The following is a 141,572-nucleotide window of genomic DNA, read 5'->3' as shown; positions in this document are numbered from 1 at the left end:
ATTTAATAATCGAGCATGAGAAAATATACTAATCCAACATCATCACAGCTTGTATTTTATCAATGGAACGCTTGAATTGTTCCTCCCACAATGAGTCATATAACAACCATCTGAGGACTATGTTGTAGCCTATATGTTTTACCACTTGGCCTTTAACCTTTGGTGACAAATCTCTTTGAAGTCATTTTTCTCAGATTAACTGTTTCCGTTTAACATGGGTACACCTTCCTGAAAACAATGGCACTATACTTTGCCTAAATCTGTTCTGCCAGTTGATGTCCTTAAAGAATGTTCCAATGTGGTTAGCCTAAAAGATGACAAGATAGTTCACACATTCACCATTCAGGACAGGCTTACTGTCAAACAGATATTTCTGGTTTGTCCATAACTTGTTCCTACTTGTAGCAGGGCTTGTTTACAGGAATCCTTTTCTCTAACTATGAGTCACATCAATTCATGAGATAATGTTTCTGCAGTGAATGTATGTATGTAATGTCTCATGCAAGTCAAGATGTCCTTGGATGAATGTCAACAAGATGCATAACCAGCATTGTTAAAATAACTTTTTTAATTCAAGATAAAGCAAAGCAGTGCGATAAAAACAACAACACAGAATTACATATGGGGTAAAACAAAACAAAGTCAAAAATACAACAGAAATAAATATATATACAGTGTGTGCAAATGTAGCAAGTTATGGAGGTAAGGCAATAAATAGGCTATAGTGCAAAATAATTACAATTAGTATTAACACTGGAATGATAGATGTGCAAGAGATGATGTGCAAATAGAGATACTGGGGTACAAATGAGCAAAAGAAATAACAATATAGGGATGAGGTAGTTGGGTGGGCTAATTTCAGATGGGCTGTGTACAGGTGCAGTGATCGGTAAGGTGCTCTGACAACTGATGCTTAAAGTTAGTGAGTGAGATAAGTGTCTCCAGCTTCAGAGATTTTTGCATAGCAGTGATTTATAGATGACCTGAAGCCAGTGGGTTTGGCGATGAATATGTAGTGAGGACCAGCCAACAAGAGCGTACAGGTCACAGTGGTGGGTAGTATATGGGGCTTTGGAGACAAAACGGATGGCACTGTGATAGACTACATCCAATTTGCTGAGTAGAGTGTTGGAGGCTATTTTGTAAATGACATCGCCGAAGTCAAGGATTGGTAGGATAGTCAGTTTTACGAGGGCATGTTTGGCAGCATGAGTGAAGGAGGCTTTGTTGCGAAATAGGAAACCGATTCTAGATTTAACTTTGGATTGGAGATTCTCAATGTGAGTCTGGAAGGAGAGTTTACAGTCTAACCAGACACCTAGATATTTGTAGTTGTCCACATACTCTAGGTCAGACCCGTCGAGAGTAGTGATTCTAGTCGGGTGGGTGCAAGCAGCGTTCGGTTGAAGAGCATGCATTTAGTTTTACTAGTGTTTAAGAGCAGTTGGAGGCTACTGAAGGAGTGTTGTATGGCATTGAAGCTCGTTTGGAGGTTTGTTAACACAGTGTCCAATGAAGGGCCAGATGTATACAAAATGGTGTCGTCTGCGTAGAGGTGGATCTGAGAGTCACCAGCAGCAAGAGCGACGTCATTGATATACACAGAGAAAAGAGTCGGCCCAAGAATTGAACCCTGTGGCACCCCCATAGAGACTGCCATAGGTCCAGACAACAGGCCCTCCGATTTGACACATTGAACTCTATCTGAGAAGTAGTTGGTGAACCAGGCGAGGCAGTCATTTGAGAAACCAAGGCTATTTAGTCTGCCAATAAGAATGCGGTGGTTGACAGAGTCGAAAGCCTTGGCCAGGTCAATGAAAACGGCTGCACAGTACTGTCTATTATCGATCACGGTTATAATATCGTTTAGGACCATGAGCGTGGCTGAAGTGCACCCATGACCAGCTCGGAAACCGGATTGCATAGCGGAGAAGGTACGGTGGGATTCGAAATGGTCGGTGATCTGTTTGTTAACTTGGCTTTCAAAAACTTTTGAAGGGCAGGGCAGGATGGATATGGGTCTGTAACAGTTTGGATCTAGAGTGTCACCCCCTTTGAAGAGGGGGATGACCGCGGCAGCTTTCCAATCTCTGGGGATCTCAGACGTTACGAAAGAGAGGTTGAACAGGCTAGTAATAGGGGTTGCGACAATTTCGGCGGCTAGTTTTAGAACGAAAGGGTCCAGATTGTCTAGCCCAGATGATTTGTAGGGGTCCAGATTTTGCAGCTCTTTCAGAACATCAGCTGTCTGGATTTGTGTGAAGGAGAAGCGGGGGGGGCATGGGCAAGTTGCAGCGGAGGGTGCAGAGCTGGTGGCCGGGGTAGTGGTAGCCAGGTGGAAAGCATGGCCAGCCGTAGCAAAATGCTTGTTGAAATTCTCGATTATTGTAGATTTATCGGTGGTGATAGTGTTTCCTAGCCTCAGTGCAGTGGGCAGCTGGGAGGAAGTGCTCTTATTTTCCATGGACTTTACAGTGTCCCAAAACTTGTTGGAGTTAGTGCTACAGGATGCACATTTCTGTTTGAAAAAGTTAGCCTATGCTTTCCTAACTGCTTGTGTATATTGGTTCCTAACTTCCCTGAAAAGTTGCATATCGCGGGGGCTATTTGATGCTAATGCAGTACGCCACAGGATGTTTTTGTGCTGGTCAAGGGCAGTCAAGTCTGAGGAGAACCAGGGGCTATATCTGTTCTTAGTTCTGTATTTTTTGAATGGGGCATGTTTATTTAAGATTGAGAGGAAATTACTTTTAAAGAACAACCAGGCATCCTCTACTGACGGAATGAGATCTATATCCATCCAGGATACCTGGGCCAGGTCAATTAGGAAGGCCTGCTCGCTGAAGTGTTTTAGGGAGCGTTTGACAGTGATGAGGGGTGGTCGTTTGACCGCGGACCCGTTACGGACGCAGGCAATAAGGCAGTGATCGCTGAGATCCTGGTTGAAGACAGCGGAGGTGTATTTAGAGGGTAAGTTAGTCAGGATGATATCTATGAGGGTACCCATGTTTTTACGGATTTAGGGTTGTACCTGGTAGGTTCGTTGATAATTTGTGTGAGATTGAGGGCATCTAGTTTAGATTGTAGGATGGCCGGGGTGTTAAGCATATCCCAATTTAGGTCACCAAGCAGTACGAACTCCGAGGATAGATGGGGGGCAATCAATTCACATATGGTGTCCAGGGCACAGCTGGGGGCTGAGGGGGGTCTGTAGCAAGCGGCAACAGTGAGAGATTTATTTCTGGAAAGGTGGATTTTTAGAAGTAGAAGCTCAAAATTTCACAATTTTTGGTGGCCTTCCTAAGCCAGGATTCAGACACTGCTAGAACATCAGGGTTGGCGGAGTGTGCTAACGCAGTGAAAAACTCAAACTTAGGAAGGAGGCTTCTGATATTTACGTGCAGAAAACCAAGACTTTTACGGTTACAGAAGTCAACAAATGATAGCTCCTGGGGAGTAGGAGTGATACTGGGGGCTGCAGGGCCTGGGTTAGCCTCTACATCACCAGAGGAACAGAGGAGGACTAGAATAAGGATACGACTAAAGGCTTTAAGAACTGGTCTTCTAGTGCGTTTGGTACATAGAATAAAGGGGGCAGTTCTCCGGGCGTTGTAGAAAAGATTCAGGGCATTATGTACAGAAAAGGATATGGAAGGATATGAGTACAGTTCAGGTAACCCTAAAAGTTTGGTAACAATGAAAGAGAGAGCATCACTGGAGGCACCGATTGAGCCGGTCTCGGCGTGTATGGGGGGCGGAACAAAGGAACTATTTGAGGCAGTTGAGAGGGACTAGGGGTTCTACAGTGAAATTGTATAATAAGAACTAACCCAAACAGCAATAGGCAAGGCATAATTGAAATGGGAGAGAGGCATAAAGCAATCACAGGTGTTATTAGAGAGAGCTAAGACAACAACTGGTAATAGCAATAACGTTTGGGCTGAGGCTAAACAGAATAAACAGGACAGGGTACCGTGTAAAGGAACAGTCGAGCAGGCATCAGCTGTGCAGCTGAGTGATCATAAGGTCCAGTGAACAGCAATATGTGAGTCCGAGAGCAGTTCAAATTGGTGCTTCAGCACAGCTAGCAGGGAGCACAGTTGTAGTTTGCGTGTGCTAGCGGGCCGGGGCTGGCAGATGGATCTTCGTGGTCGTCGCAACGGGAAGCCTGTTAAAACCACATCAGATGATTTCGTCGGCAAACCAGTCGTGTTGGATCGGCGGGGCTCAGTGTCAACACTAGGAGGTCCCGTCCGGTTGACAGAGAGGTAGATAGCCGGGAGATGGGCCTGAGGCTAGCTCAAGGCTAACTGGTGCTTGCTATAGGGCAATGGTAATTAGCCAACAACAGGTTGCAGCTAGCTAGCTGGTTGCGATGATCCGGCGCTAGGGTCCAGTGATTCCGGCAGAAAGTCCAATAAGCTCTGGGTCGATAGCACGCTGTGCAGACTGGCCGACGAATTGTCCAGGCTAGAGCTAGAGCTGGCTGGTGGATAGTGTAGGCCACGGACAATGGTGAAGACGCTAACGGTGACTAATAGCAAGTAGCCATTCAGTTGCAGCTACACTAGTTTCAGCTTAAGGTTCTTGATGAAAGTTATAAAGAAATAATAGAATCCTTTCCACGTTGGGTGAGGCGGGTTGCAGGAAAGTATATTTAGTTAAAGAATGAAAAGTAAAAATTGAGAAATATATACCAAATAGACAAAAAAACAAGAAACGGGATATTTACACAAGGACAATGAATAAAACCGCGACCGCACTGCTATGCCATCTTGGATCATCTTGGATCAATAGATAGAGGATTAATCTTTATATCTGTGCCATTATAGCGTCTGTGACAGCAGGGGCAGTGCCATTGTGGCTACAACCCATAGCAATCCCCACCCACTTGACTACTTTGACTACCTTAAAATGGCGGAAGCATGGTGGAAGCCCTCAATGGCGATGCCCATGCTAAAACAGCCTTTTGGCCACTAGAGGCATCTATCATTCTCTATGGCTACAACAGTTCTCCTCAGATGATTGCTATATCCCTCACTATGAGAGTAACATTTCAAGAAGCCTTGATAAAATAAAAGATGTGATGATGTTGGATTAATCCATTTTGTCAGTCTTGACCATGCCCAAATGGATAGAGCTTCTTTACCCATCAACCAATCAGTGCCCTTCTTCATGAGCCGCTGGAAAAGCTCCTTGGTCTTTTGGTTTAATCTGTGATTAAAGTGGAAGAGTAAATGAATATACACAGCATGTCAAAGAAAGGAATAAGGGAGAATAAATAATATGTCCTCTTTCTTTTATGGCCTCTATTTTCAGTACTAAATGTTCTAGCAACAGTAAAAAAGTGTCGCCACTAGAGATCCTGGTTCGATTCCAGGCCGAGACCGGGAGACCCATGGGGCGGCGCACAATTGACCCAGCGCCGTCCAGGGTAGGGGAGGGTTTGGCCGGCAGGGACGTCCTTGTCCCATCACGCACTAGCGACTCCTGCGGCGGGCCGGGCGCAGTGCACGCTGACTCGGTCGCCAGGTGTACGGTGTTTCCTCCGGCACATTGGTGCGGCTGGCTTCCGGGTTGAGCGGGCACTGTGTCAAGAAGCAGTGCGGCTAGGTTAGGTTGTGTTTCGGAGGACGTACGACTCTCGACCTTCGCCTCTCCCGTGTCCGTACGGGAGTTGTAACGTTGGGACAAGACTGTAACTACCAATTGGATACCACGAAATTGGGGAGAAAAAGGGGGTAAAATAAAAAAACCCAAAAAAAACAAGTAAAAAAGTGTCTGCTTTCAGATCTCAAAGCCTGAGGCTCAATTGGGGACTGTGTGTGTGTTTGGTTTAGGGTACTCTGATAGCTATCAGATAATGCTAAATAGAGCAGGCATATCCTTAGTTGTTACTACTCATTAGTTGCGATGACCTCTGAATCACTGTCAGAGTCATACAGGGCCAACTACAACCACTGTTGCCCATATTTTATCTCCAAGGGATCTCTCGTTAAACCATCAATAAGATCACCTGCAAAGCTGATCTCAATTATTTCCAAAATGTCCCGCTTCCTAAAAGCTGAGGTACGTATTAGGTTGGTGTTAACTTAGTCCTGCTTTCTCCAAAAAGTTTCCAATACATGTATTATCTTTGGTAGAAATAAAACCTGGTAATTGAACAGACTAAGGGGTGATTAAGTTTTTGACAATCATTCAGTACAATTTAAATTAAGTAATTTCTCCTCTTATGAACCAGTACCTAACATTTATTTAGACAAATATTGGCAGTTGAATGGCCTTACTGAAGAGTTCAGTGACTTTCCACGTGGCACTGTCACAGGATGTCACCTTTCCAATAAGTCAGTTTGTCAAATTTCTGCCCTGCTAGAGCTGCCCCGGTCAACTGTAAGTGCTGTTATTGTGAAGTGGAAACGTCTAGGAGAAATAACGGCTCAGCCGCAAAGTGGTAGGCCACACAACCTCATAGAATGGGACCGCCGAGTGCTGAAGCGTGTAGCGCGTAAAAATCGTCTGTCCTCGGTTGTACAAGCCCTGCTCCTGCAGTAGAAGGTATACTAGCCCTTCTCCTGCAGTAGAAGGTTTACTAGCCCTGCTCCTGCAGTAGAAGGTTTACTAGCCCTGTAGAAGGCGTACTAGCCCTGCTCCTGCAGTAGAAGGTTTACTAGCCCTTCTCCTGCAGTAGAAGGTTTACTAGCCCTGCTCCTGCAGTAGAAGGTATACTAGCCCTTCTCCTGCAGTAGAAGGTTTACTAGCCCTGCTCCTGCAGTAGAAGGTGTACCAGCCCTGCTCCTTCAGTAGAAGGTTTACTAGCCCTGGTCCTGCAGTAGAAGGTGTACGAGCCCTGCTCCTGCAGTACAAGGTGTACTAGCCCTGCTCCTGCAGTAGAAGGTTTACTAGCCCTGCTCCTGCAGTAGAAGGTGTACTAGCCCTGCTCCTGCAGTAGAAGGTTTACTAGCCCTGCTCCTGCAGTAGAAGGTTTACTAGCCCTGCTCCTGTGCATTTATTATCTTGAGCATAAGTGTAGCGCAGGGGTCTTCAAACATTTCTTGACCAGGGACCCCTCCCAGGCAAACCGGCGACCCAGGGACCCCCATCATATATGTTAGCAAAATTGTTACACATTATAATTGGAAGGAGTGTAAATTATAAAATAGCCTATTAGCTAGAAATGTAACTCCAAACTAGGGCTGTGATGATTATGTAATTTTGGGTAATGATTCATTGTCATGTAAATGTCACAGTTATTGTAATAATTGTCATTTTTGTAGAAAAATATTTTGAGCTTTTAATTAATGCATCAAATTAAGCTTCTACCCCCAACCGTGCCGTTCTGCTCGTAAAATTATTACTAACTTTACCCACTTCATGTGAAAATGAAAAACCGCTATTGGGTAAACTATATCTACTTGAATATGAAGTTGGATCCCCCCTTCTCCTAAAATGAATTAATAAAGACGATTATGACGGTTTTTAAACAATAATTGTGCCAGCCCTACTCCAAAACCATGTTCGCTAATAGCAGCTGTTTAGTTGGTTAAACAAAGGTAAGAAATGTGTTCGCAAAAATGTCCTTGTCAAGAAACCTTGCCAGCAGCCACCATCAATTGCTGCAACTGGTACTCACAGGTGCTTTTTCAAAGCCTATGTCAGATACTCCAGTGAGTGTAATTTGCTCAATATTAGGAGTTCAGAAATAAAGTTGATATCATTATAAGATATTTCCCTATTTTTTGGTGTGTTGTTTCTAGCTATAAATATTTTCCACTTTTTCATATATATATATTTTTTTTTTTTTCGCGGAGTCCATTAAGTATTCAACCTCGTTACAAAACCTTGATTGAATTCCCCTGGGGTAGTGTAATACCTGAGGGGGAAACCAGACAGGATCCAATGAAACATCACAAAATATAACATCACAAAATATATTTCACAAAAGAGGAATGACCTCAGATGCTGTATTCTACAAGGCTTCCACATAGTTCTTCACAGATGATTACTTTAAATCCTCATTGTGGAAGTAAATATTCAAGAGTTGCATTTACACAATACAAGCTGTGATGATGTTGGATTAATCCATTTCACCATGCTTGATTATTAACTTGACCATGCCCAAATGGATATAGCCTACAGTATCTGCTTGTTACAGTTTTTTAACTTTGGTGCAATTTTCACAACTCCAAGCACAAAAATCGATATCTATTTGAAGAATCTCAAATATAAAATATATTTTGATTTGTTTAATACTTTTGTAGTTACTACATCATTCCATATGTGTTATTTCATAGTTTTGATGTCTTCACTATTATTCTGCAATGTATAAAATAGTAAAAATAAAGAAAAAGCCTTGAATGAGTAGGTGTTCTAAATAAATGTATCGGTAGTGTGTATATATATATACAGTGAGGGAAAAAAGTATTTGATCCCCTGGTGATTTTGTACGTTTGCCCACTGACAAAGACATGATCAGTCTATAATTTTAATGGTACGTTTATTTGAACAGTGAGAGACAGAATAACAACAACAAAATCCAGAAAAACGGATGTCAAAAATGTTATAAATTGATTTGCATTTTAATGAGGGAAATAAGTATTTGACCCCCTCTCAATCAGAAAGATTTCTGGCTCCCAGGTGTCTTTTATACAGGTAACGAGCTGAGATTAGGAGCACACTCTTAAAGGGAGTGCTCCTAATCTCAGTTTGTTACCTGTATAAAAGACACCTGTCCACAGAAGCAATCAATCAATCAGATTCCAAACTCTCCACCATGGCCAAGACCAAAGAGCTCTCCAAGGATGTCAGGGACAAGATTGTAGACCTACACAAGGCTGGAATGGGCTACAAGACCATCGGCAAGCAGCTTGGTGAGAAGGTGACAACAGTTGGTGCGATTATTCGCAAATGGAAGAAACACAAAAGAACTGTCAATCTCCCTCGGCCTGGGGCTCCATGCAAGATCTCACCTCGTGAAGTTGCAAGGATCATGAGAACGGTGAGGAATCAGCCCAGAACTACACGGGAGGATCTTGTCAATGATCTCAAGGCAGCTGGGACCATAGTCACCAAGAAAACAATTGGTAACACACTACGCCGTGAAGGACTGAAATCCTGCAGCGCCCGCAAGGTCCCCCTGCTCAAGAAAGCACATATACAGGGCCGTCTGAAGTTTGCCAATGAACATCTGAATGATTCAGAGGAGAACTGGGTGAAGGTGTTGTGGTCAGATGAGACCAAAATGGAGCTCTTTGGCATCAACTCAACTCGCCGTGTTTGGAGGAGGAGGAATGCTGCCTATGACCCCAAGAACACCATCCCCACCGTCAAACATGGAGGTGGAAACATTATGCTTTGGGGGTGTTTTTCTGCTAAGGGGACAGGACAACTTCACCGCATCAAAGGGACGATGGACGGGGCCATGTACCGTCAAATCTTGGGTGAGAACCTCCTTCCCTCAGCCAGGGCATTGAAAATGGGTCGTGGATGGGTATTCCAGCATGACAATGACCCAAAACACACGGCCAAGGCAACAAAGGAGTGGCTCAAGAAGAAGCACATTAAGGTCCTGGAGTGGCCTAGCCAGTCTCCAGACCTTAATCCCATAGAAAATATGTGGAGGGAGCTGAAGGTTTGAGTTGCCAAACGTCAGCCTCGAAACCTTAATGACTTGGAGAATATCTGCAAAGAGGAGTGGGACAAAATCCCTCCTGAGATGTGTGCAAACCTGGTGGCCAACTACAAGAAACGTCTGACCTCTGTGATTGCCAACAAGGGTTTTGCCACCAAGTACTAAGTCATGTTTTGCAGAGGGGTCAAATACTTATTTCCCTCATTAAAATGCAAATCAATATATAATATTTTTGACATGCATTTTTCTGGATTTTTTTGTTGTTATTCTGTCTCTCACTGTTCAAATAAACCTACCATTAAAATTATAGACTGATCATGTCTTTGTCAGTGGGCAAACGTACAAAATCAGCAGGGGATCAAATACTTTTTTCCCTCAACATTTTGTTGTGTTACAACCTGGAAATAATTGGAATTAATTGGCATTTTTATCTATATATATATATAGATAAAAATGCCAATTAATTCCAATTATTTCCAGGTTGTAACACAACAAAATGTGAAATAGTCCAAGGGGGTGAATACTTATCCTAGTCAAAGTACACCAACTGCGATTTGGTCCATCCCATCCTTTGACTTTTCTCTGATAATTTATTTAGTCAAGTTTGATTTACGATACCATGTCCTGTTTTATCAGTTAAGCTTAAAACAAGTAGGCCCATCTTAAACAACAATACAGTACCAGTCAAATGTTTTTCCATACCACAAAATGCTTATTTCTTTCAAATTTTGTGCACAAATTAGTTTACATCCCTGTTAGTGAACATTTCTCCTTTGCCAAGATAGGAGGATCGTCTGAGACCAGCCACCCGGACAGCTGATGAAACTGAGGAGTATTTCTGTCAGTAATAAAGCCCTTTTGTGGGGAAAAACTCATTCTGATTGGCTGGGCCTGGCTCCCAAGTGGGTGGACCTATGCCCTCCCAGGCCCACTCATGGCTGTGCCCCTGCCCAGTCATGTGAAATCCATAGATTAGGTCCTAATTTATTTATTTCAATTGACGGATTTCCTTATATGAACTGTAACTGATTAAAATCATTGAAATTGTTGCATGTTTCGTTTTTATTTTTGTTCAGTATAGTTTATTGTTGAACATGCCATATTCTATCTTATTACAATTTTAGTTAGATTATGCTCGAATTTCAGATCACCATGACTTAATTTAAGTGTTGCTGTGAGAGTGTGATTTGAAGGAGTCATGCGCAGGAGGGTAGATCACAGAATACACAGTTTATTCCGCACTGGAACAAATACAGGCACACGGGGAAAATATACCCCGGCAATACAAAGTACAGGTAGCTCCACCGAGCTACACTCTACTCACATGCAACAATCACCCACAAGGACAAGGGGGCAGAGGGAACACTTAAACACAGACTAATGAGGGGATAGGAACCAGGTGTGTGTGATTGACAAGACAAGACAAATGGAATGATGAGATATGGAGCGGCATTGGCTAGTAAGCCGGTGACGACGAACGCCGAAACCTGCCCGAACAAGGAGGGGAGGCAGCTTCGGAGGAAGTCGTGACAGTTACTGTAAGCTTAGAGCTCAATCAGCTGATTGATGTCATACCACAGTTCATTTTCACTTTTCTCTTTATATTGTATTCACAACATTCTGATTTTTAATACATAGCATTTTAACTAATGTTAATCTCAAATAATAAAGAAAAATGTTGATTAGAGAAAGAGAGATTTCCTACTCAACTATTATATTGTGTTATACTACAGAAGGCTATATGGTAAAGATTTCATGATTCACATCAATGGTAGTAGTCACAGATTGTGTTCCTCGTGGAGAGGAGATAGCCACAGCTATGCTTCATTAGTAGTCATCTTCTAAAACAAGTATTTTTTGAAACCGAATGACTCTCTGCTGCAATTCAGCAAGGAATGTGAATTTGTATGTTTGGAGCTCTGCCAATTCCCTTGTAATCTTTTGCTGTTGAATCTTTCTCTCTGCCTCCTGATACATTTCGTCAGTGTAGTGCTTTCCTCCATTTCCTGCCACCACGTCATCAATCTTCTTGATCAGCTCAACAACTTGACTTCTCTTCCCATCTCTGTTGTTGAAAACATGGAATCTGTTGCCACAGCGTTGAATCACTTCTTGAAGCTTTGGATGACCGGTGCGTACATATTCTTGTATTGTTTGACCCTCAAGTTCATCCTCACGAGTAAACAGTACAATCATGTGATTGGAGGCCTCTGGTCCAAAGATTTCCTCCAGGGCCTCGATCGAATTCTGCTCCTCTTTAGTGAATCTGCCAACCTGGATCACCAGCAGGAAGACGTGAGGACCAGGGGTTGAAACCTGAATACACTTCACTATCTCGTTTTTTACATCTGTAGCTTCTTTGTCTGTATCTAAAATCCCTGGTGTATCCACCACATGTATCCACCTTTTACTCTCTTGAAGTTGATGCTTTTTACAAGTCACAGTCACAGAGTTAGCGCTGGGATGAGATTTGAATATGTTTTTGCCCAAAATGGTGTTTCCAACAGCACTTTTCCCCACTCCAGTTTTTCCAATCATCACAATTCTCAGGTCAGGACCTGAAAATATTTAATTAATGCTTAGTGAAGAATTCATGCTTAGTGACCTATTCAGTGAAAACAAATGTCCTGCTAAACTTCATTCTTCTTGTGCTGGAAGAAATTGGATTCATACACTCAACAATGTTTTCTGTGTGAAATTAAAGAAACAACTGCAAAAAAGCTACTTTATAGTTAGTTTTACATTAAATATTTGGATTTTGCTCATCAATACCTCTTCAACGGAACGTGCAAGAATGATACATAGCGACGATCGCTGACAATAGCAAACAAGTTACACCCCTTGTTTTTGAATTTCGGTGTCTCATTTTATTTTTGGAGGCAAAATATAGCTAAAATGTTGCTCTCCTCTTCTCAGAGGTTTAAGCAACCGTCTTAAAACTGCAATGTCTACTTGTTAATAACAAATCTTAATAGCTTCTCAACCACATGACATACAGATCTCAAATCAATTTGACATTGTTCAGAGTCCTCTTCTCTTGAATCCACGGCAATAAGTTTAGTTTTTTTTAACATATTTATTTCAATTAACTTTAAAGAAAAATACTTTTAAAAAAATTAAATAGCTTCCACCCCATAGGACTTACATGAATACAACCAACCTGATATTGGTTCAGGGACCTCTTCCCTCCAATCCATTGCAATTTGTAAAAAAAAATTGTACTGTATTTTCTTAAATTGACTTTACATTGAAGGCAAAGTAAATGAGCGCTCAGAGTCTGGGCAGGGGCAGCCGGACTCGGACTCGGGCAGGACCCCCTGCCCTGGAGGTTTGGACTTAGTCTCTGACGCTGAGACGGAGCGCGGCCACCAGGTGCAAGGCTGAACTTTTCAGTGTGAGTGGTCTACCGGGTGCACAGAGTGGCCGGGAGGTGGTGCTTAGGTGCCAAGGTTTGCAAGGTTCTTGAGGTGGGTGAGCCCCGGCCGGGATGTGCTGATGGGTGATGCCCAGGGAGAGGGGTGTTACCTGGGTAGGGAGACTAGAGAGAGTAAGTGTGGAGGCCTGGAGGTCCAGGGAGTAAGCTGGACTCTCGTGACCAGGGAGAGGGAAGGCAGGGCAGGGAGAGTAGATCTAGAGGCCTGGAGGTCTGGACTTAGACTGGGGAGAGTAAAAAGTGGAGCTTCATGGGTGGAAGTAAGCTGTACTCCTCTAGCCCAGGGAGAGGGCAGGTAGGCAGGCAGTGCAGCCAGGGAGTGTAGGTCTAGAGGTCTGTATGTCTGTGGGGGAGAGGTCACCAGGTGAGTGTGGGTCTGTCTGGAGCTCCGGAGAGGACCAGAGGGTTGGGCAGTAGTGAGGCCCAGAAAAGGGGTGCCATGGGTGGGGGAGAGGTCACCAGGTAGGCCCCAGGGAGAAGGCCCCAGGGAGAAGGCCAATGTGAGTAGGTGTGTGAGTGACACTGTCCTTCAGGGGGGTAGAGCAGGCATTTTCTGTATAGATTGGCATTTCTGTCCCCCCTTTTTTTGGCCTACTGGGCCTCTGGTGTGTGGAGGGCTGGCTGAGGCCTAGATCTGGGGCTGGGTGAGTGACACTCTCCTTCTGGGGGGCAGAGTAGGGTCCCTGGGGTGGCCCCAGCCCTCCATGGCCCTTTCTCTGGGGCAGGAAGTTGACTGGATGGAGTGCCAGCCCCTGGCGGATGTACGCGGGTCCCCCCCCCCCTCCCCCTCTGTGCCAGCCCCTGCCCTCCCTGGCCTCTCCCCCCAACTCCGTGGGGCAGGGAACTGGCTGGATGGAGTGGGGTTCGGCCGCCGCCCCGGGGCTCTGGAGCTCTCTCATTCAATTAAATGAAGGATAAAGGGCAGGAGTACCTATGACCGTCTTTAGATATCCAAATGGTGACACACTGCTCTAAAACGGCCAGTGAAGCGACAGCTTTTTTCTTTCTTACAAGTCATATGGGGTGGAAGTAATTGACGTTTTAAGGAAGTATTTTTAATTTAAAGTCAATTTGAATCAATTGAAAACCGTGAAAGTCAAAAAATAGTAATTTCCGTAGATTGTACATACAAGGTCCCTGAACCAATAGCAGTTGGTTGTATTCATTAAAGTCATATGGGTGGAAGATATTAAAGTTAAGGAAATATTTGTTATGTAAAGTAAATTTACATTAATAGAAAATAGACAAATTAAAAATTACAAAAAGTAAATGCCGTAGATTGGAGGGAAGAGGTCCCTGAATCTATAACAGTTGGTTGTATTAATGCAGATCATATGGGGTGGAAGCTATTGACGTTTTAAGGAAGTATATTTTTTAATGTAAAGTCCATTAAAATTCAGAGAAAATAGCCGATGTCAAAAACTACAAAAGTAATTGCCATAGATTGTACAGACAAGTCCCTGAACCAATAGCAGTTGGTTGTATTCATGCAAGTGACATGGGGTGGCAGCTATTGAAGTTTTAAGTAAGTATTTCTCATGTAAATTCAATGAAAATGTATTTTTTAAAATAGACAAAGTAAAAGAATACTAAAGTATTTGCTGTGGATTGGACAGGTGAGGTCCCTGAACCATTATCAGTTGGTTGTGTTAATAAAAGTAATATGGGGTCGAAGCTATTCAAGATTTAAGGTAGTATTTTTCATGTAAATTCATTTAAAATATATACTTTTTTAAATAGCCAAAGTCAAAAAAGACAAACGTAATTGCCGTAGATTGTACAGACAAGGTCCCTGAACCAATAACAGTTGGTTGTATTCAGGAAAGTGATATGGGGTGGAAGCTATTGACGTTTTAAGCAAGTATTTTATACATATAATTAAAATGTAATTAATTGAAAATAGACAAATGTATATATGCAATGGATTGGACAGGCGAGGTCCCTGAACCAATAGCAATACTTTTTTATGAAACACAATTTTCGGACATTTTAGGATGTTGCACACCCTTGGCTGAACATGGTGTGAAACATCCTAAATTGTGTTTGGAAAATTGTGTTTCATAAAGAAAGTAAGCATATTTTCTCAACCTTCTCACCATTAAAGATAGTTAAGGAGGAAAATTATGCATTTTCAGCCTGAATGGAGGATCCTTTATGTAAGAGCCGGTCCACAGGGGACACGAGTGTATTACTGAATACCGGGAATGAACGTCAATCATAGAATATAGCGCATGGGCGCATCAGCTGCCTAGGCTAACATAAAGCTAACTTCACCTCATTGCAAAAAAGTTTAAGAACGTCATTCTCACCTTCAGGGACTGAGTAGCCACAACCCATCTTGTTGAAATTGAATGAAGTGGAAAGGTGCAACTTTCCTATGTTTTATCTATCAAGCTCCCTTAGAACCGCCCACACGATTGACCGTACCTCTACAATTCAGTATATAATTGGGATGAAAAACATTCATTTTAGATTTGCAGAGACGTGTTGAAGACCTCCCTATTAATTTTCCTGTTTCGGGTTTCGTCATCCCGTGGCTGCACAACGAAAAGAGGAAAATGACAGGTAACTGTTTTCATTCTAAAATCATCAACCATCATAAGTCATTATTTTACTTTTCATAAAGAGATGTCAACCCAGCAAATGTAGAATTTGTACTCTCGTAATTTTTTTATGCTTCTAAGGTTCTATGTGATTGATTTAACAACATTTAGTTTGAAGAACATCTTGACAAAATAATATAAAGAACATCAGACACTGCTCTGAGGAGCTTAACAATTTGGACATATGGGCGACGTTTTCCTAATTTAAAAACTGTACACAAAAGGCACAGGTCTCTGCACAGTTGAGATCACATCTGTACAATTTTCTTTATCCCCGCAAAGTTTCAAATCTATAGTTTTAGTCATATGTCTACATGGCTTTTTGATAAAACACCTATTTATTGCCCAGAACTGTACAATCGCTGCATCACTACAGGTTGTGTTGTGTGCATTGTTAGATATTTATTTTTAGGCTGAAAAGCCAAAGGTACAGTTAAGTGTCTTTGGAAAACAGCAGTGCAAGAATAGTAAAACAAAATCTGGAGTAAGACAGGAGGAAAACAGGATTTTACTGGTGTTTGCTCTACTGTGTAATGTGTGTAGCAGAAAGAAAATGTTGCTCAATATGGTTGAAATATATTCTGGAATACTGTTTGGGAACATTCTTAGACTCAATTGTGTGTCCCTTGCAATGGTATCACATTACTAATGCAACATATTCTACAGGAAGATCTAAGACTGTTCTTATTGTTTTAACTAGGTTCTGGAGGACAATGTACCATCGTTCTGTTCGGAAAGAAAGGAGCTCCAAAGAGTTCAATAGGAAATATAATCCTAGGAGATAGATATGGCTTTACCCATGATACCGAACTATGTGAGCGGAGAGAGAATGAATCATATGCTGCAATCAACACCCCAGACATGTTTGGAGAAGGCAATAATCCAGACCAGCAAATTATTGACTGTATGGCACTTTCATACCCCGGCCCTCATATATCCTTGCTTGTGATTCAAGATGGGCATGATACACCAGAGGAGGTTGGACAGCAAGTTTTTCACCTACAAGATACCTTTGGAGAAAAGATTACGGCAAACATGATAGTTATGTTGCCAGGCAGGGTTGACATCATTGCACTGAAACGTTATATCAATCAAAACCTTAAATATCCGCTGGAAGTCTTGAACAATTCTAATGATCTGCACAAAAAGTTACCAAAGGACCGTAAGTTCTTCAAGTACACCTACGAAAAATACAGTATAGATGTTGTACTTAAAAGAAACGATACACTGGCGAAAAAGAGAAAGGCCCAAAAGATGTAAGACCAAATAACATTAATTACATTTTCTTTATTTTCTAATATTGTCAAAATCACTAAAAGCTATTATATATCTGTCATGGTGTACTTAGGTCAATTGACTATGATGGTCATCCTGGGAAAGAGTTCAGAGGAACAAGATTCAGGGACCCATCAAAACCCCAAGATGAGATGTAAGACCAAATGACATTCAATAAATTCTTTATTTTGTAATATTGTCAAAATCACTAAAAACTATTATATATCTGTCATGGTGTACTTAGGTCAATTGACTATGATGGTCATCCTGGGAAAGAGTTCAGAGGAACAAGATTCAGGGACCCATCAAAACCCCAAGATGAGATGTAAGACCAAATTACATTCAATACATTCTTTATTTTGTAATATTGTCAAAATCACTAAAAGCTATTATATATCTGTCATGGTGTACTTAGGTCAATTGACTATGATGGTCATCCTGGGAAAGAGTTCAGAGGAACAAGATTCAGGGACCCATCAAAACCCCAAGATGAGATGTAAGACCAAATTACATTCAATACATTCTTTATTTTGTAATATTGTCAAAATCACTAAAAGCTATTATATATCTGTCATGGTGTACTTAGGTCTATTGACTATGATGGTCATCCTGGAAAAGAGTTCAGAGGAACAAGATTCCGGGACCCATCAAAACCCCACTGGTAAGACAAAATTACATTAATTACATTTTCTAACATTGTCAAAGGCACTAAAAGCTAATATTTGTCATGGTTGTATGCTTTAGGTCCAGTGATCCTGTCAGATCTCAGAATGGGTTGGCTAGCGGATCTGGAAACTCAAACACTGGTAAGCCCCAGGGTGGAATTTACTCAATATGTGAAAGCTATATCACAAGCTATACTAGCCTGCATTGCTTGAGTCTTTTATATCAAGCCACAAGTTTGACTGTCGCACTCCTTGCACTATACAATACAAAATACACTATGCTTTTAAACATTTCTAAACATTTGGCTAGTTTACCTCATTCACATTCTGCTGTATTTTTTTGACATCAGTATAAAGAGAACAGAATTTAGTTGAATATCCTCTGACCCATTTGAATCACATTCGGGACTAACAAAAAAATCTATAAATTATAAGTAAGATCCTACTCTCACTTTTTAAATAACATCAGGAAACTCATTGAGAAGCAAGGTAAATTGAAGGTGGATGAAACACTGTGTAACTCGATTGCTGCTATTATTGTTTCACTAGGTCCAACCTATTATGGTCAAGCAAACTATGCAAGCAAACCCAGCAACATTTTGAACATTGTGCTACTGGGACAGACAGGTACTGGAAAGAGTACAAGTGGAAACACAATCCTGAGGAAAAAATTGTTTCCATCACGTGCAAGCTCTGTACCAGTTACAAAAGAGTGTAAGGTAGAAAAGATGAAAATAGAAGGGACAGAGGTTAGAGTCGTTGATACCCCAGATTTCTTTGAAGATGATCTTAAACAACCAACCAGACACGTTGAGGATTGCATAAAGTACTGTCAGACAGGGTTGAGTGTGTACTTACTGGTGATTCAGATTGGCCGATTCACAGAGGGTGAACGAGAGATCTTGAAAAAATTAGAAGATGCCTTGGGTAGAATTAGAGAGAAAACATTTGTCCTCTTTACGAATGGAGAGGACCTCAAAGATATGAGCATTGAAACGTTCATCAAACAGGCTGACGATCATCTGAAAGACATAGTAAGGTGCTGTGGGAACAAACATGTGTTCAAAAACACAAAGAAAGACCAGCAGCAGGTGATGGAGCTGATGGAGAAGATATTCCAGTTACTGGGCAATGATCAAATGTCTCGTGACTTTGAGAACTGGAAAAAAAAAAATACAGCTGGTGGGTGCACAGTGAGTTAACTTAGATCCCAGAGACAAAGCTGAATTAATGTCACCAAATTATTGTTTAAGTCCCATTAGTCAGTCATCAGAAAAATCTAAGATTGTGATACGAAACAATTTATCTAAAATGTTCTAAATTGAGAGTTGTAGGATCTTAATTTGACCACCCTGTTGCAGGAGATCTTTCGTGCAATGCAGGAACATTAAAAATGTGTAGTGTATTTGAGGCTTAAAAAGTTTGTAATTTCCACTTTGAAATTTCAGACTTGATTTTCCCTTAGGAAAAATGTATCAACCCCTACAAAAATGTCCATTATTTATAATCAACATAATAATTAACATTTCCTGTTGCTGCAGGATTATTTTCCTGCTGTAGCAAACTGGATCAAAATAAGATCCTACATCTGTAAACTGTCTTTCATTTTAATTGCATAAACTGTTTTTCTTTACTTTCCAGTAATTGAATATGAGTGACTGCATTTGTAGTGTAACTTTGTCAGTTATGTAGATTTATGGATACTTATTTGACCCAAAACGGTGAACATTTTTGTCACTTTATTCACTGTTGTTTTAAGAATCTGTCAGATAACACGTCAGATCACAAACAAATTTGTTTTATATTTTTGCGACTTTGAGATTCTGTGCATAATGAAAAGTGCTAAATAAAATGAATCAATTATTATTACTATTATTATAAAAATGTGGCTTATTTTCTTATGATGGACTACGAGAATGTAACTGCATATATTCAAACAATAGCCTACCTTCTGTGGACTGGATCAGAAAAATATGTTTTAGTGTTTTCTAATGACAATGACTTTGCTTTTTGAATTACATTATGCTGTGTTGTTAGTCACACAGGAATCAGCTTGATTTGTTACATAAGGAAATTAAATGTTGGATTTAACTGTTTTTAAAAAACGTCATAATTTAATGTGGTAAACCTTTGTAAAGTTGAGCGTAAAATAAACTATGGATATGTATACAAATAATTATTTTGGTGGTATTTAATCATGTTAAAATATCTTATCGCAATTGCTAATAACCCATCCGCAACCGCCCGACTATATGTGTTAAAGTGAAAATCTGAGGCCTGCACCCGACCCTAACCCGCTAATATAGAAAATGCATGTATATAAAAACAACAACATTGGCCTACCTACAGAAGGCTATATTGGTCCACTAATACAGTACTAGTAAAGGCCCAGTGCACTATTTTTGTTGTAACAAAAATTAAATAGGGCTATGCAGCTGCCTTCACTTCACAAGTAAGCAGGTGTGTAGCGCTGGGGGAGTGCGAGGGAGTTGCACTTACAATTTGAGAATACATGGAACATTTATTCTGATCAATTCTAAATAAATTATATTTTAACTAGCACAAAAATTCCATAAAAAAGCAGCCTAGAGGTAGGTAAATGGTGGTTTCTTCCCTGTCTTCTCTCTGGTGAATTATGAAGAACTGTAGTCTACATGTGTGCATTGCGGAGGCCCATTGGACGCTTGACAAGTTAAGAACACCAGAACCTTGAAAAAAATATCTAAATTAACCGTGTCTGCATTGATGTTCATAAAACTCCACCGACCTGCTCTTGCAAAGTGGAACCCAGAACGATATGTGACCACTTGGTTAGAGCGACACGTTCTGCCGAGGACACCCAAACCAGAGTGGCCCAAGAGCCTGACCCTCTCTGGAAGTTTCTGTAGCCCTGCTTGGGATATTTATCCTACATTGGCTATTGGTTAAGACGCAGGGCCCGTTCTAGCTTGGTAGGCTATGTCGGGTTGGGGAAATTGAAATTGGGCCAAGTTGGAGGTAATAATGCATTTAGGTGATAGTTTATTGAGATGGATCAATACACCACACCAAAAGATAGATTTTATGGCTGTTTTAAAACGAATTTCCTGGAATTCTATCTAGTAACCGCTACCTACATGTACAAATTACCTCGACTAACCTGGACCCCCGCACATTGAATCGGTACCGGTACCCCCTGTATATAGCCTCACATATATATATATATATATATATATATATATATATATATATATATATATATATATATATATATATATATATATAAATAAAATAACAATAATGAGGCTATATATAGGGGGTATATATATTAGTTTATTTAGTAAATATTTTCATAACTCTATTTTCTTAAAACTGTATTGTTGGTTAAGGCCTTGTAAGTAAGCATTTCACGGTAAGGTCTACATCTGTTGTATTCGGGGCATGTGACAAATAAACATTGATTTGATACTGATTTATGTTCACTACTTTATCAATTGATTTATTGATTAAATCTATGCAAATAAATGCTATGAATTGATAGTTCACCACTCTGTTTTCTTTTATTCTGTAATAGGGTAAATTGTAACCATGTATTCAACCTAATCAAATTAGAGTTTATTTAGCGCTGTCCTTTTGGACCGCTCTTCGTGGTTCTAATCGTTTGTAATAACACTCATCAAGATCTGTTGCCTACGCCTAATAGTCCTCCTCATCATGTGTTATTACAAATATAAGGGCGGCAGGTAGCTTAGTGGTTAAGAGCGTTGTGCCAGTAACCGAAAGGTCGCTGGTTCTAATCCCCGAGCCGACTAGGTGAAAAATCTGTCGATGTGCCCTTGAGCAAGGCACTTAACCCTAATTGCTCCTGTAAGTCGCTCTGGATAAGAGCGTCTGCTAAATGACAAAAATGTAAATGTATATAAGATTCTCACTTCTCACAATGGTGCTCGTTTAGTAAAGTTAGATCAAAGCTGAATCAATGTCTCGCAAGATCACATAACGATTAATTATTATTTTACGTAACTGAACCGAATATAATAGCATAGCATAGTAGGCCTATAGGTTAATGTTACCGTTACACCAAAAACACCTCCTCATTTCTAATGAGATTTTAGGATAGTTAGCTGTTAGGATATATGCTTTGATTGAAACAAAATACAAGAAAGGCTAATAGTTTGTTAACATAATTTGCTCTAATTTGCTCACGAAACAGTAATTAAAGAAGATCGAAATGCATAGGCTAATCCCGTGAAACTGATTGAGATCAATCAAATTATTGGCATGTAGATTTAGGTTCACCGGTAAAACGTGAATAATTATAATTCACGATTGACAGTGATGATGGCCTATTTTTAAATTAGGTATGCCTAACTTTGTGTTTGAGGGTATTAAAAATATAGCATTTTCTTGAGACAATATGTGTGGGCATCGGCAGATGTTGCAATTGGAGGATGCATTTATGCATATTTTATGACAGGGCTCTCCAAACCTGTTCCTGGAGAGCTACCATCCTGTGGTCCTCTGTAGCTCAATTGGTAGAGCATGGCACTTGTAACGCCAGGGTAGTGGGTTCGATCCCCGGGACCACCCATACGTAAAAATGTATGCACACATGACTGTAAGTCGCTTTGGATAAAAGCGTCTGCTAAATGGCATATTATTATTATTATTATTCCAGCCCTAACCTAGCGGACCTGATTCTAATAATTAGCTGGTTTATAAAACGGATCGGGTTAGTTACAACTGGGGTTGGAGTGAAACCCTCTGTAGCGCTCCAGGAACCATTTACATTGTGTCATAGTGATGTCAATCACTCTAGAGTCAAAAGCAGTGCTGTGATCAGTGACGTCAATACATTTATCAGAAACTGTAATTCATTAAACTGGACTGGATTATTTAACCGCACCAGCATTGCAATCCAATGTATGTACAATTTATGCAATAAACGGATATATTTTGAGGCACTGTAAAGTGTTTTGTCTGCGCTACAGGACATATCAGTCAGCTAACAAAGGACTAGTTTCCACGTCTACTCCTGCTCCCCCTCTCCGGTGCTCGACGTCGCCGGTCTACTAACCACCTGCCCTGGCAACCCATCATTACACACACCTGGCACCAATCATTACTTGCACCTGCACTTCATCATGAGGCACACCTGGACTCCATTACCTCACTTATTACCTCCCCTTTATCTGGCATTCCCCAGGCAGTATTGTTTCTGTGTTTCATTTCAAGACACCAGTCCTATATTGTATCATTCCATGTTCATTGTTTCATTAAACTTACCACCTGCTTCTCGACTCCCAGCGTCTTCGTTACAGAATACTGCCTCAACAAATGGAAGCAGCAGGAAATCAGAACATCTCCCAGACGGTCGACGAGCAGGGATACCTACTTCGTCAACACCACGACCAGCTGGCACAACTGGGGACGGCTATGGAAGAGGTTCTTCGCAGTGTTCAAGGTCTCGAACATACCCGAGAGGCGTTGCCTTCAACTAGCGGAGGATACTCTACCACCAGTCGAGCCAGCACACCAGCCCATTCAGCAACCCGCCCAGGTCAACAATGCCCGTTTGTCCCTCCCGGATAAATATGACGGCACCCCATCTAAATGCCGTGGCTTCCTACTACAGTGCTCCCTCTACTTTGTTCACCAGATGGGAGCCCCCACCACCGAGAGGTCCAAGGTTGCCACGGTCATTTCTCTGCTGACTGGGCGGGCGTTGGAATGGGCCACGGCCGTCTGGGAGAGCGGAGAGGAGGAGCTGGATTCGGATGAGGGGTTCTTGGTTCTGTTCAGGAGGTTCTTCAATCATCCACCAGAGGGCAGAGATGGAGGTGAGCGCTTACTCCACCTACGGCAGGAAGGCCAGACCACTGCGGAGTACGCCCTCACCTTCAGGACAGTGGCAGCATCCAGCGGATCTTATGAGCCGGCACTCCGCACCCTGTTCCGAAGAGGGTTGCGCGAGGAAATCCAGATGAAGTTGGCGTGCCGAGATGACACCCTCTCCCTGGACGCACTTATCGGAGCGTCGGTACCACCACCTCTCTCCCTCCTTCGTTGACTGATCTGAGTCAGAGCCTGAACCCATGGAGGTAGGGGCCACGCGCCTCCCCGCGGCTGAGCAACACTGTCGGAGACAGATGGGGCTCTGTCCCTATTGCGGACAGGAGGGGCACCAGCTTCAGCAGTGTCCGATATGTCCCAACCCGACGTCCACAGGAGCAGATGGACGGTTCCATGATCATCCGTCTCCTGGGTTTGGCGTGAGCATCCCACCTTCCTCATTTTCCGGCAAACCCTTTCTAGTATCGATATCATTAGCTGGCTGTCCCTCATATGGTGTATCTACTGCTCTAGTGGACTCCGGTGCCGCGGAGGATTTCATTGACCAGGCCCTTGTCTCCTCACTGAACATCCCCTCATATCCGCTCTCCTCTCCATTTCCTGTTCAAGCGTTGGATGGTTGACCACTGGGATCCGGGAATGTCACACACAACACAGCACTACTTACCCTCACTGTGGGACCTATGCACCAGGAAAGCCTTCCCTTCCTCATCACTGCACCCACGCACAAAGTCATCCTCGGCCTCCCGTGGCTTCAACGTCATAACCCCACCATCTCCTGGTCAAGGATGAGAATCACCACCTGGGCACCAGAATGCTGGAGGACCTGCCTTCCCTCACCTTGTGGTTCCACATCTATTGAGAGTCCGGGTAGCGCCCACCAGCCTATCCCTCCCTTATTGTTGGCCCCGTGTTTTGGGACGTAGATGTGGACATCCAGCAGGCTTTGGAAAGGGAATCCGCACCCTCTACATGCCCTCCTCAACGAATCTACATCCCCTTGGAGGTAAGGGATAGGCTATTGACCTGGGTGCACACATCCTTCACCACTGGACACCCAGGTATCACTCGCACTATTCACTCCATCTCTGAGAAATACTGGTGGCCAACCTTGGCGCAGGACGTGGCTCACTATATCAACTCATGCTCAGTAATCCCCCCGGCACGCTCCAGCAGGGAAGCTCCTTCCCCATCCTGTGCCTCAGTGTCCCTGGTCTCATCTGTCCATTAGCTTTGTTACCGATCTCCCTTCCTCTGACGGTTTCACCACCATTCTGGTGGTTGTGGACAGATTTTCTAACTCATGCCGGTTTATTCCTCTCTCTGGTCTCCCTGCTGCTCTCCAGGTCGCTGAGGCACTGTTCCAGCAGGTCTTCCGGCACTATAGCCTTCTGGAGGACATTGTCTCCGACCGTGGCCCCTAATTCACGTCACAGGTATGGAGGGCTTTCATGGAGAAACTGGGGATCACGGTCACTCACTTCTGGGTACCAGCCTCAGTCCAACAGGCAGGTGGAGAGGATGAACCAGGAGCTGGGGAGATTCCTGAGGAGTCACTGCCAGGACAGGCAGGGGGAGTGGGCCCGATTCCTCCCCTGGGCGGAATATGCCCAGAATTCATTACGTCATACCTCCACCTGGCTTACTCCCTTTCAATGTGTCCTGGGTTATGAGTCAGCCCTGGCTCCGTGGACTCCGAGCCAGACCGAAGGAGGTTTGGAGTAATGCTCATGTGAGGCTCCACCGTGCCGTCCGTTGCCAGAAGGAGCAGGCGGATCGCCACCACAGTGAGGCGCCCGTGTTCCATCCTGGTGATCGCGTCTGGCTCTCCACCAGGAACCTCCTACTCTGAAGAATCTGAGCCCCCGGTTTGTGGGGCCGTTCAAGGTCCTCCGGAGGGTCAACAAGGTGACTTCTAGGCTACAGCTTCCCACTAACTACCGGATCTCACCTTCTTTTCATGTTTCTCTCCTCAGGCCGGTGGTACCTGGTCCCCTGGCTGAGGCCGTCCCCCACGACACCCCTCCGCCTTCTCTGGACATCGAGGGAGGTCCCGCCTATGCTGTCAGATCCCTTCTGGACTCCAGACGTCGTGGGGGTCGGCACCAGTACCTGGTAGACTGGGAGGGGTACGGTCCAGAAGAGTGGTGTTGGGTTCCGGTGGACGACATTCTAGATCCCAACATCATTGCATTGCATTGTGGGTCATATGTCAAACTCTAGTGGCCGCGACGTGTCATTTAATCAACAAGGCTGCATTTTCGGCATTTAAAAAAAAAAGTATGAAGCTAGCTTGCTAAAAACATATATATGACATTGATTTTAGTGTTGGCAAATTGGCTTAGTCTCGTAGTGAGGAGCCTATAAAACGTAGCTAGATTCATAAACTATTTTTTTTGGAATTCTGAAATGTATTGGAATAAATGACCAAACTATAGAACTAGCTAGCCAGCTATGGGTAACTATAGCTAGCTACCTGACAGGAGTGCTAGCTAGATACGTTAGCTTACTAGGTACATTAATAGCTTTAGGTTGGTTGTTTTTAAGCTCAACTTCAAGATTTCCACCAAGGACGTTGCCTCTCCGATCATCACTCTCCCTCGCTTGGGAAAGGGACATGTAAGGTACACTCGGATGTGACAATGTAAAACGTAATTCAATGGCTGAGGGTTTAGGGCCAAGGGCTGTCTACTTTGAGTTTGAAACGCAGCCCTGGACTCCATTACCTCCCCTTTATCTGGCACTCCCTTAGCTTCATTCCCCAGGCAATATTGTTTCTGTGTTTCATTTCAAGATGCCGTTCCATGTTCGTTGTTTTATTAAACTTACCACCTGCTTCTCGACTCCCAGCGTCTTCGTTGCACTAGTAAAGGCCCAGCGCACTACTCTTGTAAAATAGTTGTGTATATATATATTTTTTAATGTTTATTATTCATGTTTTTATTCAAATTTTTCAGGGGGTGCTGCAACACCCTCAGCACCCCTACTTCCCGCCGGCTATGGGGCTCCCCCGCCTTGCTGGGGCTTCAGGGGGTGTGCTACGGCAGTGACTAAACGTCTTCTGGTAGATGGAAAGGCTTTCCCAAAAACCTTCTACCTTCCATAATGATATCATGATTATTTGTACAAAACATTATGAACACCTGCTCTTTTCATGACCTAGACTAACCAGGTGAATCCAGGTGAAAGCTATGATCCCTTATTGATGTCACTTGTTAAATCCACTTCAATCATTGTAGATGAAGGGGAGGACACAGGTTCAAGAAGGATCCTCTGTAGCTCAGCTGTGGTCCTCTGTAGCTCAGCTGGTAGAGCACGGCGCTTGTAACGCCAAGGTAGTGGGTTCGATCCCCGGGATCCTCTGTAGTGGTCCAAGGTAGTGGGTTCGATCCCCGTTCGATCCTCTGTAGTGGTCCTCTGTAGCTCAGCTGTGGTCCTCTGTAGCTCAGCTGGTAGAGCACGGCGCTTGTAACGCCAAGGTAGTGGGTTCGATCCCCGGGACCACCCATACACAAAAAAAAAAAAAATGTATGCACGCATGACTGTAAGTCGCTTTGGATAAAAGCGTCTGCTAAATGGCTTATTATTATTATTATTATAAGGATTTTTAAGCCTTGAGACAATTGAGACATAGATTGGGTATGTTTGCCATTCAGAGGGTGAATGGGCAAAACAAAGATTTAAGTGCCTTTGAACGGGGTATGGTGGTAGGTGCCAGGGGCACTGGTTTGTGTCAGGAACTGCAACGCTGCTGGGTTTTTCATGCTCAACCGTTTCCTGTGTGTCTCAAGAATGGTCCACCACCCAAAGGACATCCAGCCAACTTGACACAACTGTGGGAAGCATTGGAGCCAACATGGGCCAGCAACCCTGTGGAACGCTTTCGACACCGTGTAGAGTCTATTCCCCAATGAATTGAGGCTGTTCCAAGGGTAAAAGGGTCAATATTAGGAAGGTGTTCTTAATGTTTTGTCCACTCAGTGTACACACTTCAGTTGGTATGAGTCCATTACCCTTAATGGGAAACCATTTGATTTGTTTCCGCTGTCTGAGTACCTCCCTTGACTCTCTAATACCTTCTGTATCAGTGAGGACCCTCCATCCATCATGTAGGTCTGGGGTCATCAATGAGGACCCTCCATCCATCATGTAGGTCTGGTGTCATCAACGAGGACCCTCCATCCATCATGTAGTTCTGGGGTCATCAACGAGGACCCTCCATCCATCATGTAGGTCTGGTGTCATCAACGGGGACCCTCCATCCATCATGTAGGTCCGGGGTCATCAACGAGGACCATCCATCCATCATGTAGGTCTGGGGTCATCAACGAGGACCCTCCATCCATCATGTAGGTCTGGGATCATCAACGATGACCCTCCATCCATCATGTAGGCCTGGGGTCATCAACGAGGACCCTCCATCCATCATGTAGGTATGGTGTCATCAACGGGGACCCTCCATCCATCATGTAGGTCCGGGGTCATCAACGAGGACCATCCATCCATCATGTAGGTCTGGGGTCATCAACGAGGACCCTCCATCCATCATGTAGGTCTGGGATCATCAACGAGGACCCTCCATCCATCATGTAGGCCTGGGGTCGTCAACGAGGACCCTCCATCCATCATGTAGGTCCGGGGTCATCAACGAGGACCCTCCATCCATCATGTAGGTCCGGGGTCATCAACGAGGACCCTCCATCCATCATGTAGGTCTGGGGTCGTCAACCTCTCACCCCAGCCTTCCCCCCCAGCCTCCATTGGTCCTGTCTGGGGTCATCAGCCTCTCTCACCCCCAGCCTCCATTGGTGCTCTTTGCCTCAAATAAAATAAAAATAAAATAAAAATTGTCACACGTGTTTAGCAGATGTTATTGCGGGTGTAGCGAAATGCTTGTGCTTCTAGCTCCGACAGTGCAGTAACATCTAACAAGTAATATCTAACAATTCCACAACATATACCCAATACACACAAATCTAAGAAAGGAATGGAATTTAAGAATATATACATATATGGACAAGCAATGACAGAGCGACATGGACTAAGATACAGTAGAATATTATAGAATACAGTATATATATATATATATATATATATATGACATGAGTAGTGCAAGATATGTAAACATTATTAAAGTGACTAGAGTTCCATTTCTTAAAGTGGCCAGTGATTTCAATAGGCAGCAGCAGTCTCTAATGTGCTAGTGATGGCTATTTAACAGTCTGATGGCCTTGAGATAGAAGCTGTTTTTCATTCTCTCGGTCCCAGCTTTGATGCACCTGTACTGACCTCGCCTTCTGGATGATAGCGGGGTGAACAGGCAGTGGCTCGGGTGGTTGATGCCCTTGATGATCTTTTTGGCCTTCCTGTGACATCGAGTGCTGTAGGTGTCCTGGAGGGCGGGTAGTTTGCCCCCGGTAATGCGTTCGGCAGACTGCACCACCCTCTGGAGATCCCTGGTGTTGCGGGCGGTGCAGTTGCCGTACCAGGCGGTGATACAGCCCGACAGGATGCTCTCAATTGTGCATCTGTAAAAGTGTGTGAGGGTTTTAGGTGCCAAGCCAAATTTCTTCAGCCTCCTGAGGTTGAAGAGGCTCTGTTGCGCCTTCTTCACCACACTGTCTGCGTGGGTGGACCATTTCAGTTTGTCAGTGATGTGTACGGCAAGGAACTTGAAGCTTTCCACCTTCTCCACTGCGGTCCCGTCGATGTGGATAGGAGGGTGCACCCTCTGCTGTTTCCTGAAGTCCACGATCATCTCCTTTGTTTTGTTGATGTTGAGTGAGAGGTTATTTTCCTGGCACCACACTCCCAGAGCCCTCACCTCCTCCCTGTAGGCTGTCTCGTCATTGTTGGTAATCAAGCCTACTACTGTTGTGCCGTCTGCAAACTTGATGATTGAGTTGGTTGGCCACGCGGTCATGGTTGAACAGGGAGTACAGGAGGGGGCTGAGAACGCACTCTTGTGGGGCCCCAGTGTTGAGGATCAGCGAAGTGGAGATGTTGTTTCCTACTTTCACCACCTGGGGGGCGGCCCGTCAGGAAGTCCAGGACCCAGTTGCACAGGGCAGGGTTCAGACCCAGGGCCTCGAGCTTAATGATGAGCTTGGAGGGTACTATGGTGTTGAATGCTGAGCTATAGTCAATGAACAGCATTCTTACATAGGTATTCCTCTTGTCCAGATGGGATAGGGCAGTGTGCAGTGTGATGGCGATTGCATCGTCTGTGGATCTATTGGGGCGGTAAGCAAATTGAAGTGGGTCTACGGTGACAGGTAAGGTAGAGGTGATATGATCCTTGACTAGTCTCTCAAAGCACTTCATGATGACAGAGGTGAGTGCTACGGGTCGATAGTCATTTAGTTCAGTAACCTTTGCTTTCTTGGGTACAGGAACAGGGGCGGTGTGTTCATTAGGGCGATATGGGCGACGCACTGCCAAACGGGAAAAGGAAGGGATTTTTTTTCTAATCAATTATATCACGGCAACAGTAGTTATCAGTGTTCTAATCTAGACGTCTGATCTGCCACTAAATGTCCAATCAGGCTAAAGTCGTGCTTCAAATGGCCCCGCCCCTTTTGGGGCGATTTCAGTCAGGTTGAAAATCGCCCCAGAAGTCTCTCATAGCCTGTCATGTAAAATCTTTTTTTTCCCGAATATCAGAGCTTTCAATACAATCTCTATGGGTTTCTGAGGGCTTGCACTTACGCGCTTTCGTCATACGTAACATAACCATGAACTTAACTAAGAAAAGAGCGGGTAGCAGCGTCAATCAATTCACGTACTACTATCAAGATGGCTAGCGTTCAGTGCAACTCGATTGTCTCTTTGAAAGAAGTTCACATCAAAGACCATTCAAAACGAGCTACTGGAGTGTATGCTAGCGGTCATGAGGGAACATATTGTGGAGGAGGTGAAGTCGGCGAACTTCGTAGATATCCAAGCTGACGAGACCACGGACGTTTCTACACAGACACAGCTGGTGCTTGTGCTGAGGTACATAGATAGCAACCACAAAGTGCAGGAGCGCTTTTTTGAGTTCCTTCCCATCTCGGAATCAACCTCAGTCTCAATCGCCAGTGTGCTTTTGGAGAGACTGAACGGTCTTTTTGCCGACGACAAGAAAGTTTAACTGTGGTGCACTGGCACTGTACCAGGTTCTCATGAGCTACAACCTCCAGGAGACGTTCTCTGAGACTGTGACTCTGTTGAACATCCTCATAACTACTCCCATGACAACAGCTGAAGCTGAGAGATGTTTCTCAACTTTGACACGAGTTAAGACATTCCTGCGAAATTCAATGGGCCAGGAACGTCTGAATGCACTGGCCATGCTTTCCATGGAGAGGGAACTAGTCCTCAGCATGCCTGATTTCAATGAGAAAGTCATTGACCGCTTTGCTGCATTGAAAGAGAGAAGAGAACAGTTTCAGTACAAGTAATGTAGCCTCTCTCTCTCTTTGTCCCTCCCTGTCTGTCTCTTTAACACACACACGCCCAAATCAGTTCACAGTTGATGTTGTTTAAAATAGTTATTTTTCTTTTTTTTTTAAAGTAAAAAATATAAAATAATCTGTTCATGTTCATTTTTACAAATCTATACAATTGGCCAGAATATGGTTGTTCATATTTACAAATCTATACAATTGGCCAGAATATGGTTGTTCATTTTTACAAAGCCATACAGATAGCTGTGTTTACCTTTTCTATAAATTATTTTCAAATTCTGTTTTCAGGCAAAATGTCTATCACTGTTCATTTTCACAAATCTATACAAGAGGGCAGAATATGGAAGTCTATAAAAATTTCTTATTACCAATAACTTGCATCAATGTTTTCAGTAGCCTCTATCAAAAGCTCCTGCTTGCTTGTTGTGAATTATGCTCAGGTGCACATATTTCCAATTCAACCATGAGGCAAAAAATGTGGTAAAAGCTCTTGTTGATCCTGCAATCTGAACAAATACCAAGATGCTGTATTTTCAGCTGATATTTCATTTGTTTATGGAAATGCATATTGTTTATGCAGTGTTGAGGAATGTGAAAGAACACCCTTGATTATTTTTACTGTGATAACTTATTTTGCTTTTGTAAGCCAACACTTTTGAGATCAGTCAATAAATGCTTCTGGCATTGACTTATATGCTGCCCCTGTCTTCATGTTGTTGCTGGACATATCTTTTTTTAAATGTGTGTAGGTCACCTAAATCATCAGAAAAATTGCCCCCCCTGAGAATTTTTTCAGGAGCCGCCACTGTACAGGAACAATGGTGGCCATCTTGATGCATGTGGGGACAGCAGACTGGGATAGGGAGAGATTGAATATGTCTGTAAACACACCAGCCAGCTGGTCTGCGCATGCTCTGAGGACGCGGCTAGGGATGCCGTCTTTGCCGGCAGCCTTGCGGGGGTTCACATGCTTAAATGTCTTACTCACGTCGGCTACAGAGAAGGAGAGCCCACAGTCCTTGGTAGTGGGCCGCGTCGGTTATCCTCAAAGCGGGCGAAGAAGGTGTTTAGCTTGTCTGGAAGCCAGACGTCGGTGTCGGCGACATGGCTGGTTTTCCTTTTGTAGTCTGTGATTGTCTGTAGACCCTGCCACACACGTCTCGTGTCTGAGCCGTTAAATTGCTACTGCACTTTGTCTCTATACTGATGTTTTGCCAGTTTAATTGTCTTGCGTAGTGAGTAGCTACACTGTTTGTATTCTGCCATATTCCCAGTCACCTTGCCATGGTTAAATGCGGTGTTTCGCGCTTTCAATTTTGCGTGAATGCTGCCATCTATCCACGGTTTCTGGTTAGGGTAGGTTTTAATAGTCACAGTGGGCACAACATTTCCTATACACTTCCTGATAAACTCAGTCACCGTTTCAGTGTATTCGTCTAAATTATTTTCGCAAGCTACCCGGAACATATCCCAGTCCGCGTGATGAAAACAATCTTGAAGCGTGGATTCCGATTGGTCCGACCAGCGTTGAATAATCCTTAGCAAGGGTACTTCCTGTTTGAGTTTCTGCCTATAGGAAGGGAGGAGCAAAACGGAGTCGTGGTCAGATTTTCCGAAAGGAGGGCGGGGGAGGGCCTTATAACCATCCCAGAAGTTTGAAAAGCAATGGTTGAGGATTTTAGCAGCCTGAGTACAACAGTCGATATGTTGATAGAACTTCGGCAGCCTAGTCCTCAAATTTGCTTTGTTAAAATCCCTGGCTACAATAAATGCAGCCTCAGGATATGTGGTTTCCAGTTTGCATAAAGCAGTGAAGTTCTTTGAGGGCCGTCGTGGTATCGGCTTGAGGGGGTAAATACACGGCCGTGACTATAACCAAAGAAAAGTATCTTGGGAGATAATACGGTCGGCATTTGATTGTGTACTCCCGAGTGGCGCAGTGGTCTAAGGCACTGCATCGCAGTGCTAAACTGTGCCACTAGAGATCCTGGTTCGAATCCAGGCTCTGTCGTAGCCGGCCGCGACCGGGAGACCCATGGGGCGGCGCGCACAATTGGCCCAGCGTCGTCCAGGGTAGGGGAGGGATTTGGCCGGCAGGGGATGTAGCTCAGTTGGTAGAGCATGGCGTTTGCAACGCCAGGGTTGTGGGTTCGATAAAATAATAATGTATGCACTAACTGTAAGTCGCTCTGGATAAGAGCGTCTGCTAAATGACGTAAATGTAAATGTGACGTATTCTAGGTCAGGTGAACAAAAGCATGTTCCTGTATGTTACTACAATTACACCATGAGTCGTTTATCATGAAACACACACCTCCGCCCTTCTGCTTCCAGGAAATATATTTATTTCTGTCTGCGCGATGAACTGAGAACCCATCTGGCTGGACCGATTTTGACAGAATATCCCCAGAGAGCCATGTTTCCGTTAAACAAAGTATGTTACAGGCCCTGATGTCTCTCTGGAAAGAAATCCTTGCCCTGAGCTCGTCGACTTTGTTATCCAAAGACTGAACATTAGTGAGTAGTATACTTGGAAGCGGTGGGTGGTGTGTGCGCCTCCTAAGTCGAACCAGCAGGCCGCTCCGAGTGCCTCTCCTCCGTCGGCGATGTTTTGGGTCAGCCGCTGGAATCAGTTCAGTTGCCCTGGGGAGAGCAAACAAAGGATCTGCTTCGGGAAAGTCGTATTCCTGGTCGTAATGCTGGTGAGTTACCACCGCTCTGATATCCAATAGTTTTTCCCGGCTGTATGTAATGACACAAAACACTTTCTGAGCTAATAATGTAAAAAATAATACATTAAAAAAACAAAATACCGCAAAGTTTCCTAAGAGCTAGTCGCGAGGCCGCCATCTTCCGCATTGATGCTCCTAGTACACCGTAAATAGAATTGTACTACCCGGTACTACACTGTCATTCGATAATAATAGTAATAGCTTAATACGGCCACAGGGTGGTGCTATAATGTCAGAATACATCACCATCGTCAACATCATTATGAGGGCCTAAAAATTGTTTTGATGAAAATTGTATGAACGATGTAATAATGACAATTGTCATTTACATTACATATAAACATGTGGGCTTTGCATGAGCTATTCCTACACTTTTTTCATCGACTTTTAAATGAATTTAGTCTAATAAATATGATGTAGCGGTAGTATGAACACGCCCACTAAAATACAGAACAAAGCATTGCAGTAGGTTGTCCTTTATGAGATTTAATAAGTGTTTAGGAAAGCCCCATGTGTGTTTATTTAGAAAAACAAGAAAGCCCGGAAACTGATAGCAACAACTTCCGGTCCTCACTGCCTGAATGGTCTATAGCGAGAACGGAAACTCTAGACCGGGAAGTGGGGCATCTAAATCAAATCTAGCTAGCTTACTTTTCAAGTGTACCTAAGCGTCCTGCTGACTATTGGATGAGGCCGAGATGCAAAATCAGGATCCATGCGAAAATGGTAAGTTAACGGTATAAATTGTTAACACATTTGATAACGTAGCTAACGTTAGCTAGGCTTGGTGTACGTTCGATGTTCAACATGGCGTATGCCGTATCTTGCCCTCTGATCCCGCCCTGCCTGAAACGTAGTATAGGCTGCCTAGGCTAGCTGAAATGGTGGCACTGGCAAGTCCACGTATCTGCAATATCTAGACTGTTTCGAAATCATGAATTACTTTATTTCACTCTATATCGTTGTTTAAAGGGTCAAATCAGCAGTTGCTACATCCATTGTTGTACTTATTAATGACATGAACCCATTGATTCTTTAAGAATATAACTTAAATGCCTCATTAGCAAAGTTCTACTGTCGTCGTACCCAATGATGTATATAAATCATTGGTCATACCCCATCAACCCAAAATATAAGCTTGTTTTATTCCAATGTTTGTCAACAATGTAATTGTAAACAAACACTATATAGACTCAAAACATGACTAAAACTATAATGTTGATATCATGGATGGCCAGTCCTTGTATCCATAACTATTTATATATGAGAGCGGTTACATTTCTCTAGCCCCATCCCTTAGTTTTATACCTTAATATGGGTGGGGAATCGGGACCCAGCTTTGTTATTGTTTCTACTGCTGATTGTCGCTTTAAATATTCCGTTAACATAACAAATATTTTGACTGACGTTAGTCTAAAGTGTGGTAACTCTTTAGCTAGAGCTAGCTAGGTCAAATGAATGCGCGCGCCTAGTCAGAGTGGCGGTGTGTCGGCTAACAACTTATTTTCCTATTTTTAGGTCCCCCTCTTCTTCTTCCCTCTCTGCGTCTCTTCATTCCACCACTGCGGCTTGTCTCTGCGGCCATGTGGCAAGTTGTTCAGCGAGGAGATGTTCAAGATTATGGGATGCTGGAGGAATTTGTCACCACGGTGACCGAGATTGTGCCAGAGCTTTTGAGTTGCAGTCAGAGGGCCCAACTCATCCTGGGGCTTCGAGCAAGGGTAAGAGATTGGGCTCAGAATGGGGAAAATAAACATGCAACAAGATGATGATGTGACGGTAGTCCTAGCCTTTAGCCCAAACATAGACCTAGAACTCCTACATTTTTGTAATTTAGCAGACACTATTGTCCAGAGCGACTTACAGTTAGTGCATACATTTTTCATACATTTTTTTCATACTGCCCCCCCGTGGGAATCGAACCCACAACCCTGGCGTTGCAAGCGCCATGCTCTACCAACTGAGCTACAGGAGGCCTAGAACTCCTACATAGATCTAGAACTCCCACATACAGTGGGGAAAAAAAGTATTTAGTCAGCCACCAATTGTGCAAGTTCTCCCACTTAAAAAGATGAGAGGCCTGTAATTTTCATCATAGGTACACGTCAACTATGACAGAAAAAATGAGAAAGAAAAATCCAGAAAATCACATTGTGATGGGGCGGCAGGTAGCTTAGTGGGTAAGAGCGTTGTGCCAGTAACCGAAAGGTCGCTGGTTCTAATCCCCGAGCCGACTAGGTGAAAAATCTGTCGATGTGCCCTTGAGCAAGGCACTTAACCCTAATTGCTCCTGTAAGTCGCTCTGGATAAGAGCGTCTGCTAAATGACTAAAATGTAAAAAATGTAAATGTAATGTAAATATTGTAGGTTTTTTAATGAATTTATTTGCAAATTATGGTGGAAAATAAGTATTTGGTCACCTACAAACAAGCAAGATTTCTGGCTCTCACAGACCTGTAACTTCTTCTTTAAGAGGCTCCTCTGTCCTCCACTCGTTACCTGTATTAATGGCACCTGTTTGAACTTGTTATCAGTATAAAAGACACCTGTCCACAACCTCAAACAGTCCCATCCAAACTCCACTATGGCCAAGACCAAAGAGCTGTCAAAGGACACCAGAAACAAAATTGTAGACCTGCACCAGGCTGGGAAGACTGAATCTGCAATCGGTAAGCAGCTTGGTTTGAAGAAATCAACTGTGGGAGCAATTATTAGGAAATGGAAGACATACAAGACCACTGATAATCTCCCTCGATCTGGGGCTCCACGCAAGATCTCACCCCGTGGGGTCAAAATGATCACAAGAACGGTGAGCAAAAATCCCAGAACCACACGGGGGGACCTAGTGAATGACCTGGGAGAGCTGGGACCAAAGTAACAAAGCCTACCATCAGTAAAACACTACGCCGCCAGGGACTCAAATCCTGCAGTGCCAGACGTGTCCCCCTGCTTAAGCCAGTACATGTCCAGGCCCATCTGAAGTTTGCTAGAGTGCATTTGGATGATCCAGAAGAGAATTGGGAGAATGTCATATGGTCAGATGAAACCAAAATATAACTTTTTGGTAAAAACTCAACTCGTCGTGTTTGGAGGACAAAGAATGCTAAATTGCATCCAAAGAACACCATACCTACTGTGAAGCATGGGGGTGGAAACATCATGCTTTGGGGCTGTTTTTCTGCAAAGGGACCAGGACGACTGATCCGTGTAAAGGAAAGAATGAATGGGGCCATGTATCGTGAGATTTTGAGTGAAAACCTCCTTCCATCAGCAAGGGCATTGAAGATGAAACGTGGCTGGGTCTTTCAGCATGACAATGATCCCAAACACACCGCCCGGGCAACGAAGGAGTGGCTTCGTAAGAAGCATTTCACGGTCCTGGAGTGGCCTAGCCAGTCTCCAGATCTCAACCCCATAGAAAATCTTTGGAGGGAGTTGAAAGTCTGTGTTGCCCAGCGACAGCCCCAAAACATCACTGCTCTAGAGGAGATCTGCATGGAGGAATGGGCCAAAATACCAGCAACAGTGTGTGAAAACCTTGTGAAGACTTACAGAAAACGTTTGACCTGTGTCATTGCCAACAAAGGGTATATAACAAAGTATTGAGAAACTTTTGTTATTGACCAAATACTTATTTTCCACCATAATTTGCTAATAAATTCATAAAAAATCCTACAATGTGATTTTCTGGATTTTTTTTCTCATTTTGTCTGTCATAGTTGACGTGTACCTATGATGAAAATTACAGGCCTCTCTCATCTTTTTAAGTGGGAGAACTTGCACAATTGGTGGCTGACTAAATACATTTTTTCCCCACTGTAGATCTAGAACTCCTATCTATATGAGGTCTAAGCAGAACTTTTCCCATGTACAGTATGAAGGTATATGCCTATCTATCATCAGAAGGCAGTTATTTTGCATCCTTTAGATCACTGAGCAGTCTACAAGAATGTATTACATCCACTTTTAGAAGCAGATATTTATAGTTATCATAGTAAACACCACAACGCACCCTGGAGCTATCCTACCTTTAGACAAAACAATGTAGACAGTTGACTCTGGCCTTAGACAACTGACTGGTTTTGGTAATTGACAGAGATGAAGACCCTGACGCTGATTTTTTTCAATTGAATACTGACATTGGGCCTTATCTAGGCTATCTGTCGTTTTCTCAAAATGTGTTACAATGAGAACAGAGCAGTGCCTAGGAAGTGTGGGGTTGACCTTTGACCAACTATTGACTGGCCATTTGTCATTTCAGCTGGTTCTGGAGTTGTGTGGCACTGAGCAGACATTAGACCTCCAGAATATTCAGCAACACCTGGACAGGATCCGATCCCTCACATCCACTGGGGAAGCAGAGGTGAGGATCTTTCAAAGAGGGATTGGAGCTGAAGAACACATGCCTATGTAATTCGGCGTGCTCACTGATGATCAGTGATGGGTAAATCCATTTGAATTCAATCACTTTTTGACAGCATCCCTTTTGATTTGAATGAAACCTCCATACATATTTGCCCATTGTAGCAGTGCTCAGAAAGTGACTTTTTGGACTTGAACGGCAAAACATTCAAGAGATAAAGGTGCTTAAAGTTGACCTATTTCGCATCCTTGACCATACCATCATGACATGTCTTCATCACTAAAAAAGATAACCAGTTGAAATTGACATCATTGAAAAGCTTGCAAACAGGGTTTCCAAACTATTTTATAATTTCTAAAAAAGGGTATTAATAAACATTTGTCGTTTTTTAACCTTAAATGTAAATTATCTAAAAACGCTTAAACTAATAAAAAAAACATATTTGCATATGTTGTAGCTCAGACCCTATTTTACATCACCTGAAGTTGTGTTGTACCTGCAATCGGTTGAGACACAACGTGCTGTTGAATACAGGGCGGGTGTCATGTTTTGGCTGATAAATGTACTAAAATCAAATTGAAATTTCTACTTTCAAATGGTACCACACATCAGAGAATGTTGACTAGAATGGAATATCTGTTGGTTTCAATTATACTCTCATTCCTCCATAGGAAACCTATTGAAATCATAGAAATATAGATACTAGTATAGACATGACCATTTAAGTTGACATTCGACGATGGGTGGACCGGGAGTCATCTTTGTGGTAATAATTAGAAGTAAAAATGTCCATTCAATTAAAATGTCAATGGAGTACTAGCTAAATTGCATTGGTCTGATGGGATAGGTACATTCTATACATTTTATTTCTATGATTGAAATGACACCCACACTGTATTCAAGAGCATGTTGTGTCTCAACCGATGGTGGGCTCAACACAAAAACCTCAGATGATGTAAAGGTTTAAGCTACACCATATGGGAATATGAAGAAAAAAAAAGTACTTGTTTTTAGATAACTGACATTAAAGGTTAATAAATGTCATTATTTGTATAAAAAACAATTTTTTTATTTTTTTTTATAAAATAGTTTGACAACCCTGTTTGTAAGCTTTTAAATTATATCAAACTCAACCGTTTATCTTTTCCAGTGATTAAGACATTGATGTCTCATGGTATGGTGGGGAATTCAAAATGGGTCAACTTTAAGTACTTTTACCTCGTGAATGTTTTGGCATTCAGGTACAAAAAGTAACTTTCTGACCACTTCTTCCATGAGCAAACATATATGGAATGTTTTGTTTAAATCAAAAGGGATGCTGTCAAAAAGTAATTGAATTCAAATGGATTTAATCCGATGTGCCCCCGGCTGGCTGGAGATTTAGCTTTAGGACAAATGAAACATTTTCTAAAATGTGCAAACTCCGCCCACCTGTGGAACCAGATTATGCAAAACCAATAGGCCCAACCAGACTATTGTGTGATTGAGTTGTAAGCTTCAGTGATGTAATAGTTGTGCATGTTTTGTTACAGTCAGGTGATGCAGAGGTGGAATTATCTGAATCAAACTTTGTGGAGCTGGTTGAATCTCTGCTGAAAGACCCAAGTGAAAGGGAGAACTTCTACCAGGTTTGTCTCTCCATTTAGTCTTCGCTGCAGTTAGAACCTAGCCTGGTACCAGATCTGTTTGTGATTTTGCCTATTCCATTGTCAATGTTTGGCCATAAGAAGTTGGCAAGAAAGCAGAAAAATACTGTTTTTTTTTTAAATATTCTAAATGTTACATCCATGTACAGTACCATTCAAAAGTTTGGACACACCTACTCATTCAAGGGTTTTTCTTTATTTTGACTATTTTCTACATCTTAGAATAATAGTGAAGACATCAAAACTATGAAATAACACATATGGAATCATGTAGTAACCAAAATAGTGTTAAACAAATCAAAATATATTTTGGATTTGAGATTCTTCAAAGTAGCCACCCTTTGCCTTGATGACAGCTTTGCACACTCTTGGCATTCTCTCAACCAGCCTTATGAGGTTGACATATTCACTACAATGTAGAAAATAGTAAAACATAAAGAAAAACCCTGGAATGAGTAGGTATGTCCAAACTTTTGACTGGTACTGTACAAGACTTCATCTCCAATACATTAAAGTACTATATTTCTACAGGTTTGAGTCCTTCTCATTCACACATACTGTATTCCCACCTCCAGGTGTTTGTGGTTTAGTTATAGTTTCTTTATAGATCAAACAAAATACTAAAACATTTTGCTTTAGGGTGTTGAAGTGGCTGTATGATGGTCTAAGACCAAAGGTAATAGCAGTACACATTTTAGGCTAATTATCGACATTATTACATTTATTTATTCTCATCTAGGATGTGTACCCTGTGGAATTCGGGCCCAAGTATGACACTGCAATACAGATGCTGATGTTGGAATTCCTTTCCAGACTTGAGAAGTTACTTCCCATACCAGACCTTGAACAGGTAATAATAAGGAATAACACCTTTATCTAATTAGCTTGGGGAATTAGAAGTCAAGAATACCAAGCAAGAATCAATATGTTTAAGGAACTGTGAGTTGGACATTTTAGTTTGTTGTTAATGCTTTTAAACCATGTTCCTCTCTCTCAAGACCGCCTCCTTGCTAAATGCTGTCCCCTCTGCTCTGGAGAAATGTGTACAGTTTGTACCTGACTTCAGACAATTGAGGACCCTGCTCCAGTACCACAGAAAACGTGGACATTTGGACTCCATCGGTGAGTATCATACAGAGTCAGAGGATCCATGGTTTGGATTGGTTGTGAAAAAATTGCAAATGATGTGTCAGGTAGAGTAATTATGTATAGTATATAGATTATTGGTTATGTTTGTCTGGTAAAAGTTTATATTTGAGGCATTGACATAATTATCATATATGCTGTTCAATTTAACCGTAATATTTTTAAATGTCTCCCTCTTTTGCATGAAAAGGAACTCCATCGTCCTTTGGTGACTGCATCCTCTCCTCTTTGTCTCTTCCTCCATACGTGCGAGTGGTGACTGCCCCAGATGTAGACTCAGATACACAGTCAGAAAGCATGAATTTGGAGGGAATGGAAGCAAGAGAGTTGTTGGAGAATCGGACAAAGGAAATTGATGGACTAGTTCCAGCAGATGAGGTTAAAAGAGACGTAATTACTGAGCAGGATTACGGTATTGACATGGAGACTGCCGTTGGGGAAATTGACAATCAAGCTGTCACTGGCTTGAATTCACTCAGACCATCACATTTTCAACCATTAAAACGAAGCAAAAGGCTGCAGATTAAGAAAATGTTTTCAAAACGACGGAAACCTCGGAAGACTGATTCTTCCGGGCGTGCAATCAAACAGCCATCATCCTCCAAGGGTCGCCCCTCCCCAAAGAAGTCATGTAAAAGAGGCCCATTCAATAAGACATGTGAAGTGTGTGGAAAGACTTTCACTCGAGTCACAGCCATGAAAAGGCATCAGCTAACCCACACTGGAGATCTCAAGTTTAAGTGCCTCATGTGTGAAAAAAGCTTCAGGGATGGTCATAATCTGAAGAGACACCAGAGGCGAGTTTGTGAAAAGGAGCTAAAGATGTTTGATGATAAAAATGAAGAAGAGATCCCACAACCCTCAACTAGCAAATCTCTGATCACATCACCCCTCAAGACTTCCTCTCCACCAGGGCCATCTCATCAAGGAACTCTGGACACTATCACAGCCACCAACACGTGCTCTGTGTGTGGGAGGTTTTTTGCTCGTACTTCAAGCTTGGTAAGGCACATGAGCTCCCACTCAAAAGAGCGTCCATTTGGGTGTGTCAATTGTGGTAAGAAATTCAAGTATTCATACGATTTGAAAAAACACCAGAGAGAATTGTGTCAGAAAATGACCCAGGGAGATTTGTGTCAGGATGTTGGTCAGAACATGGCACAACAACAGAGTGGCCCACAACCGGAGAAGGTTTTTCTTGCCACTGCAGAAAATCGAACCCAGGTAGATTCCAAAACCTGTTATGTCTGTGGTAAGATTTTGACTTGTACCTCACAGATGGAAAGGCACTTGAAATCTCACTCAAAAGCACGTCCCTATAATTGTGCTATTTGTGAGAGAAGCTTTAAGTACAAAGATACATTGAAGAAACATCAGGAAATCCTTGGTCACGAGGGCATCCTAGAAGACTTGGGTCAGAGTGTGGACCCGCAACAAGTGGAAGTTAACACAGAGAGTTGCATCAGCCCTCTCACTACCAAGGAAAACGACACTGAGCCCCTTATCATGGCTGTTACTTCAGTGCCGACTCTCAAAGAACCCAAACCATGCACTGTGTGTGGGAAGATTTTTAACCGTGCTTCAGTTATGGCTATTCATATGAGGTCCCATTCAGATGAGCGTCCTTATCAATGTGGCAATTGTGAGCAGCGCTTTAAGTACGTGCACAATTTGAATCAACACCAGAGATATATCTGTAAGGTGAACCGAGAAGAGTCCTCTCAGATGGTAGACCAGCACCAAGAGGAGGAGTCTAGCGAACCACTGGCTGCTAAGGCTGATGCTCCAGAGACCTCTACCAGTCAACTCCAACTGGTTCACTGGTGTAAAAAATGTGGAAAGAGTTTCGATGACATCTGTAATTTGAAGCAACACCAAGAAAGTTTATGCCGAGAGGAAAAAATAAAGGTGGTCTTCAAATGTGAAAAAAGAAAGGTGGTCTTCAAATGTGATGATTGTGGGAAGGACTTCAAAGGTTCATCATCCCTAAGAACACACAAGCGAATTCACAACCCATTCTATTGCTCTGATTGTGGAAGGGTACTTCCAAACTCCATTGCCTTTGACAGACACAAGCTGATGCAGCACAAGGAAATCCAGTGTACCATGTGTGAGAAGACCTTTACCCTGTTGGGGCGTCTGAGAGATCACTATCTGCATCAACATAAATTCACAGGACCATACGCCTGCTCTCAATGTGAGAAAACCTTCACTCAGTTAAGATACCTTGTTGAACATGAGAGAGTTCACTCAGGTGAGTACCCTTACCAGTGTTCTGTTTGTCAAGCAAAGTTCAATAAAGCAAATTCTCTAACAATACACAGTAGGAAGCACACAGGAGAAAAGCCATTCCTGTGCTGGCAGTGTGGAAAGAGCTACAAGGATCGTGGAAACCTGTCAATGCATATGGGGACCCACTCAGAGGAGAGACCATTTTCTTGTTCGCAGTGTGACATGACTTATCGGACAAAGATTCAGCTGAATACACACATTGAACAAGTTCATGAGGGGGTGAGATATACCTGTGCAGTCTGTGGAAAGCAGTTTTTGAAAGCAGTGTCATTGATAAGACATGAACTTACTCACACAGGAGAAAGACCTTTTCCATGCTCCTATTGCACAAAAACCTTCATCACTGCCAATGAAAGAAGGCTGCATGAAAGATACCATACCGGTGAGAGACCATACAAATGCCAAGACTGTGGAAAGTCCTTCGTACAGTTATGTTTCCTGAAATCACACCAACGACTTCACACTGGAGAGAAGCCATTTGCATGCAGCATTTGTGACAAAAGTTTCAGATTAAATTACCATAGGCAAAGACATGAGCGAACCCATACAGGAAAACAGAAGCCACATGTGTGTGCGGAATGTGGGTTAGCTTTTGCTCAAAGAAAGCGCCTGACTGAACATCAATGCACTCACTCCTTGAATTAAAATTGAAGTTTTTTTTGGAACTCTGATGTCCCTTTGTATTGTTATTCATTTTAAGACAGTACAGCAGGGAAAGTAGTGAGGGAGACAGAATGTAGGGAGACAGACAGAAGGGCAGAGAAGGGGCTTGAACCCTTGTCCCCAGGCAGGTAAATGTGGACCGGAGTCAAAAGCATTACCACTCTGTTAGACTCTGGCATTTTAGTTATTGTTGTTTACTATATATAACAACTACTTGTTTAACACCTCTGGTTTTAATTAGTATTCTCTTTTTTCCAGCTTTTTTTCATCATTCAGTGGATAATTTCAATAGCTCATTTGTAGTATGTACAGTAAAGGCTGAAACATGTCAACTGTTATTCTCAAATAACCACTACATTGCATTTTCTGATAATAGCAATAATAAAGGAGAAAGACATGAAAATATCTGTCTGATTTAAAAACATGGGTGTATTCACATTTGTAACTTTTTTGCACAGATACACTTCATACAAAAGTCAACCAATGCTTGCAGAAATATGTTTTATTAGGATCCTTCTGGTCAACATCACTGGTCCTCAAATATCCCTAGATCATTACCGGTTAAACTGGAACAAAATGTGAAGTTTGATTTTACTGAAAGGTAGGCTAATCCATGGAAAGGTCCTTTGCAGGAAGGGTATTTGGCATAAAAGCTATTGACATTTTTATCCAACAGCTTCATGATATTTAGGGTACTAGGAGGTAACTAGCCCTAAGAACAATGTCTAATTGCTGACACAAAAAAGCAACGTTTGGAGAGAAAAAAATTGGTATGTGGATGAAGGTCATGCTTAGGCAAATAAACTATAAAGGGAAATAAATGGCTACAGTTTACATGTTTTAGCAGATGCTCTTATCCAGAGCGACTTATAGTTAATGCATACATAATTATTATTATTATTTTTTATACTGGCCCCCCGTGGGAATCGAACCCACAACCCTGGCGTTGCAAACGCCATGCTCTACCAACTGAGCTACCTCCCTTCCGGCCATTCCCTCCCCTACCCTAGACGACGCTGTGCCAATTGTGTGCCGCCCCATTGGTCTCCCGGTTGCAGCCGGCTACGACAGAGCCTGGATTCTAACCAGGATCTCTAGTGGCACAGCTAGCACTGCGATGCAGTGCCTTAGACCACTGCGCCACTCGGGAGACGAGTTTACACTTTTACACTTTTTTAGTTATTTCATGAATTGTTGCTTTTAGAAAAGGGGTAACTGCCCCCCCCTCCTCATGGGGTAACTGGCCCACGGGGGTGCCAGTTACCCCGGTAGAAAATTATTGGATAGGGTTTCACACAAGTGCGTTAAAATCCATTTATTCAGTTCTATTTAGAAATTATTTAATAAGTAATACCATTTTAATGATTTAAATAAAATATGGGGGGGAAATGGTGTTGCACATGTCACCATTAATATCCGCACTTTGAGGAGATTTGATGTGAAGTTCCTCTTTTTAACTCACCTGCACATTAATTTTCTTTGTTCTTTCTTTGTTGTTCCTTTTCCATACAATCCATTATGTACAATTGCACTAAATATGATTTTAATAATGCAAGATTTTAAATCCCAGCAGTCTTTAAAATGACATTCAGGAGCAAAAGGTTTTCAATAGCTGTTTATAATTCATTTTTAAAAAACTATTAATTGGAATATAATATTGGAATGGAATATAAATAATATTAAATAACATTGGAATAGAACATTTAATAACAATAACTTAACTAATTAACTCAGTGTAACATTGATGTGGCAACTCTTATGCTCTGCTATTGCACGATTCTAATTTGTACATGGGTCACAAATAAAGCTATCCCCAGTCAAATTGGAGCACAACTCATGAGTCCACCTCCTTCACTGCTCACACCTAATCCAGTCCCCACCTGTGACTGAAAACAAGGGGAGAGATGCCAATTGAAAAGCTCTCTTAAAAACGTAGCTAGCTATCTATCTATATGACATAAAATGCTGTGTACAATAGCTAAAAGGCTATAAAGTTGCATTAACTGTAAAGCTATCAGTCACTAGTGGAAACATTTACAACTGCAATTAAGTTACGTAATCTTTTGTAAATGTATTTTACCTCAAACGATCTGCTAGTGAAGTTGCTAGCTAGCAACTTAGCATAAACTAGCACTAATTGGGCTAGTCGTTGTCTAAATGACAGGTAGAAACACATTCATAACCATAAAGGGGTCCACACAAAAGTTGTGATGACACAGAGGACATTTTTTGTTCAGCAAGAACAGTGGCAGCCAGTGAAAGAGTTGGGAAAATAATTATGTGAATTACAGGGGGGTGGGCAGGTACCCCTTAGTACCCTACGCACATGCCGGTGAGTTTTCTTAATTGTAATAATTATAAAAGGGTATGGCTAACCTATAGTAAGAATTCTAGACAATAATTGAACTTGCTGGCAAAGATGTCTTTCTAATAATTTACAACTTTAATTTAAGTCACGGGGATTTTTATTCAGGAATTTGTGGGCGGTAAACGCAACCGGAAATTGAACGGACTACGTTCACTGTCACACTGCTACTGAAGATAAGGTTTAAAACTGTTGCAAGCCTTTTAATGTAGAAATCATAGTTATCACACTTAGCAACATTTCATGTTTCGTGCGTGAATATTGTATGAGGACCGGATGGACGAGAATCCTTACGAAAATGGTATAGTGGATTTTGTTAACTAGGCTTGGTGTGCTTGATGTTCAACATGGCGTATCCTTGCTGAATTTGCGTCTGTCGTTATTTTTAGAACGCTGGGAGCAGGAGGGCTACTACTTCAGAATCATCCACTGTTATGTTTTGTAAGGGATAGGCTATTTAGTAATAATAATTGATTGGATTTATGTAGCTAATTTCTACCAACTAAGGTACGCGCTTTACACTATAGCGGGACATACAGACCTAATTTGACAAGAATGCGTTGTTTTTAGCCAAACTAAAAAATCTGTCGATTTAAACATATTTGAAACTAATCAGGTGCACTTGGTTAGCTTGTGCATGCAGTTTGCACGTTTGGGGCATCACCATAGGTTTCATTGTCTGACAGGTGAAATCAGCCACCTTTTTATTAAATACTTTAAATATGTATTTGAAGCAGCTCAGACTCATGTTAAATTTTAACTTTGAATATCTGTTAAGTATTATTTCAATCAGGGTTGCGGATCATATCCATTTCTTTAGCTCTGCACTTCTTCTAAGGTAGATGCTGAGAGTGGGATCCTTGGGACGTCCCTAACCTTAACCTTAACCCTTACCTTATTATGTTTCAACTTCAATGGGGTGACGTCAGAGTTGGACGTCTCAAGGGTCCCCCTTATACTGAACAAAACTATAAACGCAACATGAAAGTGTTGGTCCCATGTTTCATGAACTGAAATAAATGATCCCAGAAATGTCCCATATGCACAAAAAGCTTATTTCTCTCAAATGTATATATTTGTTTACATCCCAGTTAGTGAGCATTTATTCTTTGCCAAGATAATCCATCCACCTGACAGGTGTGGCATTTCAAGAAGCTGATTAAACAGAATGATCATTACACAGGTTCACCTTGTGCTGGGGACAATAAAAGGCCACTCTAAAATGTTCAGTTTTGTCACAACACAATGCCACAGATGTCTCAAGTTTTGAGGGAGCGTGCAATTGACTTGCTGACTGCAAGAATGTCCACCAGAGCTGTTGCCAGAGAATTTAATGTTAATTTCTCTACCGTAAGTCGCCTCCAACGTCGTCTTAGAATTTGGCAGTACGTCCAACCAGCCTCACATCCGCAGACCACGTGTAACCACGAAAGTCCACAACCTCCACATCTGGCTAATTTACCTGCGGGATCATCTGAGACCAGCCCCCCGGACAGCTGATGAAACTGAGGAGTATTTCTGTCTGTAATAAAGCCCTTTTGTGGGGAAAAACGAATTCTGATTGGCTGCACCCCTGCCCAGTCATGCAAATCCATAGATTAGGACCTAATTTATTTCAATTGACTGATTAAAATCGTTGAAATTGTTGCATGTTGCGTTTATATTTTTGTTCAGAATAGCATTTAGGCCTACCCGTCTAACTATAGCTAGGTGCTATGAATGTGTGCGCTTTGTCAAACTTGTTTGCGCCTGGTCAAGGTGACTGTGTACAATGTAGTGGGATAACTTCTTAGCTTGCAAGACATCTGCGTAGCTCTGTTTACAAATTATTTTCTTATTTTTAGGTCCCCCTCTTCTTCTTCCCTCTCTGCGTCTCTTCATTCCACCATTGCGGCTTGTCTCTGCGGCCATGTGGCAAGTGGTTCAGCGAGGAGATGTTCAAGATTATGGGATGCTGGAGGAGTTTGTCACCACGCTGACCGAGATTGTGCCAGAGCTTTTGAGTTGCAGTCAGAGGGCCCAACTCATCCTGGGGCTTCGAGCAAGGGTAAGAGATTGGGCTCAGAATGGGGGAAAAGAAACATGCAACAAGATCATGTGAGGTTAGTCTCTGACAACAATATTGTTGACTCTAGCATAAAACAGCCAGCTGTTAAACATTGACTGAGTTGAAGACCCTGACACTGATTTTCTCAAATACTGACATTGGCCCTTAGCTAGGCTATCTATCTAAATGTGTCACAATGAGAACAGAGCAATGCCTACGAAGTGTGTGGTTGACCTTTGTACTACTGACTGGTCATCTGTAATTTTAGATGGTTCTGGAGCTGTGTCGCACTGAGCAGACAGCAGACCAAGACATTCAGCAACACCTGGACAGGATCCGAAACCTCATATCCACTGGGGAAGCAGAGGTGAGTATCTTTCAGGGAGGGAGCAAAGGCCTATGTCAGTCAAAGTATTGTGTCATTGAGTTGTAAAATTTGATTATTTAACTGTTGTGCATTTTTTGTTGCAGTCAAGTGATGCGGAGGTGGAATTATCTGAATCAAACTTTGTGGAGCTGGTTGAATCTCTGCTGAAAGACCCAAGTGAAAGGGAGAACTTTTACCAGGTTTGTCTTGCTCTTATACGGTGGGAAAGTATACACATTTTGCTGGTCTAGGTTTTAGTGGTCTAGTTTTATATTGGTTCAAACCAATATAAATATAAGTATTATTATCATTTTAGGTTAATTTATTCTCTCCTAGGATGTGTACCCTGTGGAATTCGGGCCCAAGTATGACACTGCAATACAGATGCTGATGTTGGAATTCCTTTCCAGACTTGAGAAGTTACTTCCCATACCAGACCTTGAACAGGTAATAAGAAGGAATAACACCTTTATCTAATTAGCTTGGGGAATTAGCAGTCAAGAATACCAAGCAAGAATCAATAATATTTTTTACATTTAAACAAAGAAATTCAAGTGTGACATGAGTTTGTAGTTGTTAATGGTTTTAAACCATGTTCCTCTCTCTCAAGACCGCCACCTTGCTAAATGCTGTCCCCTCTGCCCTGGAGAAATGTGTACAGTTTGTACCTGACCCCATACAGTTGAGGACCCTGCTCCAGTACCACAGAAAACAGGGACATTTGGACTCCATCCGTGAGTATTATACAGTGTTATAGATTGGTTGTGCCAAAATTGCAATTATAAATGGGGTAGTTTGGGTCCTGGATGCTGATCGGCTGAAACAGCATTTCAGCCATGTGTATATCAAACAATATACCACAGGTATGATATATAAATACTTGTTTACTGCTCTAATTACGTTGGTAACCAGTTTATATTAGCAATAAGGCACCTCTGTTTTTTTTGGGGTGTATGGCCAATATACCACTGCTAAGGGCTGTATCCAGGCACTCCACATTGCATCATGCTTAAGAACAGCTTTAGCCCTGGTATATTGGCCAAATACCACACCTCCTCTGCCTTATTGCTTAAATATACCACACTCCCTCTGCCTTATTACTTGAATGATTTGTGTCAAGTAGAGCAGTTGTTACTTTTATCGGTAAAAGTTTATATTTGAGGCATTGACATAATTATCATATGCTGTTCAATTTAACCGTAATATTTTTAATTGTCTCCCTCTTTTGCATGAAAAGGAACTCCATCGTCCTTTGGTGACTGCATCCTCTCCTCTTTGTCTCTTCCTCCATACGTGCGAGTGGTGACTGCCCCAGATGTAGACTCAGATACACAGTCAGAAAGCATGAATTTGGAGGGAATGGAAGCAAGAGAGTTGTTGGAGAATCGGACAAAGGAAATTGATGGACTAGTCCCAGGAGATGAGGTTAGAAGATACGTAATTACTGAGCAGGAGTATGGTATGGACATGGAGACTGCCGTTGGGGAAATTGACAATCAAGCTGTCACTGGCTTGAATTCACTCAGACCATCACATTTTCAACCATTAAAACGAAGCAAAAGGCTGCAGATTAAGGAAATGTGTTCAAAAGGTCGAAAACCTCGAAAGACTGATTGCTTTGGGCGTGCAATCAAACAGCCATCATCCTCCAAGGTGCATTCTTCCCCAAAGAAGTCATGTAAAAGAGGCCCATTCAATAAGGCATATGAAGTGTGTGGAAAGACTTTCACTAGGGTCGCAGCCATGAAAAGGCATCAGCTAACCCACACTGGAGATCTCAAGTATAAGTGCCTCGAATGTGAAAAATACTTCTCGGATGGTCATAATCTGAAGAGACACCAGAGGCGAGTTTGTGAAAAGGAGCTCCAAATTTTGGATGACGAAGAGATCCCACAACCCTCAACTAGCAAATCTCTGATCACATCACCCCTCAAGACTTCCTCTCCACCAGGGCCATCTCATCAAGGAACTCTGGACACTATCACAGCCACCAACACATGCTCTGTGTGTGGGAGGTGTTTTACTCGTACTTCAAGCTTGGTAAGGCACATGAGCTCCCACTCAAAAGAGTGTACATTTGGGTGTGTCAATTGTGGTAAGAAATTCAAGTATTCATACGATTTGAAAAAACACCAGAGAGAATTGTGTCAGAGAATGACCCAGGGAGATTTGTGTCAGGATGTTGGTCAGAACATGGCACAACAACAGAGTGGCCCGCAACCGGACAAGGTTTTTCTTGCCACTGCAGAAAATCGAACCCAGGTAGATTCCAAAACCTGTTATGTCTGTGGTAAGATTTTGACTTGTACCTCACAGATGGAAAGGCACTTGAAATCTCACTCAAAGGCACGTCCCTTTCATTGTGCTATTTGTGAGAGAAGCTTTAAGTACAAAGACTCTTTGAAGAAACATCAGGAAATCCTTGGTCACAAGGGCATCCTAGAAGACTTGGGTCAGAGTGTGGACCCGCAACAAGTGGAAGTTAACACAGAGAGTTGCATCAGCCCTCTCACTACCAAGGAAAACAACACTGAGCCCCTTATCAAGGCTGTTACTCCAGCTCCAACTGCCAAAGAACACGCATGCACTGTGTGTGGGAAGATGTTGGACTGTGCTTCTCATTTAGCTACTCATATGAGATCCCATTCAGAGGAGCGTCCTTATCAATGTGTCGACTGTGAGCAGAGTTTTAAGTACAAGCAAGGTTTGAATCAACACCAGAGATATATCTGTAAGGTGAACCGAGAAGAGTCCTCTCAGATGGTAGACCAGCACCAAGAGGAGGAGTCTAGCGAACCACTGGCTGCTAAGGCTGATGCTCCAGAGACCTCTACCAGTCAACTCCAACTGGTTCACTGGTGTAAAAAATGTGGAAAGAGTTTCGATGACATCTGTAATTTGAAGCAACACCAAGAAAGTTTATGCCGAGAGGAAAAAATAAAGGTGGTCTTCAAATGTGAAAAAAGAAAGGTGGTCTTCAAATGTGATGATTGTGGGAAGGACTTCAAAGGTTCATCATCCCTAAGAACACACAAGCGAATTCACAACCCATTCTATTGCTCTGATTGTGGAAGGGTACTTCCAAACTCCATTGCCTTTGACAGACACAAGCTGATGCAGCACAAGGAAATCCAGTGTACCATGTGTGAGAAGACCTTTACCCTGTTGGGGCGTCTGAGAGATCACTATCTGCATCAACATAAATTCACAGGACCATACGCCTGCTCTCAATGTGAGAAAACCTTCACTCAGTTATCGTACCTTGTCATCCATGAGAGGGTTCATTCAGGAGAGTACCTGTACCAGTGCTCTGTTTGTCAAGCAAAGTTTAATTCAGCAAATTCTCTAACAATACACAGTAGGAAGCACACAGGAGAAAAGCCATTCCTGTGCTGGCAGTGTGGAAAGAGCTTCAAGGCTGCTGGAGAACTGTCAGTGCATATGGGGACCCACTCAGAGGAGAGACCATTTTCTTGCTCGCAGTGTGACATGTCCTACAGAACAAAACTTCAGCTGAATTCACACATTGAACAAGTTCATGAGGGGGTGAGATACCCTTGTACAATCTGTGGAAAGCAATTTTACAAAGCAGTGTCATTGAAAAGACATGAACTTACTCACACAGGAGAAAGACCTTTTCCATGCTCCTATTGCACAAAAACCTTCATCACTGCCAATGAAAGAAGGCTGCATGAAAGATACCATACTGGTGAGAGACCTTACAAATGCCAAGACTGTGGAAAGTCTTTCATTCAGTCAGGTTACCTGAAATCGCACCAACGTCTTCACACAGGAGAGAAGCCATTTGCATGTAACTTTTGTGATAAAAGTTTCAGATTATCGTATCATAGGTTAAAACACGAGCGAACGCATACAAGAAAAAACAAGCCACATGTGTGTGGGGAATGTGGGTTAGCCTTCGCTCAAAGAAAGTGCCTGACTGAACACCAACACACTCACCCCGTGAATTAAAATTGAACGTTTTTTTGGAACTCTGATGTCCCTTTGTATTGTTATTCATTTTAAGACCGTACAGCAGGGAAAGTAGTGAGGGAGACAGAATGTAGGGAGACAGACAGAAGGGCAGAGAAGGGGCTTGAACCCTTGTCCCCAGGCAGGAAATGTGGACCGGAGTCAAAAGCATTACCACTCTGTTAGACTTTGGCATTTGGTTTCTTGTTGGTTATTATATATATATATATATATATAACATTGGTTTAACACCTTTTTTTTTTACTTTTTTTTTTTTTTGTGTTCATTGAATTTATTTCGTAATTCACAGGATAATTTCAATAGCTGATTTGTAATGTAAAAATATATGATTAAAAACGTGTGTATTCACATTTATATCTTGCACAGATACACTTCATACATTTCTGCAAGCATTGGTTGAATTTTGTATCTGTCATATTTGGATAATTCAGGTCAAAATCACTGGTCCTCAAATTATCCAAAGCTTATTGGAGAAATAATTCATCAAAGTTTGGATATTTGTGACATGTTGGCCTTACTCAGGCCTTATTTAAACCACTATAACTATCTCTGCAGGGCAATTACTTTGGGCACATGAGAGTCAGCAACATGACAGCATACACGAACATACTCATAGCCAAATGCAACACCATGCGCGCTCGAGTGGCTCACTTTTGTCAAGTCGGTGACCAACCTTTCAAAGTGTGCTGCATTATGGGGATAAACATTTTCCGGCGTGTCTACATGTGGACTGCATGAACTTTACAACAACCGTGTGATCAAAGGTCACAAAGTTTTGACTGCAGTCGACTTCAATTTTCTGCAGTTGCTCCTCACCAGGTGCAACTTGCAGCCATCGCCTGCGGGAGGCACTATTTTCCTTGCAAAAATGTACCATGGTAGTACAATGAAAAGAATACCATGGTACTATCATGTTTTTTTTGCACCAGTACCATGGTATTTTCATTATACTAGCTCCCACCGTACAAAATAGTTTTGTACTAGCATGGTCGTTGTTTACAATTTATTGTGATGGTCTGTGGCCCACCTTTTTTTTCTGATATAGTGACCAAAAACGTTGTAATTTCTGATACTCACATAATGCAACATTGACTACTAGCTCTGAAATGGCAAAGCATAGGCCTAGTACCTTCTTAAATCCCTTTAGCTCAAAGTGAAAAACCACAACACACATGGTCTAGTAGTGTAGTGTACCCTCTTAAACCTTGAGCTGGATAGGGTATGGTGAGAAGAACGAAGGAAGTCTGAAACCTTGAAGATTTAAAATAGTTTATCTGGTGCTTCTCTCTCCAATACAGTTTTCAGTTGGCTCTCTCTCATTCAACTGACTTGGCTATTCTTATACAAATTCTAAATAACCAACATACTAAAAAACTATTTGTAAAAAGGTATTAATTATCATATTATTTCGTATAACATATCCCTATAAACAGCAAGTTACAATGTTTCACTTTGTTTACACTGTAAGAACGTTCGTTAGTCCTGTCGCCATGACTACGACAGGCTAGTTTGACTGGAGCTAACTTTAGCCGACGTTAGCTTCAATGTTAACGGACATTTATACATTAATTAAACTATCAAAACATAATCAACAAATAACAACAATAATATCACTACACTCCGCTTAACTTGGTGTTTCATATTCTATGGTTTATATCTCGCTCACCGTGATAATAGCGTTTAAAATATTTAGTTTATCTGGTGCTTCTCTCTTCAGTTTTCAGTTGGCTTTCTCATTAATTCACTCACTGACTAGGCAGGCTAGCGCGAGAGCCACTGTAGAGTGAAGCAACCACTAGAGCGAGCGGCTCCCTCTGCGGGCCGAAACAAGCACGAGGCCCCTTGACTATAAATACTGTATATTTTTACAAAATGCCAAAGATTCGGCTACCATATATCTCACTTTCTCCCACGTTTCAGGTTGGAAACACAGGGAACCCAAACATGAGCAAAAAACGGTACTATTAATACAAAAAGTATTACCCTTTTTCACAGCAACTATTTCCCTTTTTATTTGACGTTACAGAAAACTAGGACCAACAATAGTACCCTGCCTCTGACTTTATCATTACCATTGTACTATGGTAATGCACAATTAATAAAGATGGTACCATATGAGAATTTTTGGTACCATTTATCATAATTGTGCATTACCATGGTAGAATGTATAATGCAGTTTAAAACCATGGTATTTCCATGATCCACATCTATACCATGGTATAAATGAGGCAATACCATCGTAAAATGTAGGTACAATGGCAGTACCATGGTAGTACCATCACAATTTGTAAGTCGCTCTGGATAAGAGCGTCTGCTAAATGATGTAAATGTAAATGTAATACTTCAAGGCTAAAACCATCATACATTTCCATGATTCAGACTATACCATGGTAAATTATAAACTGGATGGTTCGAGCCCTGAATGCTGATTGGCTGACAACCGTGATACATCAGACCGTATACAACAGGTATGAAAAAACATATATTTTTACGGCTCTAATTACGTTGGTAATCAGTTTATAATAGCAATAAGGCACCTCGGGGGTTTGTGGTATATGGCCAATATGCCACGGCTAAGGGCTATATCCAGGCACTCATCGTTGCGTCGTGCTTAAGAACAGCCCTTAGCCGTGGTATATTGGCCATATACCACACCCCCTCGTGCGTTATTAATTTATTTTTATTGCAACAATAATACCAATATTACATCAATACAGGGACATTCCTGTGTATACAATGAACCTTCAGAGACATGACTTCTAATAATTTTCCAGTTTCACAAGTTTGAGGGATTTATAAAATTGTAACAATTCAATTAAAATAACTACAAAATAAGGAATTTTCCCACCCAATTTACATGTGTGAATATAATAATTGTCCAAGAGAATAATAATGTTAATAAAATAGTTATGATCCGAATTACAAGGATAAGCATAATGCCATTTAACATCATCAAAGGTCAACATATACAGTGAATATGTACAAATGAACAGTGGTGGAAAAAGTACTCAATTGTCATACTTGAGTAAAAGTAAAGATACCTTAATAGAAAAGGACTCAAGTGAAAGTGAAAGTCACCCAGTAAAATACTACTTGAGTAAAAGTCTAAAAGTATTTGGTTTTAAATATACTTAAGTATCAAAAGTAAATGGAATTGCTAAATTGTACTAAAGTATCAAAAGTAAAAGTATAAATCATTTCAAATTCCTTATAATAAGCAATAGCCATCGGATAGCCATCGGCACACTCCAACACTCAGACATAATTTACAGACGAAGCATTTGTGTTTAGTGAGTCCGCCAGATCAGATGCATTAGGGATGACCAGGGATGTTCTCTTGATAAGTGTGTGAATTGGACCTTTTTCCTGTCAAGATGTAACGAGGGTGTCATGGAAAATGTATGGAGTAAAAAGTACATTATTTTATTTCAGAATGAAGTGAAGTAAAAGTAAAAGTTGCCCAAAATATAAATAGTAAAGTAAAGTACAGATACCCCCCAAAACTACTTAAGTAGTACTTTAAAGTATCTTTACTTAAGTACTTTACACCACTGCAAATGAATGTGATATTTGAGTCTCTCTCTCCCCAATTGATAGCACAATGTACACACATACAGTACCAGTCAAAAGTTTGGACACACCTACTCATTCAAGGGGTTTTCTTTATTTTTACTATTTTCTACATTATAGAATAATAGTGAAGACATCAAAACTATGAAATAACACATATGGAATCATGTAGTAACCAAAAAGGTGTTAAACAAATCAAAATATATTTTATATTTGAGATTCTTCAAAGTAGCCACAGTTTGCCTTGATGACAGCATTTCACACTCTTGGCATTCTCTCAACCAGCTTCATGAGGTAGTCACCTGGAATGCATTTCTATTAACAGGTGTGCCTTGTTAATTTGTGGAATTTCTTTCCTTCTTAATGCGTTTGAGCCAATCAGTTGTGTTGTGACAAGGTAGGGGTGGTATACAGAAGATTTGGTAAAAGACCAAGTCCATATTATGGCAAGAACAGCTCAAATAAGCAAAGAGAAACGACAGTCCATCATTACTTTAAGACATGAAGGTCAGTTAATCTGGAACATTTCAAGAACTTTGAATGTTTCTTCAAGTGCAGTCGCAAAACCCATCAAGCGCTATGATGAAACTGGCTCTCATGAGGACCGCCACAGGAAAGGAAGACACAGAGTTACCTCTGCTGCAGAGGATAAGTTCATTAGAATAACTGCACCTCAGATTGCAGCCCAAATAAATGCTTCACCGAGTTCAAGTAACAGACACATCTCAACATCAACTGTTCAGAGGAGACTGCGTGAATCAGGCCTTCATGGTCCAATTGCTGCAAAGAAACCACTACCAAAGGACACCAATAAGAAGAAGAGACTTGCTTGGGCCAAGAAACACGAGCAATGGACATTAGACCGGTGGAAATCTGTCCTTTGGTCTGATGAGTCCAAATTTGAGATTTTTGGTTCCAACCGCCGTGTCTTTGTGAGACGCAGAGTAGGTGAATGGATGATCTCCGCATGTGTGGTTCCCACCGTGAAGCATGGAGGAGGAGGTGTGATGGTGTGGGGGTGCTTTGCTGGTGACACTGTCTGTGATTTATTTAGAATTCAAGGCACACTTAACCAGCATGGCTACCACAGCATTCTGCAGCGATACGCCATCCCATCTGGTTTGCGCTTAGTGGGACTATCATTTGTTTTTCAACAGGACAATGACACAACACACCTCCAGGCTGTGTAAGGGCTATTTGACCAAGAAGGAGAGTGATGGAGTGCTGCATCAGATGACCTGGCCTCCACAATCACCCGACCTCAACCCAACTGAGATGGTTTGGGATGAGTTGGACCGCAGAGTGAAGGAAAAGCAGCATACAGTGAGGGAAAAAATGATTTGATCCCCTGCTGATTTTGTACGTTTGCCCACTGACAAAGACATGATCAGTCTATAATTTTAATTAATGGTAGGTTTATTTGAACAGTGAGAGACAGAATAACAACAAAAAAATCCAGAAAAACGCATGTCAAAAATGTTATAAATTGATTTGCATTTTAATGAGGGAAATTAGTATTTGACCCCTCTGCAAAACATGACTTAGTACTTGGTGGCAAAACCCTTGTTGGCAATCCCAGAGGTCAGACGTTTCTTGTAGTTGGCCACCAGGTTTGCACACATCTCAGGAGGGATTTTGTCCCACTCCTCTTTGCAGATCTTCTCCAAGTCATTAAGGTTTCGAGGCTGACGTTTGGCAACTCGAACCTTCAGCTCCCTCCACAGATTTTCTATGGGATTAAGTTCTGGAGACTGGCTAGGCCACTCCAGGACCTTAATGTGCTTCTTCTTGAGCCACTCCTTTGTTGCCTTGGCCGTGTGATTTGGGTCATTGTCATGCTGGAATACCCATCCACGACCCATTTTCAATGCCCTGGCTGAGGGAAGGAGGTTCTCACCCAAGATTTGACGGTACATGGCCCCGTCCATCGTCCCTTTGATGCGGTGAAGTTGTCCTGTCCCCTTAGCAGAAAAACACCCCCAAAGCATAATCTTCCCACCTCCATGTTTGACGGTGGGGATGGTGTTCTTGGGGTCATAGGCAGCATTCCTCCTCCTCCAAACACGGTGAATTGAGTTGATGCCAAAGAGCTCGATTTTGGTCTCATCTGACCACAACACTTTCACCCAGTTCTCCTCTGAATCATTCAGATGTTCATTGGCAAACATCAGACGGGCCTGTATATGTGCTTTCTTGAGCAGGGGGACCTTGCAGGTGCTGCAGGATTTCAGTCCTTGACGGCGTAGTGTGTTACCAATTGTTTTCTTGGTGACTATGGTCCCAGCTGCCTTGAGATCATTGACAAGATCCTCCCGTGTAGTTCTGGGCTGATTCCTCACCGTTCTCATGATCATTGCAACTCCACGAGGTGAGATCTTGCATGGAGCCCCAGGCCGAGGGAGATTGACAGTTCTTTTGTGTTTCTTCCATTTGCGAATAATCGCACCAACTGTTGTCACCTTCTCACCAAGCTGCTTGGCGATGGTCTTGTAGCCCATTCCAGCCTTGTGTAGGTCTACAATTTTGTCCCTGACATCCTTGGAGAGCTCTTTGGTCTTGGCCATGGTGGAGAGTTTGGAATCTGATTGATTGATTGATTGCTTCTGTGGACAGGGGTCTTTTATACAGGTAACAAACTGAGATTAGGAGCACTCCCTTTAAGAGTGTGCTCCTAATCTCAGCTCGTTACCTGTATAAAAGACTCCTGGGAGCCAGAAATCTTTCTGATTGAGAGGGGGTCAAATACTTATTTCCCTCATTAAAATGAAAATCAATTTATAATTTTTTTTTTACATGCGATGTTCTGGATTTTTTGTTGTTGTTATTCTGTCTCTCACTGTTCAAATAAACCTACCATTAAAATTATAGACTGATCATTTCTTTGTCAGTGGGCAAACGTACAAAATCAGCAGGGATCAAATACTTTTTTCCCTCACTGTATGTGGGAAAAGCATTACAGGTGAAGCTGGTTGAGAGAATGCAAAGCAGTCATCAAGGCAAAGGGTGGCTACTTTGAAGAATCTCAAATCTCAAATATTTTTTATTTGTTTAACACTTTTTTGGTTACTACATGATTCCATATGTGTTATTTCATAGTTTTGATGTGTTCACTATTATTCTACAATGTAGAAAATAGTAAAAATAAAGAAAAACCATTGAATGAGTAGGTGTGTCCAAACTTTTGACTGGTACTGTATATTTTCAGTGTGTGATATTGGGGTTGGAGACATGTTTATTTCGACATTACTAACAATAACTTTTATAAACAATGGCAATACTGCCATGTTGCACTGAGTAAATGCAACCGGAAATTGAACGGACTACGTTCAGTGTATCACACTGCTACCGACGATTAGGTTTTTTAACTGTTGTAAGCCTTTTCACTTTAGAAACCATAGCTATAACAAATACTTAGCTACATTTCAAGCTTCGTGCGTGACTACTTTTGTATGAGGACGAGATGCAACGTCAAAATCCCAGCGAAAATGGTAGTGCGGATTTGCTTTTTTACTAGGGTTGGTGTGCTTGATGTTCAACATGGCGTATCCTCGCTAGATTTCCGTCTTTCTCGATATTTATAGTATGCTAGGAGCGGGATGACTAGTACTTCAGAATCATCCACTGTTATGTTTTGTAAGCGATAGCCGATTTGGACATAAACCTTTTCTTTAACTAAATGACTTGCTAGAGTCTGGGGACCTCAATATTTGGAACTAATCTGGTGTGCTTGATTAGTTTGTATAACTGCTGTTTCCAAATTTGGGGCAATTCCATTGGTTTCATTAAGTCTGACAAGTTAATTCAGGAACATTGAGTAATTGTTTTAAATATGTTTTTGAACTAGCTCTAACTTTGAATATCAGTTCAGTATTATTTCAATCATTATTGTGGCTCATATCCTTATTTTTTAGGTCCCCCTCTTCTTCCCTCTCTACGTCTCTTCATTCCACCACTGCGGCTTGTCTCTGCAGCCATGTGGCAAGTGGTTCAGCGAGGAGATGTTCAAGATTATGGGATGCTGGAGGAGTTTGTCACCACAGTGACAGAGATTGTGCCAGAGCTTTTGAGTTGCAGTCAGAGGGCCCAACTCATCCTGGGGCTTCGAGCAAGGGTAAGAGATTGGGCTCAGAATGGGGAAAAAGAAACATGCAACAAGATCATGTGAGGTTAGTCTCTGACCTATTGTTGACTCTAGCCTAAAACAGCCAGCTGTTAAACATTGACTGAGTTGAAGACCCTGACACTGATTTTCTCAAATACTGACATTGGCCCTTAGCTAGGCTATCTATCTAAATGTGTCACAATGAGAACAGAGCAATGCCTACGAAGTGTGTGGTTGACCTTTGTACTACTGACTGGTCATCTGTAATTTTAGATGGTTCTGGAGCTGTGTCGCACTGAGCAGACAGCAGACCAAGACATTCAGCAACACCTGGACAGGATCCGAAACCTCATATCCACTGGGGAAGCAGAGGTGAGTATCTTTCAGGGAGGGAGCAAAGGCCTATGTCAGTCAAAGTATTGTGTCATTGAGTTGTAAAATGTGATTATTTAACTGTTGTGCATTTTTTGTTGCAGTCAAGTGATGCGGAGGTGGAATTATCTGAATCAAACTTTGTGGAGCTGGTTGAATCTCTGCTGAAAGACCCAAGTGAAAGGGATAACTTTTACCAGGTTTGTCTTGCTCTTATACGGTGGGAAAGTATACACGTTTTGCTGGTCTAGGTTTTAGTGGTCTAGTTTTATATTGGTTCAAACCAATATAAATATAAGTATTATTATCATTTTAGGTTAATTTATTCTCTCCTAGGATGTGTACCCTGTGGAATTCGGGCCCAAGTATGACACTGCAATACAGATGCTGATGTTGGAATTCCTTTCCAGACTTGAGAAGTTACTTCCCATACCAGACCTTGAACAGGTAATAAGAAGGAATAACACCTTTATCTAATTAGCTTGGGGAATTAGTAGTCAAGAATACCAAGCAAGAATCAATAATATTTTTTACATTTAAACAAAGAAATTCAAGTGTGACATGAGTTTGTAGTTGTTAATGCTTTTAAACCATGTTCCTCTCTCTCAAGACCGCCACCTTGCTAAATGCTGTCCCCTCTGCCCTGGAGAAATGTGTACAGTTTGTACCTGACCCCATACAATTGAGGACACTGCTCCAGTACCACAGAGAACGGGGACATTTGGACTCCATCCGTGAGTATTATACAGTGTTATAGATTGGTTGTGCCAAAATTGCAATTATAAATGGGGTAGTTTGGGTCCTGGATGCTGATCGGCTGAAACAGCATTTCAGCCATGTGTATATCTAACAATATACCACAGGTATGATATATAAATACTTGTTTACTGCTCTAATTACGTTGGTAACAGTTTATATTAGCAATAAGGCACCTCTGTTTTATTTGGGGTGTATGGCCAATATACCACTGCTAAGGGCTGTATCCAGGCACTCCACATTGCATCATGTTTAAGAACAGCTTTAGCCCTGGTATATTGGCCAAATACCACACCTCCTCTGCCTTATTGCTTAAATATACCACACTCCCTCGGCCTTATTACTTGAATGATTTGTGTCAAGTAGAGCAATTGTTACTTTTATTGGTAAAAGTTTATATTTGAGGCATTGACATAATTATCATATGCTGTTCAATTTAACCGTAATATTTTTAATTGTCTCCCTCTTTTGCATGAAAAGGAACTCCATCGTCCTTTGGTGACTGCATCCTCTCCTCTTTGTCTCTTCCTCCATACGTGCGAGTGGTGACTGCCCCAGATGTAGACTCTGATACACAGTCAGAAAGCATGAATTTGGAGGGAATGGAAGCAAGAGAGTTGTTGGAGAATCGGACAAAGGAAATTGATGGACTAGTCCCAGGAGATGAGGTTAGAAGATACGTAATTACTGAGCAGGAGTATGGTATGGACATGGAGACTGCCGTTGGGGAAATTGACAATCAAGCTGTCACTGGCTTGAATTCACTCAGACCATCACATTTTCAACCATTAAAACGAAGCAAAAGGCTGCAGATTAAGGAAATGTGTTCAAAAGGTCGAAAACCTCGAAAGACTGATTGCTTTGGGCGTGCAATCAAACAGCCATCATCCTCCAAGGTGCATTCTTCCCCAAAGAAGTCATGCAAAAGAGGCCCATTCAATAAGGCATATGAAGTGTGTGGAAAGACTTTCACTAGGGTCGCAGCCATGAAAAGGCATCAGCTAACCCACACTGGAGATCTCAAGTATAAGTGCCTCGAATGTGAAAAATACTTCTCGGATGGTCATAATCTGGAGAGACACCAGAGGCGAGTTTGTGAAAAGGAGCTCCAAATTTTGGATGACGAAGAGATCCCACAACCCTCAACTAGCAAATCTCTGATCACATCACCCCTCAAGACTTCCTCTCCACCAGGGCCATCTCATCAAGGAACTCTGGACACTATCACAGCCACCAACACATGCTCTGTGTGTGGGAGGTGTTTTACTCGTACTTCAAGCTTGGTAAGGCACATGAGCTCCCACTCAAAAGAGTGTCCATTTGGGTGTGTCAATTGTGGTAAGAAATTCAAGTATTCATACGATTTGAAAAAACACCAGAGAGAATTGTGTCAGAGAATGACCCAGGGAGATTTGTGTCAGGATGTTGGTCAGAACATGGCACAACAACAGAGTGGCCCGCAACCGGACAAGGTTTTTCTTGCCACTGCAGAAAATCGAACCCAGGTAGATTCCAAAACCTGTTATGTCTGTGGTAAGATTTTGACATGTACCTCACAGATGGAAAGGCACTTGAAATCTCACTCAAAGGCACGTCCCTTTCATTGTGCTATTTGTGAGAGAAGCTTTAAGTACAAAGACTCTTTGAAGAAACATCAGGAAATCCTTGGTCACGAGGGCATCCTAGAAGACTTGGGTCAGAGTGTGGACCCGCAACAAGTGGAAGTTAACACAGAGAGTTGCATCAGCCCTCTCACTACCAAGGAAAACAACACTGAGCCCCTTATCAAGGCTGTTACTCCAGCTCCAACTGCCAAAGAACACGCATGCACTGTGTGTGGGAAGATGTTGGACTGTGCTTCTCATTTAGCTACTCATATGAGATCCCATTCAGAGGAGCGTCCTTATCAATGTGTCGACTGTGAGCAGAGTTTTAAGTACAAGCAAGGTTTGAATCAACACCAGAGATATATCTGTAAGGTGAACCGAGAAGAGTCCTCTCAGATGGTAGACCAGCACCAAGAGGAGGAGTCTAGCGAACTGCTGGCTTTTAAGGCTAATACCCCAGAGACATCCACCAGTCAACTCCAACTGGTTCACTGGTGTAAAAAATGTGGAAAGAGTTTCGATGACATCTTTAATTTGAAGCAACACCAAGAAAGTTTATGCCGAGAGGAAAAAAGAAAGGTGGTCTTCAAATGTGAAAAAATAAAGGTGGTCTTCAAATGTGATGATTGTGGGAAGGACTTCAAAGGTTCATCATCCCTAAGAACACACAAGCGAATTCACAATCCATGCTATTGCTCTGATTGTGGAAGGGTACTTCCAAACTCCATTGCCTTTGACAGACACAAGCTGATGCAGCACAAGGAAATCCAGTGTACCATGTGTGAGAAGACCTTTACCCTGTTGGGGCGTCTGAGAGATCACTATCTGCATCAACATAAATTCACAGGACCATACGCCTGCTCTCAATGTGAGAAAACCTTCACTCAGTTATCGTACCTTGTCATCCATGAGAGGGTTCATTCAGGAGAGTACCTGTACCAGTGCTCTGTTTGTCAAGCAAAGTTTAATTCAGCAAATTCTCTAACAATACACAGTAGGAAGCACACAGGAGAAAAGCCATTCCTGTGCTGGCAGTGTGGAAAGAGCTTCAAGGCTGCTGGAGAACTGTCAGTGCATATGGGGACCCACTCAGAGGAGAGACCATTTTCTTGCTCGCAGTGTGACATGTCCTACAGAACAAAACTTCAGCTGAATTCACACATTGAACAAGTTCATGAGGGGGTGAGATACCCTTGTACAATCTGTGGAAAGCAATTTTACAAAGCAGTGTCATTGAAAAGACATGAACTTACTCACACAGGAGAAAGACCTTTTCCATGCTCCTATTGCACAAAAACCTTCATCACTGCCAATGAAAGAAGGCTGCATGAAAGATACCATACTGGTGAGAGACCTTACAAATGCCAAGACTGTGGAAAGTCTTTCATTCAGTCAGGTTACCTGAAATCGCACCAACGTCTTCACACAGGAGAGAAGCCATTTGCATGTAACTTTTGTGATAAAAGTTTCAGATTATCGTATCATAGGTTAAAACACGAGCGAACGCATACAAGAAAAAATAAGCCACATGTGTGTGGGGAATGTGGGTTAGCCTTCGCTCAAAGAAAGTGCCTGACTGAACACCAACACACTCACCCCGTGAATTAAAATTGAAAGTTTTTTTGGAACTCTGATGTCCCTTTGTATTGTTATTCATTTTAAGACAGTACAGCAGGGAAAGTAGTGAGGGAGACAGAATGTAGGGAGACAGACAGAAGGGGCTTGAACCCTTGTCCCCAGGCAGGTAAATGTGGACCGGAGTCAAAATCATTACCACTCTGTTAGACTCTGGCATTTGGTTTCTTGTTGGTTATTATATATATATACATAACATTGGTTTAACACCTTTTTTTTTTTTTTTTGTGTTCATTGAATTTATTTCGTAATTCACAGGATAATTTCAATAGCTGATTTGTAATGTAAAAATATATGATTAAAAACGTGTGTATTCACATTTATATCTTGCACAGATACACTTCATACATTTCTGCAAGCATTGGTTGAATTTTGAATCTGTCATATTTGGATAATTCAGGTCAAAATCACTGGTCCTCAAATTATCCAAAGCTTAATGGAGAAATAATTCATCAAAGTTTGGATATTTGTGACATGTTGGCCTTACTCAGGCCTTATTTAAACCACTATAACTATCTCTGCAGGGCAATTACTTTGGGCACATGAGAGTCAGCAACATGACAGCATACACGAACAGCACAAATTACATACTCATAGCCAAATGCAACACCATGCGCGCTCGAGTGGCTCACTTTTGTCAAGTCGGTGACCAACCTTTCAAAGTGTGCTGCATTATGGGGATAAACATTTTCCGGCGTGTCTACATGTGGACTGCATGAACTTTACAACAACCATGTGATCAAAGGTCACAAAGTTTTGACTGCAGTCGACTTCAATTTTCTGCAGTTGCTCCTCACCAGGTGCAACTTGCAGCCATCGCCTGCGGGAGGCACTATTTCCCTTGCAAAAATGTACCATGGTAGTACAATGAAAAGAATACCATGGTACTATCATGTTTTTTTTGCACCAGTACCATGGTATTTTCATTATACTAGCTCCCACCGTACAAAAATAAAAATAAAATACCATAGTTTTGTACTAGCATGGTCGTTGTTTACAATGTATTGTGATGGTCTGTGCCCCACCTTTTTTTCTGATATAGTGACCAAAAACGTTGTAATTTATGATACTCACATAATGCAACATTGACTACTAGCTCTGAAATGGCAAAGCATAGGCCTAGTACCTTCTTAAATCCCTTTAGCTCAAAGTGAAAAACCACAACACACATGGTCTAGTAGTGTAGTGTACCCTCTTAAACCTTGAGCTGGATAGGGTATGGTGAGAAGAACGAAGGAAGTCTGAAACCTTGAAGATTTAAAATAGTTTATCTGGTGCTTCTCTCTCCAATACAGTTTTCAGTTGGCTCTCTCATTCAACTGACTTGGCTATTCTTATACAAATTCTAAATAACCAACATACTAAAAAACGATTTGTAAAAAGGTATTAATTATCATATTATTTCGTATAACATATCCCTATAAACAGCAAGTTACAATGTTTCACTTTGTTTACACTGTAAGAACGTTCGTTAGTCCTGTCGCCATGACTACGACAGGCTAGTTTGACTGGCGCTAACTTTAGCCGACGTTAGCTTCAATGTTAACGGACATTTATACATTAATTAAACTATCAACATAATCAACAAATAACAACAATAATATCACTACACTCCGCTTAACTTGGTGTTTCATATTCTATGGTTTATATCTCGCTCACCGTGATAATAGCGTTTAAAATATTTAGTTTATCTGGTGCTTCTCTCTTCAGTTTTCAGTTGGCTTTCTCATTAATTCACTCACTGACTAGGCAGGCTAGCGCGAGAGCCACTGTAGAGTGAAGCAACCACTAGAGCGAGCGGCTCCCTCTGCGGGCCGAAACAAGCACGAGGCCCCTTGACTATAAATACTGTATATTTTTACAAAATGCCAAAGATTCGGCTACCATATATCTCACTTTCTCCCACGTTTCAGGTTGGAAACACAGGGAACCCAAACATGACATGAGCAAAAAACGGTACTATTAATACAAAAAGTATTACCCTTTTTCACAGCAACTATTTCCCTTTTTATTTGACGTTACAGAAAACTAGGACCAACAATAGTACCCTGCCTCTGACTTTATCATTACCATTGTACTATGGTAATGCACAATTAATAAAGATGGTACCATATGAGAATTTTTGGTACCATTTATCATAATTGTGCATTACCATGGTAGAATGTATAATGCAGTTTAAAACCATGGTATTTCCATGATCCACATCTATACCATGGTATAAATGAGGCAATACCATCGTAAAATGTAGGTACAATGGCAGTACCATGGTAGTACCATCACAATTTGTAAGTCGCTCTGGATAAGAGCGTCTGCTAAATGATGTAAATGTAAATGTAATACTTCAAGGCTAAAACCATCGTACATTTCCATGATTCAGACTATACCATGGTAAATTATAAACTGGATGGTTCGAGCCCTGAATGCTGATTGGCTGAAAACCGTGATACATCAGACCGAATACAACAGGTATTTTTACGGCTCTAATTACGTTGGTAATCAGTTTATAATAGCAATAAGGCACCTCGGGGGTTTGTGGTATATGGCCAATATGCCACGGCTAAGGGCTATATCCAGGCACTCATCGTTGCGTCGTCCCTAAGAACAGCCTTTAGCCGTGGTATATTGGCCATATACCACACCCCCTCGTGCGTTATTAATTTATTTTTATTGCAACAATAATACCAATATTACATCAATACAGGGACATTCCTGTGTATACAATGAACCTTCAGATACATGACTTCTAATAATTTTCCAGTTTCACAAGTTTGAGGGATTTATAAAATTGTAACAGTTCAATTAAAATAACTACAAAATAAGGAATTTTCCCACCCTATTTACATGTGTGAATATAATATTTGTCCAAGAGAATAATAATGTTAATAAAATAGTTATGATCCGAATTACTAGGATAAGCATAATGCCATTTAACATCATCAAAGGTCAACATATACAGTGAATATGTACAAATGAACAGTGGTGGAAAAAGTACTCAATTGTCATACTTGAGTAAAAGTAAAGATACCTTAATAGAAAAGGACTCAAGTGAAAGTGAAAGTCACCCAGTAAAATACTACTTGAGTAAAAGTCTAAAAGTATTTGGTTTTAAATATACTTAAGTATCAAAAGTAAATGGAATTGCTAAATTGTACTAAAGTATCAAAAGTAAAAGTATAAATCATTTCAAATTCCTTATAATAAGCAATAGCCATCGGATAGCCATCGGCACACTCCAACACTCAGACATAATTTACAGACGAAGCATTTGTGTTTAGTGAGTCCGCCAGATCAGATGCATTAGGGATGACGAGGGATGTTCTCTTGATAAGTGTGTGATTTGGACCTTTTTCCTGTCAAGATGTAACGAGGGTGTCATGGAAAATGTATGGAGTAAAAAGTACATTATTTTATTTCAGAATGAAGTGAAGTAAAAGTAAAAGTTGCCCAAAATATAAATAGTAAAGTAAAGTACAGATACCCCCCAAAACTACTTAAGTAGTACTTTAAAGTATCTTTACTTAAGTACTTTACACCACTGCAAATGAATGTGATATTTGAGTCTCTCTCTCCCCAATTGATAGCACAATGTACACACATACAGTACCAGTCAAAAGTTTGGACACACCTACTCATTCAAGGGGTTTTCTTTATTCTTACTATTTTCTACATTATAGAATAATAGTGAAGACATCAAAACTATGAAATAACACATATGGAATCATGTAGTAACCAAAAAGGTGTTAAACAAATCAACATATATTTTATATTTGAGATTCTTCAAAGTAGCCACAGTTTGCCTTGATGACAGCATTTCACACTCTTGGCATTCTCTCAACCAGCTTCATGAGGTAGTCACCTGGAATGCATTTCTATTAACAGGTGTGCCTTGTTAATTTGTGGAATTTCTTTCCTTCTTAATGCGTTTGAGCCAATCAGTTGTGTTGTGACAAGGTAGCGGTGGTATACAGAAGATAGCCCTATTTGGTAAAAGACCAAGTCCATATTATGGCAAGAACAGCTCAAATAAGCAAAGAGAAACGACAGTCCATCATAACTTTAAGACATGAAGGTCAGTTAATCTGGAACATTTCAAGAACTTTGAACGTTTCTTCAAGTGCAGTCGCAAAAACCATCAAGCGCTATGATGAAACTGGCTCTCATGAGGACCGCCACAGGAAAGGAAGACACAGAGTTACCTCTGCTGCAGAGGATAAGTTCATTAGAATAACTGCACCTCAGATTGCAGCCCAAATAAATGCTTCACCGAGTTCAAGTAACAGACACATCTCAACATCAACTGTTCAGAGGAGACTGCGTGAATCAGGCCTTCATGGTCCAATTGCTGCAAAGAAACCACTACCAAAGGACACCAATAAGAAGAAGAGACTTGCTTGGGCCAAGAAACACGAGCAATGGACATTAGACCGGTGGAAATCTGTCCTTTGGTCTGATGAGTCCAAATTTGAGATTTTTGGTTCCAACCGCCGTGTCTTTGTGAGACGCAGAGTAGGTGAATGGATGATCTCCGCATGTGTGGTTCCCACCGTGAAGCATGGAGGAGGAGGTGTGATGGTGTGGGGGTGCTTTGCTGGTGACACTGTCTGTGATTTATTTAGAATTCAAGGCACACTTAACCAGCATGGCTACCACAGCATTCTGCAGCGATACGCCATCCCATCTGGTTTGCGCTTAGTGGGACTATCATTTGTTTTTCCAACAGGACAATGACACAACACACCTCCAGGCTGTGTAAGGGCTATTTGACCAAGAAGGAGAGTGATGGAGTGCTGCATCAGATGACCTGGCCTCCACAATCACCCGACTTCAACCCAACTGAGATGGTTTGGGATGAGTTGGACCGCAGAGTGAAGGAAAAGCAGCATACAGTGAGGGAAAAAATGATTTGATCCCCTGCTGATTTTGTACGTTTGCCCACTGACAAAGACATGATCAGTCTATAATTTTTATTAATGGTAGGTTTATTTGAATAGTGAGAGACAGAATAACAACAAAAAAATCCAGAAAAACGCATGTCAAAAATGTTATAAATTGATTTGCATTTTAATGAGGGAAATTAGTATTTGACCCCTCTGCAAAACATGACTTAGTACTTGGTGGCAAAACCCTTGTTGGCAATCACAGAGGTCAGACGTTTCTTGTAGTTGACCACCAGGTTTGCACACATCTCAGGAGGGATTTTGTCCCACTCCTCTTTGCAGATCTTCTCCAAGTCATTAAGGTTTCGAGGCTGACGTTTGGCAACTCGAACCTTCAGCTCCCTCCACAGATTTTCTATGGGATTAAGTTCTGGAGACTGGCTAGGCCACTCCAGGACCTTAATGCGCTTCTTCTTGAGCCACTCCTTTGTTGCCTTGGCCGTGTGATTTGGGTCATTGTCATGCTGGAATACCCATCCACGACCCATTTTCAATGCCCTGGCTGAGGGAAGGAGGTTCTCACCCAAGATTTGACGGTACATGGCCCCGTCCATTGTCCCTTTGATGCGGTGAAGTTGTCCTGTCCCCTTAGCAGAAAAACACCCCCAAAGCATAATCTTCCCACCTCCATGTTTGACGGTGGGGATGGTGTTCTTGGGGTCATAGGCAGCATTCCTCCTCCTCCAAACACGGCGAGTTGAGTTGATGCCAAAGAGCTCGATCTTGGTCTCATCTGACCACAACACTTTCACCCAGTTCTCCTCTGAATCATTCAGATGTTCATTGGCAAACATCAGACGGGCCTGTATATGTGCTTTCTTGAGCAGGGGGACCTTGCAGGCGCTGCAGGATTTCAGTCCTTGACGGCGTAGTGTGTTACCAATTGTTTTCTTGGTGACTATGGTCCCAGCTGCCTTGAGATCATTGACAAGATCCTCCCGTGTAGTTCTGGGCTGATTCCTCACCGTTCTCATGATCATTGCAACTCCACGAGGTGAGATCTTGCATGGAGCCCCAGGCCGAGGGAGAGTGACAGTTCTTTTGTGTTTCTTCCATTTGCGAATAATCGCACCAACTGTTGTCACCTTCTCATCAAGCTGCTTGGCGATGGTCTTGTAGCCCATTCCAGCCTTGTGTAGGTCTACAATCTTGTCCCTGACATCCTTGGAGAGCTCTTTGGTCTTGGCCATGGTGGAGAGTTTGGAATCTGATTGATTGATTGATTGCTTCTGTGGACAGGGGTCTTTTATACAGGTAACAAACTGAGATTAGGAGCACTCCCTTTAAGAGTGTGCTCCTAATCTCAGCTCGTTACCTGTATAAAAGACACCTGGGAGCCAGAAATCTTTCTGATTGAGAGGGGGTCAAATACTTATTTCCCTCATTAAAATGAAAATCAATTTATACATTTTTTTTTACATGCGTTGTTCTGGATTTTTTGTTGTTGTTATTCTGTCTCTCACTGTTCAAATAAACCTACCATTAAAATTATAGACTGATCATTTCTTTGTCAGTGGGCAAACGTACAAAATCAGCAGAGGATCAAATACTTTTTTCCCTCACTGTATGTGGGAAAAGCATTACAGGTGAAGCTGGTTGAGAGAATGCAAAGCTGTCATCAAGGCAAAGGGTGGCTACTTTGAAGAATCTCAAATCTCAAATATATTTTTTATTTGTTTAACACTTTTTTGGTTACTACATGATTCCATATGTGTTATTTCATAGTTTTGATGTGTTCACTATTATTCTACAATGTAGAAAATAGTAAAAATAAAGAAAAACCCTTGAATGAGTAGGTGTGTCCAAACTTTTGACTGGTACTGTATATTTTCAGTGTGTGATATTGGGGTTGGAGACATGTTTATTTCGACATTACTAACAATAACTTTTATAAACAATGGCAATACTGCCATGTTGCACTGAGTAAATGCAACCGGAAATTGAACGGACTACGTTCAGTGTATCACACTGCTACCGACGATTAGGTTTTTTAACTGTTGTAAGCCTTTTCACTTTACATAGCTATAACAAATACTTAGCTACATTTCAAGCTTCGTGCGTGACTACTTTTGTATGAGGACGAGATGCAACGTCAAAATCCCAGCGAAAATGGTAGTGCGGATTTGCTTTTTTACTAGGGTTGGTGTGCTTGATGTTCAACATGGCGTATCCTCGCTAGATTTCCGTCTTTCTCGATATTTATAGTATGCTAGGAGCGGGATGACTAGTACTTCAGAATCATCCACTGTTATGTTTTGTAAGCGATAGCCGATTTGGACATAAACTTACCTTTTCTTTAACTAAATGACTTACTAGAGTCTGGGGACCTCAATATTTGGAACTAATCTGGTGTGCTTGATTAGTTTGTATAACTGCTGTTTCCAAATTTGGGGCAATTCCATTGGTTTCATTAAGTCTGACAAGTTAATTCAGGAACATTGAGTAATTGTTTTAAATATGTTTTTGAACTAGCTCTAACTTTGAATATCAGTTCAGTATTATTTCAATCATTATTGTGGCTCATATCCTTATTTTTTAGGTCCCCCTCTTCTTCTTCCCTCTCTACGTCTCTTCATTCCACCACTGCGGCTTGTCTCTGCAGCCATGTGGCAAGTGGTTCAGCGAGGAGATGTTCAAGATTATGGGATGCTGGAGGAGTTTGTCACCACGGTGACAGAGATTGTGCCAGAGCTTTTGAGTTGCAGTCAGAGGGCCCAACTCATCCTGGGGCTTCGAGCAAGGGTAAGAGATTGGGCTCAGAATGGGGAAAAAGAAACATGCAACAAGATCATGTGAGGTTAGTCTCTGACCTATTGTTGACTCTAGCCTAAAACAGCCAGCTGTTAAACATTGACTGAGTTGAAGACCCTGACACTGATTTTCTCAAATACTGACATTGGCCCTTAGCTAGGCTATCTATCTAAATGTGTCACAATGAGAACAGAGCAATGCCTACGAAGTGTGTGGTTGACCTTTGTACTACTGACTGGTCATCTGTAATTTTAGATGGTTCTGGAGCTGTGTCGCACTGAGCAGACAGCAGACCAAGACATTCAGCAACACCTGGACAGGATCCGAAGCCTCATATCCACTGGGGAAGCAGAGGTGAGTATCTTTCAGGGAGGGAGCAAAGGCCTATGTCAGTCAAAGTATTGTGTCATTGAGTTGTAAAATTTGATTATTTAACTGTTGTGCATGTTTTGTTGCAGTCAAGTGATGCAGAGGTGGAATTATCTGAATCAAAGTTTGTGGAGCTGGTTGAATCTCTGCTGAAATACCCAAGTGAAAGGGAGAACTTTTACCAGGTTTGTGTTGCTTTATACAGTGGGAAAGTGACCACCTCTTTCTGCTTTACTTCCCTATCCAGTCCCGTGATTATTTTTGATTTAAAAAACAACTCCAGGCTACACTTTAACATATAAAACCAAATAGAAAGTATGTAGAAATAATAATGGATCTATATCATTTCAGATAACTGCCCTTATCTTGACAAACAAAAGCTGTGCGGCCCTCTGAATTTTGAAACCCCGATCTGGCCCTTGAGCCAAAAAGTGTGCTGGTCTAGGTTACAAAATGCAAATACTATGCTAATTATTGAAATTAATTATTACATTTATTTATTCTCATCTAGGATGTGTTCCCTGTGGAATTTGGGCCCAAGTATGACACTGCAATACAGATGCTGATGTTGGAATTCCTTTCCAGACTTGAGAAGTTACTTCCCATACCAGACCTTGAACAGGTAATAAGAAGGAATAACACCTTTATCTAATTAGCTTGGGGAATTAGCAGTCAAGAATACCAAGCAAGAATCAATAATATTTTTTACATTTAAACAAAGAAATTCAAGTGTGACATGAGTTTGTAGTTGTTAATGCTTTTAAACCATGTTCCTCTCTCTCAAGACCGCCACCTTGCTAAATGCTGTCCCCTCTGCCCTGGAGAAATGTGTACAGTTTGTACCTGACTTCAGACAATTGAGGACCCTGCTCCAGTACCACAGAAAACGTGGACATTTGGACTCCATCGGTGAGTATCATACAGAGTCAGAGGATCCATAGATCCATAGTAGGTAGCCTAGCGGTTAGAGCGTTGGGCCAGTAACCGAGAGGTTGCTGGTTCGAATACCTGAGCCGACAAGGTGAAAAATCTGTGTGTGCTCTTGAGCAAGGCACTTAATCCTGATTTGCTCCAGGGGTGCCGTATTACTATGGCTGACCCTGTAAAACAACAGATTTTACTGCACCTATCTGGTGGATGTGACAATATAACAGTCTTTTTTTTGTTACTTGGATTGGTTGTGCCAAAATTGCAAATTGTTTAAGTATAAGCTAGTTGTTCAAAAATGAATTAAGCATCTAAAGTGTAAAATGTTATTTTGTTTTTTTGCACAAGTACTTGATGAATAGTGTTTTGCAAGTCATGGGTTGGGCACCAAATGGAATATGAAACTGGAATTAAATAACACATTTATAAGATTGTGGAAAAGTAATTGACATGTATGATGTTAGTCAAACACTATTGCAGAAAATATATTAATTGAGTTTAACCTGTGTTTTGTCTCCCTCTTTTGCACAAAAAGAAACTCCATCGTCCTTTGGTGACTACATCTTCTCCTCTCTGTCTCTCCCTCCACATGTCCGTGTGGGGATTGACACAGAAGTAGCTTCCCAGTCAGAATATTTGTCTAGAGTGGAAGGAAAAGGGTTGGTGGAGAGGAAAATGGAGAGAAATGGAGGACTACTTGCACCAGATAAGGATCAAATAGACACATTTACTGAGAAGGAGCATGTTATGACCAGGGAGCCTGTAAGTGGGGAAACTGACAATCTAGCTGTCACCGGAATTCATGTTCAAACCTCAAAACAAAGCAAAAGGCTGCAGATGAAGAAAATAAGGTCAAAAGTACAAAAAACATGTAAAACAGATTCTTCCGGGCATGCAATCCAACAGCCATCATCCTCCAAGGTGCACACTTCCCTGTGGAAGTCATGCAAAAGAGGCCCGTCGACAGCTTTTAGAAGGCACCAGCAAAGCCACACTCCAGATCATGATCATAAGTTTAAGTGCCTCAAATGTGGAATAGGCTTCAAGGATCTTTATGATCTGAAGAGACACCAGCTGGGAGTTTGTGAAAAGAACCTCTCACCTTTGGGTGATGGGGAAAATAAAGAAGAGATCCTACAACCCTCAACTAGCAAATCTCCGAACACATCACCCCTTAAGACACTCTCTCCATCAGGGCTAACTCAGAAAAGACCTCTGGACACCAAAACATGCTCTTTGTGTAGGAGGTTTTTCACTCGTACTTCAGACATGGCAAGGCACATGAGATCCCACTCAAAAGAGCGTCCATTTTGGTGTGCCAATTGTGATAAGAGCTTCAAGTATTCATATGATTTGAAGAGGCACCAGAGAGATTTGTGTAAGAAAGTGAACCTGGAGGATTTCTGTCAGGTTGGTCAAAGCTTGTCACAACAGAAGGGGGAACCGCAGCCAGAGAAAGATGAATCCCAATCAGTGGGTAGCACTGGGTCTCTTGGCACTGACCAAAACCCGCAACCATCTCACAAAGGGCTGTTCAACTCAAAAACCTGTTATGTTTGTGGTAGGATTTTGACTCGTACCTCAGACATGGAAAGGCACTTGAAATCTCACTCAAAGGAGCGTCCCTTTCATTGTGCTATTTGTGAGAGAAGTTTTAAGTATAAAGATACCTTGAAGAAACATCAGGAGATCCTTGGCCACGAGGGCATCCTAGAAGACTTGAGTCAGAGTGTGGATCAGCAACAAGTGAAAGTTAAAACCGAAGGTTGCAGCAGCCCTCTCACTACTAAGGAAAACGACACTGAGCCTCTTATCACGGCTGTTACTTCAGTGCCGACTCTCAAAGAACCCAAACCATGCACTGTGTGTGGGAAGATTTTTAACCGTGCTTCAGGAATGGCTATTCATATGAGATCCCATTCAGAGGAGCGTCCTTATCAATGTGGCAATTGTGAGCAGCGCTTCAAGTACATGCATGGTTTAAAGAAACACCAGAGGGATATCTGTCTGAAGGTGAACCAAGAAGAAGCATCTCAGTTGGTGGACCAGCAACAAGAGGATGTTACTCCAGAGGAGGCTGGTGAACTGCTAGCCATTGAGACTGATGACACAAAGGCAGAATGCAAGGAGGAAGAAAGAAAGGTGGTCTTCAAATGTGATGAATGCGGCAAGGAATTCAAAGGCTCATCCTCCCTAAGAATACACAAACGAATTCACAATCCATTCTATTGCTCCGATTGTGGAAGGATATACCCAAACTCCATTACCTTTGACAGACACAAGCTGATGCACAAGGAAATCCAGTGTACCATGTGTGAGAAGACCTTTACCCTGTTGGGGCGTCTGAGAGAACACTATCTGCATCAACATAAATTTGCAGGACCATACGCCTGCTCTCAATGTGAGAAAACCTTCACTCAGTTATCGTACCTTGTCATCCATGAGAGGGTTCATTCAGGAGAGTACCTGTACCAGTGCTCTGTTTGTCCAGAAAAATTCAGAACAGCAAATTCTCTAACAATACACAGTAGGAAGCACACAGGAGAAAAGCCGTTCCTGTGCTGGCAGTGTGGAAAGAGCTACCGAGCCGCTTCAGAACTGTCAGTGCATATGGGGACCCACTCAGAGGAGAAACCATTTTCTTGTTCGCAGTGTGACATGACTTATCGGACAAAGATTCAGCTGAATACACATATTGAGCAAGTTCATGAGGGGGTGAGATTTACCTGTACAATCTGTGGAAAGCAGTTTTACAAAGCAGTGTCATTGAAAAGACATGAACTTACTCACACAGGAGAAAGACCTTTTCCATGCTCCTATTGTGAAAAAACCTTCATCACTGCCAATGAAAGGAGGCTGCATGAAAGATACCATACTGGTGAGAGACCTTACAAATGCCAAGACTGTGGAAAGTCCTTTATCCAGTCAGGTTACCTGAAATCACACCAACGACTTCACACAGGAGAGAAGCCATTTTCATGCAGCGTTTGTGACAAACGTTTCAGATTTTCTCATCACATGAAAAGGCACCAGAAAACCCATACAGAAAAGCATGTGTGTGGGGAATGTGGGGAATCTTTCACCCAAAGTCGATGCCTCAAGGCTCACCAACTCACTCACTCCCTCAATGAAAATTGAATGATTGTTGTACATATGCATATCAGTTGTTGAATATTCTTTTGATTCTTTTAATTGTTTGGATAGATTTAATAACTAGGTCCGTCTGATAGTTAAGTGGATATTTTGAATAGATCATCTATCTAAAATGATGTGTAGAGTCGGCTGCAAGTATTGATATCTAAGTCATTTGGAGAGAAAATCTAAAGACCCATGGACAACTAAATTATTTAACGGACAAATCCACCTAAAAACTATATATTTTTTCATTAGTCCCATTGTTAACATACAGTGCATTTGGAAAGTATTCAGACCCCTTGACTTTTGACATTTTGTTACGTTACAGCCTTATTCTAAAATGGATTAAATCAATCTAAACACAATACCCCATAATGACAAAGCAAAAACAGGTTTTTAGAAATATTTACATAAGTATAGAGACCCTTTACTCAGTAAATAAATAAATAAATTGGTCATTTAGCAGACGCTCTTATCCAGAGCGACTTACAGGAGCAATTAGGGTTAAGTGCCTTGCTCAAGGGCACATCGACAGATTTTTCACCTAGTCGGCTTGGGGGATTAGAACCAGCGACCTTTCGGTTACTGGTACAACGCTCTTAACCACTAAGCTACCTGCCGCCCCAGTACTTTGTTGAAGTACCTTTAGCAGCGATTACAGCCTTGAGTCTTCTTGGGTATGACGCTACAAGCTTGGCACACCTGTATTTGGGGAGTTTCTCTTCTCTGCAGATCCTCTCAAGCTCTGTCAGGTTGGATGGGGAGCATCGCTGCACAGCTATTTTCAGGTCTCTCCAGAGATGATCGATCGGGTTCAAGTCTGGGTTCTGGCTGGGCCACTCAAGGACATTCAGAGACTTGTCCCGAAGCCACTCCTGCATTGTCTTGTCTGTCTGCTTAGGGTTGTTGGCCTTTTGGAAGGTGAACTTCGCCCCAGTCTGAGGTCCTGAGTGCTCTGGAGCAGGTTTTCATCAAGGATCTCTCTGTACATTGCTCTGTTCATCTTTCTCTCGATCCTGACTAGTCTCCCAGTCCCTGCTGCTGAAAAACATTTACATTTACATTTACATTTTAGTCATTTAGCAGACGCTCTTAACCAGAGCGACTTACAGGAGCAATTAGGGTTAAGTGCCTTGCTCAAGGGCACATTAACGTCATTTAGCAGACGCTCTTAGCCAGAGCGACTCACAAATTGGTGCGTTCACCCTATAGCCAGTGGGATAACCACTTTACAATTTGGGGGGGGGGGTTAGAAGGAATACTTTAGCCTATCCCAGGTATTCCTTAAAGAGGTGGGGTTTCAAATGTCTCCGGAAGGTGGTGAGTGACTCCGCTGTCCTGGCGTCGTGAGGGAGCTTGTTCCACCATTGGGGTGCCAGAGCAGCGAACAGTTTTGACTGGGCTGAGGGGGAGCTGTGCTTCCGCAGAGGAAGGGGAGCCAGCAGGCCAGAGGTGGATGAACGCAATGTCCTCGTTTGGGTACATCCCAACAGCATGATGCTGCCACCACCATGCTTCACTGTAGGGATGGTGCCAGGTTTCCTCCAGACGTGACGCTTGACATTCAGGCCAAAGAGTTCAATCTTGGTTTCATCAGATCAGAGAATCTTGTTTCCCATGGTCTGAGAGTCCTTTAGGTGCCTTTTGGCAAACTTCAAGCGGGCTGTCATGTGCCTTTTACTGAGGAGTGGTTTCCATCCAGCCTCTCTACCATAAAGGCCTGATTGGTGGAGTGCTGCGGAGATGGTTGTCCTTCTGGAAGGTTCTCCCATCTCCACAGAGGAACTCTGGAGCTCTGTCAGAGTGACCATCAGGTTCTTGGTCACCTCCCTAACCAAAGTCCTTCTCCCCCGATTGCTCAGTTTGGCCAGGCGGCCAGCTCTAGGAAGAGTCTTGGTGGTTCCAAGCTTCTTCCATTTAAGAATGATGGAGGCCACTGTGTTCTTGGAGACCTTTAATGCTGCAGAATTTTTTTTGTACCCTTCCCCAGATCTGTGCCTCGACACAATCCTGTCTCGGAGCTCTACGGACAATTCCTTCGACCTCATGGCTTGGTTTTTGCTCTGACATGCACTGTCAACTGTGGGACCTTATATAGACAGGTGTGTGCCTTTCCATATCATGTCCAATCAATTGAATTTATCACAGGTGGACTCGAATCAAGTTGTAGAAACATCTCAAAGATGATCAATGGAAACAGGATGCACCAGAGCTCAATTTCGAGTCTCATAGCAAAGGGTCTGAATACTTATGTAAATAAGGTATTTGTGTTTTGTATTTTTAATAAATTAGTAAAACTTTCTACAAACCTGTTTTCGCTTTGTCATTATTGGGTATTGTGTGTAGATTGATGAGGAACATTTAAAAAAAATACATTTTAGAATAAGGCTGTAATGTAACAAAATGTGGAAAAAGTCAAGGGGTCTGAATACTTTCCGAATGCATTGTAGCCCCAAAATGTTTTGGTTTTCAAGATATGTGATTTTGATCCCCGTATAATGTACACTGCTCAAAAAAATAAAGGGAACACTTAAACAACACAATGTAACTCCAAGTCAATCACACTTCTGTGAAATCAAACTGTCCACTTAGGAAGCAACACTGATTGACAAGAAATGTCACATGCTGTTGTGCAAATGGAATAGACAACAGGTGGAAATTATAGGCAATTAGCAAGACACCCCCAATAAAGGACTGGTTTTGCAGGTGGTGACCACAGACCACTTCTCAGTTCCTATGCTTCCTGGCTGATGTTTTGGTCACTTTTGAATGCTGGCGGTGCTTTCACTCTAGTGGTAGCATGAGACGGAGTCTACAACCCACACAAGTGGCTCAGGTAGTGCAGCTCATCCAGGATGGCACATCAATGCGAGCTGTGGCAAGAAGGTTTGCTGTGTCTGTCAGCGTAGTTTCAAGAGCATGGAGGCGCTACCAGGAGACAAGCCAGTACATCAGGAGACGTGGAGGAGGCCGTAGGAGGGCAACAACCCAGCAGCAGGACTGCTACCTCCGCCTTTGTGCAAGGAGGAGCAGGAGGAGCACTGCCAGAGCACTGCAAAATGACCTCCAGCAGGCCACAAATGTGCATGTGTCTGCTCAAACGGTCAGAAACAGACTCCATGAGGGTGGTATGAGGGCCCGACGTCCACAGGTGGGGGTTGTGCTTACAGCCCAACACCGTGCAGGACGTTTGGCATTTGCCAGAGAACACCAAGATTGGCAAATTCGCCACTGGCGCCCTGTGCTCTTCGCAGATGAAAGCAGGTTCACACTGAGCACGTGACAGACGTGACAGAGTCTGCTGCCTGCAACATCCTCCAGCATGACCGGTTTGGCGAAAAAAGTATTTAATACGATTATTTCATTCATTCAGATCTAGGATGTGTTATTTTAGTGTTCCATTTATGTTTTTGAGCAGTGTATTTTGCATCATATGATGCTGTGTTTTGATGCTGCGTTTTGCAAAATGCATCATAGGAGGATGATTTTTGTATTTTGAAAGTTACATATCTTGAAAACTTAATTGCTGACAAGCAAAACATTTTGGGATATATCATCAATGGACTAATGAAAAACATACCAAAATATCGTTTTTGGGTGACATTTTCCTTTAAACTACTCATATTATAGTAGGTATATCAGGTCCAATACTATTTGTTTTTCTGTGATTGCTGAACTTTTAATGGAGAATGCACTCATTATTTTTATGGTTACATTTATTTTATTTTTGTAACCTTTATTTTAATATTGTATTAAACGTGCTGTAGATTATTATTTTGTGTCATTTGAATTAAATTGACTTTTTTGGCAACAGCAGAGAGGAGTTTGTTGCTTTATATTAGCATCTGTGAGATGATTCACTGATTACTAGAGACTATATAGCGTTTACCATGATCGTAACTTTTATTCTGAAGGCGAATATAAACCGGAACTAATGTTTTTTAAGCGACTAACTGCAATATGAGAAAAATCTACTAGGGGGAAGAAGAAAAACACGTCCTGGTAAACAGATATTTCAGCCAAATGAATAAATGATTGCTTGGGTTAAGTTTAGGACATCCCTGTGATTGAACATAATGGATTATTGGAATTTGACGGAGCCGGTGGTGAATACGGGTACGTTTATAGTTCTCGCAGGGAACTGATTGGAAGCTTCCACCAGATAGAAGCAGAGCAGGCATGGGTGCCAGCTAGCAAGCCAACTTTCCAATCGTAGCCCTCTAGCTAGCTACTTATGATGTAACTATGTATGGAATCAATGTTTATTTCCGTTTATGATCGCTTTTATGTTATCTGCATTCAGACATAATCTACTTAAAATGCAATGCGTAGTTAGCTATAGCAAGTTGTATCAATGTTATAATCTAGTCATAGCCTAGCTATTTGTGTGCTGATGTTTGGCCCGGTCAGTGCAGCTGCTTACTGCCTGCGATATGTTCATTCATAGGGTTATCTTTTCCTCTACCTGCCCTGCGCCTGTTCATCCCACCGCTGCGGCTGTTTTCTGCAGCGATGTGGCAAGTGGCCCAAAGAGGGGATATAATGGACTATGGGAAGCTGGAAGAGTTTGTGACATTTGTTACAGAGACGGTTCCAGAGCTGCTCAGTTTCAGACAGAGAACCCAGCTCATTTTGGGCTTACGAGCAAAGGTGAGAGAGAGAGAGGTGATGATTATTTGCAGTAACTTTGACTCAGAACCTGATGTCATAGCGGCTAAGGACCAGGAATGAAGAACACTACATCTATATATCCAGATCCCTTTGTCCTGTGACTTGAAAAGAACATGGTTTATTTAGTAATGAGTTGTAAGGAATGATATTTTTGTCATGAAACAACAGGGAAGGGAATATTTGAAGAGAAAGGTTAGGCGAAGTTGTTTACCCATCAGTGTTCTTGTAGGAATAATCTATGGGCGTTTTCCACAGTTGGTTTTGGAGTTGTGCCGCACGGAGAAGACAGCAGAACTTCAGAGCCATCTAGACAGGATCCACGCTGTAAGATCACGTCCGGGGGATGCAGACGTGAGTCTTAAGATATTCCTCAATCCTCTGTAACGATGTTCTCTCACTCAAGATCTTGTCAGAATTACAGTACATTTATTCAAGTGGTTATTTCCCCAGTCATGTTGCGCAGAAGTGGACGCCTCTGAATCAAATTTCTTTGCATTGGTACAAACTCTTATCCAAAACCCAGTTGAGAGGGAACATTTCTTCCAGGTCAGTATTATGGTTTTGTTGGCTCAGTTAAACACCAAAGTTTGAACATTTGTATGGTCTGTCAACATTGGTATAACAAAACAGATGAAACCAGTAGTATCTAGGCTACATTTTCTCTCCTATTTGCAAAGTAGCCAGCCAAATAATTTATCCCCCTTTCTTTTCCATGTCTCCCATTAGGACGTGTTTCCTGTAGAGTATGGCCCCAAGTATGAGTCTGCACTGCAAGGATTAATGTGGGCGTTTCTCTCCAGGCTTGAGCAGCTCCTCCCAGTACCAGACCTCAAACAGGTGCTCATGCAGAACCTCATCATTAGACCACCCCTGGGACCGCCGTTATCATTCATGTGTACCATAAGCGTGAGCTTGTGAATAAAGTAGGCTTATTTGAATGTTTACATCAGCACGAACATGTGCATAAAGAATGTGTGCATCTTTCTTTCATGTCATAATGTCCACGATGAATTTACATGCTGACACATCTCATGTGGAACACTGCAGCACTCTTCACAAAACGTTACATTGGTTACTCTGTATATGTATTAGAATTGATGAGCCATCTTGGAGCATGTTATTTAAGATAATGGGCATTTAGAATGTTTTATTTAGGAACAACTGGACAGGTTGATGCATGTTATATGAATGTGTGTTCCCCATCCCATAGACAGTGACTTGGCTTAATGCTGCACCCTCTGTCTTGGAAGAGTGTGTCAACTCTGTAGCTCAACCTCTGCAGTTGAAGACTTTACTGCAACATCATAGACAACTAGGGTATTTGGACACCAATGGTAAGCCACTTTTTATTTTTATCCAGAATTAGTAAAGGAGGTATGCAAATTGTTACTTTGAATGATTCAAGGAAATGCTTTTAGGATTGTAACATTCCCCTTTATTAATATCATCCCAGAGATTTATATTTAAAAAACTGTAATTGTCTCCTTCCACCTCTCAATCAGCAACTTCTTCCTCCTCTGTTGGCGACTGCATCTTCTCCTCTCTGTCCCTCACTCCGGTAGTAGTGACGGCCACTAGAAAGACAGAAACAGAGATCCAATCAGAGTTGATAGATGGCTGTATGGACCCAGCCATATATGGTGAAGAGATGGAAACAGAGTCTGTAGTAGTGACAGAGTATGCAGAAGTGGAGCTGGGGACCAGTATGTACACCAGTGAGGAAAGGGAGCTTAGTATAGAGAAGACTTGGTCACAGCACCAAAGAGACCGTCAGGCTGAATTGTATGGGGAAGAGAGGGAGATGGTAGCCATGCCAAGCGAGCAAGACCATCAAGAGGGGGAAGTGGAGGTTATTTGTGAGGAAGTGGGGCATCTTAACGGAGACGCTGAGCTTGTTTCAGAGGAAACCAGTGCCATGAACACAGAGGTAGACGTTTTCTGCGCAGAGGTGGGGGATGTGTGTGTGGATCTGGTGTCAATGAATAGAGAGGTGGAAATTATTTATGAGGAGGTGGAGCATGTTGAAAATGTCAATCCTGAACATCAGGAGTTAGTTGGGCCTATATGTGCAGAGAATACAATTGACAGACCGTCCACCCACAAAGAAAACCTAAATGAAGAGAAGGGGGTCACAGAGGAGGGGATTGAGAAGGATGAGCAGGAGAGAAATGAAGCTGGTTATGTCCCCCAAACTGACACGGACCAAGGACGTTCCGAATGTACACCACAAGAAGTAATGAACCAGCCTGAACTGGTCACATCCTGTCTGCACCAAAAACCCACATTAGGGTTCCAGAGACTGGACTTCAGTGGCTTACCACTCCCAATGTCCTCACCCTCTCAACCAATGAGAAGAAACACAAGGCAGCGGATGAAGAATGTGGGATCAAAAGGATCCAATGGAGGGCAGCTCAAGGCATTGGAGGAGGAGGCTAATGGGACCTGGGCTGGCCCGTTACACCTGCCTCCAGAGCCAAGGTAAGAATGTGGGGTGGGAGGGGACTTAAGGTTTTAAAGCAATTTCACCATTTACTTTAAAGGACCACAACGTTGACTTCATTGTGTTATCCCTGCCTAGTTTTTAAAATCTCTGTACTTTTTTAATTTTATTTATTTTTTACTTACAAATAAAATAAATCAATAAAGTGCAGTGTCATTGGACATCAATTGTGCTTTATCGCTATCGTTAGGGAAGACTCTGAAGACCTCAGCGCCACTTCTGACAGCTCCCCAATGAATGGAAATACAGGTTTGCAATGTTATATCAACACAAGTTTTCTATGGCACTTGGTATCAACAATGTAAGTGTAGGCACTCTTGGATATCGTTAGAATTTTCTGAATGTTGAATCGTTTTAAATGACTAGATTTGGCAATGTTGAGTATGGTCCAGATGCCTGACTCAGAATATGTTGGATTATAATTATTGATAATATTTTCTAAATATCCTCTCTCTGTTCCCCTGCAGGTGGGACGGTGGAGGCTCCCTCTCTTGTCTTCGCCTGCTCTCAGTGCTCTTTTACCCACGCTGACAAGGTGACCCTCCGGCAGCACCTTAAAGAGCTTCACCCAGAGGAGTACAGAAGGTTGCTGGCTGCTGGAGGAAATGAAACAAAAATACCTCCAGGGTCTTCCAACAGCACCCCTCTGAACCCATGTCTCTCAGACATTCCCCACACACTGGGGAAGTCTGGCAAACATACACCATGCTCCAAAACATGCTCTGTGTGTGGAAAGACCTTCTCTCGAGCGACGGATATGAGGAGACACCAGAGATCCCACACTGGGGAGCGGCCTTATGAGTGCACTCAATGTGGGAAAACTTTCCAGTACTCCTTCGACTTGAAAAGACACCAGCGAAAGGGCCAAGGGTCAAGGCCGTTCCAGTGCTGTGCGTGTGGGGAGGGCTTCGATCAGGAGGAAGATCTAAAGATGCACTGCAGAGTGAATCATTCAGCAGAGTCCCCAATCTCTGATGATGACGTTGGGATCAAGTTAAACCTCCCAGCAGGCCTTGAGAGTGACCAGTGTCCCAGCGAAGAAGGTCAACACAAATGTCCAGAATGTGACATGTCTTTCAGTCAGATGTCCCAAATGAAGCGACACCAGCTGATTCACTCCGACGGTGACCCGCTCCGGTGCAACCAGTGTTTGAAGAAATGCCCAAACTCTGATGCCCTCACAAGACACATGCAAATTCACGATGGAGCTCGACCATTCCAGTGCTCTATGTGCAAAATTAACTTCACGCAGCTAGTTTGTCTTAGGCAACACTACTTGAATACTCATAAGGAAGATGGTTCATTTCTGTGTTCCCATTGTCCTAAAAGTTTCTCAAGGCTATCGAACTTGATCAAACACCAGAGAACTCATACAGGTGAGCGGCCCTACCAGTGCTCTCACTGTCCAAAGAGATTCACACAACTACAGATCTTGACTAGACATGAGAGAATTCACACAGGAGAGAGACCATTTCTTTGCCCTGATTGTGGAAAAAGTTTTCTGTCCTCTGGTGAATTGTCAAAACACCTTCAGTGTCACTCAGAGGAGAGACCCTTCCCTTGTCTCGAGTGTGGAAAGACTTTCAAGGCCAATCGGTTTTTAAAGAAACACTTACAGACTCATACAGGGGATCGTCCTTTCCCCTGCTCCCAGTGTGGGAAGAGATTTTCCAAGTCGACTGATCTGACCAGGCATAATCGCATACATACAGGGGAGAGGCCACATACGTGCTCTCAGTGCGGTAAAAGTTTCTTAACTTACTCCGAAGTGGTGAAACATCAGCGGTACCACACTGGAGAACGACCATTCAAATGTGCGCAGTGTGGGAAAAGTTTCACCCAGTCCTGCTATCTTACAGTACATCAGCGGATACACACAGGAGAGAAGCCCTACTCTTGCAGCGTGTGTGGAAATCGCTATAACAGCACCACTCCACTGAAGAGACACATGCTCAGCCACACGGGAGAGAAGCCATACGTGTGTACTGAATGTGGGAAGGCTTACAACAGATTGCATCTTCTGCGGACACACCAGCGAACTCATGCAGCAGTTGAGGCTGTTTGTTGAGGATATTGGTGTGTCATTTGCTATTCATATGTTGTAGTGTCTTTGGATCATTTGTTGTTGTTTTTTGGAAATGAAAGTAAAACAGGACCTTTGTATTAGAGGCCTGTAACAAGAGTTGAGCCTGATACTGTGAATTGTTAATTCTGTCCCACTGTGCTTAGTACATACGACCTCAATTAAAACGAAACATTGGAATTTGATTATGTATTTTTGAGTTGTGCTTTTTGCTGTCAGGAATCATACATCAAAGGGCATATTATTTTATTTAGATTACTTACCTTGTTTTGACATTAAAAAGAGTGAAGTATTGTGCACCTTCCTTTGTAGAATGAAGAGGACAGTTGCTACCTGCACACGTGACATTGGGGCTGGTTGTTGAGGAGAGGCGAGTGTCAGGCTTCTACTGCACGTTCAAAGCTGAGGGGAAATATGTATTCTCAAATGTAGGTTTGAGTGTTGTCTTTATGGCTGATATACATAATATTAATCAATCTCCTATCTCGGTCAATAGACAATACAGTATTTCCTTTTCTAAGGGACCCCTTTTGGCTCATCAGCACCCCCAGAGGCAACACTTCTGTATGTTTAACGGAGTATTCCTTATTAAAAGAGAAGAGAAAAGGTAATAAAAGTAGCGTTGCTTATTTTTGTCTTGCAGTAGGCTACAATATTTTTCAAAAGAAAGTCAACTAAAATCTAACACATCAGAGCCATGTTAGTATGAACGTAGGCAGGCAGCTTGGAGGGCCACTTATATTCTATGACTTTTATTTTGGAAAAGGTACAGCGGAATGAAAATTATTAGTCTTTAGCCTTGGGTACCGGAAGTTTTGGGGAAGTAGATCGATGTTACTTCGCTCGTTAGGGAGCAGTCAAATAATTTGGTTTTCACATTATTCTGCGCTTTTACACAACTACATTTATAGCCATGGATACATGTGGACTATCTAAAGATATCAATGGTTTGTAAGAAAATAAGTTGTTATAGCTACCTTGCTAGCTAATATCTGCAGAACTAATATCAAAAGCCCCATGGAAAAATGGGATAGCTAGCTATCAGTTGATGGCCGGCTAAAGTCGGTTGTTGTGACTGCATTGTTAAGCTAAGTGTGCTTGTAATCGTATCTAACTAGCTATCAATTTAAAATAAAGACAATGTGAATAGTACAAAGTTATTGCTTAATGCAAATTAATCCTGACAAAGGCGAATATCTGATGCTACTCTTCTATTCTATGGAGCCCCATCCTGTAATGACTGGATGAGAAATGCATGCCCGCCATCATTAGCTGACAGACATAATTATGTACTACCACTGTGTATATTTCGAACAGTGTTTTCCGACTTCTGATTGAATGTTTGTCAATTTGTACATCTACATTTCAGATCCAGTTCTCAGTCTCTCTTCTCTGCACCTCCTGGTTCCACCCTTGCGGCTCCTGTCTGCTGCCATGTGGCAGGTGGCTCAGCAAAGAGATGTGAGGCACTATGAGAAGCTGGAGGAGTTTGTGACTCTGGTGACAGAGGCCATTCCAGAGCTGCTGAGCCACAGACATAGAGCCCAGCTCATTCTGGGTCTGAGAGCACGGGTGAGAGACCAGCCAGGGGGCATAGGGTTATTCAGTTGGGTGGAGAGCCCTGAAAGGCGCAAATGAAATATAATAATAATATGCCATTTAGCAGACGCTTTTATCCAAAGCGACTTACAGTCATGCGTGCATACATTTTTACGTATGGGTGGTCCCGGGGATCGAACCCACTACCTTGGCGTTACAAGCGCCGTGCTCTACCAGCTGAGCTACAGAGGACCAATATATTGAACAGAAGAGATATAATTTCCTATGATGATGAGTAGAGAATTGGGTCTGTTCTATACATTATGTAACTGTCTGCGATCCTATGAATCGTTCTCCCCACCTGAGTTGATTGAAAGATAACAATGACTGTTTTTCCAGCTAAAGGTTTGTACCACAGTTAATACTTGTTTCTACTGGGTGTGATTCAGCTGGTTCTGGAGCTGTGCCGAGGCCCTGCTGACCCTCATACCATCCAACCTTACCTGGACAGAATGCCCACTGTTACTCCAGGGTGCACAGGAGTAAGTGGGCTACAGTCCTTTTAGAACAGAACTTGGCTGTTTTCCAAGTGGATTTGAGTGCATACAGCCACAATGTGATGAGATGATTGTATTTGTTTACTGTCTTGCAGTACAGAGATGCAGAAGTGGAAGCATCTGAATCCAATTTTGTGATGCTTGTCCAATCCCTGCTAAAGGACCCAGTCGAGAGGGAGTGCTTCTTTCAGGTAATTTTACGCTCGGTACACCAAGGTTTCGCTGAAAACAGTGTCTCACGCCCGGCAAAAGTTACTCGTCCAGGCCTTCAAGAAAAAAAAGTACTTGAAGTTACAATCCATCGCCTTGCCTTCATTTAAATAATCTTACTCCAACAGGAGGTGTTCCCGGAACAATATGGCCAACATTATGACGCAGCGGTGCAGACGTTAACATGGGAGTTCCTCTCCAGACTGGAACAACTGTTTCCAGTACCAGACCTCAAGCAGGTATTGAGCATTATGGCATATATAGCTTTTGGCAATGTAGCCTTTCTGATATAGGATGTAGCATAACTCTAGCACAGGTTAGGAATAGTACATTTTGGGAAGACGACCACAATTCTTTAGGCTACATTGATTGAACATAAAATGCATTTCTAAAATGCATTCCCTTTCAGACTGCGACATGGCTCAGCGCTGCCCCTTCAGTCCTGGAGGAGTGTGTGCAGTCTACCCCAGAGAATCTGAACCTCATTCTCCAGCACCATAAGAATTTTGGACATTTAAAAGTATCTTGTAAGTCTCCTGTAATGATTACCAAATCATGATGCAACGTTTTGTAGCACAGTACGGTTTCCAACTCACAGGTCTTTTAATGACAAAGTTCTTGTTTTCTCTCGTTCAGCTGCTCTCTCCTCCTCCATGGGCGACAGCATCCTCTCCTCTCTGTCCACCCCTAAAATGGTGGTCGTCACTGAGCCGACCACTTTTGTCATCCGGTCAGAGTCATCACATAACTCTGCAGACGTGCTGGGCCCCATGTCTTTAGAGGACACTGATGCTGTAGTAGTAACTGTTTACACTGAAGTGGAGGTTGGAACAGAGGTTGAAGAAGAGATTGTAGAGACAATGAACGAGGAATACGTACCGTCGAACACCTCTCCACTGCGGGAGGACGTGGTTGAACTTAAAGCTGAGGATATGAAACTGGAGATGACCGCCGTTGAACAATTTGACTACGTAGGGGAGGAGATGAGTGCAGCTGAGGAAGAGATGGACACAGCGAGTGTTCCGGTGGAGCAAGCAGATGAAGCCGTTAATATCAGTGAAGACATTGGAACTGCGACAGAGACAGTAGCAGTCAAAAAGGATGTCCAAGATGATCAGGACGGCCAATCGAAGAGTGTGAATGTATGTGTGAACCAGGAAGGGAAGGACATGTCCCATGGGGTCACCTTTCAAACCCAACAACCTGCGTCGTCAAATGTGAGGCGGTCTACACGGCTGCAGTCGAAGACACCAAGAAATTGGCGGAGGAAAGGGAACACAGAGAACAAGTATGAGTGATGATTAGAGATTAGGAGTGCTGTCATTTAACAAAGAATCAGCCATTTTGTCATCAAATTAGTGATATTTTTGTATTGTTTTCTAATCACAGGAACAATGGTGAGGCCTCAAGCGTGGATTACGTCATCTTACCCAGGGGAAGAGAAGCCGGTAATAATGAGCTCTCCAACTATTCTGACATTGATGTCATCAGGGAAATGGTTTGTACAGTGAGGGAAAAAAGTATTTGGTCCCCTGCTGATTTTGTACGTTTGCCCACTGACAAAGAAATGATCAGTCTAATTTTAATGGTAGGTTTATTTGAACAGTGAGAGACAGAATAACAACAAATAAATCCAGAAAAACGCATGTCAAAAATGTTATAAATTGATTTGCATTTTAATGAGGGAAATAAGTATTTGACCCCCTCTCAATCAGAAAGATTTCTGGCTCCCAGGTGTCTTTTATACAGGTAACGAGCTGAGATTAGGAGCACACTCTTAAAGGGAGTGCTCCTAATCTCAGTTTGTTACCTGTATAAAATACACCTGTCCACAGAAGCATTCAATCAATCAGATTCCAAACTCTCCACCATAGCCAAGACCAAAGAGCTCTCCAAGGATGTCAGGGACAAGATTGTAGACCTACACAAGGCTGGAATGGGCTACAAGACCATCGCCAAGCAGCTTGGTGAGAAGGTGACAACAGTTGGTGCGATTATTTGCAAATGGAAGAAACACAAAAGAACTGTCAATCTCCCTCGGCCTGGGGCTCCATGCAAGATCTCACCTCGTGGAGTTGCAATGATCATGAAAACGGTGAGGAATCAGCCCAGAACTACACGGGAGGATCTTGTCAATAATCTCAAGGCAGCTGGGACCATAGTCACCAAGAAAACAATTGGTAACACACTACGCCGTGAAGGACTGAAATCCTGCAGCGCCCGCAAGGTCCCCCTGCTCAAGAAAGCACATATACAGGCCCGTCTGAAGTTTGCCAATGAACATCTGAATGATTCAGAGGAGAACTGGGTGAAGGTGTTGTGGTCAGATGAGAGCAAAATCGAGCTCTTTGGCATCAACTCAACTCGCCGTGTTTGGAGGAGGAGGAATGCTGCCTATGAACCCAAGAACACCATCCCCACCGTCAAACATGGAGGTGGAAACATTATGCTTTGGGGGTGTTTTTCTGCTAAGGGGACGGGACAACTTCACCGCATCAAAGGGACGATGGATGGGGCCATGTACCGTCAAATCTTGGGTGAGAACCTCCTTCCCTCAGCCAGGGCATTGAAAATGGGTCGTGGATGGGTATTCCAGCATGACTATGACCCAAAACACACGGCCAAGGCAACAAAGGAGTGGCTCAAGAAGAAGCACATGAAGGTCCTGGAGTGGCCTAGCCAGTCTCCAGACCTTAATCCCATAGAAAATATGTGGAGGGAGCTGAAGGTTCGAGTTGCCAAACGTCAGCCTCAAAACCTTAATGACTTGGAGAAGATCTGCAAAGAGGAGTGGGACAAAATCCCTCCTGAGATGTGTGCAAACCTGGTGGCCAACTACAAGAAACGTCTGACCTCTGTGATTGCCAACAAGGGTTTTGCCACCAAGTACTAAGTCATGTTTTGCAGAGGGGTCAAATATTTATTTCCCTCATTAAAATGCAAATCAATTCATAACATTTTTGACATGTGTTTTTCAGGATTTTGTTGTTGTTATTCTGTCTCTCACTGTTCAAATAAACATACCATTAAAATTATAGACCGATCATGTCTTTCTCAGTGGGCAAACGTACAAAATCAGCAGGGGATCAAATACTTTTTTCCCTCACTGTACATATTTACAGTAGGAAAAACTGAGGGACCAACATTTGCTAAAGACATTAATGGTTTGTAAGAGATGTATTGTATATCTACAGGTCTTTCATTCTGTGGTCTCTCAACAACTTATTTTTCAATGAGCCATACCTTATATTTCATTCCCAAGACATGCAAATAAAACATGCCTTGTCTGACTTCTGTCTCCAGGTGAATCTGACAAGGTAACCCTCTTTACCTGCCCCAAGTGTGCCTACCACAGTCTGGAGGAAAAGAGCCTTCACCTCCACATGCAAAGCATTCACACAGAGGAGTACAACAAGCTCAATGCGTCTGGGAAAAACAGAGCAGAGGTTTCACCATGTCCTGACAACACTGGCCAGATATTCACATCAATCAAACCTCTCCTTTCTTCAAACCCCTTAATAACTGAAAACTCTGAGAATCAAACAGATAATGCTGGGACTCGCACCAAAGCAAAAGGCTACCATAAGTCCCACACATGCGCCACCTGCGGTAGGATCTTCACTCGCTCGTCAGATGTGAGGAGACACCAGCTCACCCACACGGGTGAGAGACCCTTCCACTGCTCTCAATGCGACAGGACCTTCCAGCACTCGTGGGACCTGACCAAGCATGAGAAGAAACATGGTGGGACATCCATCTCTTTCCCCTGCCAGCAGTGCGGGAGCTCCTTTGCCAACCTCCGCTCTCTGACAGCCCACCACAGAAGTTCCCACCTGGGCGAGAGCGACCTGCCCCACCTCTGCTCCATCTGTGGCAAGAGCTTCCCCTCCTCCTCAGAGCTGCTGGAGCACAGGAAGAGCCACGGGACCAGCCTACAGTACATCTGTCAGCAGTGTGGTGAAAGCTTCCACTCCCTGCTGGCTCGCTCCCAACACCGGCAGACCCACCTGGTAAAGCGGCAGTTCAAGTGCCCCCACTGCGACAAGAGCTATACACGCAAAGCTGATGTGAAGAGGCACATGTTCACCCACAGCGGCGAGCGACCGCACCAGTGCAACCAGTGTGGGAGGTGCTTTTCCTTCCTCTTCCTGCTCAAGAAACACCAAATAGTTCACACAGGCGAGAGACCTTTCCAGTGCTCCCACTGTCCCAAGAGGTTCACATTGATATCCATCCTGAGCCGACATGAGAGGATGCACACCGGGGAGAGACCCTTCCTCTGCTCTGTGTGTGGGAAGAGCTTTCTGTCCCAGGGGGAGCTGTCCAAGCACCACCGCTCCCACACTGATGAGAGACCGTACGCTTGCAATCAGTGTGACAAGAGGTTTAAGAGTAAAAAATCCCAACAGGAACATATCATATCCCACACCGGCGTGCGCCCTTACCTCTGCTCTTATTGTGGGAAAGGATTCACCAAACCATACGCCCTGACCAGGCACCATCTCATACACACAGGGGAAAGACCCTTTTCCTGCACCCACTGTGGGAAGACATTTCTCACCCCCGCAGAGGTACAACTACACATGCGCATTCACACAGGGGAACGCCCTTACCCCTGCCCTGATTGTCAGCTGAAGTTTAGGAGTTCGTCAGACTTGGCACGACACAAACGCTTTCATACAGGGGTGCAGACATTTGTCTGTAACCAGTGTATGAAAAACTTTCCCACCTCGTCCAAACTGAAGAAACACATGGAGAACCACTCGGGGACAGAGGCTGTCCAGAGATCAGACTTTGGAGAAAATTCCAACCAAGTGTGAATTAAGTGCAGTAGCACATTGCCAAAAATGGCAGACACTATTAAAGCAAATTTACCTTCACAGCAATTATATGCTACAATGTCTCTGTAAAGGATGATCTTTCAACACCATTAGATCTCTAAAACTATAAGATATATTTTCAGTCTGGCTCATGGCCATTGAAATATAGCTGTCAATTATAATGTTGTGTCTGATCAAAGTGAGTTGCAACTCAATCATGTCCTTGACTTATTTTATTGTAAAACTATTCATGCTCAGCATCTTGAATGCAACAGTTTTAAACAGTAAAATCAGTGCTATGATCATCCAATTAGTAGTCAATCATTTGCTGGTCTATTGGAAGCCCTGGTAAATTAAAATGTTTGTCAATAACTTTGGAAGAATGTCAGAGTAAAATGTTCTGTTACGTTATTGAACCAGCCTTAGGTGGATGCCAACTTGTCTCCTTGTCTTGACAGTTCCCAGCACAATAAATGTATTTTGTTCAACTTTGTAGCCCTCCCTCTCTCGCTCTCGGACACACATACCAGTAATTAAAATGGGGGAGGGGGGAGGAAGACATGTTAGGCCCATGTAGTGAAAACAATTGCTTTAGGCATAAGATATGTTGGACGCGGATTTAATAATTCCTTGGTGATGAACTATCTGCTGCATTTCCGATGACAGGACCCGTTGTGACGCGCAGTAATCACTTCCGGATTGCTTGCTTGTCTTTCGTGGCTACAAGCATGTTACTAACTCGTTTACAATTAAATTAGTAAAACATTCGTAGACAAAGCAAACTTATTGTACACAACATTATTTGCTACAATGTGTCGCGTTCAGGAAGAAACCGACGCATTCAATCCCGTCGTCTAACGGAATCCTCTTGCAACAACGGTCAGGATTTGGCCCACGCGACAAAATGGACTCGGAATTTTCGCCAGCGGACAATGCAGGTAGGCTATTTCTAATAAATGACCATGCAAACATGCCAGCCGCTGAATATACTATTTTTGCTACTTGAGTTATTTAGGGCTATGTTCACAGCTTGTTTGCAGTCAAAAAGTCCACAGAACGGAGACTAGCAGTATTTGTATATTTTGCCAACATTTATGAACATTTGCTCCACTGAATATGCCCCAGTACCCATACTTTAGAAGGTTAAGCTACATTCAATTACACAATACTGTTGTGAAACGTTATTTAACAATTTAAGATAATGCACTAGCTATGTTGCAGATTGATTTCAAAATCGTTTTCAATATTCTTTTGAAATACTATTTTCAAGCCAATGAAGGTACTCTACATGACCAAAAGTATGTGGACACCTGCTTGTAGAACGTCTCATTACAGAATCATGGGCATTAATATGGAGTTGGTCCCCCTTTGCTGCTATAACAGACTCCACTCTTCTGTTAAGGCTTTCCACTAGATGTTGGAAAATTGCTGCAGGGACTTGCTTCCATTCAGCCACAAGAGCATTAGTGAGGTCGTGCACTGATGTTGGGCGATTAGGCCTGGCTCACAGTCGGCATTCCAATTCATCCCAAAGGTGTTCAATGGGGTTAAGGTCAGGGCTCTGTGCAGGCCAGTCAAGTTCTTCCACACCGATCTCGACAAACCATTTCTGCATGGATCTCGTTTTGTGCACGGGGGCATTGTCATGCTGAAACAGGAAAGGGCCTTCCCCAAACTGTTGCCACAAAATTGGAAGCACAGAATCGTCTTGAATGTCATTGTTTGCTGTAGTGTTAAGATTTCCCTTCACTGGAACTAAGGGGCCTAGCCCGAACCATGAAAAACAGCCCCAGACCATTATTCCTCCTTCACCAAACTTTACAGTTGGCTTTATGCATTGGGGCAGCTAGAGTTCTCCTGGCATCCGCCAAACCCAGATTCGTCCATTGGACTGGCAGATGGTGAAGCTTCATTCATCACTCCAGAGAACGTGTTTCCACTGCTCCAGAGTCCAATGGCGGCAAGCTTTACACCACTCCAGCCGACGCTTGGCATTGCACATGGTGACCTTAGATGAACAGTTATTGTGCTGACGTTGCTTCCAGAGGCAGTCTGGAACTCGGTAGTGAGTGTTGCAACAGAGGACTGATGATTTTTACGCGCTTCAGAACTCGGCGGTCCCTTTCTGTGAGCTTGTGTGGCCTACCACTCCTAAACGTTTCCACTTCACAATAAGAGCACTTACAGTTGACTGGGGCAGCTCTAGCAGGGCAAAACTTGACTTGTTGTAAAGGTGGCATCCTATGACCGTGCCAGGTTGAAAGTCACTGAGCTCATCAGAAAGGCCATTCTACAGCCAATGTTTGTCTATAGAGATTGCATGGCTGTGTGCTCGATTTACACCTGTCAGCAACGGGTGTGGCTGAAATAGCCGAATCCACTCATTTCAAGGGGTGTCCAAATACTTTTGTATATACAGTGCATGTGTTTGACGTTCTGGCTAACTTGCACCCTTATTATTCATTTTTCCATGCTGTTTTAGGTCTCCCTCTCCTCTCCCTCCGCCTCTTGGTTCCACCCCTTCAGCTTATGTCAGCATCCATATGGCAGGTGGTGCAACAGCGAGATGCCATGAATTATGCAATGCTGGCAGAGTTTGTCTCCCTGGTGACTGAGATGGTCCCTGAGCTGCTGATCTATAGGCAGAGGGCCCAACTTATTTTGGGATTGCGCGCAAGGGTGAGTGTTACAACCCTAATGAGTGAGCGTAAAGGCATAGATAGAGGCCTGATGTATTCGGATCCCTTTTAGAATCCAAGCATGGAAGATTTAGTCTGGTCTTTAACGTGAAGGCACAATAATTTCGAAACAGTCCCATTACAAGTCAGAATGTTGAATAAACTTCATTTGGACATACTTTACCTGTTGTCTGCTCATTTCGGAGGTAATCTGAGACAAAATATCCACAGGGAAGTGTTATTAGCCCGACTTTCAGTGCTCTGGTCTGTATATGTTTCCAATACTGATGCAATTCGCATGCGACGTAAACTCTTGCACAATATGTAAACAATGGACAAGCGTTACGGAACCACAGACCAAACGTTGACAATTTTAAATTTGCAGTAAGTTGCAAGCACTTCCAGCTGATTGCGAGGCGACATGCTTCGGTCGAAAACATTAGGTTACGTTCATCTATCGTTTACATATTGTGCATCACGTGCAATGCGTCAGGAGATAGAAAATACAAACCGTAGACATTTGAGCTCCATTTCCTACCGCCAAAAGGACCAACAGCACGGACAACCGGTAAAGGAAGTCTAAATATAATTTTATTCAACATTCTGGCTTGTAGAGACTATTGCATCTTTTTTTTTAGGGCGACATTTTTCAGACTGGGTAACTATGGTAACAGTCTGACGTATTATAACTATATATAACTAAATGAATAACGGTGCATGGGGGGGGTGTTATTGCAGCACATTCTGGAGTTGTGTCGCGGTGAGCATCCAGTAGAACCTCAGGTCATCTTAACCCACCTGTACATGATTCAACCACTTACCCCCTACAGTAATGATGTAAGTTGATCTTCAATGAATACCTTCTTCCAGGAAGAGTAAACTGGAAGAACTGTGGAGTTAAATGCACTGCTACAGATAAACTATATGTTGGACAAACGTGTCCTTATTTGATGTATCCTACAGGTAAGTGACACAGAGGTGGAGTCGTCAGAGACTCATTTTCTGGAGCTGGTCCAGACCCTGCTTAAAGACCCTGATGAGAGAGAGCATTTTTTCACGGTGAGACTGCACAGAACACCTCCTCTTGTATTGGATTTACAGATCAATGAAATAGTGTTTTGCATTGCATTTACCTGTCAATGAAATAAAGTGGAGGGGTTTTCTTCCTCATCTGTGTCCCTCAGGAGATATTCCCAGTGGAGTATGGACAACAATATGACATCGCGCTGCAGACTCTACTGTGGGAGTTCCTGTCCAGATTGGTCCAGCTGTTACCAACTCCTGACCTTGCACAGGTGAGGGAAAGAATACCTTCTATTCACACTGTGGTGGAAACACCTACTGTTTAATAATAATACTCATCGTGCAATACCAGGTTAATTAAGCTGTGTAGGGAACCATGCGAAGTGTAATATTCAGTAGATGCATATCTATTATTTTATCTATCCCCCAGACAATGGCATGGCTCGGTACTGCCCCCTCAGTCTTGGATGATTGTGCCCATGTTGTATCTCATCCAGCGGATCTGAAGCGTCTGCTCCAGCACCATAAACGTCGTGGACATTTGGAGCAACATGGTGGGTGACACATAGCAAATGTATGCATCATATTTTAAAACACAAGAAACTGCACATGGCATTCATCCAAATGGATTGACTTTAATTGTAGCATCCTCTCGTTGAACAGTACCCCTCTGTGCCATGGGCGACTGCATCCTGTCCTCTCTCTCCATCCCTCCCCACAGTAGAACGGTGATCAGCACTGAGCAGACCACCTGTGACAACCAGTCAGAACCCTCGCAGGAGTTTGTGGAAGACACTAGCCCAGTGCTTTCGGTGGATGACCTCCAGGTGGAAATTGTAACTCTGACCGGTTACGCAGAGGTTGAATTGGGTTTGTGTCAGGAGGAGGTGGAGGAGGTGGTGAGGGATGGGAACGATGATGAAGGGCAGACCATGGAGGACAAGGAAGAAGAAACGTCCGCTGAAGAGGTGGAGGAAGAGGAGAGGGTGATGGAGGACCATGTAGAGGGGGGCTTGGAGAGCGACTCGCATCTAGACGAAGCCGAGGATGACCCAGCATCCTCCCAACACCAAACATCCTCTGGGCCCCACATCTGCTCAGTCTGTGAGAAGAGCTTCAAGTTTGCCTCTGCACTAATAGCCCATCAGGTCATCCATACAGGAGAGCGCCCATATGTGTGCCATCTGTGTGGCCGGTGTTTCTCCTTCAGGCAGTCTCTGGACAGGCACAAACAGACGCATAAGGACGGGCGCGTTTACGACTGCTTGATCTGTGGGGAGACCTTTCAGTCCTTGTCAGCCCGCACAGAGCACAAGAAGAGTCATATGGAGCAAGGCGCTTACCAGTGCTCACAATGCCACAGGAAGTTCAACTGGGAGTCGGCCATGGTGAGACACCTGAAGACTCATACAGAGGGCTCTGGGGTCAAAACCCAGGAATTTACAAAAAGCCTAAAGTCGGAGAAAGAGGATATAGGGATTGAAGAGATTGTAAGAGAGGTGGCTGTTGAAACCCCTGAGGATGGAGGGAAATCCCCTCACAATCAACAGGAAGGAGAGGGTCACAATCAACAGGAAGGAGATGGTCAGTCTAGTCAATCCACTTCATCTGAGCCTGCTGTGTTGGTGCCTGGACTTCTGGACAAGGTCGTAACACTTGTCAAGGTCCGTACCAGTGGTAGGAAAACGAGACCGACCTTGAAGGTGCAGATGGTGAACCTGCAGAAGCTCAAGGGAAAGGTTGCCACCCCAAAGAGGAGGACGGGTGGAAGCTTGATGAACCCCCAGGGTTTCACACCATTGCATTTTAAGAGGTAAAGTAGATGGATGCAGACAGTTTAAGGTTAAATAACAAGTTTTGTATTTTAAGTGAAAAATAAGATGAAAGTTAACTGTCATCACATGGTATTAATGCTCTAGGAGGGCAATTCCATGGTAACAGAGTGACACTGAGACATTGATTTTTCACTTTAAAATGAATGTCAAACAAAAACCAAAGTTTAGTAACAGAATGACGGCACGAACAGCACAAACCGTGATTCTATTACCAAACTTTGGTTTTTGTTTGACATACATTTTGAAGTGAAAAATCAAAGTCTCAGTGTCACTCTGCACTGTTCTTCAAGTAAATGTATTTTTGTGCAGAGTTGGTTTGTTTAACTTTGCAATCATTGTTTTTTGTTTGACATTTTAAAGTGAAAAATCTGAGTCTCTGTGTCACTCTGTTACCATGGAATTGCCCTCTACCTTCTTGTTTATCTTCAACAGTGAGGAACACTCCTATGGCTCACCAGTGGTCTCAATAAAGGAAGGAGATACAGGTGCATGTATTACCTTATTAGTTTTGCACAAGTGTGTAATTGTTTGGTCTGTTGAGGGGTTACCCACATGTATTATTTTATTGGTACATACATTGCTTAAATAATAGTTTGTATCCTGCCCTAACTGAATCCATCAGGTTTTCACTTCTACTTTGTTGCTCCTTCAGGATGGTGTGCGTTCTCATGTCCCGAGTGCTCATTCGTCCACTCAGATGAGGCGTCCGTCCAGCAGCACATTGAGACGGACCACTCGGGGGAAGTGCAGGAAGACTCTCAGTCCGCTCCGCACCAAACAGGCCAAGCTGGACACTATGATTGCCCAGACTGTAACAGCAGCTACAAGTTTCAGTCCTTACTGAAATACCATCGGCGCGTCCACACTGGCGAGCGCCCATACGTGTGCCCTGAGTGCGGACGGCGCTTCTCCTTCAAGCAGTCACTGGAGAGGCACAAACAGACACACAAGGATGGGCGCAATCATGACTGTCTGATCTGTGGGCAGAACTTCAAGTCCTTGTCAGCATACACAGAGCACAGGAAGAACCACATGGAGAACGGTGTGTATCGGTGTTCTGAATGCGACAGGAGGTTCTCCTGGAAGTCTGCACTAGTGAGACACCTCCGGACTCACACGGCGAACGCCACCGAGGCTGAGCTGTCTTACAAATGCACCAGGTGTGACTTGGGATTCAGCAGTAGTACATACCTTAACAGGCACCTGCTCACACACCAAGAGGAGAGGTTGCACGTCTGCAGCTGTGGCAAGACCTTTGCCTACAAGGCTGCTCTGACCGCGCACCAGCGCACCCACCTGAAAGAGAGGCCACACCAGTGCAAGCAGTGTGGGAAGGGTTTCCTCTACAAGGGAGGGCTGTTGAGTCACATGAAGATCCACTCAGAAGAAATGCCTTTCATGTGCTCATTCTGTGGGAAGAGCTTCAAGAGGGAGAGGAACATGAACAAACACGAGCGCTGCCACACCAGGGAGAACGTGTTCAGCTGCTCCCAGTGCGATAAGACCTTTGTGTACAAGGCCACACTGACCAGGCACGAGCTAACCCACTCGGGGGAGAGACCGTTCCTGTGCGCCGACTGTGGCAAAGGGTTTTTCTCCCACGCGGAGCTTCTGAAGCATGAGCGCTTCCACACGGGCCACAAGCCTTTCCAGTGCTCTCACTGTGGGAAGCAATTCACCCAGTCCTGCTACCTGACCATTCACCTGCGCTACCACACAGGGGTACGGCCTTACTCCTGCACCCATTGTGACAAGAGCTTTCTCAGCGCCAACCGTCTAAAGAGACACCTGAGAACCCACACAGGAGAGAAACCCTACCTGTGTTCAGAGTGTGGGAAAGGGTTCAAACAGTCATATCACCTCAAGATGCACCAGCAGACTCATGCCACTAAGATTTGCTGAGGCATGATTGTGTCTCTGTCCAGACTTAAGTCAAATGATTTGGTAGAATGTAATGGTGAGTCAGCTATCCACTGTGTAGGCAACCACGAGTGTTAAAATATATATACTGAACAAAAATATAAACGCTACAATTTCAACGATTTTAGTTACTACAGCTCATGTAAGGAAAACAGTCAATTGAAATAAATTCATTAGGCTGTAATCTATAGATTTTACATGAATGGGCAGGGGCGCAGCCATGGGTGGGCTTGGGAGGACATAGGCTCACCCACTTGGGGGCCAGGCCCAACTACTGGGGAGCCAGGCCCAGCCAGTCAGAAAGAGTTTTCCCTCACAAAAAGGCTTAATTACTGACAGAAATACTCCTCAGTTTCATCAGCCGTCTGGGTCGCTGGTCTCAGACGATCTCGCAGGTGAAGAAGCCGGATGTGGAGGTCCTGGGCTGGTGTGGTTACACATGGTTTGTGGTTGTGAGGCCGATTGGATGTACTGCCAAATTCTCTAAAACGACATTGGCTTATGGTAGAGAAATGAACATTAAATTCTCTGCCAACAGCTCTGGTTGACATTCCTGCAGTCAGCATGCCAATTGCACACTCCCTCAACTTGAGACATCTGTGGCATTGTGTTGTGTGACAAAACTGCACATTTTAGAGTGGCCTTTATTGTCCCCAGCACTAGGTGCACCTGTGTAATGATCATGCTGTTTAATCAGCTTCTTGATATGCCATACCTGTCAGGTGGATGGATTATCTTGGCAAAGGAGAAATGCTCACTAACAGATGTAAACAAATTTGTGCACAAAATTAAGAGAAATAAGCTTTTTGTGAGTATGAAACAATTCTGGGATCTTTTATTTCAGCTCTTGAAACATGGGACCAACACTTTGCAGTTTTGTTCAGTAGGTTAGTGATCATAATTCCTAATCTAAGGATTCATGAAATGCATTTGAATTCTTTACAGCTTCCTCAGCTGAAATGATCATAGAAATACTGTCATTGTTACTCATCTCAAAGCACATTTAAAAAACATTTTTAGTCATTTAGCAGATGCTCTTATCCAGAGCGACTTAACAGTTAGTGAGTGCATACATTTTCATTCTGCCCCCCGTGGGAATTGAAACCACAACCCTGGCGTTGCAAGCGCCATGCTCTACCAACTGAGCTACAGCACATACAGTGAGGGAAAAAAGTATTTGATCCCCTGCTGATTTTGTACGTTTGCCCACTGACAAAGAAATTATCTGTCTATAATTTCAATGGTAGGCTTATTTGAACAGTGAGAGAATAACAAAGAAATCCAGAAAAACGCATGTCAAAAATGTTATAAATTGATTTGCATTTTAATGAGGGAAATAAGTATTTTACCCCCTCTCAATCAGAAAGATTTCTGGCTCCCAGGTGTCTTTTATACAGGTAACGAGCTGAGATTAGGAGCACACTCTTAAAGGGAGTGCTCCTAATCTCAGTTTGTTACCTGTATAAAAGACACCTGTCCACAGAAGCAATCAATCAATAAGATTCCAAACTCTCCACCATGGCCAAGACCAAAAAGCTCTCCAAGGATGTCAGGGACAAGATTGTAGACCTACACAAGGCTGGAATGGGCTACAAGACCATCGCCAAGCAGCTTGGTGAGAAGGTGACAACAGTTGTTGCTATTATTCACAAATGGAAGAAACACAAAAGAACTGTCAATCTCCCTCGGCCTAGGGCTCCATGCAAGATCTCACCTCGTGGAGTTGCAATGATCATGAGAACGGTGAGGAATCAGCCTAGAACTACACGGGAGGATCTTGTCAATGATCTCAAGGCAGTTGGGACCATAGTCACCAAGAAAACAATTGGTAACACACTACGCCGTGAAGGACTGAAATCCTGCAGCGCCCGCAAGGTCCCCCTGCTCAAGAAAGCACATGTACAGGGCCGTCTGAAGTTTGCCAATGAACATCTGAATGATTCAGAGGAGAACTGGGTGAAGGTGTTGTGGTCAGATGAGACCAAAATCGAGCTCTTTGGCATCAACTCAACTCGCCGTGTTTGGAGGAGGAGGAATGCTGCCTATGACCCCAAGAACACCATCCCCACCTTCAAACATGGAGGTGGAAACATTATGCTTTGGGGGTGTTTTTCTGCTAAGGGGACAGAACAACTTCACTGCATCAAAGGGACGATGGACGGGGCCATGTACCGTCAAATCTTGGGTGAGAACCTCCTTCCCTCAGCCAGGGCATTGAAAATGGGTCGTGGATGGGTATTCCAGCATGACAATGACCCAAAACACACGGCCAAGGCAACAAAGGAGTGGCTCAAGAAGAAGCACATTAAGGTCCTGGAGTGGCCTAGCCAGTCTCCAGACCTTAATCCCATAGAAAATCTGTGGAGGGAGCTGAAGGTTCGAGTTGCCAAACGGCAGCCTCGAAACCTTAATGACTTGGAGAAGATCTGCAAAGAGGAGTGGAACAAAATCCCTCCTGAGATGTGTGCAAACCTGGTGGCCAACTACAAGAAACGTCTGACCTCTGTGATTGCCACCAAGTACTAAGTCATGTTTTGCAGAGGGGTCAAATACTTATTTCCCTCAATAAAATGCAAATCAATTTATAACATTTTTGACATGCGTTTCTCTGGATTGTTTTGTTGTTATTCTGTCTCTCACTGTTCAAATAAACCTACCATTAAAATTATAGACTGATCATGTCTTTGTCAGTGGGCAAATGTACAAAATCAGCAGGGGATCAAATACTTTTTTTCCCTCACTGTACAGCTCTTCTGTGAGTTCAATCAGTCATGTGACACAAACGTTGGCCTGGATTAAATCTGTAGAGCGCTGGCCGCAATGAATCCCGGACTGTTTTGTTTTTGGTTGATTATAACAATGTAGAAGTACTAAAATAATTGTGCCTCGTATCCTTATCTTCTGCTAAAATGCATTTCATATGTGCATTGTATTTTCATAGGATTGTAGCCCAAATGAGTTTTCAATGAAAATACTGTTTTAAAAGTATACAAATTGTTACAATCTTTTGTAATAAATCTAAACTTAAAAGCCTAATAAAAAAGGAAACGCAAGCTAAACTTAAAACTAAACTTTATTAGATACATGAGTGCATTTACCATCTATAAACTCCAGCTATGGTTTGGGATTTTATTTTTTACAAAACAGGCATGTCTTAGAAACTTTGCTCCAGAAGTTGGCAGTAAGGTGTGAGATACCACTGACAATTGGTCTCATGTCAGCTTTGCAACAGAGGTTGCACCATTTGACAAAGACAATGTTAATACTGGCCCTCACTCTGGGTCTGAATGTTTGCATGCAAAATCTGTACCATGATTTAATGTATCAATATTCACTCAATGGTAATGACTTCATTACCGTTATATAAAATAACAATGTAAGAATTGGACTCACATTCCCTTCAAAGGAGCAATGTTTCAATGACAGACTAGCAGTTATTTAGCACCAACATCAGTTTCACGTTTAAAGAACAGTGCCTCAAATAGGACATTCAGGGATTATGCATTTTGTTACCAGATGTCTCTTCGGAGTACACTGTGTGGGTGGGAAAGTAAAGGACAGTGTTGAATAATCGCTTCAATGGGTGACAGGACAATTGTGACTAGTTTATACAATTCAAGATTGAGGTGAAAGTAAACTAATTTGGGAATCCCAGTTTCAGTACAAATGTGTTTCCAGGTTCTGATGATTCACTCATGTTGAGTGTGCACACCGGCATACAGATTAGTTACAGTAGTTAGGAATGCCATGACTTCAATGGGAGGTCAGCCACCTAGGTCACATCATTTAACATGAGAAAACAATGCATGGCCAGCACATTGGCCAGACTGATCTACACAACCACATGTAGAGTGATGGGGCAGTGGTCACTGCCCATAGCTTGGTTGCGGATCTTGCTATCGCAAAGGCCTGGCAGTAGAGCAGAGGACAGTACAAAGTAGTCCAGCCGCCAGCCCACGTTCTTAGACCGAGAGTTCATCATGTAGGTCCAGAAGGTGTATGCGTTGGCCTGCTCGGGGTACAGCTCGCGGAAGCTGTCGGTAAAGCCTGCGGCCAACAGCTGGCTGAACCCCTCGCGCTCCTCTGCTGTGAAGCCTGCGTTTTTTTTGTTGCCTTTGGAGTTCTTCAGGTCGATCTCCTCATGGGCCACGTTCAGATCGCCACACAGCACCAGGGGCTTGCGCTTGTCCAGGTCGCTCAGGTAGGCCTTGAAGTCCACGTCCCAGGTCTTGCGATAGTCCAGGCGCACCAGTCCTCGGCCAGAGTTGGGGACGTAGGCGGTGACCAGGAAGAAGGTGGGGAACTCAGCAGTGATAACACGGCCCTCCTTGTCATGCTCCTCTTTACCTGCAGACATATTGGGGAAAGGCAGGTTAACTAGGGCACCCGGAGAGAACAGTCTTAATGGGTAAAGGTAAGTCATTCATAGCCAACTAGAGTAACCAGGATCAGCCATTCACTCACCAATGCCATAGGTAACTTTGAGGGGCTCAGTCTTGCACAGCATAGCCACCCCGCTATAGCCCTCCTTCTCATCAGAGCCAGCCCAGTACTTGTGGGGGAACTCGGGCATGGAGGTGATATCATCAGGAAGGGACTTCTCAGCGCACTTCGTCTCCTGCAGGCACAACACATCTGGGGCCTCGTCGCGCACCCACTGGGCAAGGGAATATAACCAGTCAGCTCCTTCACAGTGCACTGCCTTTTATCAGTGTTTAAAAGGTGAAAGTCACCACCCAGTTTAATGAACCAGACAATAGTATTTAACAGAAGTTCATAGAAGAACACATTCAACTTTTAAATCATGCACATAGTGTGTGGACTTATTTCACATATGTAGTTAACAATTCTAGGCACTATAGCTCAATGCCAAGTGTTCATGCAGCTTTGGACTCTGTGGTTCCCAAACTCACATCAAGGCCCTTCTTCTTGACCCAAGCTCTGAGCCCATCTACATTCCAGGAGGTGATCTTCATGTTAGCAGCACGACCATCTTTGCTGGTCATCTTATCAGGAGGGTCACTGTACAGAATGGGGGCCTCTGGTTCCTTTACCTTCTTTCCTTTCTTGGCAGCCGGAGCTGTAAGGTGAGAGAGAGAAAACAGGAGGGGTAATGAGACTGACGTAACAGACAATGATCTTGACATTTTTATTTAGTTCTGCTTTAGACATACTGTAAGAGACATATCGCGAAACACAGGAAACATCAGTTGACTAGACGTCTCACCTGTGCCGTTGTCTTCGTCATCTCCAGCCTCTTCATTTTTCTTCGCTCTTTTCGACATACTTGCACTCGTTCTAATACCACACACACCCCGAAGACACACAACACGCACACACAAGTACACACGCGCCGCCGCTGGGGGAAAAAAAACATGATCCAGTTAATAATAATAATGATTATTTTTATCCAGTTATTAGCTTTACTTATAGCAGCCAATTTAGCAAATACAATAGCTATGCTTAGCTCATCTGCTACTGGCACAATAGCTACTAGTTTGTACGCCAAATATGTGATAACTATGTTTCCATTACTGCATCACATATCCCTTCAACAACACTGTAACTACTGCCACAAGAGAGCAAAAACAGGCGAATCTTGGGGAATAAGCTAGTTAGCTAGGACAGATAAATAACGTTATGTGCGGCCTATGGCTCAATCCATGACGAATGAAGATCGAGTCTGAATAAATTGGGAAAATGTGGACGAACAATCAGCCAGAAAATGAATGCAACTAATGCTGCTACTACTACTTATTTACAAAGTGTAATTGCAAATTAAGAATTGAACTAGAGAGAACCCAAAGTATTCTTACTTTGCTTTTTCACAACAAAGGATTCAACCGTGTCACACTCGCGCAGTCAGTCACTCCTCCACAACAAAGCAGTGGGTTTTGAGGAACATTGTCACACATGTGCCGTTAGACTGTCCGATATTATGCCTGATGTGATTTTCCTCTGAATCCGTGAACGCACCAGTTATCAGCTCTTTGTGCATGTTATGTATTTGTTTACGTCAAACATTAAATGTCTAAAATTAGCTTCCAATTTGTTTTGGTTAATACAATACCTTGAAAGATACAATTATATAAGGAAATCATCAAACAACCTCTTGTTATGGGTCCTCACTCCCTAGAGTACTGTCTGAAACCCGAAATACTCAGCAATTGAAAGGTTCGTATTCAACTTTTTGCTTTCTCATCTGAAATTATGTTTTTTCATTTATAACACACTTGAAATTGGCAATTAATGGGCCTTAGTTTTTGTCATTTGAAATGAATAATTGATGGTAGATCTAGATCGCCACCTGGTGTGCAACCTGAATGTTAGCTAACTAATGCTTCTACTAGTTTTAACCAAACATGGAACTGTTTTGGTATCCAAATTCTAGTGCGTATGTTCTACTTTTCATATTGCTTTTGAAGAATAAATAAAATAACACTTGGACTTTTTTTGTCGTTGACATTGCACTGTTTATTCTTGTATGAACGGATGAATGCAACTGGTATTTGTAGCTATGTCATCGCATTCTGAACATTTATTTTCTCAGATGCACACAAGACCACTAGCTATGACATTTACGACATTCTTTCAATGTGCACACGTTTTTATTTTGTTCATAGCCATATCATTCTCCATCTCCCTCAACCTCTCTAGCTGCCATGACTGTAGTGATTGGATTTGAGGGCAGTGCCAACAAGATTGGTGTGGGCATTGTGAGGGATGGGGAAGTACTCTCAAACCCCAGACGCACCTATATCACACCCCCTGGTCAAGGCAAGTTGGTTGAATTCAAATTAGACTCAAATGACAACTGACATCTTGCGTTTATCCTAATGTGTGTAGTTGCAGTAACTGACTGACTCTCCATCCCAGGGTTCCTGCCTAGTGAGACAGCCAGACATCACCGCAGCATCATCCTAACAGTTCTGAAGGAGGCGCTGGAGGAGGCAGGGCTGAAGCCTGCTGACATTGATTGCGTGGCATACACAAAGGGTCAGGAACTCCAATGTCACTGATTCCTATAAAGCTGAAATGGCCTTTCCTGACCTGCAGTACCATTCAGTTTTCACCAACATGATATTATTTACCCTAGGACCAGGGATGGGTGCCCCCTTGGTGACGGTGGCTCTAGTGGCGCGCACAGTCGCCCAGCTGTGGGGGAAGCCTCTCCTGGGTGTCAACCACTGTATTGGCCACATTGAGATGGGCCGCCTCATCACTCAAGCCAATAACCCCACTGTGCTCTATGTCAGTGGGGGTAACACACAGGTCAGTCACCCATACATACTTATTAGGACAGACTTGGAATGTCCCGCACAACTTGAGAGTTCTTAGGGTTTCCCCTTAGTTAGCACTCTCACCCCTCTCAGCTGAGGTTTCTGCGTTTAGTTGTGCTCTAATGCAATGTTTCCTCATGAAGGTGATTGCATACTCTGAGCGGCGCTACAGGATATTTGGTGAGACCATCGACATTGCAGTGGGCAACTGCCTGGACAGGTTTGCCAGGGTGATAAAGGTGAGTTCTGCATGGGTCTTCAGGGGACTAAACTGAAACTAACCTGATTAAGTAATGCTCCTATAAAGGCCACATTCTGAAACATGTAGTCCACTTCCATTGTCTTATAAGAGTTGCTGAATATCATTTTCAATTTGCTCCTCTGTTCATGCATCTTGGTTTAAAAGCGAGATAGCAACATAATTTTTTCTCCTCTTTAAGATTTATTGTGGACTCGGACTATACCTTGTATAAATTGTCTTATCATTCTCATGAATCAAAATTGTTTGTGCTCAGATTTCCAATGATCCCAGCCCTGGGTATAACATTGAGCAGATGGCCAAAAAGTGAGTAAATGTGTTTTTTTGGAATTGCTGTCAACCAGTAGATGTTTTCAAATGTATATATTTACACCATTGATTTCCTGTTTGTTTTGTCAGGGGTACACAGTATTTGGAGCTTCCATACACAGTGAAGGGGATGGACGTGTCATTCTCTGGGATTTTATCCTATATCGAGGTAAAATGCTGCGCCACTAAGTGGGAATAAAGTTCTGCATTGCGTTGGGTTGGGTTGTATTGTATTGGGTTGCATTGCATTGTATTGGGTTGTATTGTATTGGGTTGCATTGCGTTGCATTGTACTGGGTTGCATTGCATTGGGTTGGATTGGGTTGTATTGTATTGGGTTGGGTTGTATTGCATTGCATTGGGGTGTATTGTATTGGGTTGCATTGCATTGGGTTGGGTTGTATTGTATTGGGTTGCATTGCGTTGCATTGTACTGGGTTGCATTGCATTGGGTTGCATTGTATTGGGTTGGGTTGTATTGTATTGGGTTGCGTTGCATTGTAGGGGAGAGACAGGGTTTTTGTGATAGTTAGATGGATTGTGGTTCTAATAAGGGATGCATGTATGATGTGTTAATGTGTCCATTTTCTTTCAGGAAGCAGCTGGGAAGATGTTGAAATATAATCAGTGTACAGCAGAAGACCTGTGCTTCTCCCTACAGGTCAGAACAAAAGCAATAAACTGCTCCAGTGCATTGTTGTCAGCCTGTTTCCTGCATTGGCACGGCAACACCCTTCCCCTTCATAATTATGCCGGCTACATGGTGGCATCACTCACTGTCTGAGAGGTGGCAGAGCACACCACTGTGTAATGATCCGTTCACTACTTGTGTGTCCTGTAGGAGACCCTGTTTTCCATGCTGGTGGAGATCACAGAGAGGGCCATGGCTCACTGCAGCTCCCAGGAAGTGCTCATCGTTGGAGGCGTTGGCTGTAAGTCAACTGTACTTCATTGTGGGGGTTGTGGGCTTTCCAATGTAATTCATTAAAACACATAATGATAACAATAATAAGATGTAATATCATGTAAATCTGTCTTACCACTCATTATGGACAGACACAACTCAAACACAACCGTTCAGGAATGCTGATGATGGTTTTGCTCTGTAGGTAATCTGCGTCTGCAGGAGATGATGGAGGTCATGTGCAAGGAGAGAGGTGCGAAGCTCTTTGCTACAGATGAGAGGTAAGGGTCTACATATGACAATTTCAATACAAGGGATCTGATAAGTGTACCTCAGGCAGTCAATGCTTACCTTATTATTTATGAACTAATAAAAGGAAAATGGCTTATGTTGATGGTCATTTCATAATGTACTTTAACTTTGTAAATCCTTCTGTTATTAAAATTTGATATTCTGTTTGGTTGTGTCACAGCTTTTGTATCGATAATGGAGCAATGATTGCACAGGCTGGCTGGGAGATGTTCCGGTCTGGTCAGACGACTGAGCTGTCAGACTCATGGATCACTCAAAGGTCATTCCACTATACATGCAACTCAAATTATTCCCTTTCATTATATTATATTGTACAGTACAGTGATTCCCTTTCATTATATTATACAGTACAGTGATTCCCTTTCATTATATTATATTGTACAGTACAGCGATTTCCTTTCATTATATTCTATTGTACAGTGATTCCCTTTGCATAAAAATGTTAACTAAAATGTTACAGGAAGTTCTTGTCTATTTTACTAAATTGTATTGAGATGTTAACTGGATATGTTTGACAACAGGTCTCCCTCTCTGTACCATATTGTGCTGTCATCCAGTGACAAGAGAAACGTTATGTTGTTGGCAGGTACAGAACAGATGAAGTGGAGGTGACCTGGAGAGATTGACAGCTCATTACCCAACAGGCTGCAACTTGCACCCACCCTCCCTTTACCTGGATTGTATGCATTGTGTCATGATGGAGGGAAAGAATGTAGAAATATGCTTTGCCTCACTTCTATTGTTGAGAACCCCTCAACATAATAGTTTTTAGCCACGCGCATTATGATTTTAGGCCTAGATTCAATCCGGGCCGCAGAAGATCTGCGCTATAGCGCGATTTAAATGGAAAGGCAATGTTCCCGCGTTTGCAGAGACTGCATTCAGGGTAAACGCTGCATATGTCGGCTCAGTCGGAAATTACATTTACATTTCAGCTCTTCCACGGTCCGGATTGAATCTAGCCCTAAATTGCATTTGGTAAAAACACCTTTGTATTTCAATTTGTTTTGGCTTTCACTAGCGCTGGATTCAATCCGTATCGCGGAAGATCTGCATTAAAATAATAGTAATTTACGATTATGCAGCATTTACCGCGAATGCAGGAAATATGCCTTTAAATTTCAATCGATCTATAATGCGGATCTTCCTCGATACTTCTGCAATATGGATTTAATCCAGCCCCTAGTCTACAATATAGCCACGTTTATACCTGGTGTTAACATGTGTCCTGATCTTGTCCACATTCTGATTTTGTGTGTAGACGATTAAGTGTAGACGATTAAAAGAAGTGATTGTAATCAGATCTTCCAGACCACCTCTGGAGATAATCGGTGATGCGTTGTAATGTAGCTAGATTTCTTACAACTGTAAACAGATCTGGATGATCAAACCATTTAAATTGTCCCTTCTAAAATCATTGACAGGTGGCACCATTGACTCGAGGCAATACGTTAAATAAAAATTAGCATTACACTGAAAGCTGAAATATAAATTTTTTGAGAAAGGGGATTGGCAAGATTAGAATTTGTGACATTCTGGTCCCTATCCCAGTGCCTAGTCCACTGCACAAGCAGAGGTGAGGGCACTATGCCTTTTTTTTTCCACATATTTAAAGCTGTTCATGCAGAAAGTTAGTTTAGAACGTTCGATAAATTTGGAAATCAAAAGTGGCAACCTCTACCCCCCTCAAGGCCTTTTTTTTCTCTTCTCACCTGTAACTCCGCCCACTGACATGTCACTATGCTTCGCCAACTGAGCATTTATCTAACCAATCAATTCTTTTTGGGCTTTATTCAGTCCGTATCACAGAAATTCAGTGCTATAGCACCATAGAAACTGAAAGGCAATGTTCTTGCGTCAGCGGAGACTACGTTCACCATAAACGCTCCATGTCAGCTCAATTGGAAATAACCGTTACATTTCAATCGTGCTATAATGCTGAACTTCGGGGACACGGAATGAATAGAGCCCTTAATTTACTTCAAAAAAGGTAAATTAATTATTTTAAACTTGTCCGTTTTAACAAAGCTAATAATGCTGTGGGTTTTATGTATGTGAAAATATGATAAAAGAAACGATGAAGTAAGACCTTGGGGCATGTCAAGTTCATTCAATTTTATTATGCAATACTGTTCACTTATCCTCCAGTGTATTTTTCTTTATTTCAAATCAGAAAAACTGAGCTAGTGTGATCATGAGTAATCATATGGATACATGAATAACATTCACCCAACCAGGGTACAAAAAAACAAAAAACAGCATTAGGATCAGACAGGGGAAGGGTGCGTTCTTATTGTGCCGTCTGCACCCCTGTAAACTTGAGACATAATTACACATCTGTCCCGTGTCAAATACGGTGAAATGGAAGCAGGTACAACACATTTTCAAATTTGTGGGGGGAAAAAAAAAATTCTGGTATGGTAGGCGTACAAGGATTGGTCACAACGGATTAGAAAGTGCTTGATGGATCACTCACACAACAGAGGACAAAACAGAAAAAACATGTCTGATAAAACTGCAGTTCCTCACAATAAAATGACAGCTCTTAAGATTGTTTAAAAAGAAAGAAGAGCAGCTCAATACGACATTAAAACTAATCGTTTTGAGCTGATAGAAACTCCAGGTCCAATTCATTAAGGCAGGCCTTTGACGGCGTTAGAAAAGTCCCTAGTTGTGGATCTCATCAAGGAGTTAGTCCAAAGTGTCTCAGTGTGGCTTTGTGTAAAGACATCGACCTGAGTGCATGTGTGTGCGGGGGGGGGGGGGGGGGGTTGTGGCAGACAGGTCCATGCGTTGCTAGGCTGGCTGGTCCAGGGAGTTCTTATACCAAACTACCTTATTGGGATCTGAAACAGAAAATAAGACAGCATTTAGTGATAGGCAGCATTGTTAAACCTCTCATACAATCTAGCCCTTTGGGGCTGCAGCAAGGACTTCTGAAAAGGGAAACCCACTAGATAAAAAAAAATCTCTAGTTGTATCCTTCCTTCTTTAGAACCAGCAGGGTGCATGATAAAAAATATTATTACTTTTATTTTTGCAGACAAGATGCAGTAATTTCTAATTATGTTACTACTAGGATCTCTCCTAGATCCAAAGCATTTTGCCTACCGTGCCTACTGGTCGTGCGGAATAACGACAAACACTTAGAGCACGCAAATAGCCTAGTGAAAAGTGTGTTCATTGATATCAGTAGCGCTTTCAACACCATCTACTTATTGACAAGCTGGTGAACTTCAGTGGATTATTTGTTTCCTTGTAAACCGTAGTCAGGCGAGATTTAACCCCGCCATCTCTTCATCTAGAAAGGTTAACACGGGAGCCCTGTAAGGTTGCGTACAATCACCGATACTGTGTACACTATACAGTAACAATTGCCAAGCCTCTGACCCAGCCCATGGATTCTTTAAAATATGCGGACGACACTCCGCTGGCGGGATTCCTTAAAATCAGATCAAGCCTCCCATGAAGGTCTTGACAGAGAAACATCCAAATTCGTCCAGAGGTGCGCAGACAACGTCCTTAAAAAATAAACATTAAGAAAAATGAAGGAGATGGCAAATCATTTAAAAAAGGAATAAAACTACACTACCACCCCCCCACACACACACAGCGCAACAGGGAATCAGTTGATAGTGACAACATAAATAAATACCTTGGAAATGAGACAGACAACCTGAAATTCAATGACTGTCCTCGCAAAGACAGAAACGACAGTGTCCTTCACTGCACGTATTGCACTTATTCTTCTATGCGTTTAAACCAAAGATTTTTATACCTAAACCAAGAGACCACAGCCCGTCGTTTCAAATTGGAACAAATTAGTCATAGTAGTCCAAGCGGATGCTTCACATTTATACATCTGGTGAAATATCTGTCATTGTTCTATCTGTGTTGTATTATTGGGTGTTTTTACATATTATGTTCTACGACCTTTCAAGCACATGACCAAACACATTCCCCCTTGGTGGGATAATAAAATGTATCAACGTTTAACAAATCAAACCATTAAAGAGACATTTCATAAATTAAATAAAGGTTTGTCTTTTTTTCGACCTCGAAAGTAATGTAAAGATGAAACCATGTCCCACGACAGTGGTTGTGTATATCCAGCTATACGCCTCAATTCCAAATGAATGGAAAAGATAAGCACAGTTTAATTTCCTGGTTTTATTGGGTGACCATATTTTCTATTAATTTGGGGTGGAGGCATATAGCTAAACTGAATTTACACCACTGATGTCGTGGGATGTGGTTTCATCTTGACATTAGACTACTTTAGAGGTCTGAAAACACCTTCAAATCCTTTAAATTATGAGCCCTGCTTCAGAGATTCTAATGCCCAGCTGAATGGAGAATCCAGTCCAAGTTCTAATAATGGACCTTCCTGATGAACATCTCACCTTCTTTTTGTTTGTTGCAGGTGACGTTCCATTCTAAAAAAATAAATAACAAGAAGAACAAGGTATAGTTAGGATTCATACTATGATGCGTATTGCTTATAACGTCGACCACAATTTTATGACAGATGCAACGGAAAAATAACATTTATAATACATTAATGTTTTATTGAGGTCTCAACCACATCAGCCCTTACCTATTGTGTGATAGCGCATGGCCTCCTTTAGATGGCGACAGGTAAGATGCAGCTTCCCATTGACCTTTGCTTCCTTCTCTCTGTACTGGTCAATGGAGATTGAGGTAGTGACTGGAACTGGGATTTCACCACTGGGCTGGACTGTGTGATGCATCTCTTGTGTTGGGTTGGCGGTTTCACCTCCAAATGTGGGCTGAGGTGGTGCTACGGGGGCAGGGCAGGGAACTGACCCCTCTGTGGCTTGGAGGACCTCACTGATGAAACTGAGTCCCCACTGGTTCTGCAGCAGCACACCGATGGCTGGGCGGCCCTCCTCCTCCTCTAGCACTCCACCCACAGCCCCTGACTTCACCTTTGAGGCATAGCTGATGGTTGGCTGCAGCTTGGCAGGGCTATCCTGCACTGGAAAAGCAGCTGGGTGCTTGAGTAGAGACAGGCTGTCCTCCACCCACCTCTCCTTCTGGCTCTGCTTTGGGGGCCTATCTGCTACACGCCCTGCACCCCTGGGCCCCTCTCTGCGAGGGCCACGGCCTTTGTGCTGGCCTCTACGATCTCTGTCTCTACGGTAGGTGAAGGCATGTACATGGGCGGGTCCGTTCAGGTTGCCCTCGAGGGACTGAGGAGAAGCCTGACAGGGCTGCTGGGCAACCCCAGTTGGGCAGCCTCCACCTCCTCCACCGCAGTTGCCAGACCCAGGTGATAGGCGTCGGTTGCCAATGTGCGCCTCTGGGTTGGTGGAGGACACAAGGACAGCAGGATCGCACAGTGTGTCGGACTCGCACACTGTGTTGGCCTCCCATGTACCTAGATATACAGGCAAAGGAACATTGTTAGAATCCCCTAGTATTTAAAAAAAATAATTATATAAATAAACAAAAATGGGACCCCTTTAAACTACGCATTCGTGTTATGGTTTAATGGTAAAACTAACTATCAAAATGTGTTAAGTTTTGTTGGGGCTTGGGGTTAGATAACTAGCTAGCCACATCGTTACGCAGAGTTAGTATGCACGCCACGGTTAGCCTAGCTAGCTACTGATTAAGCTGAATCCAGAAAAAAATCCAAGGGCAAATTTGATAATGACACTTAAATTACTTGTAACTAGCTATCTAGCTAGTTAACCATTTCCTGGAAGTTGTATTTTGTATGAGCAAATAGCTAGCTAACTGTAATTAACCTTATCGAATTTCCTTACCAACCACTTGCTAACTAGCTAGCTTGCTAAGAAACAGACAAGCAACGTGTTTGTAACGTTAACAGTAGCTAGTTCGCTAACGTTAGCTAACCAGAAAATAAGCCAAAACGCCATTTATTAATAGGAAAATAGTACAATTGAGCAGACAGTTCTGCAATAAGGTCATACAATCTAACGTTACAGTCCTCAAGTATGCATTTGAACAAGAAACAATTTCCTGGCTAGCTAGCGAGGTCAGCTAACGTTACGTTAGATAAAAGTTTCATAACACCCAGGCTCCAACGCATCGTACCCGGAGTGTTAATTTCAGAACGTTTTGCTAACGTTGCAAAGTAGAATGTTACAAAGTAATGTGCTACTGGTACCCAAAACTCACCTGTTTTGATATGCATATCTTTTTGTTCAAATGTACTTCTTCTGGAATTAAACCGTTAGAGAAGTTTGTTTACAGCGGGTGTCTTGATTGTGGCCACACAGAAACTGTAGGAGGTGGAAATGACCGTCACCGTTCAACTTTGCCGGATATTGAAGCGCGAATAGAGGAGGGAAATTAATCAAATAGTTTTCCCGCCCACACACCCTTAGCAGAAAGGGATACAATAACATATTTTGTCTTAGTAATAATACTATTAATGCATTTCCTGTTGTCTGAATCATGTGTACTCTTTAATCGTACTCTTGTAATTTCATGGCTGCATCTCTGAACTCCCCATGCAATGATGTGCCTGGACTTCCCAATAACTTCTATAAACCAATTTCTGACATCAGAAATAATATTTATTTATTTAACACACATCAATGTATTTCTTCCCTTTAGCTGAGTAATGGCTCTTCTCCCCCTTCGGAGGCCTCTCACCTCTCTGCCTGTCCATCCTACTCTCAACATGTTTCTCAGGCCCTTCTTCCTCCCTGCTCCTCCAGTCACAGCTGCTCTCTGATGGATGGTGGTCATTCCAGTTGCTGTGCTTTTGCCTTTGCTTCTTAGAAAAAAGCCGCAACTGTTTCCCCCTCTGTCTAGTTCCTCTACTCCTACCACTTCCACCCCTCTCTGTCTCTCCATTCCATGGATCCCTGCCATTTCCCCCCTGGTTTCGCCATGTCTGACCCTCTCGGGCTTTCTCCTCCTTGACCTCTCTGTCTTTGTGGCCTTTTTTCTCCTTCCTCCAGAAGCCTGCAACCTCGCCCAACTCACCCAGACTTCTCTGTTCCTGTGCCTGGCACTCAAGGAAGTTTACTTGTCTTCCACCCTCAAGCACTTCACCCTTTGAATTGATCTCCTCTTGAAGTCCTTCCTTTCTCTTGTACGGAAGGTTGCGTTGTTGCTTTCCTTTGCCCTTCAATGGAGTTTGGGAGGCTGTCATAGGCCTACCAGGGGCTTGGCTCGCCAGAACCATGATGGACGTTTCATCACAGGAGGTATCGATTTTTGTAACCTCTACATCCTTTCTTTTACAAATCTCTCTCAATTGTACATCTCCATCACTGTTTTGTGTCTCCACACTCTCTCTAGCTTCCTGATGCTCTAACTTTCTTCCTGTAGGACCTTCCTCTCCATCTCTGACCTCTGAAAGTATTTTTTTTTTAAATTCAGTTCACTCATAATTCACTAACAGGACAAACATTTACAGTGGGGAGAACAAGTATTTGATACACTGCCGATTTTGCAGGTTTTCCTACTTACAAAGCATGTAGAGGTCTGTAATTTTTATCATAGGTACACTTCAACTGTGAGAGACGGACAAAAATCCAGAAAATCACATTGTATGATTTTTAAGTAATTTGCATTTTATTGCATGACATAAGTATTTGATCACCTACCAACCAGTAAGAATTCCGGCTCTCACAGACCTGTTCGTTTTTCTTTAAGAAGCCCTCCTGTTCTCCACTCATTACCTGTATTAACTGCACCTGTTTGAACTCGTTACCTGTATAAAATACACCTGTCCACACACTCAATCAAACAGACTCCAACCTCTCCACAATGGCCAAGACCAGAGAGCTGTGTAAGGACATCAGGGATAAAATTGTAGACCTGCACAAGGCTGGGATGGGCTACAGGACAATAGGCAAGCAGCTTGGTGAGAAGGCAACAACTGTTGGCGCAATTATTAGAAAATGGAAGAAGTTCAAGATGATGGTCAATCACCCTCGGTCTGGGGCTCCATGCAAGATCTCACCTCGTGGGGCATCAATGATCATGAGGAAGGTGAGGGATCAGCCCAGAACTACACGGCAGGACCTGGTCAATGACCTGAAGAGAGCTGGGACCACAGTCTCAAAGAAAACCATTAGTAACACACTACGCCGTCATGGATTAAAATCCTGCAGCGCACGCAAGGTGCTCAAGCCAGCGCATGTCCAGGCCCGTCTGAAGTTTGCCAATGACCATCTGGATGATCCAGAGGAGGAATGGGAGAAGGTCATGTGGTCTGATGATACAAAAATAGAGCTTTTTGGTCTAAACTCCACTCGCCGTGTTTGGAGGAAGAAGAAGGATGAGTACAACCCCAAGAACACCATCCCAACCGTGAAGCATGGAGGTGGAAACATCATTCTTTGGGGATGCTTTTCTGCAAAGGGGACAGGACGACTGCACCATATTGAGGGGAGGATGGATGGGGCCATGTATCGCGAGATCTTGGCCAACAACCTCCTTCCCTCAGTAAGAGCATTGAAGATGGGTCGTGGCTGGGTCTTCCAGCATGACAACGACCCAAAACACACAGCCAGGGCAACTAAGGAGTGGCTACGTAAGAAGCATCTCAAGGTCCTGGAGTGGCCTAGCCAGTCTCTAGACCTGAACCCAATAGAAAATCTTTGGAGGGAGCTGAAAGTCCGTATTGCCCAGCGACAGCCCCGAAACCTGAAGGATCTGGAGAAGGTCTGTATGGGGCCAAAATCCCTGCTGCAGTGTGTGCAAACCTGGTCAAGACCTACAGGAAACGTATGATCTCTGTAATTGCAAACAAAGGTTTCTGTACCAAATATTAAGTTCTGCTTTTCTGATGTATCAAATACTTATGTCAAGCAATAAAATGCAAATTAATTACTAAAAAATCATACAATGTGATTTTCTGGATTTTTGTTTTAGATTCCGTCTCTCACAGTTGAAGTGTACCTATGATAAAAATTACAGACCTCTACATGCTTTGTAAGTAGGAAAACCTGCAAAATCGGCAGTGTATCAAATACTTGTTCTCCCCACTGTATATCAACATCACCATCAGTTATGACACATCATACTTATCATTAACATGAATGTTATGCTCTCACCCTGGACTTTTAAGCTCTCTTGAAATGTCTTAGCATTCTCCTCTCTAGCCTCTTCTTCTCTTTCCCCTGATGCTTTGCTCATCACTTCCTCATCAGTAAGTACAATTGTTCTATTAGTCTTTTCTTTCATCTGTTTACCATATTTTTCTCCCTCATTTGTCTCTACACAACCATTGTTAGAAGGCTTTTCCTCAGAGATCTTGCTCACAGTCTCATCCTGTTTCTCTCCATCTATTTTTTCTATGTCCATTCTAGCTAATTCGTCTGAAATCAAATCTGTTTCCTTACGACATCTTTGTCTCTCTCTTTCCTCTCTTCGCTTGTCCTTACTTCTCTGTCCTGTCCGTACTTTGGTTTTCTTCTCTTTATTCCTGTAATCTGTCTCCGCAATTTCCTCCAGACCTAATTTGGCCCACTCACTACCTTCCCCTCCTCCACTCTCTTTGCCCTTTGCCCCCTTGCCCTTTGAGGCTTTCTTACTTTGCCCTGTAATGTCCATCACTGTCTCTCCGTCACCCCTAGCCTCAGGCCCTCCACCTCCCTTAGTCAGTGTCAACCCCTCAGCAGCCGCTTTCCGGCGTTGCAGGCACTTGATCTTGTAGGCAATGCGGCTCCTTTGCAGGATCATCTCCCTAACCTCTATGGTTCTGGCGTCGGTGCGGCTGAAGCTGGTTCTGGTTAAGACTGGTTCTCTGAGCAGTGGCCGGGACGGAGGCCTGGGACGGAGTCCTATAATGGAACTTTCCATTCCGGACAGGGAGGACATCCATTTAGTCACATCACAGTTCCTCTCCCTCCTCCTTTCCCTCTTTCTCTCTGCCCTCTGTTCTTTGGCACTGTTAAAGTTCCTCATGTCTTTCTTTTTCATCTCACCTTTCATTCTCTCGTTTTCCCTCATTAATTTATCGTCCCCCTCTCTCATTGACCTCCAAAAAGCCTTGTCCTTCTTAAGTTCATTGAGAGCCCTTGAGAGAGAGGAGAGGACCAGCTGATTTCCCACTCTCTCCTCATCTAGCTGGTTGAATCCATCGTACATAACTAGGTCTCTCATGTACGGCTTGGGAACTATTTCTTCAGTGTCTGCCTCTACTGCTCTGGCTATCATCCACTGTCCACTATGCTCTAAAGAGTGAGAGGGAAAAATGAAATCCAATCAATACATACCTGTAATCTAACCTTACACCATGAATCACAATAATTAAAATGTTGGATTCAATTGAATCTATTGAATCTACCTTGTAGTAACATGGAAACATAGGCTACCCCTTTCCTGTGATCAAAATATGTATATAAATATAATAAACTACATAATAATTCCAATCCTCACCAATCAGAGAGTGTCTGTCACACTGTGAGGAGCACCTCTCCCATTCCATACTCACCAATCAGAGAGTGCCTGTCACACTGTGAGGAGCACCTCTCCCATTCCATACTCACCAATCAGAGTGTCTGTCACACTGTGAGGAGCACCTCTCCCATTCCATACTCACCAATCAGAGTGTCTGTCACACTGTGAGGAGCACCTCTCCCATTCCATACTCACCAATCAGAGTGTCTGTCACACTGTGAGGAGCACCTCTCCCATTCCATACTCACCAATCAGAGTGTCTGTCACACTGTGAGGAGCACCTCTCCCATTCCATACTCACCAATCAGAGTGTCTGTCACACTGTGAGGAGCACTTCTCCCATTCCATACTCACCAATCAGAGAGTGCCTGTCACACTGTGAGGAGCACTTCTCCCATTCCATACTCACCAATCAGAGAGTGCCTGTCACACTGTGAGGAGCACTTCTCCCATTCCTTTTCTCCATACTTCTTCTCTCCCTCCATCCTTTGGGTCACACTCTCCCCTCTAGTCAAAATGTAGTGTGGCACAGAAACCCATGCAGACTTTTGGTCCCGGCTGTATTTGAATTTGTATTCCATCATGATGCGGTCTTGAGCATAACGACGGCAGTCATCAGTGTCATAAGAGGGTGACCAAGTGTGTCCACTGAGTTGGACTTGAGCTTTGGGCCTCACGACTGACTCACACAGATGATGGCTATGACTGTTGTGAGCCAAAGGGTCAACAATGTCATCACTGTCTGACTCCAAAGACTGGTCATCATGACAGGTGATAACATTGCCTAAGTGCATTCTAGATAGAAGCATTTCAATCTCCCGTGATCCTATACGGTCTGTAGTTAACAGAGGTCTATCATCAGGGGCTGAGATAATGTTATCTTCCAGGGTTTCATTGATGAGAGGTTGGTTGGACTCTAACACCGACGTGGGGTTAATTTGATTTTCAGTGGTCTGAGACTTCACTACAGGCTGGTCAATAGGGTTATCTTTGCCCTGGTCCAACTTATTGGAAACCAACAGAGCCTTATTGAAAGAGTCAACAGTGACTATTGATCCAAGAGCAGTGGCAACCGGGGACAAAGACTGGTCAGACGTGCTCACACAATCTCTGTTAAAGTCTACTGCAGGTCGGTCATCATGGTCTTTAATGTTGAGGGAGATTTCCTTGTCAGAGTTCAAAGAGTCCTCAGAGGGTACAGCACAGTGCTTCTCTGTGGTCACACAGTCTGCACAGGACCTCATTAGCAGCTGGTCAGTGCCTTGTAAGTCATCTTCTGCCCTCTGCTGCCCTCTGGAGTCCACAGCTGAGTCCACCACTGGCAGGTTGTCAGTGATCAGAGACACTTCACTGGAGTCAGACACAGTCAGGTCAGGGTCATTGCCAGGACTCACCAAGGTCTCCATCAGTACCAGGGCAGTGTGCCACCCAGGGTCCAGCCATTCTACCGATGCCAGGTCATAGTCACAGTCTGAAGTCTGAGAATCCACCACAGCATGGTCAGCATCATCTCCATTACCTTCAGTGCCCAGAAGCACTTCACTGGACAGTGCCTCGGGTTGGTTAGCATAGACCACTGTGGCCTCAGTAACCACTGAGTGGATTTCAGTGTTCAGAGATGCCTTGATGGCATCAGCTTGGTAAGCATGAGGTTCAGCAATCAGGGAGTCATCACAGGATCCTGGTTCCAAGTTGTCATCATTGTCTTTGGGCAGCTTTACAGACTCCAAGGTTGATTGGGCTTTAGGTGTCTTATACATCTCAATGCATTTCAGCTCCATTTTTCTTAGGCTTGAAAACTCCCCATGGCTTTCATCTGTCAGAACTGTGTGCACAGCTTCCCGAATGGCTTTCTCTGCCAGCTGCAAGGAAAAATGTATGGTTCAGTATTGACAATGTTTTCTACACATGAACATAATTGGAATAGTTGTCAAACAATTACATCACGCCATTTAAAAAATAAATAACATGCTGCATTGTCAGCAACTAACGTTAGCTAGCTAAATTAGCAACGCAATTATAGTGGAAAACATTTTTTCATTGAAAAAAAATGGCAAACAACTCAGAACACAAGATAATTTACCTCCTTTGTTATTTTGTCAATATCCATCACAGCGTCCTTCAAACACTAGAGTTAAAAGATATCAAGCAAACATAGGAAGCTAGCTAGCTTCTATTTTTGCTATTTCTTTTAGCAAGCAACTAGTTGATGATTGTTTGTGTTCAAGTATTCGACGCGTTAGTAGAATTTAGCTAGCTTGCTACGTCAGATGCCAAATATCCAAATCAAAACATTTAGACTACAGCGCGTTCACGTTTTCAGCACTAGGCGCTGTCCACTGGCTCATTTGGACCAGGCCATACCAGGCTCCATGTGCAACAGTGTTTCAACTGCGACCTAGTTGTTTTTTTCCTGTGTGTATGTGTGTGTGTATATTGTAGCCTATTTTCTTTGCATAAATTGCTTTAATGTGAGGGGAACACTTAAAATACCTGTACCTGTTGACTCTATATACTGGGAAACATTACACATTGTGTCAGCTGAACAAGACCTTTCAAGTGTTAGCATATTGGCATGTGTTTTATGAGTACAGACTCAAATCACATATGAAAACTGCATTGTTGGTTGTATGGCTGGTGAGCCCTGAGTTTGGTTCCAATGCATAGCCTACTCCCCACCATTGGTCCAAGGGAAAGGAATATGCAACTCCTGAATATAGAAAATCAGAAACCCATATTGAGAAACTGCTGCATGTAACTTCTACTCCTCTTTTTTGGTTTTAACTTTCATATTTTAGAATTTTTTTGATTTTATTAGGCTATATGAGCTTTCATACAGTGTTGCTTGCTATAATCATTGCTATTCTACTAGAGGAGCATACCATCTGGTGACCTGAATGTATTCTTGGATGGAGTCTGGGAACAGTTTGGTTAAACATTATTTTGTTGATGATATCTGCACTGCCATTTCACATTCAATACTTGGTTCTGTAACTGACATTCATCTTTTAACACAAAGTTCTGTGATGAATCCCTTCATAAGGCTTTCATAAAAAAAAAAAAAACAGTAGTACATTTGACTTTATTTCATGTCTTTGTTGCCATAGAAATAAAACTGCTGACTCGCCTTTTAACAACATATTTGTTTAATTAGTGCTTTTATGAATTGGCTTCAAGCATTTGTTCTCTGCATCACCATAAAAAAGGGGCCATCCTGTCTACTGGGTGCAGCTTGGCAGAAGTCCATGCCTGCCTAAATCAGCAACAGACCGTAGAATGGTTTCAATCACTAGAGATGTGATCTCCTCCCCTGGGTCCTGCTGCCTTTCGGAGAGTCTCTGAACTCCTTCTGTTGATTGTCTTGGCTTCCTGACTTGTGAGGACCCTTTCCCTGAGCCAGTGGATTTGGGACTGGCTGAGTTCACCTTTGAAACAGGTGTGGGAACAGTGAATGTTGGCAAGGCATTTTGGGGGTGTGCTGGTTGACTGGGCCCAGAAGAGAGATTGCTCAGTGGTCTCTGAAAGAGAGGAACTCCTCCGACAGTGAACTGACTGAAATCGGAGGTTGTGGCGTTTGCTGCACATTCCGCTACTTCACGTATGACCTTTTCCATTTCCACAGTGAGCCCCAGTTCTTCTACGAATGAACTGTGTGTGGTGTCCGTCCTGCAACTCTCCATAAAGCTATCCAACATGGCAATAATTACAGTCCCTGTCAGTCGGATAATTATAAGTTCACAGTCCTCCTCAGTGCAGTCCTGCCATCTTTTTTCCATTTTCTGATTGTCCCCATTTGGAGCTACAGGCAAGAGATGTACTGGGATGACCGAATCAGACAACGCCCCCGCCTCAAACAAATATTTGTTCAGGACGCCTGAGACCCCTCCGCACACTTTTTGGAGAAGGCCCTCTGCCGTCTTCCCGAAGATGGTATGTAGGCCTACACCGGAAACATCTTCCTGAGAGAAAGCAGTGGTTGACTGGGCAATGCATTCCTACAAGTAAATGCAAGATGTATGTTTAAGATGATGCAGTTTTATTAATACAAAGTCAAGGCAAATGTTTATACAGTGAAAGCACATACACAGAGCAAAGGCATAGTTCACAGTTGATGGCTCACCACAAATGTTCCTGCGTAATGGCGTAATGAGTCAGGTGTCTTCTCATTGTTCCTGCAGATATATGACCATATAGGTCTTAGTCAGCTATGTGTTAGCTGACTAAACTCCACTCCATGGTGAAGGAAGTTTCTGATGAACAGGCTTTGTGGAATCCAGCTCCGACAACATCGATTCGCCCAAAGATCAATACTTCAAAAAATGTAAATAATGAAACCCTTACCTTGTACCTACGTTTGTCCTCTGTAATTGCGTGCCTTTATTTGCTGAAATCCATACTTTTTCAATAAACGCTAATAAAATACAACCACTGACTGTTTGCTCATTGCTGTTGCTCTAAGATGGCAACTCAGTACAAATGCGCATGTGCCAATTGAATCTTAAGGAAACAGTAGGTGGCTGTATTTGATTAACGTTTATTGAAAAAGTATGGATTTCAGCAAACAAAGAGAGGCACACAACTACAAAGGACAAACATAGGTACAAGGTAAGCGTTTTATTATTATTTATTTTTTAAATATTGACCTTGGGCGAATCAATGTAGTCAGAGCTGAATTCCACAAAGCCTGACTGGTCTCTGCTCCACTCTGTTGGTGGAGTTCATCAGAAATGTCCTTCACCATAGAGTTGAGTTTAGTCAGCTAGGGTTTCATATGACATGAATGTCAATTTTTGATAATTAATTTGATTATTTTCTGGGAATACATTTCATATAGGCCTAAACATAGAATTAGATATTAGAATTAAATACTATCTATGTGGGCCTCAGTTTTCTAATGTCATTTCACCTGGCGTTCTCGATGGTTATGGGGATTGACCTCTTCTTCTAGTTCCATGTTAAAAGAAACAAATACACACACAAGTTAGCACCGTTTGAAACACGACTTCTACAGTATCTTATCCGGTAAGAAATTCTAGTTTTGTAGCTGTAAAAAATATAGGTTATCGACATACCTTTCTCCCTCTCTTCGGCATTGTAGCAGTTGCTTACATTCAAAACAAATTGAACACAGTTAAACACGGCAAATGTCGTGTCATAACATGACGTAGTTTAATTATATTCCTACGTTGCACGTTCGTTTTAGAACTAATGCCCAGCTGAGCATTCTACTCAATGTGGTCTTGGTGTTGGAGATCTCGTATGAAGTGCATTACTGTGCTTAGAAACACAATTACATTTCAAAAGGAGGCAAATAATTAGTAGGACAAGCTTTTGTCATCATTGTAATGTCGCCAGATTGACTTTAGATGCAGTATAACTTTAACTAGCTAGCTACAGTCTCCTGAGTGGCGCAGTGGTCTAAGGCCCAGCATCGCAGTGCTAACTGTGCCACTAGAGATCCTGGTTCGAATCCAGGCTCTGTCGCAGCCGGCCGCGACCGGGAGACTCATGGGCGGCGCACAATTGGCCCAGCGTCGTCCAGGGTAGGGGAGGGAATGGCCGGCAGGGATGTAGCTCAGTTGACAGAGCATGGCGTTTGCAACGCCAGGGTTGTGGGTTCGATTCCCACGGGGGCCAGTATAAAAAAAAAAAATGTATTCACAAACTGTAAGTCGCTCTGGATAAGAGCGTCTGCTAAATGACTAAAATGTAAATGTAATTGAGGGGAGAGCACCGACATTTTAGTTAGCTTAACGTTAGCATTGCTAGCTTTTTCTGACGAATTTCACTAGCTCATGGCAACATTGCCATCTCTCTAAAGTAAACTTGACATCATAATGATGCCAATTTTGTGTTCTACTAATTTTGTCTACTTTAGCAATGTCATCGTATTTCCTGATTCATTAGGCCCCCCCTGTTCAGAAAGACTGAGCATCAGTTGGACATCAATATGCTGCGGCATCTGTAGAAGTTGAACATGGTAACGACAGAGACTGATGACCTAAGCATTCTAAATAAAATGTTTAAATTTTACATGTTCATCATTGATATGGGTTGTGTCATTATCAGAAAAAACCTAGTAATATATCAGTTGCCTATTTGTGTAGTTGTGTTAGAATTTAATTTTGTCAACTCAACTTCAGGTTATAATTACCTTACCATTGTGCCCAATGATCATTTAAATCATTAGTTGCTTATTTCTAAGTTTCTCACATTGCTTTACCCCTTTCTGAGGTTACCTTTCCATTTATAATTATTTCACATCAACCTTGCTTGGTGCAGTACTTCATAGCGAAACAGGAACGCAATCTGATCAGGGAGGGAGCACCATACTGTTTTTCAGTTGACTAGTTTACGGGCAGTGGGCTGATCTAACAGGTCTGCTGTTGGAAATGTGCGTGTACAACATGTATGTGTGGGAATGTTAACAGAGACATACAAAAGCGAGATCAGCCAAGAAAAATTCCACACCAAGTGTTGAAATTAAAATGTTTAATGTGAATTGAAGGCATTATTTTATTTTTTAATAGAGGCGTGTTGTAAGGCTGAGTTTCTTAGTAAAATGCATATATTATGTCTCCTTATACTATTCTGTAATGCAGTCCATAAACATGATTTGGAAAATAAATTAATATACTTGACAATATTTTCAAAGGCTCTCGCCATGATTACACACCTTTCCCTATGTGAGTGCGCAGGTGCCTTTTGAGACGCGTTGACGTGGAGAAGGACTTTTTACACAACAGACAGGAGTATGGTCGCTCCCCTGTGTGTGTCCGCAGATGCATGGTCAGGTCTGATGAACACCTAAACCTCCGTTCACAGACCGAGCACGGGTAAGGCCGCTCCCCTGTGTGTATTCGCCTGTGGAGGAGCAGCTCCCCAGAGGTAAGGAAGGTCTTGCCACACTGAGTGCACTGATGCGGTCTCTCCCCTGTGTGCATCAGATTGTGTCTTATGAGTGAAGTAGACTTAGCAAACTCCTTCCCACAGTGTGCGCACGAGAACGGTCGCTCCCCTGTGTGGGTATTCATGTGTTCACTCTGTGCACGCTTGGTTTTGAAGCTCTTGGGACACTGGGAGCAAGAGAATGGTCTGAAATCGCTGTGGCTGCGTTGGTGTCTTACCAGCTCCCCATGTGTTAGGAAGGTCTTCTGACAGACGGTGCAGAGATATGGCCTCTCCCCTGTATGAATCCTCTCATGTCTTGTCAGGCCCGCGAGCTGAGTGAAGCTTTTCTCGCAGTAGGAGCACTGGAAAGGCCTCTGCCCGTTGTGAATCAGTTGGTGTCTGTTCAGTATCTGTAACTGGGTGAAACTCTTGCCACACTCCGGGCACGGGTATGGCCGCTCCTTGGTGTGGATTTGCCGGTGCTTGTTCAGCAGCCACACGTGAGTGAAGCCCTTGCCGCACTCTGCGCAGGGGAAGGGTCTCTCTCCGGTGTGCTTCATCTGATGTCTCCTCAGGTCAGATGGGCGGCCGTAGATCTTCTCGCACTGGGAACACTTGTACTGGCGATTCACCACATGGGTTTGCCTATGCTTCAGCCGCTCTAGTATGGTGTCAAAGCTAGCCCCACATTTCTGGCACTTGTACTGACCACTCCCTTTGTCGTTTGGCTCCTCCTCCTGCTGCTCTGTGGACTGTAGCGGGGGATCAGCACTCTGGCCACAAGGTGTTCTTGTGAAGTGCAGTGATAGTAGGCCTAGTTGGGTGAACCCCTTGCCACATTGAGGGCAGATATATGGGCGTTCCCCGGTGTGAATCCGCTGATGCCTCGTCAGATCCCAGGAGTTTTTGAAACCCTTGTCGCACTCCTTGCAGGTGTACGGACGCTCCCCTGTGTGAATGCGCTGATGCCTGGTCACGTCTGACGAGCGTGTGAAAGTCTTTCCACACTCGTGGCACGTGTGCGCACCGGGTTCAGAGCTTGCATGGATAGGGAAAGGCTTGGGGAATTCAGGACGGGGGAACTTTTTCCTGGGAGGCGCTGATTTCTCTTCAGTTTTCTGGAGCTTGCTGTACTCCTCTGGGTGATTTCGCTCAATGTGCTGGAGGAGGTAGGATTCCTGCATGTGAAAGAATGGGCACTGGGAACAGGCAAAGACCTGGGAAGACATCTCAACGGTGTGACCTGAAGGAATACAATGGGAAGAAGAAAGGGAGACTAATAGTGAGACAGGGGCAGCACAAGCATTAGGTGGTTGTTTTTACAGGGCATACCAGTCTCCACATTCAGTATTTCCTCCTTACTCTGAGTGCCCAAGTTCTCAAGACATGTGTGGTGTTGCAGCAGGGATTTCAGGTCCTCTGGTTGAGAGAGGGCCTGCAAACACTCATCCAGGACAGAGGGGGCGGAACTGAGCCATGACACAGTCTATAGGAGCAGAGATACAAACAAGTGAGTGACAATATGCTGGAAAGTTTACATGTTTCTTTCTCCCTAAATTGAACTATTTTATAAAAATGCCCCACATCATACTATATTTTGATGAAGTTACACAATGCTAGGCCCATTTCAAGAAACCCAGAGAAGCCACTGGCTAGCACCTCGGGCTAACAGTGTGGCCCCAGGGTGGCTATAAGGCAGAGGTTATGTGCAGAAAGTGACAGTACATCTTGGATATCTTCTCCTAATAAGATACAGAAGATATATTACCCTCCTATAACTTAACCAGTCTAATGTTGGCATCCTGGTGAGCACGGCACTATTTTCCCAATACACAATACAAAAACAGAAGGTGACTTGAACGCAGCTGAAGGTGACTTGGTGAAGTGTTACTTTGTGGTACCTGTCCAAGGTCTGGTACTGGCAGTATCTTCTCCAGTTTAGAGAGGAATTCCCACACAAGTAGCTGCATATCTGTGTCATAGTTGGCGCCGTACTCCGTTGGAAACACCTCCTGCAATCAAGATAGATGTTGGATATAATTGGTGTAGGGTGAATCTGTCCCTAGATACTAATCTTGGGTCAGTTCTGCATTTACCCCACTGATGGTCAAGGTCAGATTGGGGACGGGGAAGCTGATCCTAGATCTGTACCTAGGGGAAACTTCCCTCCGGAGGAATATAATTCCAAGGACTGTATTTATTGTCTTTGGTAACTAAACAGAACCAGGAAGCTAGTGAGAGAAGACGGACATTAACATATGATGGAGGCAGACTGACCTGGAAGAAGTGTTCTCTCTCCGCTGGGTCTTTCAGCAGAGTCTGGATGAGCTCCAGGAAGATGGCCTCCTCTGCATCCACCTCAGCATCTCCACTCTGTGAAATAGAAGTCACACTCAGTGATAAGGGAAGAGTAAACCACCGTCACCCAGGCCTGAAAGTAAGAGGGAGCAACACTGCAGTCCTTGATGGCCTTGACATATAGGAGCAAGCACTGGAAATTGGTGCAAAGGATCTGACGGTTGTTTATTCAATATGTCAATGTTTTAATTGTATCTTATCCTACGCAAATAAATGATTTAAATAAGCACATTTCAAATGATAAGAATGGCAATGGCGGTTCCATGAAGCCCAGGGGCCATATGCATCAAGCATCTCAAAGTAAGAGTGCTGATTTATGATCAGTTTAGCCTTTTATATCACAATGAATAAGATTACAAGGGCAGAGGGGACCTGATCCTAGATCAGCACTCCTACTCTGAGAAGCTTGATACATATGGCCCCTGGCCAAATTGAACAGTTGTCCTCCACGGAGTATCATCACTTGCCCCTGTGTGTCCAGGGGGGCGAATTCTGTCCAGGTGGGGTTGGATGATCTGGATATTGGCTGTATGATCAGCGGAACACAACTCTAGTATCACCTGAAAGGAATAACAGTATTCAAGAAAGTAGACAACAGCACCCAACCAATGACGACCACCGACAGAATCTGAGCAATCGGGACAATAGACAGAACCCAACCGATCAGAACCATGGACAGCCCACATGAAATCAGGAAAATGTACAGGACCTAACCATAACCGATCAGCAGCTACATAAACCCCAAGATAAAGAATCAGAGATAGCTCTAAACACACTGTCAAAACTACTGCTTTTAGGGGTTCCAGTTTACATAAACAACATCCTTAACATCTATCCTTACATGTATTCGCTACTAACCCTTGTTCGCAGCCGCAGAAGGAGCTTGGCCCTCTGTTTCTCATTCAGCAGGTCTGGAACTGTCGCTGTCACAAGGCCGACAAACTCCTCTAGCTTCTCATAATCCATGACATCTCTTCGTTGCGCTACTTGCCACATGGCCGCAGAGAGCAGCCTCAGAGGTGGTATCAACAGTCGCAAAGAGGATAACGGGAGGAAGATATCTACGGGCATAAATGGGTCAGTGAGTTTGGTGAAGGGGATATGAGACCATCTTGGGACAATAATTTGTGGTAGTGAGCGTTAGGAGGCATAAAGTTACATTTCTGCATAACTTGAGTAGACGCTAGAAAATAAAGATGTAGCTAAAATGTGAATCAGTTGCCCAACTATCTTATCTATTCGATCTATCTAGTAGCTAGTCTACCCCAATGACTAGTCCACCCTAATCTATCTAGTAGCTAGTCTACCCCAATGACTAGTCCACCCTAATCTATCTAGTAGCTAGTCTACCCCAATGACTAGTCCACCCTAATCTATCTAGTAGCTAGTCTACCCCAATGACTAGTCCACCCTAATCTATCTAGTAGCTAGTCTACCCCAATGACTAGTCCACCCTAATCTATCTAGTAGCTAGTCTACCCCAATGACTAGTCCACCCTAATCTATCTAGTAGCTAGTCTACCCCAATGACTAGTCCACCCTAATCTATCTAGTAGCTAGTCTACCCCAATGACTAGTCCACCCTAATCTATCTAGTAGCTAGTCTACCCCAATGACTAGTCCACCCTAATCTATCTAGTAGCTAGTCTACCCCAATGACTAGTCCACCCTAATCTATCTAGTAGCTAGTCTACCCCAATGACTAGTCCACCCTAATCTATCTAGTAGCTAGTCTACCCCAATGACTAGTCCACCCTAATCTATCTAGTACCTAGTCTACCCCAATGACTAGTCCACCCTAATCTATCTAGTAGCTAGTCTACCCCAATGACTAGTCCACCCTAATCTATCTAGTAGCTAGTCTACCCCAATGACTAGTCCACCCTAATCTATCTAGTAGCTAGTCTACCCCAATGACTAGTCCACCCTAATCTATCTAGTAGCTAGTCTACCCCAATGACTAGTCCACCCTAATCTATCTAGTAGCTAGTCTACCCCAATGACTAGTCCACCCTAATCTATCTAGTAGCTAGTCTACCCCAATGACTAGTCCACCCTAATCTATCTAGTAGCTAGTCTACCCCAATGACTAGTCCACCCTAATCTATCTAGTAGCTAGTCTACCCCAATGACTAGTCCACCCTAATCTATCTAGTAGCTAGTCTACCCCAATGACTAGTCCACCCTAATCTATCTAGTAGCTAGTCTACCCCAATGACTAGTCCACCCTAATCTATCTAGTAGCTAGTCTACCCCAATGACTAGTCCACCCTAATCTATCTAGTAGCTAGTCTACCCCAATGACTAGTCCACCCTAATCTATCTAGTAGCTAGTCTACCCCAATGACTAGTCCACCCTAATCTATCTAGTAGCTAGTCTACCCCAATGACTAGTCCACCCTAATCTATCTAGTAGCTAGTCTACCCCAATGACTAGTCCACCCTAATCTATCTAGTAGCTAGTCTACCCCAATGACTAGTCCACCCTAATCTATCTAGTAGCTAGTCTACCCCAATGACTAGTCCACCCTAATCTATCTAGTAGCTAGTCTACCCCAATGACTAGTCCACCCTAATCTATCTAGTAGCTAGTCTACCCCAATGACTAGTCCACCCTAATCTATCTAGTAGCTAGTCTACCCCAATGACTAGTCCACCCTAATCTATCTAGTAGCTAGTCTACCCCAATGACTAGTCCACCCTAATCTATCTAGTAGCTAGTCTACCCCAATGACTAGTCCACCCTAATCTATCTAGTAGCTAGTCTACCCCAATGACTAGTCCACCCTAATCTATCTAGTAGCTAGTCTACCCCAATGACTAGTCCACCCTAATCTATCTAGTAGCTAGTCTACCCCAATGACTAGTCCACCCTAATCTATCTAGTAGCTAGTCTACCCCAATGACTAGTCCACCCTAATCTATCTAGTAGCTAGTCTACCCCAATGACTAGTCCACCCTAATCTATCTAGTAGCTAGTCTACCCCAATGACTAGTCCACCCTAATCTATCTAGTAGCTAGTCTACCCCAATGACTAGTCCACCCTAGACATCCTGTCTCTTTGCTACAACTAGCCACAAGTTGCTAGCTAGCCAACGTTAGCTAGCTACTGATTTTAAACGAACCTGCATTCTCCAATGGTTTTGTCGTGACACAGATTTCCATCATTATGAATAATTGAGTTGTGACTTATATAATAACTTAAATGATTAACTAGTTTGGTTTATATTAAACCCAGAAAGACTTGTAGGGGTATAACAGTTTCGCTTATCCACTATCTGGCAGGCTAGCGTCCTGCCTCTTCTTTTTTGTTATCTTCCGGGAAAGTTTTCTTCCTCTCTGGTCCATCAATGGGAAAAGGCGCTTATACTGCCACCTACCGACCAGACGACATCTAGCTGTCTTTATTTACTATGCTACCACAAAAAAACACAGATACAAAAACAAATATTTGTATAAAACATACGGTGTCCAAATTATGATTAAATATGATTACTCTATGCACATCTCAGAATGTGACAAATAAACACATTTATTTGTAGTTACAGAAGTTTATTACCTCAGTGTACATCACTTTAATTCCAGACAACATGGAATTACATATCTACGGTTTATGCCAATACAGTTTCAGTAGGATCTTTGTTCAAGAGGCCGGGAATACATCTCTTCATCCCTTTTCTCTTATTGCTGTAATCTTGTTCCAATCATCGTGTTCAGGTGGCTCAATAAAGTCACCTTTTTTCATTTGTCTCATGTCCAACCAGACATACACGTTTTAGAGAGAGTACACTTTGTTCCACTAGCTACATCATGTTAACCTGCAGTTCATGTGACATCATTTAGTCATTTAGCAGTCACTTTTATCCAGAGTGAGGTGTTGTCTTGAAGTTGAGTTTCACATTTGAAATAGTCAGACTACCACAAATCATTGTCTTGATTCATGATTTCAACAACAGGTATATTAAAATGTTATGGTCTCACAATTTTGAACTTTTCTGGACATACTGACAAATACTGGTAAATATTCCATATAATACCTACATTGGTCCAAAGTCATTATTTTATTGAATGTTAAATCAATCAATCAATTTTATTTTATATAGCCCTTCTTACATCAGCTAATATCTCGAAGTGCTGTACAGAAACCCAGCCTAAAACCCCAAACAGCTAGTAATGCAGGTGTAGAAGCACTATTCAATTTAAAGTTTATTTAAACTAATACACTGCGCCATCATATGGCTCTGGTAATATATCAACAAAATGTGGGCAGTTAAAAACAAAACATAGGCCTAACAAAGGAAGACAACCAATATAATTAACAACTTTGAATCACCAATCTGCTTTTCAATCTGGTCGAGGCGTGTAAACCATATACCTCAAATGGTGTAAACACTCCTTTTTAAATATCGATCATTTCAGCCAACAGGGGGTCATGGTTAAAGGGGGCAGCACTTCAGGTTTAGAATTCCAAGTCACTCCTGCAAGGGACACAATTCAACAAATGATTAATTCTTTTGAATACACATGTTCAAGTGGGCAACTATATACATGTGCTATTTGTATATATTTTTTAATATGATAAATTAGCTAAATTAAAAAATACACAGGGTTTACCCAAACACAACAAACTTTACTGGCACTCTCACTTCCTTAGCCACCATAGCTAGCAAGTCTAATTTGTAGCTAGCTATCTGGGGTTTTGCAGTAGTACTCAAACTTACCATTTTAGCTACGGAACTATGAAATACATAACGAGGAAAAATGCGATGTCAAACACCACAAACAGCCAAAAGTCAAACCAGTATGAGTGTTTTGGTAAAGATACCAAAGCTCCTTTCGCGTCCAAACTCCTTTCCGAACCCATTTTCATGAAGTGTGTGGACAGAAGAGCACCGCCCCAATGATATCGTAGCCCTATTTATTTCTTACTCGATGTTCTTCTTCTTCGATGAGGTTTAACTGCGGTTGGCAGCAAATAAATGTTACATTACCGCCACCTACTAGTCTGGAGTATAACTCCCTTATACTTCGCTAGATAAAAAAAAATACAGAAAAAAATATATATATTTAAAAAAATACAACAAATACCCTACCATCTAACACTACACTCACAAAAAACGGAAAAATTAAATGTAAAAATACGACAAACTAAAAATACCATACTCCACTATTTAAATCTATTTAGTCCTACTTCAGGCCAACAGCCTGAAAGGATGGGACACCACCTGTAACTCTTCTGATGTCAAGTCTCGCACACCCAAATACCTCTCTGCAGCTGCCACCACAACCTATTTTTTCTGCGACTTACGTTCCATCCCTGCCGTGTAGTTGATAACCATTGATATAAATGCCAAAAATCCAATCTTACTGAAACGTATATCACTTGTTGGTTTATCCCTATGTACTGAGTGGCGCAGTGGTCTAAGGCACTGCATCGCAGTGCTAACTGTGTCACTAGAGATCCTGGTTCGAATCCAGGCTCTGTCGCAGCCGGCCGCGACCGGGAGACTCATGGGCGGCGCACAATTGGCCCAGCGTCGTCCAGGGTAGGGGAGGGAATGGCCGGCCGGGATGTAGCTCAGTTGATAGAGCATGGCGTTTGCAACGCCAGGGTTGTGGGTTCGCTTCCCACGGGGGGCCAGTATAAAAAAAATATGTATTCACTAACTGTAAGTCGCTCTGGATAAGAGCGTCTGCTAAATGACTAAAATGTAAAATGTACTGGTACAGATCTACTACTCACACCACTCCTCTCAGGATCCCTCCCCCTTGACCCATCTTCCTCTACTTTCTTCACTGCCTCAGCATATGACAACTTCTGCACTACTCTAACCCTGGAAACCTCAACCTGCCTCTCTGGCACTGGACATTTCTGATCCCCAGCCCCATGGGCACCCCTACAATTAACACATACCACTACTTTCCCCAATGCAACACATTACTTTGTCTCATGCCCTTCTGCACACCTAGGAACCTCCCTCCTACACACTGCTGCCACATGCCAATAAGCTTGACACCTGTAACAACGTAATGTATTCAGCACAAAAGCTTGTACAGGATAACTTATATATCCTAACATCACTTTGTCGGGCAAAGACTCAACATCAAAACTCAAAAGAACAGACAATGACTCTTCTGTGTCTCCACTCACGCCACCCTGTCTGCGTCGCACCAAACAACGAGCATCACAAACACCGGGAATCTTCCCCTTCAGTTGGTCAGCTTTCACATTTACCACTATCCCAGTAATCACTCCTTTCAATGGCACCCTTTTCTTGAGAGCAAAACAATTCACATCTCTTGTCCCCATTCGTTTAACACGGAGTGCCTGCTCCCTCTGGCTAGCACAAACACCAACAATTATCACAAGACCACTTCTGGTTACCCTCACCGATTCCACAGCACCCAACTCTGTTTTCACCCACCATGAAACCACAAATGGATCAGCCAAAAGGAAAGGGTCCACTTTTTCCAAAAACTTCACTCCTACTGTCACAGACTCATCTTTATCCTGACCCTCGGTGCAAACCTCGGGCTCTGAGAACTTCACCACACCTAACATCTCCAATACTTCGCCCTCATTCACTTCCATTTCTCCTCCTGTAGTCAACTCACTCTGCTTACACTTTCTATCATTCTTCTTTAACAAACCATATCCCTTTCCCCCGCCATTTTTAACCGACTCAAACTCACCCTCTTCCTCCCTCTCTCTCTTAGACCTCCTCTGCCTCTCCTTTTCCCTCCATTCCTCTCCTTATGATAATACTGCACTTCTCCTGACATAAATCTTGTTCTTGCCATGTCAAGGGACTCCATTTAACCGCATGTCACAATCTCTGTACAATCAGCACGAACCCTTCGGGATGTAGCGCTCAACAGTGCATCCCACTTGTAAAGCAGCTGCTTCGTCTTGATGTTGTTCTTTATCAATATCTACCGCAATGCTTTTCCATTTCAAACAAGCGCGCTCTCTTCCTCCCGGATTCCTCCCTCCTCCGTTTCTACCTCCTCGATCGCACCTGGGCCAATTTCTCATCTTACTCTTTGCCTCCACCTAGTAGCACTTATAGTCCGGTTTCGTTTTTCTTCTTCTTCTTCTTCTTCTTCTTCTTCTTCTTCTTCTATGATATCATGGCAGTCCAAACGTTTAAAGTGCATGCTGCCACCTAATCTGCCCAATTCTGTATTACCATGAAAATAACATTCAAAACGAAATAAATCCCTAACTTCTACCACACCCTCCCCCCTCCCCCAAAACCCCCTCCCCAACCCCATTAAACTTGATCTATATCATGCTGAATCACTCCACCCTTAGGATTGTTCAGCATGTCAACAACCATTTCAACAGTAACATCTGTTACCCCCAATATCTCTTTTGTTGTCTCCACAATAACCTTCAACCTGGCATTTCTGCTTTCCACAACCCGAGTCGTATTGATAACCTTACCAATAAAAGCTGTGAAGTCAACTTTATTCATTATCAAAGTGTCTTTGACACCATCAGAAGCACCAGCCCCGACAGTTGGTCCACTTACTACAGGTACATCCATGTAAGCTCCATCAGTCCGCACTGTAGTTCTACCAATCTGCTTTACAGCCTCTGCATATGATACATCATGACTGATCCTATATCTCTGAGCCTCTCTAGCCTCTCCCTGTACCTGACATCCACTAAATGCTGCACTGTGTTTTCCCCACAATTACAGCACTTAACCCTCACATTGCTTCCACATTCACCGTAATCATGTGCCCCTTCACACTTGGCACATCTTTTATTTCCTTTACACTAAGCAGCTACATGTCCCCTTCTTTGGCATTTAAAACACCACTGTGCATATGGGACAAATTCTCTAACATTGAATCTAAGGAATCCTATCTGTACTTTTCCCGGCAAGACATCACTGATAAGCTTTCACTTCTTTGACCCTTTTTCCTACTGATCAACCTTTCAGCCTCAATTCACATTTTCTTTAATATCATCTGTGGACATAGATATTGGGACCCCAGTGATGACTCCCCTCAATCTAGCATAAGCACCACGGACATGGCTTTTAATCTTCTTCCCATTAAGCTTTTCCATTTTCAGTATCTTCTCTTGCTGAGCCTGGCTACAACACAATATTAACAATCTACCATTTCCAATTAACCAAGCTAATTTCACTTCACTTACCTCTTTCTCTATGGCATTAGTTAGTCAGATAGGGTGTAAGTGAGGCCCTGTGGTCTCATCAAACACCATCACCACTTTCCACTCCAACACATCATTACTCTTGCTTCCTACCTTGGCCCTCTTTATGCTTTCTTTACTAGACGTTCCACTGCTTTCTGTATCATGATCTCTCTTCTTCCTATGTCTTTCCACTACCGACCATTCCGGTCCTTGACCCTCATCCTCCCGCTCCATACCATCAGAACTGACACCCATATTGGTCTCTTTCCAGCACAGCTGTTGCTTCACCAACTTTTTCTCAATTTCCTCAATTTCGTCCGCACTACTCGCCGCCATTTCCGACCTCCAACCCTCTCTCACACTCCCCTTCTTCCCCAGTCAGGTTCCAATGAGTCATCCGGTTTCAAATCAAATCAAATCAAATTGTATTGGTCACATACGCCGAATACAACAGGTGCAGACATTACAGTGAAATGCTTACTTACAGCCCTTAACCAACAACAAAAAAGTGTTGAGAAAAAAAAGAGCAGAAGTAAAATAAAGTGACAGTAGGGAGGCTATATATACAGGGGGGTACCGTTGCAGAGTCAATGTGCGGGGGCACCGGCTAGTTGAGGTAGTTGAGGTAATATGTACATGTGGGTAGAGTTAAAGTGACTATGCATAAATACTTAACAGAGTAGCAGCAGCGTAAAAAGGATGGGGTGGGGGGGCAGTGCAAATAGTCAGGGTAGCCATGATTAGCTGTTCAGGAGTCTTATGGCTTGGGGGTAGAAGCTGTTGAGAAGTCTTTTGGACCTAGACTTGAAACTCCGGTACCGCTTGCCGTGCGGTAGCAGAGAGAACAGTCTATGACTAGGGTGGCTGGAGTCTTTGACAATTTTGAGGGCCTTCCTCTGACACCGCCTGGTATAGAAGTCCTGGATGGCAGGAAGCTTTGCCCCAGTGATGTACTGGGCCGTACGCACTACCCTCTGTAGTGCCTTGCGGTCGGAGGCCAAGCAGTTGCCATACCAGGCGGTGATGCAACCAGTCAGGATGCTCTCGATGGTGCAGCTGTATAATTTTTTGAGGATCTGGGGACCCATGCCAAATCTTTTTAGTCTCCTGAGGGGGAATAGGCTTTGTCGTGCCCTCTTCACGACTGTCTTGGTGTGTTTGGACCATGATAGTTCGTTGGTGATGTGGACACCAAGGAACTTGAAGCTCTCAACCTGTTCCACTACAGCCCCGTCGATGAGAATGGGGGCGTGCTCAGTCCTATTTTTTTTCCTGTAGTCCACAATCATCTCCTTTGTCTTGGTCACGTTGAGGGAGAGGTTGTTGTCCTGGCACCACACGGCCAGATCTCTGACCTCCTCCCTATAGGCTGTCTCATCGTTGTCGGTTCCCTGTGTTCCCTGTGGAACTACTGGTGCATTTATAACTCGAGGGCCTTTTCTCAATTGCACTCTCCTCATGTCCTCTCTCATCACCCCCTTCTCAAAACCCATTGGAAGAAAGGGTCAGAGGGGCGGGACCTCTGGCTTTCTCATCCAATGGGTTTTGAGGAGGCGGCAAGGAGAGAGAGGACGCGAGGAGGATATCATTTAGAATCTCCCATTGTCAATGTAAGCGCTTACTATTATAGCAGTTCATAATATTAATGTATTGTTATATTGTATTATTTATTTTAACTGATAACCTGATATTGTATTCTAATTACTAATCATTCCTCTTCATTCTGTACTTTCAGAAACCACACATTTGAAGGAACCCCTGTTAATAACAATTGACCATTTAACATCATAACTGGAACTGGAGTTGCTGACATCTTTCTTACCGAACATTGAGGCCAGCTTTTGTGGGACTAGTAACAGAATGTGAACGTACCGTCCTTTACCAGTGAGCTTTTTAGTATTTCAAATATGAAACAGTGGTGTATTTGATCAAGAGCACTTGCAGTCAGAGCTCTGGAGTGGCTCACAGGGTTGGCCATTACTCATCCAGTAGCTCACTGACATGGGCACAAATGTGCATTTTTATGGATAGGTAAGTCAAAGCTGAATGATAGACAAACACTTGTTGGCAAAGCCCTGGAGTGGCACAGTAATCGGTTACAGTGGCATAATCCATTGGGCATAATAGTGTTACCCAGCCAGCACCTTCAATCCCCAACATGATTCTTTATGAGGGTTAGGTTACTGTTAAGTTAAGGCATCGTTTCAGTGAGGTAAGGGTTAGTATTAGGGAAAGGTTTACAACGTAACATTGGGTTAGAGGACCGCCTCCAGGTAGAGTATATTCAGCCGGTTGGATATACACTTTTACACACTGACTGTCATGACTTACCTGATAACTGTATAACTATGTGAAAACTCAAAGTTTTCTGTTTTTTTTGTCTTATTTCTTGTTTGTTTCACAAGAAAAAATATTTTGCATCTTCAAAGTGGTAGGCATGTTGTGTAAATCAAATGATACAAGCCCCCCAGAAAATCAATTTTAATTCCAGGTTATAAGGCAACAAAATAGGAAAAATGCCAAGGTGGGTGAATACTTTCGCAAGCCACTGTACCTGATAACTGTAGAACTATGTGGAAACCCTGTGCACAGCTGCATGTCTAAGAAGAAGGATGAGCACAACGCGCACTTCACAGAGGAGGCGTTCCCTAATGGAAATATGCAGATAAGCTAGAACGCTCCAATAGGATCTCGCTAGCTCGTGCTTGGCTCTGCCCACGTCCTTGCTTGTCCTACCCACTATGACTCATTTGTTCCCATTGGAAACAACAGGCTGTGGTCTATCTTGGTTTAGTTATAAAAAATATTTGGCTGTATGTCTAGATGCAGGTCCTGGTTCTGGCAGAAACAAAGTTAATTACCAAACAAATGTATGTTAAAAGAAATCTGCACACTAGCGAAGAGCGACCGTAAATAAAGTCAAGACCAGTTGTGTGTCTCAACATTTGTTTTGGATATCTCCAAGTCTGTACTAGAGGGAAGATATGAGGAAGTGGATAAAAAATGAACAGAGACATGAGAGAGAACAGGACACACATTCTGTTTGCTCATGTGACACCAAATACCATTTATTAGGGCTTTACAAAGACTACAAAATCCCTCCAGATGATTTAAATCGCTGTCTCTGTCTATTTACACGATATGTTACATACAAATGTACAAAATATAAAACATTTAAGGACAAATGTTTCACCAAAAAAGAAACTCTTCTCTCAAAGTAGTAAATGCAATGTTTTCAACTAAGATGTAATTGCAATTGATTGGTGTCACAATGACATAACGGTACACTGTTTGGGTTGTGAAAACTTTTGGTTAACTAGGCAACTGATGGTGTACTAGAGGAGCAGGGAGGAGTGCACGTGATCATGAATAGATTTCTGCTGTGTTGGAAGGGAGCTATGTCTTACCGACAGTGCGTGCATGCATGTGTGCTTGAGTGTGTGCTTTCGTGCATGAGTGTGTGTGGGTGTGCGTGGGTGGGTGAGAGGGTGTGGGTGGGTGTGTGTGAGTGAGTGAATGTGTGTGTGTGTGTGGGTGGGTGTGAGGGTGTGGATGGGTGTGAGTGTGTGTGTGTGTGTGTGCGTGTGTGTGGGTGGGTGAGAGGGTGTGTGTGTGTGTGTGTGTGTGTGTGTGTGTGTGTGTGTGTGTGTGTGTGTGTGTCAGGCTCTAGGTTTAGATGCAGGCTGATGGCGTAGACCAACAATGATGCATGCAAAAACAAAACAGAAAATAAATTTGTCACAGCCATGTGATGACAACAAGAGGCTTTGTTGCTTCTCCTGAGGTTGTGACAACATTGTCTGCAGAAAATGGAATCTGATAGATTTAGTTGACCAGTAGCACCTGTTATTTGGAATTGTAAATAGCACAACAGCAAGCAAACAGTACCTCAGAATGGGATGACAAAAAAATCGGACTCTACTAAAACCGGTGAATAAAAGACTGAATTAAAGTAAATTCAGAAATGTTACAGTGTAATGCTTTGGGAAGTAAATAAATGTCACAGTGTAATGCTTTGGGAAGTGAATTTTCGCCTGTTGAATAGGGGTATGAGTAACCAAATACTAGTTCCAGAGAATACACAAAAGGGAAAGCTGTGACAATGACCAGATTTGCTTTTCTTGATAAATTGAATGTTTTGCTCCCCAAATCAGTGATTTTGTGGACATTAATATACGGC

General features: G+C 42.9%; 13 protein-coding genes and 3 long non-coding RNA genes across 19 annotated transcripts in view; 8 read left to right on the top strand and 8 right to left on the bottom strand.

The window, feature by feature from the left end:
- Positions 1–11,455: 11,455 nt before the first annotated feature.
- Positions 11,456–13,960, bottom strand: LOC311140115 (GTPase IMAP family member 7-like; the record flags this gene model as incomplete). Its single annotated transcript, XM_084175052.1, has 2 exons — positions 11,456–12,186; positions 13,657–13,960. 2 exons carry the CDS (start codon positions 13,958–13,960, stop codon positions 11,456–11,458), a joined length of 1,035 nt encoding a protein of 344 aa, XP_084031178.1.
- A 20,228-nt stretch (positions 13,961–34,188) lies between these two features.
- Positions 34,189–44,150, top strand: LOC311139505 (uncharacterized protein). Its single transcript, XM_084174388.1, has 7 exons — positions 34,189–34,342; positions 35,135–35,337; positions 37,878–37,979; positions 39,512–39,607; positions 40,365–40,475; positions 40,624–40,747; positions 40,962–44,150. The coding sequence occupies exons 1-7, from the start codon at positions 34,315–34,317 to the stop codon at positions 43,706–43,708; spliced, it is 3,411 nt and encodes a 1,136-aa protein (XP_084030514.1). The 5' UTR covers positions 34,189–34,314; the 3' UTR covers positions 43,709–44,150.
- Positions 44,151–46,240: 2,090 nt separating this feature from the next.
- LOC311140484 (uncharacterized protein) lies at positions 46,241–52,566 on the top strand. The gene is made up of 7 exons (XM_084175560.1): positions 46,241–46,392; positions 47,936–48,138; positions 48,407–48,505; positions 48,610–48,705; positions 48,842–48,952; positions 49,116–49,239; positions 49,743–52,566. The coding sequence occupies exons 1-7, from the start codon at positions 46,368–46,370 to the stop codon at positions 52,475–52,477; spliced, it is 3,393 nt and encodes a 1,130-aa protein (XP_084031686.1). The 5' UTR covers positions 46,241–46,367; the 3' UTR covers positions 52,478–52,566.
- A 7,475-nt stretch (positions 52,567–60,041) lies between these two features.
- LOC311140114 (uncharacterized protein) lies at positions 60,042–64,856 on the top strand (the record flags this gene model as incomplete). Its single annotated transcript, XM_084175051.1, has 6 exons — positions 60,042–60,179; positions 60,444–60,542; positions 60,647–60,742; positions 60,879–60,989; positions 61,153–61,276; positions 61,779–64,856. The coding sequence occupies 6 exons, from the start codon at positions 60,042–60,044 to the stop codon at positions 64,511–64,513; spliced, it is 3,303 nt and encodes a 1,100-aa protein (XP_084031177.1). The 3' UTR covers positions 64,514–64,856.
- Positions 64,857–72,066: 7,210 nt separating this feature from the next.
- LOC311140113 (uncharacterized protein) lies at positions 72,067–76,741 on the top strand (the record flags this gene model as incomplete). Its single annotated transcript, XM_084175050.1, has 7 exons — positions 72,067–72,219; positions 72,484–72,582; positions 72,687–72,782; positions 73,109–73,219; positions 73,383–73,506; positions 74,060–76,124; positions 76,729–76,741. Exons 1-7 carry the CDS (start codon positions 72,082–72,084, stop codon positions 76,739–76,741), a joined length of 2,646 nt encoding a protein of 881 aa, XP_084031176.1. The 5' UTR covers positions 72,067–72,081.
- Positions 76,742–80,597: 3,856 nt separating this feature from the next.
- On the top strand, positions 80,598–86,098 carry LOC311139586 (uncharacterized protein). Its single transcript, XM_084174495.1, has 9 exons — positions 80,598–80,775; positions 81,107–81,309; positions 81,586–81,681; positions 81,781–81,876; positions 82,057–82,167; positions 82,541–82,664; positions 82,833–83,808; positions 84,021–84,079; positions 84,298–86,098. The coding sequence occupies exons 1-9, from the start codon at positions 80,736–80,738 to the stop codon at positions 85,896–85,898; spliced, it is 3,306 nt and encodes a 1,101-aa protein (XP_084030621.1). The 5' UTR covers positions 80,598–80,735; the 3' UTR covers positions 85,899–86,098.
- On the bottom strand, positions 82,680–96,005 carry LOC311139589. The gene is made up of 3 exons (XR_014614095.1): positions 95,902–96,005; positions 86,177–86,315; positions 82,680–82,904 (listed from the first exon to the last, which is right to left on the bottom strand). It is a non-coding gene; the product is annotated as an uncharacterized lncRNA (long non-coding RNA).
- LOC311140483 (uncharacterized protein) lies at positions 86,722–93,527 on the top strand. Its single transcript, XM_084175559.1, has 9 exons — positions 86,722–86,860; positions 87,283–87,485; positions 87,902–87,994; positions 88,105–88,200; positions 88,348–88,458; positions 88,629–88,746; positions 88,856–89,507; positions 89,609–89,667; positions 91,523–93,527. Exons 1-9 carry the CDS (start codon positions 86,827–86,829, stop codon positions 93,037–93,039), a joined length of 2,883 nt encoding a protein of 960 aa, XP_084031685.1. The 5' UTR covers positions 86,722–86,826; the 3' UTR covers positions 93,040–93,527.
- On the top strand, positions 93,701–100,492 carry LOC311139587 (uncharacterized protein). The gene is made up of 9 exons (XM_084174496.1): positions 93,701–93,977; positions 95,522–95,718; positions 96,456–96,554; positions 96,681–96,776; positions 96,902–97,012; positions 97,171–97,294; positions 97,404–98,553; positions 99,008–99,060; positions 99,228–100,492. Exons 1-9 carry the CDS (start codon positions 93,944–93,946, stop codon positions 100,475–100,477), a joined length of 3,114 nt encoding a protein of 1,037 aa, XP_084030622.1. The 5' UTR covers positions 93,701–93,943; the 3' UTR covers positions 100,478–100,492.
- A 3,058-nt stretch (positions 100,493–103,550) lies between these two features.
- On the bottom strand, positions 103,551–106,426 carry LOC311139588 (DNA repair nuclease APEX1). The gene is made up of 5 exons (XM_084174497.1): positions 106,312–106,426; positions 105,723–105,854; positions 105,409–105,575; positions 104,960–105,152; positions 103,551–104,842 (listed from the first exon to the last, which is right to left on the bottom strand). The coding sequence occupies exons 2-5, from the start codon at positions 105,778–105,780 to the stop codon at positions 104,328–104,330; spliced, it is 933 nt and encodes a 310-aa protein (XP_084030623.1). The 5' UTR covers positions 105,781–105,854; positions 106,312–106,426; the 3' UTR covers positions 103,551–104,327.
- Positions 106,427–106,624: 198 nt separating this feature from the next.
- LOC311140815 (tRNA N6-adenosine threonylcarbamoyltransferase-like) lies at positions 106,625–111,666 on the top strand. Its single transcript, XM_084176054.1, has 12 exons — positions 106,625–106,669; positions 107,153–107,272; positions 107,372–107,491; positions 107,592–107,767; positions 107,919–108,014; positions 108,291–108,340; positions 108,434–108,512; positions 108,939–109,004; positions 109,185–109,275; positions 109,453–109,528; positions 109,720–109,818; positions 110,146–111,666. The coding sequence occupies exons 2-12, from the start codon at positions 107,158–107,160 to the stop codon at positions 110,183–110,185; spliced, it is 1,008 nt and encodes a 335-aa protein (XP_084032180.1). The 5' UTR covers positions 106,625–106,669; positions 107,153–107,157; the 3' UTR covers positions 110,186–111,666.
- Positions 111,660–115,843, bottom strand: LOC311140816 (uncharacterized protein). The gene is made up of 4 exons (XM_084176055.1): positions 115,728–115,843; positions 114,157–114,960; positions 113,963–113,995; positions 111,660–112,405 (listed from the first exon to the last, which is right to left on the bottom strand). The coding sequence occupies exons 1-4, from the start codon at positions 115,741–115,743 to the stop codon at positions 112,356–112,358; spliced, it is 903 nt and encodes a 300-aa protein (XP_084032181.1). The 5' UTR covers positions 115,744–115,843; the 3' UTR covers positions 111,660–112,355.
- Positions 115,844–123,102: 7,259 nt separating this feature from the next.
- Positions 123,103–125,127, bottom strand: LOC311139680. Its single transcript, XR_014614099.1, has 4 exons — positions 125,045–125,127; positions 124,879–124,916; positions 124,093–124,144; positions 123,103–123,967 (listed from the first exon to the last, which is right to left on the bottom strand). It is a non-coding gene; the product is annotated as an uncharacterized lncRNA (long non-coding RNA).
- A 1,322-nt stretch (positions 125,128–126,449) lies between these two features.
- LOC311139503 (uncharacterized protein) lies at positions 126,450–132,538 on the bottom strand. 2 transcript variants are annotated; one of them, XM_084174385.1, is made up of 7 exons: positions 132,348–132,538; positions 130,080–130,282; positions 129,689–129,781; positions 129,141–129,236; positions 128,765–128,875; positions 128,226–128,349; positions 126,450–128,106 (listed from the first exon to the last, which is right to left on the bottom strand). In XM_084174385.1, the coding sequence occupies exons 1-7, from the start codon at positions 132,388–132,390 to the stop codon at positions 126,641–126,643; spliced, it is 2,136 nt and encodes a 711-aa protein (XP_084030511.1). In that variant the 5' UTR covers positions 132,391–132,538; the 3' UTR covers positions 126,450–126,640. The 2 variants fall into 2 exon arrangements, with proteins under 2 accessions (XP_084030511.1, XP_084030512.1); XM_084174386.1 differs by lacking the exon at positions 129,689–129,781 and having other exon boundaries at positions 132,348–132,511.
- A 192-nt stretch (positions 132,539–132,730) lies between these two features.
- Positions 132,731–134,134, bottom strand: LOC311139460. Its single transcript, XR_014614088.1, has 2 exons — positions 133,944–134,134; positions 132,731–133,700 (listed from the first exon to the last, which is right to left on the bottom strand). It is a non-coding gene; the product is annotated as an uncharacterized lncRNA (long non-coding RNA).
- A 6,295-nt stretch (positions 134,135–140,429) lies between these two features.
- LOC311139752 (neuron navigator 3-like) overlaps positions 140,430–141,572 on the bottom strand; it is a 78,357-nt gene continuing 77,214 nt past the window's right edge. For all 3 annotated transcript variants that reach the window (XM_084174691.1, XM_084174692.1, XM_084174693.1), the window contains one exon: positions 140,430–141,572. This exon is cut by the window's right edge and continues 1,730 nt beyond it. The gene's annotated coding sequence lies outside the window, so the exon portion shown is untranslated.

The sequence above is a fragment of the Coregonus lavaretus genome, assembly GCF_964263955.1.
Source record: "Coregonus lavaretus genome assembly, chromosome: 13".
Classification (NCBI taxonomy): Eukaryota; Metazoa; Chordata; class Actinopteri; order Salmoniformes; family Salmonidae; genus Coregonus; species Coregonus lavaretus.
The sequence above is the reverse complement of the archived record's forward strand: the minus strand, read 5'-3'. Positions and strand labels throughout refer to the sequence as shown.

Coding starts and splice junctions, on each gene's coding strand:
- LOC311140483 (XM_084175559.1), top strand. CDS start 86,827: ATGGATACATGTGGACTATCTAAAGATATCAATG. Junction 86,861..87,282: donor ACTATCTAAAGATATCAATG/GTTTGTAAGAAA, acceptor TCTACATTTCAG/ATCCAGTTCTCAGTCTCTCT. Junction 88,459..88,628: donor CAGTACCAGACCTCAAGCAG/GTATTGAGCATT, acceptor ATTCCCTTTCAG/ACTGCGACATGGCTCAGCGC.
- LOC311139588 (XM_084174497.1), bottom strand. CDS start 105,780: ATGTCGAAAAGAGCGAAGAAAAATGAAGAGGCTGGAGATGACGAAGAC. Junction 105,153..105,408: donor TCAAGAAGAAGGGCCTTGAT/GTGAGTTTGGGA, acceptor TCCCTTGCCCAG/TGGGTGCGCGACGAGGCCCC. Junction 104,843..104,959: donor CAAAGTTACCTATGGCATTG/GTGAGTGAATGG, acceptor ATATGTCTGCAG/GTAAAGAGGAGCATGACAAG.
- LOC311139586 (XM_084174495.1), top strand. CDS start 80,736: ATGGATTATTGGAATTTGACGGAGCCGGTGGTGAATACGG. Junction 81,310..81,585: donor TTTTGGGCTTACGAGCAAAG/GTGAGAGAGAGA, acceptor CGTTTTCCACAG/TTGGTTTTGGAGTTGTGCCG. Junction 84,080..84,297: donor CCCAATGAATGGAAATACAG/GTTTGCAATGTT, acceptor GTTCCCCTGCAG/GTGGGACGGTGGAGGCTCCC.
- LOC311139587 (XM_084174496.1), top strand. CDS start 93,944: ATGGACTCGGAATTTTCGCCAGCGGACAATGCAG. Junction 95,719..96,455: donor TTTTGGGATTGCGCGCAAGG/GTGAGTGTTACA, acceptor GTGTTATTGCAG/CACATTCTGGAGTTGTGTCG. Junction 96,777..96,901: donor AGAGAGAGCATTTTTTCACG/GTGAGACTGCAC, acceptor TGTGTCCCTCAG/GAGATATTCCCAGTGGAGTA.
- LOC311139505 (XM_084174388.1), top strand. CDS start 34,315: ATGCAAAATCAGGATCCATGCGAAAATG. Junction 35,338..37,877: donor TCCTGGGGCTTCGAGCAAGG/GTAAGAGATTGG, acceptor TTGTCATTTCAG/CTGGTTCTGGAGTTGTGTGG. Junction 37,980..39,511: donor CATCCACTGGGGAAGCAGAG/GTGAGGATCTTT, acceptor GTTTTGTTACAG/TCAGGTGATGCAGAGGTGGA.
- LOC311139503 (XM_084174385.1), bottom strand. CDS start 132,390: ATGATGGAAATCTGTGTCACGACAAAACCATTGGAGAATGCAG. Junction 130,283..132,347: donor AAAACCATTGGAGAATGCAG/GTTCGTTTAAAA, acceptor TTATGCCCGTAG/ATATCTTCCTCCCGTTATCC. Junction 128,876..129,140: donor AGAGAGAACACTTCTTCCAG/GTCAGTCTGCCT, acceptor TCTTGATTGCAG/GAGGTGTTTCCAACGGAGTA.
- LOC311140816 (XM_084176055.1), bottom strand. Junction 113,996..114,156: donor CATGCGCTATCACACAATAG/GTAAGGGCTGAT, acceptor TTATTTTTTTAG/AATGGAACGTCACCTGCAAC. Junction 112,406..113,962: donor CTGCAACAAACAAAAAGAAG/GTGAGATGTTCA, acceptor TTTCTGTTTCAG/ATCCCAATAAGGTAGTTTGG.
- LOC311140815 (XM_084176054.1), top strand. CDS start 107,158: ATGACTGTAGTGATTGGATTTGAGGGCAGTGCCAACAAGATTGGTGTG. Junction 108,015..108,290: donor GGTTTGCCAGGGTGATAAAG/GTGAGTTCTGCA, acceptor GTTTGTGCTCAG/ATTTCCAATGATCCCAGCCC. Junction 109,529..109,719: donor CTCTTTGCTACAGATGAGAG/GTAAGGGTCTAC, acceptor GTTGTGTCACAG/CTTTTGTATCGATAATGGAG.
- LOC311140484 (XM_084175560.1), top strand. CDS start 46,368: ATGGACGAGAATCCTTACGAAAATG. Junction 48,139..48,406: donor TCCTGGGGCTTCGAGCAAGG/GTAAGAGATTGG, acceptor CTGTAATTTTAG/ATGGTTCTGGAGCTGTGTCG. Junction 48,953..49,115: donor CCATACCAGACCTTGAACAG/GTAATAAGAAGG, acceptor CTCTCTCTCAAG/ACCGCCACCTTGCTAAATGC.